The sequence below is a fragment of the Hesperophylax consimilis genome, chromosome 5 (assembly GCF_061612785.1).
Source record: "Hesperophylax consimilis isolate HC1 chromosome 5, BYU_Hcon_1.0, whole genome shotgun sequence".
NCBI lineage: Eukaryota > Metazoa > Arthropoda > Insecta > Trichoptera > Limnephilidae > Hesperophylax > Hesperophylax consimilis.
Genome location: NC_142840.1, coordinates 18,760,635 through 18,882,530, shown reverse-complemented (window position 1 = coordinate 18,882,530; position 121,896 = coordinate 18,760,635). Strand labels below are relative to the sequence as shown.

At 35.5% G+C, this 121,896-nt stretch overlaps 2 protein-coding genes across 3 annotated transcripts; both read left to right on the top strand.

Annotated features, from left to right (window-relative positions):
- Positions 1 to 1,385: 1,385 nt before the first annotated feature.
- Positions 1,386 to 67,915, top strand: Sytbeta (Synaptotagmin beta). The gene is given in 9 exon segments (XM_089632268.1): positions 1,386 to 1,699; positions 19,033 to 19,382; positions 35,370 to 35,501; positions 55,159 to 55,415; positions 57,136 to 57,350; positions 59,511 to 59,718; positions 60,678 to 60,872; positions 61,708 to 61,900; positions 63,209 to 67,915. Coding segments are annotated over 8 exon segments (1,470 nt in total). The 5' UTR covers positions 1,386 to 1,699; positions 19,033 to 19,250; the 3' UTR covers positions 63,347 to 67,915.
- Positions 67,916 to 72,981: 5,066 nt separating this feature from the next.
- Positions 72,982 to 84,575, top strand: LOC149423601 (uncharacterized). 2 transcript variants are annotated; one of them, XR_016302202.1, is made up of 7 exons: positions 72,982 to 73,383; positions 73,453 to 75,011; positions 75,093 to 75,370; positions 75,578 to 75,793; positions 77,156 to 78,127; positions 80,559 to 80,777; positions 84,371 to 84,575. XR_016302202.1 is itself a non-coding variant. In XM_089631664.1 (6 exons), exons 1-6 carry the CDS (start codon positions 73,134 to 73,136, stop codon positions 80,650 to 80,652), a joined length of 3,369 nt encoding a protein of 1,122 aa, XP_089487790.1. In that variant the 5' UTR covers positions 72,982 to 73,133; the 3' UTR covers positions 80,653 to 84,575. The 2 variants fall into 2 exon arrangements, 1 of the variants encoding a protein (XP_089487790.1); XM_089631664.1 differs by having other exon boundaries at positions 80,559 to 84,575.
- Positions 84,576 to 121,896: the final 37,321 nt, after the last annotated feature.

Below are 121,896 nucleotides of genomic sequence, written 5' to 3'. Positions count from 1 at the left end.
ATTAAAAAATATTGGATTAGTAACCCACGAGGGGAAGTAATAAATTGCCGCACAAGTTACGTAGTTACATTTTCTCAAACGTATCGTCGTCTTCAATTAAACCGACTACTGACAAAACCCGCCTTGAGTGTCATACTTATTTGATTGTACCTTGTCGTCATCGACTCACACCAGTAACTAGCGCTTTATAAATTTTTCTCCTGATACTATTTACTTCGTACATGAATCCAAACTATCATAAGTTTCCATAACCTTAAACATTATATTTATACCGAAATTCTTACCGCAAAATACTCGTAATAATTGCCTTGTATTGTTAAGATAGTCTATCATTGTCTTGGAGTTGATTGTATTACATTGTCCGTACTACATTTTATATATTATTTTACCGTTTGACTTCTTAAGACGAGACAATACCCTAAAATATAGTTGGAATCTTAACAACATAAGTGAAGAGGCCATGCATACAAATATGCGACGCGCGGCCCTGTGTGTTGGACAGACCTACGGTTGAATTTGCCATAACAAATCTCTAAAATAAAGTGGGAATCTTAATGACATAAATGACGAAGTCGTGTAAAAATAATATTCAGCGCGCGGCCCGACGTAATGAATGGACCCACGGTCGAATTTGTCCTAGCAGGCTTACAAAATTTATCTTTCCGTGGGGTTTATTGTAATTATTTGTGATGAACATATTATTAAAATTTCCAATTTTTCTAGAGGAATCCCCCGGGAAGTTACTAATTAATTGTATAGAGAATACAATCGGGTGCTTACCGCTAATTTTATGGTTGAAAAACGTTTTAGTTGAATTTTAAAACCGTTTTACATAAAATATTTTTTGTGAGGTACTGTTTTTATCAATTGTAAATATAAATTGCTTTCGTCCGTAGGGATTGCTCTAAAAAATGTATATATTATCGTTACAAATTCGTCGGAGTTATTTAAAATGTTGCCTCGAGAAAACCCCCGTTATTAGGGTCATTTGTCGACTTTAATTACGTTGGACCAACAGTAATTAAATAAAACGTAATATTGTGATTACTACAGAAGTCGTTAATATTTACGCATGCCACGAAAAAAAAACAGAAAAATAAAAAATATTTTCCGGAAAAAAATATTTACTATACAGTTGTTAATCATAGCGATATTTAATAAGTCGATTCGTTTTATTCGAGGGTGACTGCACTTGACATGGTTCGCCAAGTGAGGCGGGTAGCGGGTGGCTGAGGGTGGCATGGGGAGGCTCGTGGCAGGAGAGGGAGACCTGTTGCTAGCCACCCCTTCTTCCCGTTCCCCCCGCCGCCACCTGCCGCCAACCCCTGTAGAAAGTGACACCGGAGAGAGATCCTGCTTCAGTCCGCTCCAGTCCTTCGCCCGCCCCTCTACGGCACGCAGCGCGCCGGGAACGGTGTAAACTCACTTCGACTTTTCCATATTCGCTTCGCCTCAGTTATCGCGTTTTGCCAAATTCGTCTCTAGTTTATTATTAAACAGTTTCGTATTATCCAGCGCTGAAATAAGCCGGGAGAAATATTTACGTTTGGAAATACGTTGTAGCGATCTTTTGTAAACACGGTGGAAGGTCAATATTGACATTTCATAGACGAATACAATACGAGACTACAATGTTTATTTTGTCAACTTGTTGATTTTCAGTAATCGACGGAGTTTCTTGGAGTTTACCATCAAGTAGGTAAAGATATTCTAAGGCGATTATTTAAAAAGACTTTCTCTAAGAAAATATGATTATTTAATATAATTAGTTTCAATTATTAATTACGAACAAGGCTTGTGTAATATTTTATGGACAAGTGTACTTTCCATTTAATTTATTAATTTTATCAACGTTACTTTTTTTTCCAAACATCTAAATTTTATGAAATTAATGATATTACCCCTAATCGTTGGTTCAATTTTATTTAATGTGATTACAAAACTTTGCTTGCGTCGTATAAGTGCATAAACGAACTATAAAACCCTCTCTAAAATTCGTAAGAAAATATTTGAAAAGTCGTGATGTATTTTTTTACTAAAGAGATATTTTTTCAATAATTATAAAAGCTGACGATTTTAAATGACATTTATAAATCGAAATTTACTTAGAAGATGACGTCCTTACGATAAATTAAAAAAATATTACTTGTAAGATAATATTCTATCATTTAAAATCCTTTGTTACAAAACATATTATATAACTACTGTTTTGAACACTATCTACAATTTAGAATTACTTTAAATTAATAACGCTCTCTGTTTCCTAATTGTAGGCAGAAATGAAGAAATTAAATTAATGCATTACATAACATGCTTATATTCTAATGTGTGTTTCTTTAGGAGGAAGGAAATGCTTTTATTGTGCAAAAGTTTGGAGAAATAAGAATCGTGCACATATTTTTATTACGATTATTGTGGTCCACTAATGGCCATATCCTATAACATAATGGTCGAATTCCTTGAAAGAATATTTTCTATTACGACTATAATAACGTGTTTCTTCCGAGGCGTTTGAGGAGTGGTGACATCTCACATCTCACGTCCTTTAAACGGCCGTAGAAATATTTTTATTACAATCATTGATCAAAAGCCTTTTTTTACAACAAAGCAGCGTTAAAATTAAATAACACAGATAACCAAGTAACTACGTTATATAATGTATTTTCATTAAATATATATTTTAATGTGAGGAATAATATTTATACGCAGAAAAATGATTAAATTGTGCTAATTTATTAAAAATTATTGGTAATTCGGTTAAAGACGGGATTGCAGACCGTTTAGTAATAAATTTTAAATAAATTCCAAACATATCGGAACACGTGTTGATGCTCCTGCAATTGCATTTTACGTACAATTACGAAATGCGAAAATATTATGATTTTTATGAACGCGTGTTCCGATATCGTGTTCGTATTTTACTAAAAGCTTATTAGTAAACCTATCGATTCTTTCGTTAAGAGCCTTTAATCCTGTTTTTAACCGGATTTTGAATAATTCGAAGGGATTGTTAATAAAATTGCAACAATTTTAGTAATGTTTTCCGTGAAGGGTTGGTTGATAATTGAAAATACTTTCTTCAGAAAGGAGGTTGTTAATAATATTAATAATAAATTATTCGTAAACCATTAATTGCGTCAGATGTCGAGACATTTTATCATTATAATTTGTAAAACTTAAATATTTTTTTTTTTTATGGAAATTTAATAAAACATTATTCTTCCATTTAGTTTGTATCAACACAACGAAAAGGTGCATTAAATAATAGACAGTTGTTTCAGCTTATTTCTTCTCGCTTATTATTATTAGTTACAAACGCATGCTATATATAATACACACATGGAGAAACATTACTGATAACAAATATTGCTAATTTATCAAAAATCTGGTTAAATTATACGTATTCCTGTTAAAAACGTGACTGTAGGCCTTTAACGAATGAATTGACAAATTTCCTAACGAAGTATTAGTAAAATGCAATTTTATTATGAGTTCAGTGGAACACGTGTTCATAAAAATACTAATATTGTCGAATTTCGTTATAATATTTATGAGGAAAAGGATACCTGCATGAACCCGTGCTCTGATATATTCTGAATGGATTCATATTTACTACGAAATGAATTTCAATCATGTTTTTAACAAGATTTCACTAAATCAGCCAAACTCATTTTCTCCGTGCTTGCCAGTAATGCAAGCCAAATATTTTTTATGAGAAATAATATCAACACGCATACGGAAAAAAATTTAGAAATGATATTTGAGAACCCATTGGATAACAGCACTGCTTATAGAGTTTCACACAAATATATATATATATATATATACATTTCTCATTGATTTTGTAAGAAGTCATGCAGATAACAACGTATAAGATTCTTTAATATTATCTAGCAAGAGGAAACATTTCAAGCAGAGTACAACGGTTCATTATATCGTGTTTGTTTACCTGTTAAAAAAGGAAATTAACGATAGCGAGGAGTTATCATTAAACTAAGGGGAAATTTTTTGTGCTCACCCGTTAACGAAATATTTTCAGATTATATCTTTAGTACTAACTAACTAACTAGGCATTATGCCATTTCCCCACAGAGAGGGAACAATTAGATATTGGCACCCACTCGTGGTTTCATACATATTCTTTCATATTCTAACTATTGAAATAGCCCTATTCGATTTACCTGATCGTCTTTTGCATTGCTCGGGCATCCCTTCGCCTCTTCTAGAATTATTTAATAGTAGCTTCGTTTAAACAAAAGTAGTCTTGACGTGAGAACCGATAGAGGGACCAATCTGCTCATTAAAACGGTTCGGGAAAGGGGTGGGTACCCTCGACTGATATGAAATACTGTTAATTTATTAAAAATCTGGTTAAAGTTTTCATTTTCCTGTTAAAAATGGGACTGCGGACCTAAAATAATGAATTAAAAGAGTTCTCAACAAAGTATCAGTCAAAAGCAAATGTTTTGTGAGGACGGCGGAACACCTGTTCATACAAATATTGATATTGGTACTGACGTACTTATATTGTGGCATTAATTGTTGGCAGATGAATCATTTAAATGCGTTAAATATCGACGGTTAATTTCATTCATCCATTTAAGATATATTTCCAGCTAATAATAAAAACTAATTTTATAAACACCCTAATATAATAGAACTTCCTCCTTCTTCTGGCGCTTGTAAAGTTAGATTGTTAATGTAAATTTTTACTTATAAGTTTCTACATATGTAAATATATATTTTATTAAGATAGTAGTTATAGGCCTTAGTCGTAAGTATCTAGATATAAGTCTCAGACGTAAGTCACTAGTTTTAAGTCAGTAGTTCTATTGTTAACTATTTTCAGAAATATATTTGTTCAGCGCCCTTGAGGTGATTTCTCACGAAAACGGCGCTATATAAATTAGCCAAATATTATTATTATTATTCCATCATCATATTTATTTGGAAAAGAACACGTGTTCTCGAAACATTCTGAATGACTAATATTTTATCATCATTTCGCATGCTGTCACTTTTTTAAAAAGATAATTTTCTTTGTTTTGATGAAAAATATGTTTTAATATTCTCTTTAATATGAAATATTATGAAGAGAACATTGAATTATAACATTACTTTGAGGCTAAAAAAGCTGAGCGAAGAGCAATATTGACATTCAATTGCCTTGTTAATATGTACATAAAGTAATTTCAAAACAAAGTTGATTTTTGGGCAATGAAAGAGAATCCAATTAATTTCATCTGCCCCACTTATTCATGTTCAAATACCACAGCCTCGCGCGAGATTCGGTATTCAGCATTCAGCATTCAAGCCTTGAAATTTAACATTTACGAGAATTTTTATTTTGCATTCAAACATTTTATGAGTTTTGTTTATTTATTTATTGGTTGAAAGTTGTTGGTGGTTATTTGAAGCGTCATGTCATGTTGCAAGCTTGACCGGGCAAATTTGGAAATTAAGTTATTCGAGTTGTGGTTTGGACAACATCAAAACATATTTTGTCGAAAAAGATAAGACAAGCAACTTATTGGAGAGTAGAGGTGATCACATATAGAAGATACAGAGGGCGAGTCAGTTCATTGAGATTAGTTTAAGTACTGTTAACATAGTTTCGCGATGGAAGAAAAATATAAAAATTAAGGCAATTCCATACGTAGTAATGCAAAATCATGTGTTATTGGTATGAAAATTTAGTCGCCTAGAAATGTTTCAGATGCTTTAATTAAATACTGCGAGTAGAATACATCTTGGCCTTTGAAATAATCGAGTATTTTTTAGATAAGTCTTTCTATAGCCCAGAAAAAAATAATGTATAAGGCCTATGAAAACTGCTTTAAAGTTCAAAATCTCCTACTTACGAACCCATTTTCGGTTATGATTTTATTGCATAATGTGGCAAATTAAGGTATTTATAAAAAAATCGAAAAAAAAATTAAATATTTATGCCTGAACATCCACAAAATAAAATAAAAGGCACTTTTTGGCCATGTTTTTTTCTAGCATAAATCAAAACAGGCAGATGGTGTTAAGCGGGAATTTGAACCCTGGTTGTTATTGATAGCGGCTCAATTTAAAATATTACAGGACGTAGTGCATTGCCTTAAGAGACTTTTATAAAAAACATAGCACACTTTTTTTCCTTCACTGACTGACTCGGCTGATCGCACTGACCGAGTGGAGAGCGAGTGAAGCGCCGAGTTAAGTATGCAGGTGGAGGAGTACTTACTCGACTGGTTCAATCCCCTGCTACTAGGCAGAGTACTGACTAGAGTGATCACATTAGTCTCGGCCGAGAACTCGGCCGTTGTAATTCAGGCATTTGAGCAATTTCTATGATCAGAGAAATAAAAATGTATAAAACCTAGTTCGACCATAGAAATATTGATATATAACAATTTACAGATATGTTTTATAATAATGTATCGATTAATATTACATTCGCATAAATATAAGCAAATATTTTACAAATCGAGTAAATCAGTAAAATTCGAATAATCGAATCACCCCGGAATAGACACTTTGATTTGCTCCACATCCGACGTAAGTTGGTTGTGGAAGTTTTGGTTTACGGATCGTTTATTAGTTAGTTGACTAAGTGGGTTTAATATTATATTCATGTAGTAATTCGCACAATCCAATATCACAAAGTATATTTAATTGTTTTGTGGTTCATTAAAAAATTAACTAGTGGCTGACCTAGATTATATATTTATTTGAATTCAGCATACAATAAATAATGATTATTGATTCCACGAACCTAAATTTCCGATGAACTTTAATTCAACTAGCGAAATCAACTGAGGCTTTGCGTAAATAAATTAATTAATAAACACTAAAAACACCGCTTTTCACTAGAATGGATTTAGAAAATCTACAACAGTTTGGTTTTGTTCTTTGAAGAAGTTCAAATACTTAAAAATATAATGGAATTCCCTTTTTATCTCTTCTTTCTCTGGAAAGTTCAACTGGGACTCTATCCCCATCCAATTAGAAATGCTGATTAGGAAGGTTCTTCAAATTATAAAAAAGAAGCATAATCTCTTGTTCGTGACCCGTGAGAACCGAATCAAATCCTTTGAGGATAACTGAAATAAATGCAAAAAACTATCTTTCATTTGTCTACCTAATAAAGGATATTGACTCTGTATTTAAAAAAAATACCATATTATATCATAATAAAATCACATAGATAATGTATTTTATTTTATTAAATTTATGTACCCCGCTAAAGCTTGGTATAACGCTAGTTTAATCTTCATTCTGACCATACATACTGGGTGTTAACGGACGTACATACTTGACTTGCATTAACCAATAATTCCGGACATCATTTGGAGAAAAAAAAGTTATTTAATTTTTGATCTCTAGTGTACAAAAACGAAAAATAATGTCAGGAATCACTGGTTAAAGTAATTCAATGATGTCCCTTAACACTCCTTATAAAGAAGAGTGTCTGCGGTTTTGTTTTTGTACAAATATACAGTTTTATTTCGAGATTGATGCAATTTTGCACATTTGACTTTCAAAGATGACTGTTTTCATAATTTATCTAAAAACAATCCAATCCGTTTTTCGCACCCTTTAAAAATAAATTTGGATACTTCTCTATGAAATTTTCCACATTCGAGGTTCAAAATAAGAGGCAAATTATTGGCTGCATCTCTGATTTTGATAATCCTCGCGTAAAACCCGGGCAACGCATGGGAAATTCGGCTAGCTTGAAAAAACCTCGCGTAAAATCCGGTAACGCAGAGGAAGTAGGCCTAGCTTGAAAAACCTCGCAAAAAAACAGGGCAATATTATTATATATTTGTACATCCTTTGAGGTGATTTTGCACAAAAACGGCGCTATATAAATCATAAAAATATTATATATATATATATAATATTATATATTATATTATTATATATATATATATATATATTATATATATTATTATAAATATTATATTTATCCCCTCTCGTACTATGTTGATCTCGCGCGACGGTACGCCAGGTATATGTTGATCCGTTTGCATGTGTTGATCCACCCCGGATATGTTGATCCACTACCCAAGCTGGCATACATATGTAAATCCCTACAGATCAACTTGTGTCACCGAGATTTAGCTGTAAGCCACGCCCATTTTTCGGTCGCATATACATTTTACACGATTTATTTTGTTGATCTATATATTTCTGACAAACTTGACCGCTTGCATGTGTTGTAACTTGTAACCGCCAATTTCGCGCGCGTTGTGGTACTTTTTAGATTCCGTTAGAACATCCATATTCTATGAAAATGACTCTGTACTTAAAGAGGATAGACTGCCTCACGTCTTTCAAAAACTTTCAAAAACGTCAAATCCATGCTTAAAAAATCTTTTGAACTTGATTAAACAAAAATGTAACTTTAATGCATCATTTACTACGTTTCGTGACTTAGCAGGGGTGCCCGGGTTCATGGGGTGAGATTTGTCTAAGTCATTTTATAAGAGAAATTTTGAACATTGATTGAATAAAATTTTATTTTAATGTAATCTTTTACCATCTCTCCCGACGTAAGTTTCTTGTAATGATTAAGTTGAAACAAAGCGTAATATCCATAATATGTGCCTATTAAAATTGCGGTGATTAGATTGGTGGGAATTTAATTTTTCAAATTTTAAATTGAAATTGCTGAAAAATTTATTCCAATTTGTTTTTTACTAAACATGGCTAAAGTCATTTCAAGCACCGATTCCAACCAACGATGTTTTAGTATATGTTCGTCAATCAACAGGAGCCATAATGTCTGTACATCAGAGCCCTCGAGAATTATTACAATTATGTGTACCGCCGCCCCGGGAGCCATTTATTAGATAACCAATACACCTACCATTAGTCACCGCCAACGATTTAGCGAGATAGTTGTTTATTTTTTGTATTTTTTTACATCGTCTCCACACAGGAGGCCCTAAGGAAAATCGTAACCCTCAAGGCCTATGTCATCTTTGTGAATGCTGTGTTGGGGGTATTTTGAAAGAAAGGAAGGTCAGTGAGTTCTGGGAAGGAAATAGGTATGGATGGATGGGTAGTATTCTGGGGGTCAGTGTGTTCGAGTGATAAACATAAGATTCCAACTCTCCTACTGCGTTGCAAGGCGATGCGTTGAAAGAGGATTAATCGATCCGGCCCACCACGCATTTGGTAGGCAAGCGCATCCGCCGCCAAGAACCGAACAAACCTCACCCCATAAACCCGGGCACTCCTGCTAAGTCACCAAACATATCAAACTACTTGAGGTGGCTCTCGACTAGCAATCCGAAGGTCGCGGGTTCAAATAAATTTTATTAAAATTCATTTGCACTATTTTACAATTAGTGTTTGGTTATATCTGAATAGCCAGGTACTCTCCCACCTTCCTCCTCGTCATCTCCTTTGAGGATGCCATAGTCTCACTGGCTCCAGACGGAAGTTTTTGTAAGTCTCCATATTCAAATTCGGCGGTATGATTTTTTTATGTGACACCTCTCACTAGAGCGCCCTTGTCTTTACACGTTAAATACATAGAAACTATGTCGCCAACCGGTTGGGCAGCGTTATGAGGCGGGTTAAGGTAGGGGCTGTAGGAATGAATTTATTAATGCTGGTCTTAAAGAGGCGCGAATTATATGGACGAGGAAAAACAGATGCTGATAGCTCGTTCCACATGCGAGCCGACTTACGGTAAAACGAGTCGGAGAAACGACCCGTTCATTCATAGATAACATCAACTTTACTGTGAACCTGTGTTCCGCTCGTGTCCGTCGAGTATCACGCACGTGCACGGTGCACCGGGGATCAATGCTGCTAGCTTCTTTTAACAGGCTCTTATAAAATACCTGTAGAATAGACACAGCATACGCACATTTCGTCATACATGATTTTACTGCACATATGCCTCAGGGATTTCATTTCTACAGTATTCTGTCTACTTTCAGCCTTCTTCTGCCAATTCCATGCCTCATTTCCATATATTAGGGTAGGTACCAGCACTCCATTGTGGACTGCTAGCTTCGCTTCTTTGGACAGTTTTTAGTTAGCTCCAACCGTGTCCAATCATCCATTAATTACCCATTATAACCAAGAACCCGGCCTCCCCTACTAAGTCACGAAGCGTAATCAGGAGAGATGGTAAAAGATACAGGTTCAAAATTTCCTACATAACATTATTCCTTTTGCCGCCATTTTGGATTTTTATGGTCGAAAGGTATCCCTCAACCAGTTTCTTTCGATCCGGCCCGCCACGCAGTAGATGGGAAAACGCATCCGCCGCCAGGACTTAGACAAACCTCACCCTATGAACCCGTGTACCCCTGCTAAGTTATGAATTTTTTATGGATTTGTTTTTGCGAAATTTTCGTTTCAATCTAAATACGCATACATTTCTTATAAACAATTCAAGAAACACACGTCATTTTGATTTGAAACGGTACCATCTCACAGTCATTTCATGCGATATTCGACTCTAGAGACTAATACTTTGAGTTCAATATCACAAAAGATTACGGAATCACATAAAACCTTGTGATGAACAGTCCACCGATTGCCCCTTGATTGGTTCATTTAGTAAAACCATATATAGGGACACAGATCAACTTTGTCTAATAACTTCTTACCTGGATCAACATACTACGGGAATAGATCAATATATATGAGATCAACAAAATCTTTTGAACTTGATTAAACAAAAATGTAACTTTAATGCATCATTTACTACGTTTCGTGACTTAGCAGGGGTGCCCGGGTTCATGGGGTGAGATTTGTCTAAGTCATTTTATAAGAGAAATTTTGAACATTGATTGAATAAAATTTTATTTTAATGTATATTTTACCATTTCTCCCGACGTAAGTTTCTTGTAATGATTAAGTTGAAACAAAGCGTAATATCCATAATATGTGCCTATTAAAATTGCGGCGATTAGATTGGTGAGAATTAAATTTTTCAAATTTTAAATTATGATTGCTAAAAAATTTATTCTAATTTGTTTATTACTAAACATGGCTAAAGTCATTTCAAGCTACGATTCCAACCAACGATGTTTTAGTATATGTTCGTCAATCAACAGGAGCCATAATGTCTGTACATCAGAGCCCTCGAGAACTATTACAATTATGTGTACCGCCGCCCCGGGAACCATTTATTAGATAACCAACACCCCTACCATAGGTCACCGCCAACGTTTAGCGAGATTGTTGTTTATTTCTTATATTTTTTACATCTTATCCACACAGGAGGCCCTGAGGAAAATCGTAACCCTCAGGGCCTATGTCATCTTTGTGAATGCTGTGCTGGGGGAATTTTGAAGGAAACGAAGGAGAGTGAGTTCTGGGAAGTAAATAGGTTTGATGGGTGGGTAGTAATCTGGGGTTCAGTGTGTTCGAGTGATATACATAAGAATCTAACTCTCCTACTGCGTTGCAAGGCGATGCGTTGAAAGAGGACTAATCGATCCGGCCCACCACGCAGTTATTAGGCAGGCGCATCCGCCGCCAAGCCCCTCACATACCTCACCCCATAAACTCGGGCACTCCTGATAAGTCACCAAACATATCAAACAACTTGGGGAGACCTATGGCAGAAGTGTGGGTTATCAAATAAATGGTTCCCGGGGCGGCGGTACACATACCCTCCTCCCAAATTGTGATAAACTTCTACTTTCAAATGTAAAACATAATTTAAAACGTATCTAAATGACGGCCTCCGTTATCGAGGGGTAAGGCTATCGACTAGCAATCCGAAGGTCGCGGGCTCAAATAAATTTTACTAAAATAAATTTGTACTATTTTACAATTAGTGTTTGGCAACCAGATCTGAATAGCCAGGTACTCTCCCAACTTTCTCCCCGTCATCTCCTTCGAGGTTCACAATATCTTCAGTCTCACAACAACCCCAATTGGGGATGCCATAGTCTCACTGGCTCCAGACGGTAGCAGTTGGGACTCTGGTGCGATATTGCACCAGATATACCATCAACTTATTTTACCGTACATATGCCTCAAGGATCTCATTTCTACAGTATTCAGTCTACTTTCAGCCTTCTTCTGCCAGTTCCATGCCTCACTTCCGTATATTAGGGTAGGTACCAGCACTCCATTGTGGACTGCTAGCATCGCTTCTTTGGACAGTTTTTTGTTAGCTCCAACCTCGTCCAATCATCCATTAATTACCCATTATAACCAAGAACCCGGCCACCCCTACTAAGTCACGAAGCGTAATCAGGAGAGATGGTAATAGATGCAAGTTCAAAATTTCCCATATAACATTATGCCTTTTGCCGCCATTTTGGATTTTGATGGTCAAAAGGTATCCCTCAACCAGTCTCTTTCGATCCGGCCCGCCACGCAGTAGGTATTTTTTATGGATTTGATTTTTGCGAAAGTTTCGTTTCAATCTGAATACGCATACATTTCTTATAAACAATTCAAGCAACATATATTAGGGTAGGTACCAGCACTCCATTGTGGACTGCTAGCTTCGCTTCTTTGGACAGTTTTTAGTTAGCTCCAACCGTGTCCAATCATCCATTAATTACCCATTATAACCAAGAACCCGGCCTCCCCTACTAAGTCACGAAGCGTAATCAGGAGAGATGGTAAAAGATACAGGTTCAAAATTTCCTACATAACATTATTCCTTTTGCCGCCATTTTGGATTTTTATGGTCGAAAGGTATCCCTCAACCAGTTTATTTCGATCCGGCCCGCCACGCAGTAGATGGGAAAACGCATCCGCCGCCAGGACCTAGACAAACCTCACCCTATGAACCCGTGTACCCCTGCTAAGTTATGATTTTTTTATGGATTTGTTTTTGCGAAATTTTCGTTTCGATCTAAATACGCATACATTTCTTATAAACAATTCAAGCAACACACGTCATTTTGATTTGAAACGGTACCATTTCACAGTCATTTCATGCGATATTCGACTCTAGAGACTAATACTTTGAGTTCAATATCACAAAAGATTACGGAATCACATAAAACCTTGTGATGAACAGTCCACCGATTGCCCCTTGATTGGTTCATTTAGTTAAACCATATATAGGGACACAGATCAACTTTGTCTAATAACTTCTTACCTGGATCAACATACTACGGGAATAGATCAATATATATGAGATCAACATAAGTATGCCAATTTGGGTAGATCAACATACTACGGGAATAGATCAATATATATGAGATCAACATAAGTATGCCAATTTGGGTAGATCAACATAAATTATGCATCCGATTTCCATACAAATTTTGAAAATTTTACTAACAGTATATCAAATGGTTTTTCTGGCAAACTGGCAACATTGATAATTATTGTACCACTGTTGTCAATTCATTCAGATGTATTCCATAATAGCCAAGTTATATGGTGTTAAAGGTGGATCAACTTAGTCTAACAACTTCTTACTGGATCAACATAATACGGGAAGAGGACAATATATATATATATATATATATATATTAGGATATCCCAAAAAAATTAAAGTTGTTATTTTTGAACGCATACCCTCTAATTTTGTTTTAATAATGACAAAACACTTATTAAAAAAAAACTTTTACTTTGGACAACTGCAAACCGTGCCAACTTGCATCGAAAGATGTTAGTACTTGTACATTAAGACGCCAGCGAGCAAACGTGTTGATGAGCTTGTAGTAACTTGCTATTTTGTTAGTAAACGAAAATTACTCGTTCAGGCAAGATGTTGTCAGATTTATGCACTTCTAAAAAGAGTATATTTTTAATAGGAGTCGTAAAACACCAAATATCGGGTCAAATACTGTCAATATATACCAAATATAGCCATAGTTGGTATTAAAAGCTGTGTTTGAAGTAAAAATCAGTCAAGTGACTACAAGCCCTGACATACCACTCTTCAAAAAGTTTCGAGATAACTATAAAAATGTTGATCCCGAAAAAATTCAGTGCTACAGAGAAAATCTCACATTGCACCTAACCGTTTCCGAAATCGATGATTTGCTTGACTTTTACCGTACTGCACTGACAACAAAAATACTTGGAGATGACTATTGAGAGTTTTTAGAGCTCTGTGTGATAGTTTTAGGAGGAGATACAGCGAGAAAATTTAATATTCGGCCTCCAGGTGCTCGATGGATGGCAGAGGCGCTTTATTCCTTGAAAATATCATTAATTTGTGCGCAATTTCAAATTACCGGTAAGGATAAGGCAGCACTTTTAGACGTTTGCCTGTTCATAGTAACATTCTATGTCAAGCCATGGCTTCAATGTATTATAGCAGTTAAAGCACCTTACCAGGACTTGTGCTTTTTGAAATCGATGAAGGCTTAAGAAAAAATTGATGAAAACATCTCAATGGCAGCTTTATTTCTGTTCAGTAAGCAGTTATGGTATTTGACCGATGAAGGATCTATTTTATCGCTGTTTGACGACGCTGTGGATCAAACAACTAAAATAAAAATGCACGAAATATCAAAAAAATAATTTATCAACCCACGACAAACGTTACATCCCATCGAAGGAAGATCTTGATGGTAAATTTTATGGTAAGTTTATTAAGTAGTTTAAATTATGTTTTGTATTGAGGTTTTTGTTCATATCATAATTTAGTGACTTTTGTTTCAGAGAAAAATATTTACGACTTCATTTCAGTCAAGAGCAAGTATTTGTTTGAACGTCTGAAAACAGATGCCAGTTTTCTTAACGAATTCCCTACGATGTGGTCAAATAATGCTTCGTATCAAGAAGTCAGAAAGAAGGTGTCGCCGCTGAGGGTAGTGAATGATACAGCTGAAAGAACTGTTAAGTTAATTCAAGATTTTCATGGCTAAATCTCACGGTCGAAGAGGAACAAAAATATTTTTTGTTACGATGCGCTCAGGAACACCGAAAGATTTATCCTGACTGTAAAAAACAAACTATGAAGAAAAAATTTAATCAATAAACCATTTTTAAATATAAAATACTACATAATTGAACATTTGTGCATTTTTAAATTTTATTTATCCGACAAAAATTAAAGTTGAAAATCCTTCCATATTAACTCTGTACCATATGTTTGGCATCAAGTCGGCACGGGTTGCCGGTGATTAATCAAAATAATATTTAATATATGAGTTATTGGGATCAAATGGAATAAAATAAGAGGGTATGCATATTAAAATTCATGAAAAAAAAATCTTCCTTATGTCCTGGGACACCCTAATATATATATATATATATATATATATATATATATATATATATATATATTTTTTTTTATTTTTTATTAACGCAGCTTGAAAAAATGCTTTAATAATATTTTCATTCTTCCTCGAATGAATTTATTTATTTCAAGTGGATTGGCAGAGAGAACGGACCACCGAACAACTCTACCTTGGCACACACTCCTTGCCTCATTCACATTCATACATCGTCTCATACATACTCTTCTATTATTCTAACTCTTGACATGACCCTACTCCAGTATTCGATTCACTTAAGCGTCCCCGACTTCTTATACCATGTTAGAATAAATGAAATAATGTTATTTTAAAACAATAATAGGTTTCTAAGGAATTTTTATGTTCTCACACAACACTACTGACGTTGCGCGTTATCACTATTTTAAACATGCAGGTCTTTCATTGTGCTGCATTACCATTCCGTTTTGCAACTCATCTTCTGCTCCTCTCCTACTGTACCCTTTGTTCCATTTCTATTTCAGTTTAAGAGAAAACTCCTGTTAGTGTAAATGTCACCCGTGAAGTCTTCTATTATTTACGCACACAAAGCACTTCCATCGCCAGGTGTATGCAGTGGTGAGAGATTGAAAGGTAGAACCATTGATATCTTTTTCAATACAAACGGCCCCACATTTGTCATAAACATAAATATTATTTTATAATCGAAGACAATTTTATCGATTCCTAAACGAAAATTTGAAACAGAAAAAGATACGGTCACATCCAGGACTTGAACCCAGAAAGTTAAATATTAAAATTATTGTATTCAATAATTAAATATTCCAATATGAGTTTTTACTCATTAAGTTATACCAAATATTAAAAAATTTTTTTTTTGAATTAACACTCGCACTTTGATTTCGCTGGGTGAAAATACTTTTTGGGGCATAGATAGTTAGAATTAAAAAAATATGTATAATTTTTATTAATATTATTATTTTATTTTTTATATGACACCTCACAAGAGTGCCCCTGTCTATACAGTGAAATAAATACTAAAGAGGTTTTATATATTTATTTCAATAGAGTGTTGAGTAAAGCCCCGTTTATATTACGGCCTCAGTTAATTACGCGAAATAAAATAGTGTTTTGAAACATTTTTACATATTTATTTCCTATTTTTATACGTTGCTTTTACATTGGGTACATTGAAATGTTTACAATTTTTTACATAAGGTATATAAAAAAATAATTTCTTTCATTTTCATGGATAAAAATTGGATAACAATAAAAATAATAATAAACTGAAATTATATCAAATAATACCTTGATATAAAAAAAATGATTTTGTTACATTAAAAATGAGGATTAATTTGCTAAACTACGTAGTTGAGGAATTGGCGAGTTTGATACATATTTTTTTGTGAATGTTGATATTGAAATAGGTTCTTATGCTTATTATGTCGAGTAGGTACTCTTAAATTGACTAGACTAATGTTAAAAACTTAGGTTATTTTAAACCAATTAACCTTTATGTTTAAATGTAAGCACTCAAAAATACACACTTTGTAGTCTGCAAACGCAAGGAATACTACGAAAGATTTCGCTGTACATTCTATACCGGTAGCTTGGAAAATGTTCTCAGACCATAGACTCGAAAAAAAGTCAACAAAAAGTACATTTAGTTGGTGCATGTTTTTAACGAAAATTGCTTTTTTTACCAAAGGCGTTTTTTTGGCATCGTATTTCGTCATTATCCGAATCAAAACTAATAAATCTAAAATTTGATCGTATTATGAATATGTTTGGAAATCTTATTTTTCAAATTTCTGATTATACTCATCACTAGTTCGTAGCTTCTGAAGCTATCGTCTTATTCATATTTTCTAAAATATAAGCTATACGACCCCATCTCGTGTGTTCAACATCGCTGGGCTGGAGTTGAAAGATAAACAATGTAACGTAGCGAATGTGTATCCGGATGAGAGAATTTGATAGTTTTGCAGCTCGCTTGGTTCCTTTGTAGATTTAACTCTCAGTCGCAGTCTAAGTTTAAAATCACAAAATAAAGATACCTCTTGATACTGACAGTAAAAATACAGTATTTTTTTGTGAAACGAAAATACGGTGTGTCTAACAGACTAAAAAAGAACTATATATTTTCAATATAACTTTTAATAAGTTGAGAAGCTACCTACATTCCTAATGATTTTGTTAATAAAATACAAAGAACGATTTTCTTCTAAAATTATAGTTCCTGTACCATTTTGATAGTTGCTGTGCAATGATTATTCTTGTATAATGATGATTCTTGTACAGTGTTGATTTCTTTACATTGATGATTCTTGTACAAGGATGTTCTTATACATATACAACGTATAACAAAGATATTGTTTTGCAACAATGAATCTTTAAAAAAAATTTTATTTATTGATGTTTCTTGCACAATGATGATTCTTGTGCAATTATGATATTTTACATTGATTCTTTTACAAAGATGATTCTTGAACATTCGTGTACAGTAATGATTCTTATACGGATGTAAGGATGATTTTTTGTAAATCCCTCTTTTTGCAAATATCATCCGTAATTTTTATACGTATTAAATTTTAGTTTGTAATATATTAGAAATTTTATTAAAAATATTATTATTAATAAAATAAATGATTTTTTCCATTTATGATGGTACAGTACCCTTTTGATTCATGCTCAATGATTCTAGTACCTACAATGATTAGAATACCATGCATTTTGATTCATGTTCAATGATTCTGTACCTACAATGATTAGATTACAGCATTTTGATTCATGTTCAATGATTCTGTACCTACAATGATTAGATTACAGCATTTTGATTCATGCTCTATGATTCTAGTAATTACAATGATTAGAATCAGAGTGACAGAAGAAAGTTTTTTTCTTCTGTCACTCATACTACGTTCAATCTTTACTTTCGCGTATATAATGTAGGCTTCTATAATGTAACCTTTTATTCAATTACATTATGGATGTTCCGGCGTCCGACACAAACCTAAAAGTAAGTTCCCACAATGTTCAACCTGTAAATGTCAAAAGTCAACATTATTTGTCAAGACAGGAGTTTCTTTGTAGCTCTCTGACAAACATTTCCTCTTAACTCATTGATTCTTCGTAGCCGATAGGAGGAAAGATCGTCAAACTTCAAACAAAGTAGGGACTCGAATGCTTCCAGAGGGAAAAAAACAATTTCCGTCGTAACTACTTGAAACTTGTTAAAACGGAACAAAAACTAATCGATTTTAGATCTAAATGCCTTGAGTTTTCACGACTTTGATGTTTGTTAGGCGCCGTTAAACGAAAAACAATATTTACATTAAATTACAAGATAGTACCTCCGATACCGAGGGAGTAATCGATTTTTGAGATAATGATGTTGAAACCTCGAATACTTTTCTATTTAAAAAAATAGATTATGACAACTTAAAATGCATTATAAATAAGGAACTTCAGAAGCAAAATAAAATAGTAAATGGGTCATATTTTGGCTTTCGGTACGTTGTCAATGTATTAATAATATGTATACATACGACATACATCGTTGAATGCGTTAGAATTTTTAATGTGATGTCTACGTGAACAACAGTAAATACACCAAAAGCAAGATGTTTTCTCTTATTCTTTTGAATAGTTACTGTTTTAAAAAATTTACTCAAAAATATAATATATTTTTATTGTGAAGAAATTATCGCCTGCGACCGTATGCGTTATCACTATAATTAAAATATTTTATTACACATTTCAACATAGTAATTTTAACAAAATAAAATACACGTAAAGTATTCAATTACGACAATGGCATGCTTGAAGTGCTTTTCTCAAAACCAAATTATTGAAATGTTATTGTCTCTAGGAGTTGTGAATATATTACAAAAAAAACTTTTGACTTGAAGGTGAATTTATCAAAGAAAAAGAAATCTTAATTTAAGTGCAAAACGGAATTGATAAAAGAACAAAAGTAGTGATTTTACATACTTTCATCGAAATATAATAGTTCAGTGCTTCGAGTAATAATGTTGTGTGATCGGTAGTTGGTAGTTGGTAGTTGGTAGTGGGTAGTGGGTAGTTGCGATGAGTGGTTTGGGGCCCGCGGGCTGCTGGGTGGCCCACCGCCGCCTCGAGAGTTGGGCCAGGGCGGCCCGGGAGCGCTCGTGCTCCGCTTCCTCGGGACCCGCTACCAGCTCCACTGACAGTCTCGGAGAGGTAAGAAACACCCGTGATTTTAATGTTTACCCGAAATGTTCAATTATGCCAGGATAACTTAGGTAAGATTAACAACTGTACTTACGACGCATTTGTCAACTCAAGGCTGACTAGTTGAGTCCACAAAGTAGAGGAAAGCGCTCCAGCTTTATAATAACATTCTGGGAGAGGTAAACCTAACTATTCTTTACTGAGCACAAGAGGTAAGAAAATTTATTATTTACAATAGACGTTAATGGACGCTCACAATAAGACAATACCCTAAAATAAGCTAAGTAAAGAAAGAAAGCGTCCACAAAAACTATCGGCGCGCGACCGTATTGGACGGACGAATTTCGGGGTTATCTGAACTAATTCTGATAAAGTGCATTACTAAAATCTCAGATATTTCTAAAGGAATAGTTCGGGAAGTTATCGTCTAGAAAAATAAAATCTGGTGCCTACCGTTAATTTTATAGTTGAAAAAACGGTATTCAATGGTAGAAACCTAGAATGCAATAACTAGTTTCACTGATCCCTTCGGAGCTTGAGGGTGTAATTAAGTTCGCGGAATGGGTAGGTAGGTGATTAGTGGGGAACACCACCCAAGAAGTTTAAGGTGTCATAATCGGCTGGGAAAATCATGGCGACAGTCTTTTGGGACTCAGAAGGAATCCTGTTGATCAATTACAGATAATACATGATAAATGTGTTTGCATAACCGGAGTTTACTACACTTCAATTCTAGAGCAATTAAAGGTAGCCATCAAGGAGAAAAATAGGGGAAAATTGACCAAAAGTGTCTTCCTTCTGCACGACAATGAGCCTGTTTACAAGAGCCATGTTGCGATGGCTGCCCTGCAGAAGATGGGCATCGAAATTTTTCCACATCCACCCTAAAGTCCTGACCTAGCTCCTAGTGATTATTACCTTTTTCCAAACTTGAAAAATGAACTTCGTGGGAAAAAGTTTTCAGGTGATGAAGAAGTGAAGGATGCAGTTTCGGCGTATATTTTAGACACAGACAAATCTTTTTTTTGAGAGTATGCATAAGTTAATTCAATAATCAGAAAAGTGTATTAGGGTAGCTGGTAAATATATTGAAAAGGAAAATTAAATTTGGATTTTTATTTCCACTCGTTACCCCCATTCTGCGAACTTAAAAACGTTCCCTCGTATGTATGACTCGGCCGTGGAAAAAACTCTAACCTCTATTCCCTTCAACCACTTCGGTTTGTCAAAGACCCATATTCACTTCTTGTTTTCCTCAGAGATTCCATCACAAACGCGATTTCAACTCAGCCACCAACCGGTCTTAGTAAAAATCTCTTCAAATTATTTGTATTTCTGTTAAAAACTGATTGTGGTCCAATAACGAGTAAATTGGTAAGTATCCTAAAAAACTTTGAGCAAAATACCGATTGATATATTACTAAGACCAACTCAGGTGGATGAATACGTGTTTCGATATTATTACGAAATTACCGACACTTTATCAGGAAGTGGCTTACAGTCCTATTTGTAACAGGTGACTAATAATTTGAAGAGATTTTCAATAAGTCAGCACTACTCATTTTTCTTCGTGTGTAAAGAATGTTAAAATATGTTTGCAAGGGGATAAGAAAGAACAGGTGAAAACCACCTACTACGTAGTAACATTATCCAGGAACATGGTTGTAAGAATCAAACAACACGGAACGCTTAACCCAATTAGATTAGGATCAAGAATACAATGTTTTCCGTGTCTACCTTGAGGTCTGAAACAAGGTAAATGTACTTTTATTTACTTATTCAGAAAACGCAGACAAGATATTCGCAACCTTGTCATTTTCCTCATACTATTCTTCAACGTCGGTATTCCCTATTTAGATACACATTTTGTATTATTTGGTGTACTATTTTTCGTCTGCAATCATCAAAATCTCATAATAAAAATCCTTACCTTGGAAAACCACGTATCTGATGAAACCACGCTCTTCTACATTACTAAAACAGAACTTTCTAGACACCAAAAGTCAACGTATAGAGATAAGGGAATAATTATTAATGACATAATTCACGTGAAACTTCTATGCATGTACTTATCTTCCCGTTGGGGCTTTAGAAGAGAATTAACGTCTGAAATAGATAGCAACACTCACATCAAAGGATGTGGTGAAATAGTTCACCATGTTAATGATAAATTTTTCCTTGAAAATATCTATTTTGAGCTTTTAGGATGCATTTCAGATTATGTACTGAATAACTTTTTTCTAAATTCCCACTTTTTATGGTAGTTTTTTGAGGTGAAAAAGTTGAATTGTTTGTATGGAAAAAAAAATGGATCTTCGAAAAAATAATTTAACTTTTTACTTCTACCATCATGTGGAATTGCCCCCCGAAGTTAGCTCATTTTACCCCCGGACACCCTGTATTTGCAGCTCTTTGAGTTTACTTTCCGCCCGTGCACACTGCACATATATAAAATACATAGAATTGAGAATTTTTTCCTCCCTATCTAGAGCGAATATAAATTGAGGGTGTTCGTTTTTAAATTGCTGGTGTAACCATAGAGCTATACAATTAGAGGTGCTATTACGTATTTATAGTTCGTGGAAACGTGTTCCTCTATTAGAACTTACACCGGATTCGATAGTTTTAATTAGACGTTTGGGAGCGTTGGAGGTCACTTGAAGGTAAAAAATGTGGAAAGTGGAGCAAGTTTCATCAATGGTTTTTTTTGGATTTTAGCAACTCGTTTAGGCGAAAGCAATATTTTTAATTTTGAGAATAATGTTGTATTATTGTACACGGTTTATGATTTGTTATTTTATGTGAAACACGCCCTCTGACACCCAATGTTCTTTCAAATGAAACTAGCAATAACATCTGAACTATGGATTTTTTATCAAATGACACCACCAATTTTTATCAAGGATCAAATATGTTCTACCACTGTTAGTTTTAATTCCAGTCTGAAAGGATTAATTGCCTCTGAAATTCCAATTTCAAGATACAATTTCAGATGCACTATTTGTTATTATTCCCCACCAGATCAATGCTTCGATTCCAAAACCTATCCATTATTTCACTAACACAAAAAAAATAATTGGATTTTATTTACCTCTGCAATGAATATGGCATCATAGTTGCCATGCAACAAAATCTAAAACACTGTAGCCATATTTGTTTCCATCAAATATTGTTCTGATAAATATAAGGCATCAATCAAGACATCTTGCTGGAAGTTAACTAAATAACTAAACTTAAAAATATTTAATTTATTGGTGGTTAAAGAAAGCGGTTGCCAAGTAAAGTACTTTCTAATTCATGTCAGTTTGTGTTTTGATGGCAGCTACGAGAATTTTATATACAAAAATGAACGTATTGAAAAACCCAAACAATAAACAACATGGTTCTCGGAAAATCGTACAAGTATAGAATCGTCGAGCATGTTTTTTCTATTTGCGGCTCCTTGCAAACTCTACGAGTGTTGATAAAAGGGAATTACATTGAAACGTAATTGCATCGATCCAGTTCGACAGCACACAACCAAAACAGAGAGTGGATTGAAAGGAAGGTTCTATTTGCTATTTACCCCCGGCTAAGGGGATGGTGTTTGCACGCATCCGCCACTAATTGCATGGATTGGTGCTTTGAGTGGAGGGAATCGGAGACCCGTACAATGGATTATGGGGTAGGTAGAAGGGGGTAGTGAGTAGGCACTTTATTCTAGGAGGAAAATTCTGCGCCGCGGCATAAAAACATACAACTCTTCAATGGAAGTTCAACAATTCAATAATACTTGAAGCATTAATTTCCATGCAACCTACTCTCTTAGCTTTTGTAGTATTCGTGGTTGGTTGTGGAGTTCCGCATATTTAAAAAAATATATATGCACTATCGAACGTCCAAACGTTGGCATTAAGTTGTGGTGGTTTAATTATAATATTCTAATATTGTTGTTATCCATTCAGTTCGGTCTTCGAAGTGAGATAAATTGTTAAACTCTCAGATAGATGACTAGCATCTGACATGACTTCTGTCTTTAAAATTGTTAATGGTATTGACAGTCCTGATTGGGCCTAATTGCTTTACGTATACCAACTAGAACTATTGGATCCGAAATTCTTTACTGTAACAATAATACCAGGACTTGGTCATTTAGATACTTGCTTACCTTTAGCATGCATTTGGCAATACTTTGGCAGAAATTTTATTTTATTTGGGATACCAACAGTTTACATTAGTAAAAGCTTAATAATAATTGAGTTACAATAATTAAACCATTTACAGGTTTCCACATAGGTATTGTATACAAGTGTAGTGATTCCGAGATATTTACTAAGGAAAATTACATTTCAAGAGACAAGTTATTTAGGGGTGAATAGGGAGGGGGTAGGATGGGGGGGGATCAGTTAGGTTGAGGTATAGTAATAAAAATATGCGTAGCAAAAAAATTTAAAAAAGTCGATAGAGTGGTGGTTGTATTGGATGGTATCTGTAGTTATTGTTATTGTAAGGTATCGAGAGAGTATCTGTAGGATTTTAAGAAGTGTGGTGCAGAGTTAAATATGTCAAATTGTGAATAGTGTGTGTTAAAAGTGTTGGACGCACGATAGATGAAAGAATTCTGCTTAGAATTAGTGTTGCATCGAGGGAGGCTAAAAATCATGTTTGATCTGGTTCGTCTGTTAGGAACTCGTATCTGTATTCGTTCTAGGAGTTCTGGGCAATCAACAACGGACCTGGCTATTTTTTGAAGAAAGAGTATATCGGCCGAGCTTCTTCGAACTTTTAATGATGGTATATTGAAGTACGCTGCTGAATCTTGGTGACTTAGATGTGGGCGGTAGCTGCGGAAATCCAAGTATCGTAGAAAACGATTTTGAACACAACATAGTAGGTATTGTGTTCAACTCAAATAAGAAAACACGTCAATGGTTCAACTGCAACAAATATAGATACAAGAAGGTTATAATAGCATACTTCTCAAATAATTACTAATGTAAACACAATATCACGCTTCTTTATGGGTTTTCGGTAAATTCTGCTTTACATATTAGCATTAGCTAAATTTACATATGGAAAATATATATATACATTATCTCCACATTACTCACCCGATCATGCATGGTTTTACCATACGTACGCCTCAGGGATCTCATTTCAACTGCATTCTAACTACTTTCATCCTTTCTCTGCTAGTTCCATGCCTTACAAATTTTTGTTAGCGCCAACTGCGTTCAGTCCTCCATTAATGGAGTTACCTGCATTTACACTTCTTTCGATATCTCTGTCAGCCTTCCTATCTCTCGTAAACATATTTCCTAAATACACAAATTCATCCACCTGCTCCAATTATTCCTCATTCACAACTATATTGCACACTGTTTTCATACTCTCTCTTTCAAACACCATTACTTTAGACTTACTTACATTCATCATTAACCTCATTCTTCATGCAAACTTCGTTCATCCTAGACACGAAAGATTGTAGATCATCCATACTATCAGCAATCAGCACCGCATCATCGTTTGCTTATAATAATTCATTATTTAACAACATGGATTATAACAATTATTTTACAAGCAATAATTATTTGCCTGAAACACTCATCCACATTGAAAAATCTCCTAATAAAAGATACATGACGCCAACGGGACTCGAACCCGTGTCCCTTCGATTTCCGGTCGACAGCTCTGACCACTTAGCTATGGCGGCTTATCTCTTATCCGCGAAATAATTCAATATATACTAGTGTTTCATTCAACAATTACTGCTTGTTTCATTTTTTCACCTGAAAACAACCAACTTTATTTGATCATCACCTGAAAACAACCAACCCCCGTTGGCGTCATGTATCTTTTATCAGGAGATTTTTCAATGTGGATGAGTGTTTCAGGCTAATAATTATTGCTTGTAAAATAATTGTTACCCTTTGTGCTATGCATAAAAAATCTTGTCTTAAACATTAGTTTACCAAAAAAATAATAACATGTATTTTAGATTACCTACATCTACACTTAATTTTTTAAACAAATAATAAAAAAATTACATAACAACCCCAAAATCCGATGTCTAACAAAACCATGTTAAATAATAGTTGTAATTTTTCATAAAAACTTCAGTCATGCTTCATTAGTTACATTTTTTTAATTGAATTCTCTTAATTTTTCGACGATAAAACACCCATACTATATTATAAGCCATTTAGTTATTTATTTTTAAAATCGTGCCTTTATCGCAAGGACGACTAAGCTAGTGCAATTTTTTACTGAGATCTAATCTACTTAGCACGTTAGTAATTTTTTTTCCTTAATGTCGTTTTTGAAAATCCCAACGCCAACATTTTATCCATTAGTGAGACGTGTTAAAATGTAAAAATCATGGCCGTGCAATACACCTCTGCTTCTTTATCATATTCGGTGCATGCAGCTAGAAAGAGAGGTTAAAACGGAGCTATAGGCCGTATCCAGGGGCGTGCGGTACATATAGGCATATAAGCACTGCCCACCCTACATTAATCACATTAAAAAAAGAATACAGTGTTTTCCAATAAGAGGTGTTATTTTGAATAGCCCGCTATTTCGGTAGATGTTACTTTTGAAGCTGTCGTTTTTTAACATTTGACAAGTATAAACTACGCCATTAATAAAAATGGAACGATACACGCTTTAACAACGCATTGAAATTATTAAAATTCACTTGAGTGAATCAAATGCAAATCATCTTGAGTGATGAGGCCCATTCCCACCTCGGTGGCTTCGTCAACAAGCAAAATTGTCGCATCTGGGGCTCGGTAAACCCAAGAGTTATTGTTGAAAAGCCTCTCTATCCTCAACATTGGACCTTACTTTTTCGAAAATGAGGGTGGAGCAACAGTTACGGTGAATGGATTGCGCTATCGAGAGATGATTAATGATTTTTCATGGCCGGAATTGGATGGTATTGACCTGGACAACGTTTACTTTCAACAAGACGGCCCTACGTGTCACACAAGCAACGAAACCATTGATCTTTTACGATTGAATATCAAAATAACACCTCTTATTGGAAAACCATGTATTATTGCAAGAGATCAATCTAAACTTTCAAAAATACAAGGGCGAAATAAACTACGAATCGCAGCGGCGAGAGCGCAGCTCTCAAATGCAGGAACTAATTATGCAATTAACGCACGCCGTATTCAAATGTTGTCATCATTAGACACAAATTCTACATTGTGTGTGCGATTTTCATTCGAGGGCAGTCTAGTTTGTGTTATTGTCGAAAAATGCCGCGCCTTTCGGTACACACATGTAGAAAATATTGCTATATGTCGGTACCTCTATTAATTAGTACAACTTAACTAATTATGTAATTAATTTTCGTATTGTGTTGGCTCTTGTTTGCCGAAATTGGGCGGTGCAAAAATATGCATTTTTGTACATATCAGTAATTGGCATGAATTATGCACAGATGAAACAGTTATTTGAATATTTGATGCTGCATCCGAACCAACATTGGCTAGCCTGAAGCTTAGTCATTTTTTTTTTAATCAGATAATTTGTTCTTTTTCTACTGCCTACTCTCTGTGTACGCTACTGTCCTTATCATCGGAAGCACGTGTTTGTTGGGATCTGACGAATAATAAATCATCGTTCTAAAAGCTAAAGGAAACTCGCCATCGCATCGCCTGTAGGTGACACAATGCTGTGGGTTGGTGGGGAGGAAGCTAGGGGGAGGATATACGATGGCAGCTTGGGGGGGAGAGGGGATGTGGGATAACAGCTATTGGTAGGTGGAGGCTAGGGGTGGTAAGACAGCAAGGGCCAGCCTTCTCGGGATTCTATACATTCTAGAAGCTGAAGCAATACATAATTTACATTACACAATCCACCAATAAATACTGCCGGAATTTTATCACGTAACTCTGCTCCATTTATTCGAGAGAGCGGCATTTATTTGGTTATTTAATTTGACATTGAACCCGTTAAATATAAGTACAACCCTTGACATTATTACAGAAATAATTCCAGCCTAAATTTTCACAGGTGGAAAAAATTAAGAAAAAATATTTATCACTACTACTTCACTCATACATTGAAAACACACTAGTTAACATTTAACCATACTTTAACTGGATGTTTTTAAAGAATTTCATAGAATTAGGAAAGCACTTTTTTATGAGAAATTTTAACTTTTTCTCGATTTTTTTAAATACCACACAACTCTACAAAGTACAAAGTCCCTGTAATATTACTGATGAGAGTGATCTTTTACAAAAAAAAGTCACCGGATTCCAAAATTTCATTTACATTTTTTCTCCAAAGAAAGTAAGAAATCACTGGTTAAAATAAGACAAGTGCATCCCTTAACATGTACAGAATGCTCTTAGGTTTACAATAACTAATTTATTAAATTTGAGAGAAAGTTAATACGAATTTTACTGAGGCTAGCGTCTATAGATAGCAGATGAGATCTGGGATGAGAGGGAGAGAGCGTGAGCAAGTGCAACTACTACATATAGTAAAATCTTTCTATCTCACTCTAACACTGCTCAAGTTATATTAGCAGTTCAATAATCCCACAGTCCCAACTGCCCAGATCACGCCAAATTTCAAACCCGCTTGGCCACGGAGGTTAGTCTTTAACGATCTGTGCAATTCAATAATTGAAGAAAACTTTATTGCACAGTATCAACTTTAAAGTTGAATTAAAATTGATATTGTATTTTGAAACAAAACAAATAATAATGTTGCTTGAAATGGCATTGGCTATGTTTTGTGACAGGATCTGAATAGAAAGGTATTTCCCCACCTTTCTCTTCCCTACCTCATTCCCACCACTACCTTCTACCTTACAACGTACTGCAATGGGCATGTTATAGTCTCACTAGCTCCAGACGGATGAGAGAAGTTTTTTAGGTAAATAAGAATGATTTTTTTCGTTTTATTGTGAATGTGTCACAGGTCTATTTTCTAAGCCTGAAAAAATAAAAATAGCGTGAAATCAAGACCTTTAACAGGTATTCGAGATTGAAATCTTTGTTTCGAGTGAGTTATTAATAAAAATAATAAAATGGTATCTGAAACTAAGGAAAAATAATCATTCTACAATTTATGTTGGTACTACAGGGTTTTCCAATAAGATGTGTTATTTTTAATAGCTCGCTATTTCGGTAGATGTTACTTTTGAAGCTGTTGTTTTTTAACATTTGACAAGTAGAAACTACGTAATTAATAAAAACGGAACGATACACGCTTCAACAACGCATTGAAATTATTAAAATTCACTTGAGTGAATCAAATGCAAATCATCTTGAGTGATGAGGCCCATTTCCACCTCGGTGGTTTCGTCAACAAGAAAAATTGTCGCATCTGGGGCTCGGAAAAACCAAGAGTTATTGTTGAAAATTTTCTCTATCCTCAACGTGTGACTGTTTGGTGCGGTTTATGGTCCGGCGGATTCATTGGACCTTACTTTTTCGAAAATGAGGCTGGAGCAACAGTTGCGGTGAATGGATTGCGCTATCGAAAGATGATTAATGATTTTTTATGGCCTGAATTGTATGGTATTGATCTGGAAAACGTTTACTTTCAACAAGACGGCGCTAAGTGCCACACAAGCAACGAAACCATTGATCTTTTACGATTGAATGTCAAAATAACACCTCTTATTGGAAAACCCTGTATATTATTAGCTATTCACCAGTAAAACGTTATTAGTATTTTATTCGCAATTTACTGGTACGAACTTATAAAAATTTATTTATTTATTTTGAATTTCACGCCCAACTGGACATTCATACGTTTAGTTTTTATTTTTTTTATTTTAACACAAAAAACATCTAAATGGCATAACATCACAAAAAAAGAATACTTTACTACTCTAACTATTCTGTGTTCGGGTAATTTAAAAAAAAAATAGTTGACACAGGAGATAATCATAATTGACATATTCTCTTGTAATACCCATTCTGAAGAAATTATTTTGAATTCTTTTTATCGTGAGTGATTGAATAGTGTAACTTGGTGCCCACACCGTACATTTTTATATGGTTTGAATATTTTCTAATTGGTTTCATATTCTAATTATAAAACCCCACATTTTTAAAGCTTTATTTGATGTAATTTCAATATGTTTAATAAAATTTTGTGTTTGATCAAAGTGTACACCCCAATCATTTACCTTGGTTACAGTTGTTGTTAGCAGTATATCATTGATGGAGTGATCATAAATTTATGAATTTTTTATTCTATGATATCTCGATATTAGCCATTTTATTACATTTAGTTGTAGGTACATTGTTTTCTGAAACAAAAAGTTTAAACAAGTTATTTGACAATGTTTGACAGTCTTTATAATCGTATGTCTTTGTATATTTTCATATCTTCTTCAAACGTAAAAACTTGAAAATAGTTTGAACATCATTCACAAATAGCAAAAATAAAATTGGTCTAAAATGTGAATCTTAGGGAACACCGCTTGCAGAGATGAATGTATATGAAGTTAAGCCATTTTTTTTTTTTTTTTTTTTTTTTTTTTTTTTTTTTTTTTTTTTATTTATTGTTTTTGTGTTTAATTCGTAGAACTCCATTTAATTTTTTTATAAATTTAATTTAGATTAAATTTGATAATATTATTATTAAGTTCTGCAAGTGTTTTAGTTTTTTATTATTGTGACAGCTGTTTCGGCTTACAAGGCCATTTTCAAACTGTGGTTAGTCCACATTGAGACGACGTTTTTATACTATTTCAAATGTAAATTTTGAAGGTGCATACATTGATTTATTACTGGTTACACCGATGACATGATCTATTGTTGGTTAAACCAATCTATGTTTTCCCCTCAGTAAATGGTAATGGGTTCTTAATTATTTACTAATGACTTTATTGCTATGAATTATTTGGGTGCATTATACTGCTTGGGTTTTGTGAAAATACTAAGAAGTGGTGAGTAAATTATTTTCCGTACTTTATTAATTAGTGTTAAATTTGGGTCATTCGTTCGTTTATTGATTTCTAATTGTTCAAGTAAATTTAATCTAATGCCCTTTTTTTCTATATGCAATGGTTTAGGACCCTTGTTGTTAAGTGGGTTATGATTATTCACCAAGAGATGTTCTGCGAATTTTGAGGATGTGTTTTTATTATTATAACATCGTATATGTTCTTGGAATCTAGTTGAGAATGCCCTCCCCGTTTGTCCGATGTAAGTGGCGTTACAATCGGCGTGGTCACATTTTAATTCATATATGCCACTGTTATTGAGTATAGGGATTTTACTTAGATCATGTCATCGGTGTAACCAGTAATAAATCAATGTATGCACCTTCAAAATTTACATTTGAAATAGTATAAAAACGTCGTCTCAATGTGGACTAACCACAGTTTGAAAATGGCCTTGTAAGCCGAAACAGCTGTCACAATAATAAAAAACTAAAACACTTGCAGAACTTAATAATAATATTATCAAATTTAATCTAAATTAAATTTATAAAAAAAAAAAAAAAAAAAAAATGAAGTTAAGCCATCCATTTTAATAGCCAATTGCCTATTGTTAAAAAAAACTGCATAAATACTTTGCTATTCCAAATTTGCGAAGCTTTTTAACAACAAACAATGAATTACTCTGTCGAATGCTTTGCTGACTTGTATCTTCTTAGATATGTATTCGGATATAATCTTTTGGTAAATAAAAATATTAGACAAAGTAGATTTTCCTTTTTATTTAGCAGTTTCTCCAACAATTTAGAAAAGATTTTAAAATTTTTAAAGTATATTTTATTTAGTTATAAAATCTAATATTTTGTATCTAGTGAAAATTTATTTCAAAACTACTATAAAAATATTCTATTATCTACGTACTAATATTTGGACTTCACAACATTGAGACCAATTCCACGAAAAACTGCAAGACTATTGGCTTCCTTTACATAAGAGAGTTCATTGAACGTTTCGAAACCTTTATTATAAATATTGTTTTGTTGAATAATATAAATTTGTCCTAGGAAGCCTAAAATCGTTGCAGCTTCTCGTAGGATAGCCATGGACTGTACTATTAATACTAACAATTTTGAAGATATAATCTGGTAACATTTTATTTTTTAACTTGTACATAAATACTAGGGTATTATAGACCAAACTTTGCCACATACTTAGAATATTGAGTTGGTGTTGCATTGTCTTTACCCTAGTATATCTGCTAAAGTACAATATAGACCTAATTACTGTGTTCTGAATTATATTCATTATTTTCACTTTTATATTTTGTTTGCTCAAATAAATTACGCTTGTGATCAGATTGGATTCTATAGTGGTGTTGTAGACCAATTTCCTTGTTTTTGGGGCAAATTTTCTTCCCATCCTACTAGTATCCTTACTTACTTATCCTTAGTTAGTAAAAGGTAGATCGGTCTATAATTGTTCACCTAATATATTGGGGTGAGAAACTTTACTTTCATTTTTCAGGAAAGTGTCTTGTTTGTGATGACTGATTAAAAAGAAAATGTAGTGGAAATAAAAAAACTGTGGCACAATAGTTTAAGAAAGTAGATGGAATATTACCACTTTACTTACTTACTTTGATCCAGTTGTTTCAGCTGAGCCAATACATTATTGTATACAATGTTTACATTAGCTAAATTTAAGTAATAGTCCGAGAAAAAACTAGACGTGTAATAATTGACAATTGTTGAATCGCGGACATATACACTTTTTTAAAAGTCTGCAAATAGGCGAGCAACGTTTTAAGTATCATTGGCCTTTTTATTGCATATCGCATGTTGGAGGGTATGCTAACATCATAATTTTTCATAGATTTTGTTTAGTTCCAAAAGTATTTCATGGTTCCATTACTCACTTTTTTACTTAATATATAATTGTTGTAATAAATTTTAGGCATATTCTTGCAATATTTTCTTATTCTAATGAACTCTATATAATTTGGTAGGGATCTCTCATCTTCGTATTTTTTACGCGAAAGTTTTTTTTTATTGGATTAATTCTTTGTTAGACCATTTCGGATGCTTTGATTCTTAGAAATGAATTAATTAAGGGTAATGCATGATTTAAGCATTTCCAAGCTGTTGACAATGCTACGATGTCGAGACAAACAACAACGGATTATTACAAGACGGGATAAACTAATAGAAGGGAGAAGAACAGCAGGTAAAGGGATTAGTTTAAGTATTCAATTAAAATAAAGTGGGGAAGATAATGAGCGTGAAATTCAAGGATGTCGAGAAACTAGACACATCACCTGTTTCTTCCTTGGCTCGCCTGATGAACTTGTGGCAGTCGACACTGGAATCATTTATCACAAACTCCCCACACCATAATACTTAGGAATACTATTTGCTGAAGCTTATTTAATCAAATGTAAAGCTCAGTGAATCTTCACCTAAAATATTTGTCTTTTCTGTGATGTAGTTTAGAAAAAATTTGAACGTTTATTTTGACTAAAGTAATTGGATGTGAAAAAGAAATCTCAATACTAAAAATTATTTGGGTTAGGAGTGCGGACGTACGGACATCGACGAAATTAAGTTTGTATATCGATGGGCGCAGACAATTTTAAATATAGTTATATAAAAATATTCGTAATATAAATTATTGTTAGATGACATTTTCAATTATGTTTTGCATGCAATGCGATAATAATAATAAATAATAGTTTAAAAAATACGCCAAAAATAAAGTTAGAAAGTGAGCAGGCATAGTCAAGATGGCTTCGAATAAGGGCAATAAAAGAAACTTAATGCAAGCAAGGTGAGCACCCCACCAAACGTCAGTTAATCATAAAATTACCATTTTGGTATTGTATTCGGTATTTTTGTATATGAGATAATTCTGCATAACGGTAAAAAAGAGAATTGGCTTTCCGAATTCTTACTACCTTGGAACATTCTCATCCAACCAAGGACTTGGAGGGAGTTTTTTTCAAGAGGTTTAGTTTTAGGTGGATGATTTTATTTATTTATTGCAGTTGTGAGCTTTGATTTGAAATCTTTATAGTCATATTTGATCTTTATAGGTAATACATCGGTGGCTGGTAATTTTTGTAGAAACTTGTCCATACGTGAGTGAAATTCGCCCCATTTTGTGTGAATTGTTTAAATCTTAGTTGAAATATGGGACTTGGAAATAAGTTTCATAAGTGATGGTGATTGGGAAATGATCACTTAATTGTGATCTGCCTTTCAAAAGGAAAATGAAAAAATCCCGCATTAAAATAGGTGGATGGAGTGAACCACGTCTCCTAGATAGCAGCCACAGAAACAAGGTTTTAATTTAATAGTTAATGAGAATAGATTTGTTAGCAATAGCATTTCGGCTATTCCACTGAAGTTTTCTGACATTTTTTTGAGTAATTTTGAAAATATTATGGTAGTGCGGAAATAATAGAAGCGACGTTAGACGGTAGATTAGATTGAGAATAAATTACGTTAACTAGAACCAAAATAAGAGTTTGAATAAATGAACAATTATCATGAGAGAGATCTTCAAAAAGGTTGTGAGTGTTGTTTAATATTCATAATTGTTTGCGCCCCCATTTGTGGCATTTGACAGAAATGAACCATTGGGGTTTAAAAGTACTGAGTTGTTGTTGTTGCTGATGTATCCAGGAGCCGGTTTAGAGATTGAATCAGAATAAGTTGTTATTAAAGAGGGGAGAGGGTTGGATGAAGAGTTGTTGGATAAAGCCTCAGCAAATGATTTTTTGATAGGCGGGAATAGTCTAGAAGTCTGCAGAAAAGACAAGTTCTGAGAGGCCATAGAAATTTTTTGATGGCAAAATGAGAGCCCGAGCAGTTGAAACATTTGGGTGGGGAGGAAGAAGGACATTGGTCAGCTGAGTGGTTTTCTCCACATTTAAAACATCTGGCCGGGATCAAAACGGCAGCGATTGAAACATTGAGTGGTGGGATAAGTGTATATTTCAACAGGTAATGAGTTGAAGAATAAGTATATATCAGAAGGAAGAGATTGTCTTTCAAAGGTGATGCCGACAGATTGGGAGGGTTTCCATGAAATGTTGCCGTAAGAACAGTCTTTGTAATTTAGCCTCCTGGCTTTTATGGGATTGCCGATATATTAGGGGGTTGAGAGTGAAGACAGTATTTCTGCGATGGACAGTAACCAGGCCAATGCGAGTATCATTAAACGTGGGAATGTAAGCCTTTTATAATCTGAAGATATGGTAAAGTTTTTAACGAAGTTGTTGACTGCTGACCCCGTGAGGAACTCTAAGGAGATTTGGAATCGGACTTACTAGGAATTTATCAAATTCAAGCGTATACTATGTACGGGCCACGGGAATGAGGAGAATAAAAGTTAGTTGGAGGAGGTCGAAGAAGTGTTGGCGGGGACTGTGACGTCGAAGTCGGGTCTAGTTTTATTGGGTAAGAAGGGCTAAACTTCATTTTTTAGTTGACGTTAGAACGAAAAATTCAGTGCCCACCATCCGGGGGTTCTTGGGGGATCTAGGGCCTTTCGCATGGGGTACAGAAGGGAGTTTTTCAACAAAATCCTACTCCATTATTTTAAAAAATCCTGAAAATTACAACAAAAAGGGTATAGAAGGGACAGAAGAAGGAAAATTTTATAGATATTTATTTATTTATTTTCACATATACGGCACAACATGTGCCATTCACAGATATCTGGGAATCAGCGGCTAAAAGTGACTACTGGAAGATCAAGGGGAGGCAAGGCACCCAACACTACACATTTTTTTGGGTACAAAACAGAAAAATATTGGCTTTTTGGATAATTTTTTGAAAAAGCACAACAGAGTAATTGATTGTAGCGTCGAAGAGAATTTTTATTTTTAAGAGGATTTTTATTTGTACACCAAGATAACCACATGATGATAACCAAATGTTATTGTTGCAATCAAAAAAATTTAAAATGTTTAAAAATATTCTAAAACCTTGCTAACTATTAAATGTTGCTTAGGAGATTGGACTTCTATTTTAAAATTAATAACCTTGTAACAATGAATAATCATGTAATATTGGTGTGTTGTATTCCTGTTGCAGGAGTTCAATGTATCCGGGAGTAAGGACTCCGGGTCGGTGGGGCCAGGGGAGCCGCGTCACCCCGCAGCCCGCCTGGCACGCACGCCCTCCATCTCCTCCCAGAGTAGCCTCGAAAGCAGCGCCAGCAGAACGGTGAGCCATTTATTCTGCAACGTCGGTGAATTACTGTTGTAATAACTATTCTTCTTCACTTTCAACATTTTAATATTATTCTACTTCTTAATAGCCATCTTATTTTTACCATTCTTCTATTCTTATTCATGCGTGTCTTCTTATTGCCTTTTTTATAATTCATCGTTTTTTACTTTATTTATTTTTTTATCTTAGCAATGTTCTTCTTCCGCATGACCATCTTCTTCTTACCCTTATTCATCCTTATCTTATTATCCTTTTTCTGGTTCATCATCTCCTTTTTTTTCAGCCCGGTAATCTACCTCTTCTTCATCACCACTTTCCTTGTTAATCTTTTTCATCTGTATCTTCTTTTTTTTTCTAAAAGTGTTGAAAATTGCATGTTTTACTTTACAACTTTAGTCAGTTATGTCCGGAACGAGGGCGGATCTAGAACTCAAAAGGCAGTCAACAAACATAACCAAGGGTTCCTTAGGAGAGAAGGGGGGAGGGGGGACAAAAACCTATTTTGAATGTGAATTTTAAATGCAAAATTTCACACCAGAGGAACTGTAGCGCTATCTTTTTCTTAGAAAATAGAATTTTAAATTTGAGGCCAAATACCCATAGGCAACTGAGTTTGGGGGCACACTTTGAAAGCCATAAACATTAACAGGAAACCTCATAAAAAGTTTTCATAGTATTAAAAAAAATCCATTTGAACCGTATTTAGTCTATGATTTGAACCCATTTTTTAAATTTTCAATTTTATTTTATCATTTTTCGGCCACTTAAGGGTGAAAAAAAAACGTTCGGAGCCAGGTCCACGCTTGAACGCATTTCAAAAAACGTTAAACAATTTATATTACTAAACCCCCAGTGACCGATTTTTTCCGAATTTAAAGGGAAAAATTCTAACCTCGAATTTACTCGAAAATTAAAGCTCAAATTAAAAAAGTTATACCCCAAAATCGACTTCAAATGTTATTTAGATTCACCAGTTTCCCGCTTGTACTACGGATTTCCGGACACGGACATGTGTGTAAGTGTTTATATTTATTAATACTCGGTCACAATCGAAAAACGGCATGAGTTATTTTCATTGTTAGTTGGATGCTGCATTTTTCACAAGTTTCGCGAAATTCAAAATAAACCAAATAAAGAGATAGCACAAAGCGGTCTGGTCTCGTCTGGAGGGAGAGAAATTGAAAAATTATTCCAAGATATTACGTCTGTTTCCAGGAAAGAGACGTAATGAGAAAACGTGACAGGAAAGGTAATTACCTATTTAAATTTATTGGTAATACTCAAATAATGGAAATGAAAACTTTATTTATGATTATTTCTTCTCAGTAATTCATTTCGCTCAGAGCTCCGAGATTTAGTGAATAATCGTAAATGAAAATCATCTTTTTTGTATATTTTTCATTTCTGTAGTGAAATAATTTATTACAGGGTGTTTTGAAAAAAATTGGTGTTCATACAACACATAGGTTGGTACGTGTTGATATTCAATATTCAAACTACATTAATCAACATTCATTATATGATTTGGTTTTTCACGGCCAAAAGCATTATCGTGATTTATTTTTGGGGTATTATGACGTGTTGCGTTTCGGGAAGCGTTACGAGGACCATCATCAGGGCAGATATCTATATTGTGGTGAAGTGTATTGCAAGCTGAGATCCTCGTGGGGATGGTATTTCAGTATAATGAGATAAAATTAATATCGTTTTCGGCGTTTAGATTTGGTGTAGCTATCAAATACCGGATACCAAGAACTATAAACTTAGCCCCGTCTTCTATATTAGAATGTAAATGAGGTTTTTGTAGATTTCAAAAGCCTCTATAATTAGACGTGCTTGATGCTCATGTTTTGGGTCTTCCCAGAACTCCAGTAACAAATAAAATAGGTGCACTTCCTCAGAAGGCAAAATATATCAAAAATAAATTATACACGGTGTCCGGAAACTCGTAGTACAAGCGGGAAACTGGAGAATCTACACCACATGGGGAACCCAAAAAAACATAAAGTTTTTTGATTTGAGCATTTTCATCAAAAAAAAAAAAAAAAAACCAAAATAAAATATTTTTCGGCTATTTTAGGGTTAAAGTTTTTTCTGGTGTTTAGGGTTGAATAACAGATGTTTTAACCCTGCAGAGCAGAAATATTTTATGATTACACCGGGTTAAATGAAGGGTGATTTCAAAATAATGCTTCAAATCCGAGTTTCTTCATTTGTTTTACTTTCAAATAGTTTTAATTAGTTGGGTACTTTGATCTTCAGTAATAATTTATAAGAATTTGATTAAAAAAAAAAAAAAAAAAAAAAATCAACTTCAAACTCGATTTACTCGATAACGAAAGCTCAAATAAAAAAAAATATACTACAAAATCGACTCCAAATGTGATGTAGATTCACCAGTTTCCCGCTTGTACTACGAGTTTCCGGACACCCTGTATATACACGATGAAATTAATCATCATTAAAATCATTACAATATTTGTTTTCAATGCAATCACACTTTCTTGCTGACAAATCGACTTATGTATGTTTTTTCAACATACATTTTTCTTGCATTATGTTATGTTTTTCTTCTTTTGTTTCACTTTGTAATTTACCTCTTGTATATTTTGAACGTTCACAAAAATTACTATAAAATTAACGTACTAAAAAAACTTGACATGATACAAATTACCATGTACAATGTCACCTTAGAACGGGGTACCTCAGTAAGGTCATATTCTTGTCAACAATTAATGTAAAAAACAATAAAAAAATAAAAAAAATTGAGAGCAAGGTTTAAACCGGAAATTGTCTCCGTTTATTATGAAACAATATAAGCGTGTTAGACAAACATAATAACAAATATTGTTGGTGTTTAAAAAACATGAGTTTGTTTTAAATTTATTTCTCTCTTAAAAGAATAATTCCCGAGGCTTCCCTCAGGTGTTAAACAGTGGTGCGAATACGTTAATTTATTAGGGTATTAAAACATGACCCAAAGGCGTTAGAAATGTTTAGACCGCCTCACCACTGACGTAAAACAAATTATTAATTTTGTAATATTTAAATAAATGATTTGCCAGAGAGAAGAGTTCTTTGGACTCTCATGTAAACGGCGTCAAAGTCACCTTGGGGGGTACAGTTTCAGAGATAATTTAAATGCGAACTAGAATTACACGCAGTAATATAATTTCGTGGAAATATTGAAGTAATTCGAGAACAACCTCTGTGGCGAATTGATCCACGGAAGGTCTACTTAGTTCACAGTAGTAAAATCCCTTCGAGAAAAAAAAAAACCCTGCAGTATATTATTTTTATAGCGTCACTCAGTACTCGTACTACATTCTTCCTATCTACCATTTAGAAACATCCGCTGTTTGATCTACCATTATTGCTATGCAGCTGGACAGAATAGTAGATTAGGCTAGTCTCTCAGAATATGCGCCTCTAAGATAATTTAAAAGAATACAACTCTTGTTGAATTTGGCAGCCACTTCTGGTCTAGAGCCCCAAAATACCTAAAAATACCCTTGACTGTGTACAGAAACGGGAGATCCATATAGAATATATTCATATATCTTTACAAACGGATTACAATCTTTAGACCACAGGCGTCGGGTATATATGCTCTCCTTGTCCTACCGGTATTACAAAGGCAGATGCTCCGAGGAACTAGCGTCATTGATCTCTTCATCGCCGGTGAGAGTGCGCCCAACACAAGTACACGGTTGACATTGAATTCAACAGCTCGGCTGTGGAACGATTTTCCGTCCTCTGTGTTTCCTCCCCATTATAACATGGGTCTCTTCAAGATCCATGTCCACTCCTTCCTCACCTCAAAAACATCATCCACACAACATCCCAAAGATAGGCCCTGAGGGATATTATTTTCCTCAGAGCCTCCTGTGTGGAGAAGTCAAACCATACGAGAGTCCCAACACTCTCAACTGCTTCCAACCGTCTGGAGCCAGTGAGACTATGGCATCCCCTTTGGGATATGTTGTGAGGCTGAAGGTATTGGGGAGGGGAAGGAGATAGGGAAGAAGAAGGTGGGGAAGTATCTGGCCATTCCGATTTGGTCACCAAACACGGCCCAAGCCATTTCAAGCAACGTTTCAATTATGAATAGTGGTCTCACACCAGGGGGATACTGAGAGTATCTTCCACTCTGGAACGTGCCGCAAATAGACTGTACATTACTGTACGGGACCAAGTTAGTGAAGCCCGCACAAATACTGCAAATTCAATAGGGCACCGGCACACATTGACACCTTGATCTGAGAGTTTTTGCAGGGGCAGTAGGAAAACATTAAATCAAACAAGTATTACTTTCCCGAGAACTCTCGGATGAGAAGTGCCTGTTTGTACCAGTTACTTCTCTATTTATTGGACAAAATTATACATTAAATTTCACACATGTTCAATGAGAGTAATTAGCGATCACCCTTATCTCTTCACTGTGTTGAACAAAACAAAAACATTAGTTTTTAAATGTATGGTGGCTCCGAAAATCCATTAATATTAACTATAGCAGTCGCACATTAAGGATGTGGAATAATATTATAGTATCATATTTATTTTGACGCAGATATCTAAATGGTTTTATCAAAAATATTAAGGACATCGTAAAAACTTGAGATCTTGTTATCTCATAATGACTTTGGCTCTGCACGTCCGATATACTCCCCACGGTGCAGTCTCTGCTGCGCCCAGCTACTCCGTCGGGCGTGTTCTGTTTCATCCCAGCGTCTCGTGTTTGCAGTTGATGTCATTGCAAGGGGTTTCGGCTAGGCAGGTGTTGTCGTGCTGGTGATTGGATCGGCTGGTGTTGTTGAAGCAGGTAGTATGACGGCGATTTTAATGGCCGGTCTAACATATATTCCGGAACTTGTCTGGATACGGGCTGTCCTGACTTGTCCGTCGGCGGCGGGCACGGCCTCAAGGACGCGGCCACGCGGCCAGCTGTTCCGTGGCAGCGTGGAGTCCATAATGACCACCAGGTCATCCTTCTTAATGGGTGTGACCGGGTTGTGCCATTTTTGCCGAGCTGCCATGGTGGGAAGGTATTCTAGAAGCCACCGCCTCCAGAATATGTCTGCAAGTTGCTGGCCGATACGCCACTGGCGGCGAAGGCATATTTCCTCTTCCTTTTTGCCAAACATGGACAAGAGGGGACGCTTTCCAGCCGACCCTAGAAGAAAGTGGTTGGGGGTCAAAGGCTCTTCGTCGCGTGGGTCAACTGATATGTGAGTGAGTGGTCTGTTGTTCACTGTGAATTCAGCCTCTGCCAGGGCCGTGAGTAAGGTTTCTTCTCTAGGTGCCCGTTCCTTAAGTGTGGTGCTCAGGGCTCTTTTTACTGACCGTACAAGCCTCTCCCAAGCTCCCCCCATGTGGGGCGTCATTGGAGGTATGAAATGCCACTCAATGCCCTGGGTGGCTATGGCATCAAGCATTCTGGCATCGTGGCTCAATGATACCAGAGCGTCTCTCATCTCTGCATCGGCTCCATGAAAATTTGTTCCGTTGTCGGAGTACATGGCTGCGGGTTGTCCCCTTCGCGCAGTCATCCGCTGTATGGCCATGATGGCTGAGTCTGCGGTCAGTGAGGCGGCCAGTTCTAAGTGAATGGCGCGGGTCGAGAGACAAGTGAAGATGGCTCCATATCGTTTTTCCCGATGTCTGCCAACCGTGATCTCCATAGGCCCGAAGTAGTCGAGTCCGCAATGTGTAAATGGGCGGATGTGATGCATCAGTCGAGGTGGTGGTAGCGCCCCCATTAGTGGTGGAGAGGGTTTGCTTCTCCTTATGTGGCAGGTGGGGCAGGCGTGTGCTATCTTCCTGCTTGTAGTGCGCAGACGCAGTACAAAGAAATCGCCCCGCACCTCTGCGACCGTCTTCTCCGTGCTGGGATGGTCCGCCTTCTGGTGGTAGTGGCGAATCAGGAGCTGAGTGTACGGGTGGTCTCCATCCAGGATGACGGGAGTCCGTGCTACACACTTCGTTTTCGCTAGAGCTCGCAGCCGGGTACCCATCCGCAGGGCGCCGTCTTGTCCGAAGAAGGGGTTTAATGGGTTCAGACGACTACCAGTCGGCAGCATTTGGCCTTGCTTGAGGGTGGTCATGTCAGTATTGAAGGCGTCCTCCTGAGACCTTTTTATCCATCTGTCTTCCGCCTCCTTGATCTCCTCCGCTCGCAGTGGGCCCCCTACAGATTTGTTAACTTTCATCCGACATTGTTTCACAAAGCGGAGAACCCATGCTGTTGCACGAATCAGCCGTTGCCATGAGGAGAATCTCTCGATGGATGGTAAGGCTTCCCTTGCAGTTGATAGAAGGCCGACGTAGTGAGGCTTAACCTCTAGTGTCTGGTCGTCGGGCCTTTTGACAGGTGCACGCTCTTTTGGCCACGCACTCTCAGGTAAAATGATAAAGGCCGGGCCGGTAAACCACCTTCCTTTGGGTGATAGGTCGGGCACATCTGAGTCCCTTGTACCGATGTCAGCGGGATTGAGCTTGGTTGGCACCCATCTCCAGTCGAGTATGTTGGTTAACTCATCTATTTCGCCCAGTCTGTTTGCCACGAAGGCAGAGTACGTACGTGGGTCAGTTCGTAACCAGCACAATACGGTTGCAGAGTCTGTCCAGAAGTACGTTTGGGATATACGGGCCTGGCTTTCCTTGTGGATGGTCTGGGCTAGTCTTGCCGCGATGAGTCCGGCTTGTAACTCAAGGCGGGGAATGGAGAGGGGCTTCAGTGGCGCCACTTTGCATTTACTGGCCAGAAATGTCGCCTGTAGGGATCCATTTACTTCTTCGGTGTAATAGGCGACAGCGCAGCAGGCTTGTTCTGACGCATCGCAGAAGAGATGTAGGGTCACGCTGTTCTGCTTGAGATGGAGGCAGCGTCTCGGAACTGAAATGCTGTGTGTATTCAACAGGCTCAGCCATTCGGTCCACCTCTGTGTATGTTCAGGGGTAATGGGGTTGTCCCAGCCTATACTCGAGCGCCACACGGCCTGCAGCAGTATCTTCGACCGGATTGTAAGGCAGGAAATGAAGCCTACTGGGTCGAAGATTTTCATTACTATTGAGAGCAGCTGCCTTTTCGTGGGTCGCGTGGCCACTTCTGGGGTGATCGCCTCTTGGAATGAGTACAGGAAGTTATCAGTGGATGGGTCCCAAACTAGTCCGAGCACTCGTTCCGTCTCCGTACCTCCACCGCTGATCCGCACTGTGGAACTGGCCCGGTCTTCTGTGGGAACACCGGCTATGGCAGCTGGACTGTTAGATGCCCAGCTAGTTAGGTGGAATCCTCCTTTCGCGAGGAGGGTGCTCACACCGTGGACGAGTGAGGCAGCCTCCTGACAACTGTCTACCGCATCTAGGTAGTCATCCATGTAGAATTTAGAACGAATGGCTGCTGCGGCAATCGGGTTTTCATGTTCGTATTCCCCGGCTACCTTGTTCCGGACGAACTGGGCGCTGCTCGGTGAACAAGTGGCTCCGAACATCATAGATGACATCTGGTAAGTATCAGGTTCGTGTTGGTTCGGTAATCTCCAGAGGTAGAGTTGGGACAGCTGATCCTCCCGCCTTATCTTGATCTGCAGAAACATTTCCTTGATATCTGCGGCAATGGCGATGTTTCCCTCTCGAAAGCGCAGAATATTCCCTAAGAGGGAAGACAGCAGGTCAGGGCCGGTAAGCAGCTGGTCATTAAGGGAGGTCCCTCGGCATCGACTGGCGGCGTCAAACACTATCCTGATCTTCCCTGGCTTATTGGGGTTTGTCACCGCAAAGTGCGGCAGGTACCATTTTCTGGGTGCGGTTGTTGACGCTTCCAGTTTAGACAGCTTCCTGGCGTATCCTTTGTTGACCAGCTGGCTCATCTTGTCGCTGTAGGCTGCTGCCAGATTCTGATCTGCTGCCAGCTTCTTCTCAAGGGAATGAAGTCGTTTCAGCGCGCACTGCCGGTTGTCAGGCAATGTGGCTTCCGGATTACGCCACAGGAGGCCAGTTTCCCACCTCCCAGTGCGAAGAGGCCGGGTAGTCGTGTTCATTAGTGCGATGGCCCTTTGTTCGCTTGCCTGGGTTCTCACCGCGGCAGTTACGCCAAGAGAGTCGACGGCAAAGTTGCATTTTACCAATTCTCTTAGGCGGATATCTGCGGCTGATTCAATTTGTAGTGCCAGCGTCGTGGATTTATTGTCACTGCCAGTCCCGACACCCCCATGGGCGATCCACCCCAGTGCGGTTCGTGACATTATTCGCGTAGTGTCATGGTCTTCGCGCACTTCCCGTGAAACGATCAGATGAGCATTGTCTTGCCCTATCAAAAGTTTTGGGGTGACAAGGTTTCCCTGGGCCTGTTGTTCTGGCAGGTTGAGGTCGGAGATCGTGTTGGCGATGATGTGGTAGGTGTCACTGCTATCACATCCTCTTATGGTCAGCTTCACTCGGCGGGAGAGTGTGTCAGAGGTGCACATCCCTTTGGCGCCATGGATCCGTATGCCGCGGACTGGGCCGCTCACCCCGATCCGTGTCGCGATGTCAGCGTCGACAAGTGTCACAGTTGAGCCTTCGTCGAGGAGCGCGAACACCAAAACTTTGCTTCCTTGGGGGACGCCCAACATAACCTGCACAATTTTTAACAGCACGCTCCGGTCCGTCGTCTGGCGTCACAAGTTAACCTCACCGACAGCACCTTCCGGTACGAACTGTGGGTCATGAAGCAAACGGTGATGTGGTGATCTGCACCCTCCTATGCCGCACCATGCCTTGGTTTTACAGTCCCGTGAGTGGTGTCGATCCAGACACTTACGACACAGGTTCTTCTGTCGCACCATTGTCCACCGGAGGGCGAGACTTTTCTCCGCGAACTCGGCGCACTCGCGAGTTTTGTGGTTGCCACCGCACTGGCCGCAACTTTCACTAGACAGTTTGCGTTTACGCGTATTGTTCATTTTATTTTCGCAAGGCTCACTCCTCTTACGCGATGTAACAAATTCAGCGGGTCTAGAGTCTGGTTTAACTTCTTCATCGTTTACTACATGCACCTGCTCGGTCCGTCGCGGTCGAGGTCGCACTGGGTCGATCATCCCGCTGTTGGGTATAGCGTTAGCCATACTTTTCAGAAATGCTGCCAGCTGAGTTATTGTAGCTAGACTCGTAAGACCACGTGTCTCATACAGCCAGGTCATCCGTAGCGTAATCGGCATCTTTGTTGTGATGTCATTCAGTAGGGTGGGGTTGGTCAGGTATCCGTCAGTCCTAAGGATCCTAAGTGATGTCACCAAGTTCTGGACGGTTCCGGAGAAGTCTGCCAGGTCCTCAAGGGTTGCGTCTATTGTGAGATACGGCAGCTTTTTCACCTTTTCCAACATCAGCGTGGCTATTGCGCTGGCGCCACCGTATCGCTGCTCGAGGACAGAGAGGATCTCTGGAACTTGAGCGGGATCCATGAGGAGAGGGCCGACTGCATCCCGAGCCTTCCCTTTTAGTGCACGCTGCAGCCGGATGAGGTTTTCAGATGAAGTCATTCTGCAAGTGGTTGTGGATTGGGTGTACTGGGCTTTCCATGTGGGCCACTCGAGCGGGTCACCCAGGAAGAGGGGAAGATCCTTGGCCGTGGTCTGCCTTGCGATTAAGGCGGCCATCCGTGTATCGTCCTCTATCGTGCGAGGGCTTTCTTGGGCACGGGACGTGCGAAAACCCTCTGCTATTGCTGAGGTGATCTGGGACAGCTGATCAGCGCCTTTTTGCACCCACTCGTGAGTGTGCTGTGCTGTCTCATCGGCCGTAGGCAGTGGCGGAAACAGTGGTGAAAAAACCTGACTCGTAGGGAATTGCTGCGATCTGTTATGCGTAAATTCCACTTCTCCAGGTACTGCTGCTTGGGGCTGTCGCTCGGGGTACTGTGGTAGAGTATAATCGGCTATGGGAATGCTTGCCACGGGTGCCGTGTGTCCCGTAGTTTCCGACAGTATGTGCACTGAGCGTGCATTCGAGGCGGGTCCGGGTTTTATGATAGCGTGGCCAGCATTTGAGGCGGGCCGTGTTCCCGGCAGTGTACGCACCGGGCATGCATTCAAGGCTTGCCCGGGTGCTGTGATAGTGTAACCGGCTTTCGAGGCGGGCCACACTCCAGGCGCTGTTTGCACCGGGCATGCATTCGAGGCTTGCCCGGGTGCTGTGATAGCGTAGCCGGCATTCGAGGCAGGCCACGCTCCAGGCGCTGTTTGCACCGGGCATGCATTCGAGGCTTGCCCGGGTGCTGTGATAGCGTAGCCGGCATTCGAGGCGGGCCACGCTCCAGGCGCTGTTTGCACCGGGCATGCATTCGAGGCTTGCCCGGGTGCTGTGATAGCGTAGCCGGCATTCGAGGCGGGCCACGCTCCAGGCGCTGTTTGCACCGGGCATGCATTCGAGGCTTGCCCCGGTGCTGTGATAGCGTAGCCGGCATTCGAGGCGGGCCACGCTCCAGGCGCTGTTTGCACCGGGCATGCATTCGAGGCTTGCCCGGGTGCTGTGATAGCGTAGCCGGCATTCGAGGCGGGCCACGCTCCAGGCGCTGTTTGCACCGGGCATGCATTCGAGGCTTGCCCGGGTGCTGTGATAGCGTAGCCGGCATTCGAGGCGGGCCACGCTCCAGGCGCTGTTTGCACCGGGCATGCATTCGAGGCTTGCCCGGGTGCTGTGATAGCGTAGCCGGCATTCGAGGCGGGCCACGCTCCAGGCGCCACGGGGGCTTGGGTAGTTGTGAACCTGGAATCGGCAGGTTGGTGGCCTGCTTGCAGTGCGGCGGATGTCTTTGTTGCTGCTGCCAGGGCTGCAAGTAGGTTGGCGGTGTGCTTAACGTGCTGCTTCTCTCGAGTGCGCAACTCACGGCGCAACATTTGTATTGCATCCTCAGTTGACTCTGACCGTTGGTCATCATCCTCTCCGTCGGACTCCTGGGGGGCCGGGGAACTGTGGGTCAGGATGGGACCCCAAGCTGTGGTTGATTGTTCAATGGAGTCCGAGGCAAGCATAGCTTGATCAGCTTGCTGGGGTGCATCTTGGCTAATGGGAACATCAGTCGGAGAGTTGGAAGTAGGGTCCGGGGCTCGGCGAGACATACGTTTGTCTCGGTCTGCGGGAACGCTGGTTGCTGATCGCGACGCCCCGGATGACGTAGAGATTTTATGGCCACTGCGAAGCGAAGGCATCTTTACTGAAGCACGATTAAAGGCGTAATGCGTAGAACCGGCACGAAGGACCAATTTGTACGGGACCAAGTTAGTGAAGCCCGCACAAATACTGCAAATTCAATAGGGCACCGGCACACATTGACACCTTGATCTGAGAGTTTTTGCAGGGGCAGTAGGAAAACATTAAATCAAACAAGTATTACTTTCCCGAGAACTCTCGGATGAGAAGTGCCTGTTTGTACCAGTTACTTCTCTATTTATTGGACAAAATTATACATTAAATTTCACACATGTTCAATGAGAGTAATTAGCGATCACCCTTATCTCTTCACTGTGTTGAACAAAACAAAAACATTAGTTTTTAAATGTATGGTGGCTCCGAAAATCCATTAATATTAACTATAGCAGTCGCACATTAAGGATGTGGAATAATATTATAGTATCATATTTATTTTGACGCAGATATCTAAATGGTTTTATCAAAAATATTAAGGACATCGTAAAAACTTGAGATCTTGTTATCTCATAATGACTTTGGCTCTGCACGTCCGATATAATTACTTTAAATGAGTGTTTTGTGAAATAACACAACATTCACAAAATAAAATTTGCTCTCGCACAACCCGCGTCCTCCAGCTTGCTTGTCGAGAGACTTTACGTAATTCATACAAACAAACAGCAGTTCTCAACTACTAAGTGTTCTTAATTGATTTGACATGATCTGTTACTTGTACTTTAGTGATCTGCAGTCGTGCTCGGAAACGGTAACAAGTTGTCGACATTATCCATAAATTCTTTATCGATCAACCGGTGCAGATCAAACGTTGACGAACAACATGATGGCTGACTTGGAAATGCTGGAAAATATGCATTGATTTTAGAAAAAAAAATCAATGCATAATCGGAATTAGAATAGCCTACAATAACTGTATTGATATGGAAAATAATAATAAGGGACTGATTCAAATAAGTATTGAGCTTGGGAGAGTTTTCCAGTTGCATCATTCTTGTTCCAGTTCTGCACGAACCACCACGTTGATCATAATACAGTGAGCCAGCAGCGGTGCAAACGTCGCTGCATGAAATATGGTGCGAATAAGTATTCAAGTACAGGGTTTTCCAATAAGAAGTGTTGTTTTGAATAGCCCGCTATTTCGGTAGATGTTAGTTTGAAGCTATCATTTTTTGACACTTGACAAGTAGAAACTAAGCCATTAGTAAAAATGGAACGATACACGCTTCAACAACGCTTTGAAATTATTAAAATTCACTTGAGTGAATCAAATGCAAATCATCTTGAGTGATGAGGCCCATTTCGTCGACAAGCAAAATTGTCGCATCTGGGGCTCTGAAAACCCAAGAGTTATTGTTGAAAAGCCTCTCTATCCTCAACGTGTTATGGTTTATGGTCCGGCGGAGTCATTGGACCTTACTTTTTCGAAAATGAGGCTGGAGCAACAGTTAAGGTGAATGGGTTGCGCTATCGAGAGATGATTAATGATATTTTATGGCCGGAATTAGATGGTATTGATCTGAACAACGTTTACTTTCCACAAGACGGCGCTACGTGTCACACAAGCAACGAAACCATTGATCTTTTACGATTGAATATCAAAATAACACCTCTTATTGGAAAACCCTGTATAAGTAATCCTATTCAAATAAGAACTGCGCTACGCTACGGCAGGTTTCCAGTTGCATCATTCTTGTTCCAGTTCTGCTGTATAATGCATGAAACATCACGTTGATCATAATGCAGTGAGCCAGCAGCCGTGTGAATAAGTATTAATAAGTATAAGTAATCCGATTCCAATATGAATTTCGCTTGGGCCAGTTTTCCAGTTGTATTATTCTTGTTCCAGTTCTGCTGTACAAAGCATGAAACACCACTTTTATCATAATACAGTGAGCCAGCAGCGGTGCGAATTAACGGCAGTTTTTCACAAATCTATCGTACCTACCGTTAAAAGCACATTATTTTAGTAATCAATTCGTGGATTGCAAAATGTTTTTGAAATTTCTACTATGGTTTGGAAGATCATGCTATAGAGAAATTGATAAAATTAATTTGTTGGCAAAACTCACAGGAACACATAGGGGATGATGTATTTTCAATTTACCTTCAGGAAATTCGATGTTTCACATTAATGATATTTTTTTTTAGAAACCGTCAAACCATCAGATATATTTTTTCATCGCGTATACAATTGGAAAAAAGTGCTGAATTACCGTTAGCTGGAATAATCTTCACACTCCTTTCACATTTGAATGCCTTGAAAAAACTATTAAAATGACAAAAATTGTTGGCTGAAGAACTAGATTCTTGGGTTAATTGATAAAGTTGAAACGATAAATCACTGATCTTCAGAAAACATCCCGCAGGTAGCGCAGGCCAAGAAGGTTTGAATGAAATAAGAATGAATGAAATCAAAACATTTAACAAACACATATAATATATGGATTAAATATCAAAAAGGGCTATACTACAAAATAAATTTTCTACACATATAAAATAATAAAAAACATACCTACATATTATACACAACCGACCATCAATTATATACATATTGCTTAGTTTTTACAACTGCCATAATTATTTTATTTTTATTTCGTTATTATTTCTCAATATTTAATTTAAAATCGTTTTGATTAACATAATTTCAATACAGTACATTTTTATATACATACATAATTTGACACATAAAATTGTAAAATGGGAGCCTCAGCACGGGTAAATCACCCAGTGAGGCTCACATTACCAAATAATATTTTATTCAAAAACTAAAATAAAAAAAAAATTAAAAATAAGAAGAAAAGAATCCGAAGTTTTTGCCGGCAGGGCTTATTTTCTTTGCCGTTTACATAAATTCTCTCCAAGAATACGGGGCCGGCCCTGAGCCAAAAGGCGCCTGACGATGTATTAAGTGTAATGGTACGTATACATTTGCGAACTGAAACGCGAACCAAGCCACGAATTGCGGAAAAGGAACGAAACAACTGCAAGAGGTTTTTCGCGCCCTTTGCGGTTGCTTCGTTCTTTTCCCAAAAGTTGAGGTTCAGTTCGGCAGTTCGGCTCGCGTATGTATACGCAGCATTAGGTATTATCCTTCCGTTATTATCACCTTAGCAAGTTGGCGCTCGGAGCGATCTGATCCAATGCTGGCCCTGCAAGAATATCAATGTTTCTGTGTCGTTTGTAGCGCTTACTTACGCTACTTAGTATAATAACCATGGGTACCTACGTCCTAAAATACAAAGGACATATAGGAATCGCATAGCATACGATTATGATTTGTACATTTTTCGAAAAAAGTATCACGTTGCTGTAAACATTGAGAACACCCACATTATTTATTATTTTACATTTGCTCAAGATTTGTGCATAATAACAGAAGGTCACTTTATTTTTTAAATGGGCCATAAAATTTATGAAAAATAATGAATTCCGAGCGTTACAAAGGCTGAAGTAATTAGGTACAAAAATTATCACGCTTGTTTTGTTATTTTTAAGAGCCGGCATTTTTAGCTGTTTTATTTTGCTAATCTTTTAATTTGTCGACGGATCCTGGGCGGCCACGTTAATTAGGCAATTAAGACTTTGGTTGGTACTAAAAACAAATACGGAACATTTTGAAAAAGGGGAGCGAGGTCGTTATTAAAGAAAACTGATTTTTTTAAAGTTTGTAAGAATGTACCTTACTAACCGTAAGTCAAAATAATATTTTTTATTTATTTAATAAATATTTACACGATGATGCAGTACCTACATCTTCTTTTTACTATCACACTAGGCTGATGCCCGTGTTGTGGTAGTCATACATAAAATACTTCATTAATGAAGTATTTTATGTATGACTTATATTATTGTTATTATTATTATATTATTATTATTATATATTAAAAATGAACCTATTGAAAACATTCGTGTCGGTGATACAGAAAGTTACTTAGCACTTGCAGTATAAATCTGTATTTTGGTGAAACTGTTTTTAGTTTGAGACTGTGCTAATTTTTTATGCTTCCGATTTTGTTGTCCGGGTTAAATCTTCCCCATAGGAAAAACTAAACCCTTCCACTCACTTTTCCACAAATGATCAGCTAAGTTATTATTATTATTATTACTTATATTATTATTATTGAATGCATAAACACCAACATCTGCGATTGCCCCCCTCTAGAAAAAACAGAACAAATAAAGTATCTAGGAATCGTAATTGACCATAATCTTAGATGGACACATCACATCAAACAAATCACAAATAGGCTCCTCAGAACAATACACATTTTCCTAAATATAAGAAACATATATAAAATAAAACAATTGAAAACAATATATTTTGTACTATGCCAATCAATAATAGAATATGGAATAATTGCTTGGGGAGGAGCAACAAACGCAGCTATCACTCAAATAGAAATCGCACAGAAAACGATATTAAAGGTAATACTCAAAAAACATAAACTAACCGACACAGACCAAATATTCAAAAGCTGTGACGTACTTGATATACGCCAATTATATGTTAAAACACTACTAAACTACATTTTCGACCAAAAAAACAAACCCCAACAAACACAAAATATCACTAATAGACCGGTCAGACAAGCGTACAAAGAAAACATAAAAACTCCGACGGTAAACACTACCTTTGGACAAAGACACCATAAATACCACTCTATTAAAGCATTCAACAGTCTTCCACTTGAAACAAAAATTGAGGAAAATAAAAATAAATTCAAACACAAAATAAAAAAATGGATTAAAGAACAAAAAGACAATATTACCAAAATTCTATAACATAAAAGAATAAAACATATACACGCAACACAAAAAAATATAAAAAACACGCAACACGCACAAACACATGAATCATTATAAATGCCGATTTACATTCTCTTTTAATATTTTTCTTTTAGTGTGATAATTATATTTTAATTTTTAATCTTTATTTTTAGTTTAAATTTATCTTTATTTTAATGTTGTTTTTCTTTTTTTTAAATGTATAAATTCTTATATTATAAAATGGGGGCCTCAGCACGGGTAAACAACCCAGTGAGGCCAACATTACTCAATTAAAATATGAAATATTGTAAAATAATGGATCAACAATAAAAAAAATGAAATACAATAATAAATAGATAAAAAGTAATAATATGAAAATCTAAGATAAAAACATATTAGAATAAATAAATATATATATTATTTTTTTGAATAATTTTACGAGTTTAAGAAGTCTTTGTAGAAAGCTCGTCCCCTTTCAAATAACCAATGTTTTATTCTGGCAGTAAAAAGGGAGTTAGAATTATACGACTTTCGGTACGTATTATATATTTTCGGAGCGACGATTTGGAAAAGGGCGAAATATACGCTTCAGAGTCTGTAAATCTAAGATGGACCTAAGGGAGCAGAATATATGGCAGAGTTTACGGAGTTTTTTTACAGTGTCACTGATATGGGCTTCCCAACGTAGCTGGTTATCTATGATTATTCCCAAATATTTTACTACCTTTGATGATTTAAGGGTAGAGCACATGCAATTAATATTATGTGTGGTTTCTGAAGTGTGTAAATTGAGTGAACAGGAGTGAATGAGCAAAGGCCTAACAATAAAGGCCAAATAATAACAAGGACCTATTGTAAAAAATATCAAGTCAATTAAGTTCTAATGATTAACAGTTTTAAATAAAATTTAAATTTAACGTAACGTTCGAATTTAGAATATTCTTGGAGATCCTTTGTATGTGAACAGGCTTTGAGGCTGCTGGAAATAGGGAGGGAACGGAAATGGGGAACAGGATGGTTAGGGAGTACCTACCTGGCTCTTCAGCTTGGTCTGAAACCAATTTTATGGAACGTATTAATTTTTAATTATGTTCTTTCGCCAAGGCGATACTGAGAGCACCCACCACTCCGGAACGTGTCAGAAGTATACAATTGATGTCTATATTTTTTTATCTTAATAGTGTGTGCAATAACGTGTGGGAACGGAACACAGCATCAACCTTAGAATAGAGTACCTTCTATTGGCGGCTCGTCTACCAAGAGTGGAAGTTATGAATGACGTTATGTCTTCTACACCCCTACACCGTGATAGGCCGAGCTAGCCAGAAACGATTCATTCCGTTTCTGATTGCTGAAATTACGATAGTTCGCGAAGTGCTCCCGTGTTCGCCTCCACCTTCTCGTTAAAATATCAAAATTTTATTGATGTATTCATGGACGTCAGGAATTTTACCAGCAAATAAATGAATCTCGTTGAATTTTTCACATTTGTTAATACGCTGCCTTCAAGCTATCTGTAAGGTACTTATATTTTTTTGTATTCAGATAGCTGATTACATTTTCTAAAATAAAGTCGGCGATAGGTACAATCTAAAATATTTGGAACTGGGTTATTTTTGTGATTGAAAAAATGAACTTGCCAAGCCTGACAAGCAAAATAGCTTAACTCTAGACCAACAAAAGGTAAAACGCAATGCACAGTGCCCATTTCGCATTGCGACACAATGCGTGCGCCTTTTCATAAATGTGCACGTGAACCAAACCAAAATTGTGTTTGGGTTATTTTTCAATGGTTATGCCGTGTCTAGTCGTATTTAGTCTATGGATTGTACACATACTTGTAAGCAACTTTCTAAGCGTTCTTATTTTGGTTTAGTATCCCATACATTAAAATTAAGTTTTTATGAAATGCGCAAGCTGAGTTTCGAACTTCCTTGAATAATGAATCTTACAAAACGTCAATTCGGTGGTAATAAATGGACTAGAGGAGAAACGTGACCCAGATTCCTTTTAATTTTTTTCTGTAAACTTAACATTTTCGTTGGGTTACTACGGCATGTTGGTCCTCATTATTTAGCCAACGTTTCGAACAGCGTTACATCATCGGGGCAGATGTCATGCATTATCACATCTGCCCCGATGATGTTACGCTGTCCGTAACGTTGGCCAAAGAAGGATGAAGCGCAACACGGCATAATATGTCAACAAATAATCACGATAATACTTTTAGTCATAAAAATAATAATATCACACTAAACATGCAAATATGTAATTCTAAAATGCAGTTTTGTTATGACTGCATTTATAATTATTTTAAATATATATATATATAACAAAAGGGAAACTGTGTGACAGCACAGGACCAGGGATTATATTCGCTCTGAAGAAATGCTGCCGAAAGGATAAGGTCACGAGTGAAAGTTAATAAGTTCAGATCGCATGACTGTGGATTGATGCGGGAATGGAAAAAAGTAGGCTTTGTTTAAACGAGAATGTTGTATTATGTTAGAATAAGTAGAATTCTTCTACTGACTTATGTTTTGTTATTCATTAATTCATGTTAATTACATGCATAGGTACTTTTATTTATAGAATACTAAAATAATAAAAACATTTTTTTTCTTCAATCGGCAAAAGATAGAAACAAGCGAAAAATATAATTGAGAGAAAGAAATTAACAAAATATTAAGTCATTTTTGTGCATCGGAGATCATGGAGAAAAATAAATCATATACAAAAAAAGCTTTTTTTATGTGACACCTCACAAGAGAGCCCCTAACTGTACAGTAGGGTGGATCGATTTTTATTTTTGTTTTTGTTTTCAAATTCCAAGTTGAAAAAAAGTTGCTACTAGGTACCACAACTTACCACAAAAAGTTTTGGATTTTTAACAAAATGTTTAGGTCTCCCGCACAAGGCCTAAAGTTTTAATTTTTTTCAAAAAATATCAAATTTTTTTTTAAATTTAAAAAAATAATTTATATATAAAATATATATATTGTCTCATTTTATGCCTTCTGTAAGAAAAGTACAATTAATTCCGGTGGTTTAAACTTAAAAAAAAACATGGTTCATATATGTGCACAAAATTACAAAATTTCATCAAAATTAACGAACTTTAGGGCTTGTGCAGGAGACTTAAAATCCATATTTTATATGAAAAAATCGTTTCTTACTTATTTTTATGCCCTAATATGACTGTTTTTTTTTTAACTTGGAATAAACACAAAAGTTAAGATTTTATTTTTTTAAATTTTAAAAAAATTTGATATTTTTTGAAAAAAATTAAAACTTTAGGCCTTGTGCGGGAGACCAAAACATTTTTTTAAAAATCCAAAACTTTTTGTGGTAAGTTGTGGTACTTAGTAGCAACCTTTTTTCAACTTGGAATTTGAAAACAAAAAAAAAGTTAAATATCGATATACCCTACTGTACAGTGTAAAGGCAGGGGAGCTATGACGCCACCCGGTTGGGCAGCGTTTTGAGGCGGGTTAAGATAGGGGCTGTAGGGAGGGATTTATTAGTGCGGGTCTTGAAGAGGCCCGGGTTATATGAAGGAGGAAAAACAGTTGCCGGTAACTCGGAACAGAAGTTTTATTTAAATATAAATTCGTTGATATTATAAAATCGAACGAAAACAGTGAAGGTGTTATTTACAAAATACAAATTAATTATCGTGTATTTTTTTATTCACCAGGGTGGCCACCGCGGTTCTTCCCCCCAGATCCGCACCTTCGGTCCAGACGGGCGCAGCGTACTGGAGGGGTGCTCGGGCTCCACCCCCCCGGGCCCCCCTCGGTCCCCTTCCCCGCTGCGGGCCGCTTCGCTGGATGCGCGCGGGGCTCCCTCTCCGCAGCAGCCGCCCCACGGGTCGCTGGCCTCGTTGGTGGCCGAAGGGGGGCCCACGAGCCCCAGGGCGCCGAGGTGCCTATCGCCGCTGCTTATACCACCCAGGTAAGTTGTCTTTTATATTTCTCGTAAAATTGTAAACTATGCTCAAGTATAATAAGTCGCACAATAGGGTATTTTCACTGTCTTAAGAAAAAAATTACTTTAATTAAGACATTTTCGTTTTATTTTTACGTTAGTGAATAAATTCTCCATAACGATTTTAAATGTTTCAGTTTTCATAATTTATTTTCAGGGCGAAAAGTTTTATAGTGATTTGTTTTTGGGGTATTATACCGTGTTGCGCTACCTCTTTCTTTAGTCAACGTTTCGGACATAAATTGAAATTCATAAAAATAATAGCCATAAATATTAATAGAGACGATGGAGCTATAATATATCTTGGTATCACCAGTTAAGAATTTTTCCTCATAAAACTTATTAATGTAACATAAAATCAGTCAATTAAAAACAACCATCAGATGGTGATAGTAATAAGGCTAATCAGCCGCAGTACTAGTTAGTTAGAAACATGAAGGGTATTGTAATAAGCCCAAGCTAGTTAAAGGATTACGAAAGAATCCATATCATCAAAAAAAAAATCACAACCTAAGATTACACATCTGCCCTAATGATGGATACTACCAAAGATATTAGAAGAACAATATCTTTGGATACTACTCAATTAGAATGGGTGCGAACAACTCTGTTTGGGTTTCGGCTATTGGTAATTGGTACATATGTATACAACATCGACAGTTCTTTGAAAATTAGAAGTAATACCTTCTGAGAAAGATGATTTTTTCTTGCTTATTGTGTTTAAAGTATTTAGTTATATATTTATAGTAGGCTTGTAGGCCAATATCTCAGCAATGAAAGCATCAATTCAAGATTTATTACTGCCGAACATGGTTATAAAGAGGACGCTTATTACGAGATCAAAGCCGTAACTATCTAATTGCCCCGATTATGTAATTTATCGATACTTACTATTCATAGAACTGCTCTTGATGAGTATTTTTAATGATTCACGAATATGTACAGAAAATAATATTTAGTGTTCAATGCCGTTTAATACGTTTGTAATTGCCAATTGGTAGGATACTTGATTACATAATCTTGGAATAATAGACACGCATGAAATGTGATTAAATTTTTGTGATTGAGTCGGATTACTGTTATTACTCTTACTATTAATACTTACTCTTATTATTAATTTAATTTAGTACTCGCGCAGATCCATAAAAATCACGGAATAGTCTGAATTCTTGCGAGGTAATTATATTACAGGTAGGTACTTTTACGCTTTTCTGAATTCTAGACACATTCATTTCCAATTTTGAAAATGACACGTGATCATTCACAGACAGACTCATAACTGAAATTAGTATGTTTGATTACTCAATCCCTCGTTGAATGAAGGCTTTCTCTAGATACTTATCATGTAACGGTTTTTTTTTAATAGCAGGTTGGTTGTGGTCGTGAGTCTCACTAAACAGGATTCGTGTCATAGTTTCTATAGAATAATGCAAACTTGGGTTCTAGGTCGGCTGAAACATCAGTAAAAATGAAGGAGATGGCTTAAAATGTTCCAGCATCTCATTTAGGAAATTAAATTTGTGAAACTGGACTGCTGAAATTACCCCTAGAGCCTTTCTCTACCTATTTTCCTGTTAATCAAGTGAACGTAGCCGTTTTTCTAGATTTTCAGAGGTTATTAATTAATAGGGCTGTTCTGCCAGCAGTCAACTCTATCAAGTTACTAACTATCCTGCTCCCCTTACAGAATAGACCGAAGCAACTCGCTGGTGGAGAGCAACTGTCCCCTGCCCCCCGCAAGCCCCCTAGGCACCCTGCAGCCTGATCTGTACACTAAGCGCGAGGGCCCCCTGTTCCTCGGGGCCCCGGACACCATCCTGCAGGGACCATCCCTCGGCAGGCTTCACATGCGGCTCAAGTATGACTTCGATCGCTCTGACTTCTCAGTGCACTTGATTGAAGGTAAAATTATATCATTTATATAAATTCTTTTAAATAATAATTACATGAACATGTTATCATTCAATATTCATATTCTAGATAATATCAATGAAAATACGAAACAGACACAGAAAATAAAATGGTAAAGGTCGAAACTGGGACTCCAACCCGGGTCCTCCAGTCTTACCGGGACTGGCACTCTACCAACTAAGCTATTGCCACTTTATTAGATTCCATATTTTTTTTCAATCTCTTACCTCCATTTTTGAATTTAACATTATCTTCAGTACTATTTCCCATATGTTTGGTGTGATTGCCAATAGTGCTACCCGAATATATTTACAATCTAGCTGATGTCTCGGATATGTATATGATTTTATTTGTATGGGACATCAGTTGACTTATTCGATAAGAATATTATAAATATTTATTTTTATTAGGTACACGCTGACGTGCACCCGGCTTTGCTTGGGGTTATTAATGGTTTGGAATAAAGTTTTGATGTTGTGAATTCCAATGTACCTATAAACTGGGTGAATTTTTAAGATGGAAATAATATTATTGTAAACACTTGAAAAAGTTTACTTTTTAATAGTATTTGCTTCACTTGACCGAACCATTTCTTCTTCGGGGCGTCCTTGACTTCTTCTATCATTCACATACATGTCATACATTGTGGTTACACATCTTTCTTTGTTCAACATACAGGCGTTATTAATTAATAGGGCTGTATCGGCACTAGCCCGACAAACTTTAATCAGCTATTCCTTAGCACATTTGGAGTAAAAAATGTTATGGGCACTTTGCTGTCCGGTAGCATTTTTTTTTCAATTAAAAACAAAAAAAATAAAAATTTTCCACACTACATCACTGTCATTGGCATTACGTTTCGTGTTCAACAGCTGTTATAAGCAAGTATGTCAAAAAGCGTCTTCGCTCTTTCGCACACACTAAATAATAATAGTTAAATGAGACGAATGGTGCCGTGCCATTTCGTTGTGATTGTAAAAGTGCGCCAATATAGGTACACAAGAGGTACACACGTGCATTATTCAACGGAATTCGAATAAAATATTTGCCACATGGGTTTTCAAACTTTGACAAAGGATAAAACAGTGGTGACATGATGTGGTGAAAATATGAATAGTAATTTTTTTATTTAAAAAAAACGTTACCGGACAGCAAAGTGCACATAAGATTTTTTACTCCAAATATGCTAAGGAATAGCTGGTTAAAGTTTGTCGGGTACGTGCCGATACACCCTGTATATATGCCTCATTTTACCACAAATAATAATTTGATTCATGTCTTCCTCAGGCCTCCCCGAATTTTTCTACCATTCACTTCGTATAGTATCATGAAATACACATTGTTATTGTTCATCATTTCGACTTTAATTCGACTCTGTATCTCATTCCAGTGCAGAGATAACGTGTTAAGTCTTCCTCGAGCGTCCCCACAGTTTCTACCATTCACCTTGACGTTACTGTTAAAAAAACTTCATTATACCGTCTTTAACTCGGCATCGTATCTCATTCCAGTGCAGCTATCAAACCACTCTCTGAACATTCCTGGGACTAATAAAAACAATCTTTAAAATTTCCAGAGATATCTGTCCAGTGTCCAGTAGTTTTTAAGTCTATAGGGGACAAACAAAAAAACATTCATTTTTACATATATTGAAAATAAGTTACTTCAGCTTATAAAACTTCACTATAATATTTAATCATTGACCAAGAAAATATCGACAACCCTCAATGAAAACGACAAAAGTGACAATACCCCAGTTCCAGACTCCGTTAAGAATAGAGGTAGGGGCAGATCTAACGGTCAGCATTTCGGCAAATGCTGACTAGACCCCTGCTTGCATCGAAAAAATAAGTGTTTCAAAAACTGTCTATCACAGAAGTCAAGAAACAAGCCAAGACCTTGCTAAAATAAATATCCACTCTTGACGAGAGATATTTACAGCATCCAAAAAAATCAATTCAAACCTATTTTTTCCAATTCGATGAAGGTGAAATTTTGGAAAATTCAAGTAGTGGTCAGTCCCAATTGCAACAGTTAACTTTTTATTTTCTTTGCGAGGCTATCTGAAATTTTATCTAAATGAAGATAAAGTGCAACATGGCTTAGTACCCTAAAAATTAAACACGATAAACTGTATTAATCTGATTGCAGCCCACGACTTAGCCGGCAGCGACCAGGGCGGATTCAACGACCCTTACGTGCGACTCTCCCTGCTGCCTGAGGTAGACAACCGCTCGCGTCAGACGCCCGTGCACCGCAACGACCCTAACCCCTTCTTCGACCAGCACTTCAAGTTCCCCGTCTCACACGACGACCTGTCTGAAAAGACATTACTGCTGCAGGTCTATGACTATGACCGGTAGGTTGTAGTTATAATTTGTTTGCTGTACAGGATGTATCTGCACGTACCGAAGGATTTCTAACCAGCAAATAAATGAATCTCGTATATTTAGAGTAGAAAATGTAGATCTCATTTTGCTATACGATGATATATATTTTTTAAATTAAAAAGAAAAAAAATTGTTTCCATCACATATCGCCACTGGGTAAAGTGGGTCACGTGATACGCACTCCATCTCATTCCAGCAGCACCATACAGACGAGACAGAGCGCATATCCGATCCGTTGCGAAGTTTGGCAGTGTGTTCAGTGGCGTTGTGTAATTTTAAATTTTAAAAAAATTGTCGTATAGCAAAATGACATCCAAGTTTTAATTTAAATACGCTCAGGAATCGCTTGTTAAAATCGTGGTATATGCTGATACCTATACCCTGTATAATATTGTAAGCCGCTCTGTTATACATAAATCCATTACATGTAATTAATATAAGATTAAATTTAAAAAAGGGTTCTTCAGCGATTTACTTTTGACGAGTCGAGAATACAAGTAGATGCACTCATGATGTGCGGTTGGAAGTCTTCCGGAGCTCATTAGCAATTGAACCTTCAAATCTAACACGCAAACAAGAAAAACGGAATAGAAGCATTATATGTTTGAAATACGAATCTCGAGAAAATTAACTGCATTCCGAACACGCAAATTTCTCCGGAGCGGTTTCATTTGAGCCCGCAGGCTTGATTTTTTATTATTTAGTAGAAAACAATTGCAATCGGAACACGAGAACGGTTTTTCTCGAGTTTTCGAGTGACTACGTTATTTTGAACATGCAAATATTTACACACATTGCTTCTCGATCAAAAGGGTTTGTAGCCTGAGATGGATCATTATCAGGTCAGGATTTTTCTATATACGGTTTTCACTAATGCTGTTTTATCAATCAAACAACTTAGTAAATGAATGTATTTTGGTGTTTCCAGGTATTCTCGCAACGAGGTGACAGGCGAGGTGCGTGTGGCATTGGATGGGCTAAGCGTGGCGGGCGGTGTGGAGGTGTGGGGCGAGATCGCCCGCCAGAAACGGCCGCCCGAGGAACTGCAGGAGCTACTGCTGTCACTTAGCTACCTGCCCTCAGCGCAGCGCCTCACGGTGGTAGTGCTCAAGGCCCGGAACCTGCTGGCTCCCGGGCAAGACAGCAAGGAGTCTTTCGGTGGGTATCCCTGTTTTTATCCGACCAGAAAATTGTTATTCTTCGTACCCAAAAAAAATGTGAGGCCATGGTACAAAGATACACAAATTCCCACATTCCTTTTTATTTAAGAGAAAATAGAGAAGCAGAAAATACAGGACCAAACGAGAGTCCCAACTACTCCCAACTGTCTGGAGCCAGGGAGACTGTGGCATCCCCATTTGGGGTATGTTGTAAAGCTGAAGGTAGTGGGTAGGGGAAGCGAAAGGTGGGGAAGTACCCAGCTATTCAGAACTGGTCACCAAACATGGCTAAAGCCATTTCAAGCAATTTTTCGATTCTGTATGGTGGTTTTACACCAGGGCGATACTGAAAGTATCTTCTACTCTGGCAGGTGCCGCAAATATACTCTGCATTATTTTAAATGAATAGGTTGTGAAATAAAGAAAATTTACATGTACATGCCGGGATTTGACCCCGGGACCTCCTGATTGCTAATAGAGAGCCTTACCCCTCCACCGCGGAGGGCATTTTAAACAAAGTTTAGATTCTGAATGGTGGTCTTTCACCAAGGCGATACTGAAAGTATCTATCACTCTGGAACCTGCCGCAAATATACTCAAATGTACTATATATTATTTCGAATTAATAAATTGTGAAATAACACAATTTAACCAAATAAAATTTACTTGCGCAAACCAGGATTTGAAGCCGCAACCTCCAAATTCGTGGCCAAGGACGCGAGGACAACGAGCACCTCCTATAATGAGTAATTCGCATAATGTGAAAGTGAATTGTAATGTCATAACTTTAAGGTGAAGTGATTCCATCACGTTTCGCTGACAATTTGTGTATCTTTTTTCAGATCCATTTGTAAAAGTTTACCTGCTCGTATCGGGAAAGCGGGTGAAGAAAAAAAAAACTGCAAGCTGTAAGGATACAGATAATCCAACTTGGAATGAAGCTCTGTCGTTTAGCCTGTCTTCTAACAACATCCAAGATGCTGCACTTGAGGTAAGCAGATTTTTGTAATAATTTACCTCTATTAGATATCTATTTATTCTGCAACAACCAATTTCGAATCATGCTCTTAACACGATCAAATAAAATCATAGATATACATATAATATAGAAATTACTGTGTTCAGTTCATCATTTAATCATAAATATATTTTACTTTAGTTACTTAGTGGTAATATTCTTTTCTGAGAGAATCATAAAATCTGAATCAGATTAAAAAATAAACTGCTGTGTTTAATTTCAGTATGCGTGGATCATATAATTTGAATAACAGTTGGTTATTAATTTGGTTGGTTGTTAATTTGGGAGACGGTTCACAGGTACCACCGCCCCGGGAACCACACTATGGGTTGCCATCATCGCCCAACAATTGAATTTAAAAGCCACCTCGGGGCTGGAGCCCCACAGTACTTGATTGACAATCTATTGTTAACAGACTGATTGCCATCTCTAATGCACAGATGCAATGTGGGCATGCTGAGTCTGTTATACAGGTTTATTAATGGAGCCTGATCTACGGAGATAGCAGCATTGATCCCCGGTGCATGTGCGTGAAACTTGACGTACACGAGCGTTCACTTCCATTCACTGTTGATGTTAGCTTCATGAGAACGGGCCGCTACTTCGACTCGTTTTTGTGTAAAACGGCTCTTATGTTGAACGTGTTACCGGCATTTGTTTTTCCTCCTTCATATAATCCGAGCCACTTCAAGACTCGCATTAATAAATCCCTTCCTACAGCCCCTACCTTAACCCGCCTCACAACGCTGCCCAACCGGGTGGCGACGTAGCTCACCTGCCTTTACACTGTATAGACAGGGGCGCTCTTGTGAGGTGTCACATAAAAAAAATAATTAACAAACAATTTTCTCGCTCCTTCCAAGAGTTTGAAAAAAATTAGTTTTATTACTTTCAGGTCTGCGTGGATTTTTAAATATGAATCACAGTCAAAACTTTTGAATATAGGTACTTTCAAATCTGCGTGAATCAGAAAATCAAAATCACATATAAGCCTGCTGCTGTTTCTTTCGTTACTTACATGACTTTGTAGATTATATAATCAGAATCACCGAAAGGGCCTTCTGTTATTTACATGACTTTGTAGATTATTTACAGAAAACTCCTTCCGTTACTTACATGACTTTGTAGATTATTTAATCTGAATCACAGAAAAAACCATCTGTTACTTACAGGTCAACATAAATCATTAAATCTGAATCACAGAAAACTCCTTCCGTTACTTGCATTCTGCGTGGATTATTTAACCTGAATCACAGAACAAACCGTTTCTGTTATTTTCAGGTGTGCGTGTCCAGTGGAAGTCAAGCAGTAGGCTGGTGTTGCGTGGGGTCCACGGAACCGGGGCAGGAGGGCTCTCACTGGACCCAGATGATTCAGCAACCGAGGAAGGCCACCGCCATGTGGCATACGCTTAGATAAACCCTACGTTACTAACTTTTTATTTATTTTAAAAAATTGATTACCCCTGCATTACAATCCACGATACGCACAGTAAGACAAATAAACAAAACAGTGTATGTAATATATTTACACCATCTGCAGTTATAACATTTTCTTAAAATGATTGATAATTTAATAAAATATTGAATTCTGACCTTCCAGAACTGACATCTTAACTTACTTCTTCCTAAATTGGCTTATCTTAATCGATGTACAACTTAACGCCCTATCTATAGTATACCCAGAGAGAGGTTGTACATATTTCATCGACGATCATCCACTTCCTTCTCAACCCACTTGTCTTGTATTAAAATGAAACGGACAAGATGAAAAACAATGACATCAAGTACAACCTCTTTCTGGGAATTCTACATTATATTGACCTGAATTTTCATTTTAAAAAACCACAGACTAATTCAATATTACAAGTCAAAGTTTGGTGAGTATAAGATTTTTATAACTCTAAAACATTTTTGAAAAATATTTTATTTTAACAAATCACCCGCACTTCATAATACATATAAAAGATTATTAACTTCAAATTAATATTCTTCACTGATAATTTGAAAAAGTAAAGTGAAATTGTATAATAATATTATATTACATTATGTATGTACAAAACCAATAAAAAAAGCTTAATAAGTTTAAAGTTAAAAAAAAATATATTATTATTTATTTAACCTTTTAAATGTGTAATCTATAATCTTGGTACAATATGTGAAATGTAGGTAAATAATATAAAAAAATTTCTCTTGAATGGCCTTTCATAATTAATTATTAGAGTGTTGATTGTAAATTCTATGAAGACAGATCTTTGCCCTTGTATGTATTGGAGCTTGACCATATTAATTTACCTGAGATAAAATGGTATTTATTAATGTTTGTGTGGAGATGTCTTCTAATAATGTTAATCTATTAACTTATTTATTATAATCATCTGCTCCTATATCTTTCCTGTCAGTATAATGATCACATATTATTAATTTAGGCATAAGGAATTGAAAAGCACTTTGTTTCAAATTTTTGTTGCAAATCTGACAGTAATACAGATAGTTCTTCTTAGATATCTTAGGGTGCGTATAAACAGGACAAAATTTCCAATCCATGAATTATGGGAAAGGAACAAAGCAACCGCAAGCAGCGTTACTCACTCTTTGCGGTTGCTTCATTCCTTTCCCATAATTTGAAGCTCGACTCAAATTTTGTCCGGTTTATATGCAGCAATAATAACACAGTTAAAAATGGGAATGATCTTAAAGCGATAAAAGATACCCTGCAAAACTCTATTTAACTGTCAATAAATAGCTTCAGTTATTTAGATTGTGAGGCAATGAAAAGTCATTGAAAAAGCTACTGAAATGTTCTTGAATTTAATGGAAAATACTTTTTACAAATTTAAAGAGCTGATTATTTGATATTAAATAGATATCTATTTCTCAATATACAAACATTTATCAGAAATGGATAAATTTATCTCTGGCGCGATATATTTAATATTTGGCTTGAGCTCAAGATAAAATATATTGCATAATTGAAAGGTTTACATTAATAAGATCAACAAAGGAAATAAAAATTAAATTGAAATTGGTGCCATCGCTGTTCTTATTCGTGTATTGAATATTTATCTGCAAAGGGAACTTAATTGTGTATTGTCAAATCATAAATTCATTTCAAAGACAATAAAATAAATTTTACATAAAGTAATACCTAACTTAATCTTAATCAATTAATCAAAGCTCTTTAATGTGTTGTACACAAATAAATGATGTTTACAAAAGTAATCGGATTGTATCTATGTACAGAATGTTCTATTAATATTATATTTCTGTTGAGTGTTAAAATGTGGGTTCAAATGGGAATGATAAATAAATTACAAATTAAATGGGCGTAATAATAATTATAGAGAATGCATAATATCTCATATAGAATTGCATATATTTATATTAGGTATTGAATCTGATTTATCTCTAAATAAGATGTCTACGAAAGGAAGAAGGAAAAGAGTTAAAAATCAATTTTCGAATATTTAATTAGGCAAAGTCTCTCTTTAATTCTGCAATGAAAAATGGTTGAGTGTATTCAATTTGACAGAGGTTATTTGAATATCTCTTTTTTCTTTTTGTAAACAGATATATAATACATACAGAATTATATTGGAGTTGTATCTTTAGTTTAAACAAGGGATTTTAAAATGTGGTTACTGTAGGATTATTATGGATACACAAAAAGGTATTCCAATTATTATAGTAACTATTGATTTAAAAAAAAAAAATTATATTTCTTATTATAAAAAAATAATGTTTTCATCGACGAATAAACAATATCATTCCAAAACTTAAAACCTAAAGATTTGGAAAATACAACACTAATTGGCATCGTGGAGGTACAATTTCTCTCATGCTTTTACTGAAAGAAACTGCAAAGAGTTCATTCACAGATTTCTAACGGCAAAAATATATGCATAGTTATCTTTTTATTTGGACAAATGAAAAAAAACGATTCGGTCTAAGCGTGAGGTTTCTATGCAATTGTTTCAATTGCAAGTTAAATCACTTGTACTAAAATATAATTTAACACAAACAATGTCAGCTAATTATATTATATTCACAATGACAAAAAAATCTCAGAGAAAAAATGTTTAAAGTGATGGAAAAGCGCAGTATTCTGTTCAAAACATATATTTATATACAAATATAATACATTATGTTTCTAAAATTATATATATATGAGCACTTCGGAATATGTCAACGATTACTTGGAAATGTATTATCAAATAATAATGATCAATATTAGCTATCAAATTTGAATACCGGGAATTGAACACTGAAGTGCCCTAAGCTAATCAGGCACCCGATGACCCTTCACGGTTCTAGCGATAAGATACAATTATTTATGATGGACTGAATAATCCACATTTGCGTAAATGTCTATTTAAAGTGCCAATAATATATAAGATTGGTGTACAATCCGTGTATGCGCTTATTGGTGTTACCTAATTATTAACAAATAATTGTCTACTTACTGAATTAACATTTAAACTTTTTGAAATCTATAACTTAATATTGTAAAGAATGATCTATAATATAATCTATTACACCGTATAAAGTTCTGTTTAAATGATTGAACATTACAATCCACTTCTTAGATGGTAAAGTTAACAATAAATTTTCAAAAAAATATTGGTTCTCTAACGCACACTTACATATTATTTTCATAATGTTTTCTGATTCTTTGTTTATAAACTTGATTGTACCAAGCAAGACAATTTATAATATATACATAGAAAATTTATTACACATTTATGAATGTCTGAATGTCATTTGTTTTACATTATAAAGTGTACTATTTATTAGTAAGTGGATGCAGGTTCATCTGAAAGTAAACATAAATATCTAATAGATTTGTACATAAATTTGTTTAAAGTTATACACCTGCTAACAGTATTATAACTGCTAAAAATTGGGTGTTTATTTTGGAGATAAATACTTGGAATTTATTCAGTGTTGTAAATTAAAATTTTATATTATGTATCATGAGTGTCAAATGTTCCTGACGAATTGTAAAATGCATAATTTAATTATGGGCTACAACCAAAAATCTAAGACAAATTATTGTTGAAATGAAACTCGAATTTATGAGCACTGGAATGTTGTTGAGAAAACCATTGGTCACAAATTACAATTACATCTTAGAGGGTAAATCTTTGTTTATTTTTATGAATAGAATTGTATCTAAAATCATTACGGGGAAGTCTTGATATTGATTTTCATACAAATGCTGGTTTCTCTGAAAGATGTTGTATTAATGGTTCTGGTAAAATAGTAACTTCTTCTTCACAACACAACTCCTGTAGAAACCCAACTGCTAGGTCATCTTGGTTCTGAACTGATCGGGTAAACCTATATATTAGAGACATCTCTTGGAGAACTACATAAACTCTATGAGCCATCAATGCTATGTAGCTCGAACTATCACATTACTCATAAAAAAAACTTATAATAAGTTGAAGATTAACCAAATGAATTATAAAATAGGTATTGACCACTGCCGAGACGCCCTTAAAATATGCTCAAAAAAATAGTTATATCAAATATCCAAAGCTTGCAAAAACTCCAATGTAGAGATGTCTCATGGTGGGGAGTGAAACATACGGTGACCGAATAACTCAACAAAAATGAAAATTCAACACACCTATAAAAAGTGTTATAAAGTTATGAAAAGTGATGAAACTAAAACTAGGTTAAATAGGTTACAAATGTAACTATATAACCTAGTTTTTGTTTCATCACTTTTAATGACTTTATATCACCTTCTAAAGTTGTGTTGAATTGACATTTTGAGGAGTTATCATGGAACCGAAACATACGTGCCACTAAACAAATTGTCAAACTTAATAATTAACTAGAAAGAAATTGATTCAAGAATGTATTAGAATTATCTGAAATAAGTTCAGTTTCAAACATTATTATTTTTTTGGTTTAGAAAACGTATTTTGTATGGAAATTGGTGAGAGATTCGCCCCCTGTGTGTCCATGTTTATGTGTTTCATTGTACAAACCTTATTGGATTCAATAAATCATAATAAAAAATAAATTAACCGTGTTTACATTACTGCCACCGACTAATAATAAAATTATTATCACTTATAAATTAAACTTAAACTTAAGAATTATAGAAAAATTAGAATAAATTAGGTAAAGTAAAAAATAGCTATAACTTTCAGGGACTGCTAACAGTTCTAGCATGGCCAGCCCTAGGCCAAATGGCGCCTGGCGCTAGTAAAATCCTCAATAGCTCTGTGTTATATTTCAGCACCTTGATTCCTTGGCAAATCGGCACCCAGAGCGGACATACAAAAATAATGTATTGTATATAAATGTATGGTATTCTGTAATTGGGGAACACGGGATTAGTTTTTCTTGCAGATATTTTAAATAAAAAAAGGATAATTTATTTTAATTTTTAAAAATACTTAAAGTAAATTTTTGAACTAGCCTGTAGCGAGCTAAACGTATTCAACAGAAAATGCGATTGAACTGAAACTTCTCTAACTTCAAAGGCTGAATACGCATTACTGTCCTTTTTCCTCATACACCTTTCTACTAGAACCGAGCGAAAAGGCATCAGTATTTTACAGTGCGATGCATCACAGCAACCGACAAAACAAACATTTTTTTCCCCCTTCCGTGGAGTGAAGAGTAAATCCGGAGTCACAGAGTACTTCCATTCCACTCTACTAAAGAAATACCATAGGCAAAAATACTTATTTGTCCCTTTTCCCCATACAACTTTCTAACAGACCAGAGTAAGAACTGAGTAGTTTTTTAAAGTACGAAGTACTTCAAGGCCTGTGATATTTACAAATACTTAGGAACCAGGTATTTTGAAGATTTGTCACAAGTACAAAGTACGACATGAATATACCCGGTACTTTAAATGGGTACATTTTACTAGTTTGCATTATATTTAGCATGTGCCTGAGGACACATATTAAAAGGATACATATTTTACATTGAAATAGGAAATAATATATATATAATATGGACAACATCCAAAAGGATATAAGAACACTTTCGAGCATGTAAACTCGGCCACCCTGAGATATGGGCAATTGTTTAACTTAACATAACTTAAGTCCTGGGAAGACCCAAAATTCACAGAGCACGCCTAGTTACAGAGGAAATTGAAATTCATAAATATTAATAATTCTCATTCTCATTAATATTAATAAAGCCAAGCTTAGTATTCGATAATTGACGGCTACACCAAAAATAAACGCATAAAACCATTTAAAATTATATTGTAATACCAGTTCTTAGAGGATTGGAGACAGCAAAATGGTATCGCATCTACATACATATGCACACACTTCAATCCAACCTTCGATTACAGTATTACACATCTACTCCGACTCTGACACTGTAATGCTATCCGAAACGTTACTAAAGAAGGAGGTAGAGCAACACGGCATAACACTCCAAAAATAAACAACTATAATACTTTTGGCCATTAAAATCTCAAATTATATCTTTAATTTTTTTATTCATTACAAAGAGTAATTATTGGTAATAAGAGAAGAGTAATATGTAATAATAGGTAAAATGATTACTTTTGTGGTTATGGTACACCCTACACCGGTTATGGATTTGATAAGACATGATTTGACAGCTGACAGCATGCTGACAGCCGCTTCGCCTATGGAATATGACGTTGAAATTCGAGTTTCCATTAGTGATGGGTAGGATCGAAACATTTACATTATCGAAATATTATAATCGAAACGACGCTTTACACCTTAAGCATTTTTTGGGCGTTGCTTATATCACCACATTGCTTGCTATACAATCCCACACAGATATTTCATGACAGACAGATGATGTGTTATAAATGTGGGCGTCACGTAGATGATATACAATTATCTCCTGGCCGGGCGATATTTGAAAATTGGTCAGATCATGTAGTGAGCTTCATGGTCCTGCGGCTGCCAAAAAATGTCAAGGTGATACATCCTGTAAAAGAACTGGTATTCCGTGATTTCCCACTCCCCTTATAGCTCTAGCTAAGGGGGGGGAGAGGAAGATCATAGCTTCGTGGATACTACAATATTTATTTATTTTGTAAGAAAAAAACAGCTTTTGTATAATATACAATGATAGATATAAATATACAAGTTAACTGAAGTCAAGCCACAGAAGTTTCTTATGTTAAAGTTCATTGGAAATGAAGTTTTAATATCTTAAAATTAATTTGGTGTTAAAGGAAGGGGAGAGGAAGAAAAACATAGGAAGAGGATAGGATACTCTCATATTAATAATCGATTGTACGCATTACTTCATATCGATATTTCTTTAGGTTATTACCAAAAATATCAATGCTGTAAAATTTTGTATTATATTGTGCACATATAATACAAAATTATAATATAAAATATAATATTATCTGTGTAGGCCACACCCAAAAAACGCTTGGTGCGTAAAGCCGCGTATAGCTATAGCGTAGTCTGGCACAGTCTTTCTATCCACTTTCTCTGATGCAGTATCACCGGAATTGAATATTTCAATATCGAAATGTTTCTAATACGTCCATCGCTACTTAGCGTTCCGTGTTACATAATCTATGGAAAAGAACAACTTAACCAGCGATGCTTTGGCGAATTTACTGAGTTCAGATTGTGCGATTTTAGTTGACAAGATTTAGTTTGGACGTTTCAGTTTAACTCGAACCGATATTGATAATCAAGATGGCGTCAACTGAAATTCTTCGTGCGTGTGTCTCTATAATTCTTGACATTTCGCGGAACGAACTTGAGACCATGCCATTGAAAAAGCACAAAAACGTAATATTTGGGTTAGAAAATGGTTTTATTATTAGAAATTAGATGCATCTAATACGATTTTGACAGAGATAGTATCACAATATTAGAAGGTTTTGAAAGATATCGAATCATTTACGAAATTCGGAGAAAGAATTAAGGCAAAGTTGCCGATTCCGCTGTTAACTTAATTACCACTTGGAACAAAAATTTAAGTCGGGGGAGATAGAAATACATTCACAAAATGGATTATTTGTTTGGGCTTTTAAAGAATTTAAGCATATTTTCCAACCTTTAAAATTAGCGCTTTTGAAAAAATGAAACTTTAATACATATTTACCATCTCCCCTGATATAAATAGTTTTTTCTTGTAGTAAGTAATTAAGTTGAAGCCAAGGGTTATTTTTTAAAACTTTGCTTACTAAGCGTGCAGCGGAATTCGACAACTTTACCATCATCAAAACTTTATTAAAAAAATAGACATAACATTGAGATTTCTTACACTGGAAGTTTTATTTTCAAGTCTCCACTCTTTTTTGATGTAATTATTTTTTTTTCATGTGAAAATGCACAAGAGCCCCAACTGCTGCCAACCGCCTGGAGCCAGTAAGACTATGGTATCCCCAATTAGGGTATGTTATGAGGCTGAAAGTAGTCTGGAGACGAAGGAGATGGGAGGAGTAAGGTGGATAAGTACCTGGTTATTCAGATCTGGTCACCAAACACGGCCAACGCCATTTCAATTCTGAATGGTGGTCTTACACCAGGGTGATAAGAAAGAGTATCTTCCACTCTGTAAATACTAATACTAATCCTAAATCCTTCTTGTACATGGTTCTGGTTGTTTTGATTTTATATTCTTTGTCTATTTCGAAAAAAATATTATAATATTCGCATTTTTATTTAAAATATTTTTTGGTTTTGATTCCAAAGACAGGCATCGCTTTGGTAGAAATCAATAAACCCGAACAGTATGTCATCAGGCTACTACATGCATTTTTTCACGAAGATGCCATGTTCCTAAATATAAACGTCTTCTTTTGCTAGAAGACGCAAGGAACTAAAAATCGCAAGCGAGTTGAACCATATGTTCAGACGTGTCGATTCGGTATAAAACTTGATCGATGACTTACACTTGAACAGCAAAAGTAGACAGACTTTCAACATTAGTCGCTCAATTATATACTGATCAACTAAGTTGAAAGGGTGTGTGTTCACAAAAATTATTGTCAATTAAATTAGCTTCCAAGTGTCATTCAACAGTGGATCACTTATTCAAGAGTTGATCAATACAAATTGCTAGGTCTGATGGGGCAATACCTACCGAAATTTTGATGAATCTACCGATCTTGGCAAAAATCTACCGATATTTGTAGAAAATCTACCGAAATTTTTGAAAAACAACCGATATTTTCTGAAAATCTACCGAAATTTTGAGTAAATGAGTAAATATCTACAGAAAATGTACCAAAGTTTTTGAAATTCATTGCAGGGATTTAATCTACTTCGAAATTCTCTAGCCACCCCCTCCGCCCGATTAAAAATGTTGTGGGCAATTATTCCAAAATTCTCTCTTCATCTCCCCTTCATGAATTTGAACATACGTTGTAGGGAAATATTCGTCTCCCGAAATACTCTAGCCAAGTCCGAATATTATTGATTACAGTGTTTACTTGCTAAGGCATCTACTGGTTTTGACAAGGGGCGTCAAAATTTTACTCGCGCCACGTTAGTTCAGGGCTGGCCCTGTAAGTTACCCTGCCAATCGATTAAAAAAATTTGGGAACATCAATTGACGACCTACCGATTGTTGTCTTTAATCTACCGATTTTCATTTTCGCAGCATGGCATCACTAAATAGTGCTGCCAACCCAGCTCCTTTAGGACTAGATTTAGCTTATGTTTAGCTTTAAATTGAGCCGTCAGCTTCAAATAAAGTGGTTTAGCTTCTCAATTCGTTTCAGATGATCTAATTCCTTTTCTTATACGAAAGTCATTAACGAAAAGTGAAAATTTAAGGGTTATTTCGTAATGAGCCGGTTATTTTTGTATTGCAATCATTGTTTTATTATCGCATAATCCCCCCCCCCCCAGGATACGAACACAATTTCTTTCTCTGACCACCCTTCTCCCCAGGATACATTTAAAACATACATTTTATTTCTTCTCAGAATTTCTCTGCGAAAGGTAATTTTTCGTTATCCAAGATTTTAGCTCTTTTTTAGCTCCTTTTCGGATGACGTCGGGCTTTATTTTAAAAATCGAGTTGTCAACACTGTCACTGAACTTGACTTGATAAATTTACGCAAGGGCAGGCAGGATGGCTGCGAAATTTGTGTCCAACGTTTTTATTTTAGCAATTTAGCGATTACGGGTTTTAGTTATTTCTACAAACAAACATTTGCTTTTTATGTGAATATTTTCAAATTAGAGTTTTGTATTTAGTTTTTAAAAATGGTTCTAAATGTGGTCGATGGGGGATCAGGAGATCTTGCGAGCAACATGGTATCGGACAGTCTTCAGGTGATCAATGTGTCTGACCTCGAAGAAGGAGAGATCAACGACGCCAGCGATCTGGATGCGGTCTCTGAAGTTTCTACTGATGAGGAATTATTATTGCGTCAGCGGATAAAGATCTTGGAAAATTATAATTCTGCCCTTGGGAAGAAAGAAGCACGTCAGCGTCATCGGAATTCGCAGAAGGGTAATCTTTATGTTTTTTTGAACCTTAATCGAATTAGAACTTCTTGATAATTATCTGTTTTATTTGTAGATAAAAAAAAATGTCAGAAAACTACGCACCACGACCTAAAACCGAAATTACGCACTTCTCTGGCCAATCTCATTGTCATTGACGATGTCGACGATCGGGCTCCTTACACTAAATTTAAAGAAATTCGCAGGCATGTTAGAAGTCCAAGAAGGCGCAAGAGGCCGCACCATCGCAAGGCTGGTATATCAAAAAAAGTTCCTGAAAGGAAACCTAAGAAGACTGCCACCCCTGTTGAGGTGAAATCTTCTTCCAGCGATTCTGACTGTGAAAATACCATAAAGCATAAGCGGATCCTTCGAGATGCTATCGGGATATCTACCAAAAAGCTGGACAGTTCGTCGCTCAAAAAGAGATTATTACATTTTATGAAAGGATCTAACGATGAACTGAAAAAAGAAAATGACCTATTAGAAGAAAAAATTTCACTTCCAAACGTGAGTGGGGCTAAAGGTACAGTAGAGGTCAAAGATAAAATTGATACAGCAGCTTTTGATCAACAATGTGCGACGATGGTTGAATCCCCTGAAGTTTTGAATATCAAAGATAATTGTACTTCTGATGATGAGGCAGAAACACTACGACAGGTTGCCCTCAATTCCAAGTCCATTCGTAGAAATAATCCCGCAGTAAGCCTGCCCAATAATATCCAATGCAAGGTGGACGAGACAAAGGCGGAAAGTACAGACAGTGATACTGCCGAGCTTAGGATGATAGCGTTGAAGTCTGCCATGTTGAAGAAAGCTAGTGAAAGGAAAAAACTTCAAAAGGACATCATGAAGAAAAATATGAAACGAAATGTGAAAAGAAAACGAACATCTTTATCAAGAGTATTTTCCGAAGATGGCATCGATGAAATGTTTTTATCTTATCTCTCTAATGATAACAATACCGATGTAGAAACTATAGATATGGATATTGATATGGAGCCTTGCAAGAGCTCGATCATTGAGAGCCACATTCCACTTCCTTTGAATTCAGCAGAACAAGCATCTTATGCATTTCCAACCGATTATCAGGACAATCCTAACTACCAATATCAGTTTAATGACTTTCAGTACTACGATAGCAACAACTACATTCACCAGCCTATGAAACTGAATGATAGTTTCTCCATTCCACTCCCTGAGGGCCTGCCTCAAATAATGGAAGAAAACATAGCAGATAAGGAGAATGACATGGATGAGGATGAAGACATTTTGAGAGCACTCTTATTAAATTCTATGAGCAAAAAAGGGTCAATCCAAAAGATTGAGGAACCCGTCAAACCTTCCCAACTACCGAAAGAGGACACCAAGTCTGCTGAACCGATTACAGAGTCTAAGACTTCCAAACCTTATTCTGATTCTGGTTTAATTATTCATCTAGGAGAGTCAGACTCTGGCAGTGAATGTGAGACGACCAAGAATTTGACAAAAATGCATCACAAGCTAACAAATCACAAAGATTTTCAAAGGAATTTGGACCTTTACTTGAAAACTGCCCGGTCCAAGTTTGAAAATGCTTCACCCCTACGTGCCAAACAAACAGAAAACACTATTGCTAAAAAACACACACCTATGGTGAGTTTCATTATTGATTTTTTCATTGCAATTTTATTGTTTTTTTTTTCTCTTCTATATTTTATTATTTTATTTTATCAGGCTGTCAGACATTTGCCGAAAGAAAACCAGGAAGAATACCGACAGCTGGTCAAGCGGATGTCTGAGTTGGAGAAAGTGAGGATGGCTCGACAGTTGGCGCAGCAGAGAAGCTCCACTCCTGAGAATAACAACCTGGTCTCGCTGGCCAAGCCAGAGAGCAAGGAGAGTGAGCGAGTAGTGACACCGTCTCCCTCTCATGCATCCAATGGGATGACTGTTGACAGAAGTATTGAGATTCTACCTACTAGTGGTATGGAGCTTCAACTTAATATGTCTAGGTAGGTTCTATTCAACTTTACTGTCGAGATACAATCTGCAGATTATGCTTTAGTTCATTTTTAGATGGATGATCAGTGTCTGCGCAATCCACAGCTACATATTTACAACATCACACAGTTATGATACCGATTTTGAAAAGTTCACACTCGTTCTTATAGACAGACATATTCACAAAGGAAATAACATTGTATAATTGCATACTTCAGGCAGAAGATCACCGACCAAATGAAGATTCTGGAGCAGCTGGAGAGCGAAGGCAAGGATTTGCGCGAGAAGACCGAGTCGCTTAGCGCTCAATTGAAGGCCATCAACACGCAGCTGCTGAGCTCTCGAATTGCACTCAACAACAACCAGAGGACTATGCACGTAGCACATCGCAACCTTTTGCGCCTAAAGAAACAGCATCACATATTGGTCAATAGGTATAAATACTTATTCATACATTTATTCTGTGTAAGCTTTACGCAGGAGGCCCGAGGGAAGGCATAGAGGTCTTTTTGAGGATAAAAAAGAGCGAACCTGTGTATTGAAGAGATCCAGCTTCACCCGTGCCTGAGCTGGTCTTTTCAGGTTTCAGCAATTATATCAATGGAAGGCTTGGAATCAAAGTTTGTTCCGTTAGGAGATTAGATTGTCATTTCAATTCCTTTTATAATCAGACATGATTGGTTCTTTGAAACCTTAAATTCAAGGTTATTCTTACTCCTGGAGGAAACTCTCTCGAGGTAACCGTCCATTCTCTGCTTCAAAGCCCTTCTAGCGGTTGGAGTTTCTGTAACCCTTTGGAGGCTTGCCAAACAAAAAGTTAAACAATTGTTATGCTGCAACTACTAGGTAAAATAATTTTTAGTTTAAAAAACCCACTGTAATTAATCTAAACCACAAACAATCAGTGTGATATTTTTCCTGGTTAAAAACTGATTATATGTGGTATGAAAAATTGACATATTACTGCTATTTTACATGTCGACATGTTAAGCTATTGATATTAACTTCTAAGAGCCAAAAGTACTTATCGGATATGAAAAATTCGTTAAGCGCCGGCGTAGCAAATTGGTAATCTGAAAACAATGCTCTGCCCTTGAGGTGATTTTGCACAAAAACGGCGCTATACAAATCATCCAAATATTATTATTCTGTTTATGGGATTTTTACACTCGGCAGAGAGGTATTAAGTTGTGGGAGCCTGGCATTTCAAAGATTAATAATCCAAGAAAAAACATCTGGTTTAGGTGTCATTTGCTCTTGGGTATTTTAAGTCACCTATTTATTCAATTTTTTAATAATCTCGAGTTAGCTCACATCATAATTTGCGCCAATTGTTTACAAAGATACATATATAACAGACATTGATTTTTGGCAAATGTATTTTGGGATATTATTGTTTTTTTTAAACAAATTTTAAGCCTTTGTTTATATAATACCATTATTTTAGGAGGAAAATACATATTATCCGCTTTTCGAATTAGGAGATAGATTTGTTCCATAGCATTCCAAAGTGACATCCAAATTGCTAGATGGCTTGGCTCTGTGGACTGTCAAACACTAGAAACTCGATTTATACATGTTCTCTGTTGGTCTGGCAGCCGGCTGCCTCCACACGTTTGGTTTTGACCGGGTATTTTAGGCCTGTTGAGAAGAACAGATGCCCAGCGATCCATTCTCCTTTCCTGTGGCTAGGCTTTTTCTAGGCGAAGCACTGGTCACTTATGTGGGTCGGCCTTTAGTGCTGACTTTGTATTTTGGGAAATTCTTGGTTTACATGTTTCTTTCGTCTGTTCCAGGATTAAATCTGCCCCTAAATCGAAAGTAGGCAGTTTATCTGTTACCATTAAACAAAGTGTTGGCACAAGTTTGAGTACACCTCCGATGAAAAGTGCACCTCTTTCAGTTGCTAATGACAATGCTGTAACTAATCCAACTCTTCTGAAAACTAAAACCGTTATCCCAAATAACCCACAGAGGATGGAAATACAAAGTAAACCTCAGGCGCCCGTGCAAATTGTTACAAATAAGTTGCCGCTTGTCTCGGGAAAAGGTGTTCAAAATGAAAACCCTCCAAAACAGCAGAGTTCGTCAGCCCAAAGTTCATCTTGTAAAACTGTTACAAAATGTACAGATCAAAATAACATACTTAGCAAAACAATGATAACAAACAGTGAAGAGTGCCCGGTACCAAATGATAAAGATAAAATTAGTGAGATTAAGCTATCACATTGTAAGCATATTGTAAACGAGCCGATTAATAAAAGTGTAACCTCTAATTCCAAGATCGAACAAGATAATGGTATAATAAAGCCTTCAAATGACAATTTGGTTTCCTTGTGCAGTCCAATAGAAAGTAAAAATATTTTTGAAGACCAATTTAAACCTCCAGCACACACAGAACTGAAGCACGTTCCATCACAACCTGAAAATACTCAAATACTTGAAGTTGACGAACATAAAAATGCTCAAATTAATATTTTAGAGACGATTAATTGTAAGGAAACTGTCTGTGATAATGACGTGGAATCTATGGAGTGTATAGAAATCAAAGAAGAATGTGCAATTATCATGAGACTTCCGGAAATGTGTATCCCATCCAGTGTGGTGGTGGAGGACCCACAGAAAGAGGACAACACGGAGAACTGCGCTAATCATCTTCCCATAGTGATTTCAATGGAACATTCCGTCAAAGATAAATGTGTAGATTTAGTTGAAGCTGCCTGCCGGGAGTACAAGTCACCTCTCCACGTCTTGAAGTCCAAGAATAAGTAAGTTCATTGCATTATGTGAGGATATTTTATTTTTCGTGTAAGCTGCCGTCTTGGCAGTTTTTGTTGAAGTATCATTCACAACAGAACATTCATTGAATTAGTTTCTTGTTTATACAAAACAAATATCCACCAAATAGTTGTTAACAATAATTTATAAACTACCTAGAAATAGGTAAGTTTTTAGATTCTCACGGCCAAAAGCATTTTTGTTGTTTGTTTTTGGGGTGTTATGCCACTGACACTGCAACGCTGTCCGAAACGTCGGCTAAAGAAGGAGTTAGCGCAACACGGCATAACACCCCAAAAACAAACAACATAAATACCTAGAAATAGTTCGCACGTATGGCCTTTGAAATTTTATAAGTTAAAATTTTTTTCAAAAACATTCACATTTAAATATTTGTTACCAAGACTGTAAACGTATTGGGGAATGTAAACCATAGTTGGAATGAGATATACACGTGTCTCTATTCGTTTTTTTAGGTATGTGGAAATTGATAAAGTCCAGGAGCTGATAACGATGGAATTTAGTGTTTAACATCTTCTATATAAATAAAAATGTAAATGTTCATTTGTTCAAAATCTTAAATCTCCAAAAGTCCTTCACCGATTGCTACGAAATTTTGACACAACTTTGCATTTGAATAAGCGTGTGTTTTTATATACCTATATTATATAGATGTCACCTGTGATAGGTAAAAACCTGCTTTAAAAAAAAAAACAGCGCCATCTGTTAGTTGTAAAAGCAACATGCGCCACTGTTTCTATATTTGCACTTGAGTGGATTATTTATGATGAGTACAGAAAGACTGAGCCACAGCATCGCGTGGCGGGATACAGCTAGTTTTTAATAAAAAGGTTAAGGCGATGCCATACGTAGTAATGCAAAATCATGTGTTTTTGGTTTGAAAATTTGGTCGCCTAGAAACGTTTCAGATGCTTTAATTAAATACTGCGAGTAGAATACATCTTGACCTTTGAAATGATCGAGTATTTTTTAGATAAGTCTTTTTATAAGCCCAGAAAAAAATTATGTATAAGGCGTATGAAAACTGCTTTAAAGTTCAAAATCTCCTACTTACGAACCCATTTTCGGTTATGATTTTATTGTATAATGTGGCAAATTAAGTTATTTATAAAATGTTCGAAAACAAATTAAATATTTATGCCTGAACATCAACAAAATAAAATAAAAGGCACTTTTTGGCCATGTTTTTTTCTTGCATAAATCAAAACAGGCGGATGGTGTTAAGCGGGAATTTAAACCTTATCACCATCTACGTAAGGGTTGTTATTGATAGCGGCTCAATTTAAAATATTACGCGACGTAGTGCATCGCCTTAAGTCATTTATTTATTAACAATTAGAATTTATAAAAGTTTGCACATTTGACCTTCAAAACAAGAGGAAGGTCTCTGTCTTCATTAGATGCGCCACTTCAGCCAGTTTAAATATTTACTAATGAAAAGTAATTTATGTGCTATAAATGGATGAAGTGTAGATATTTATTTATACATATTATGCATGTTTTTTAATATTGGCGCTTGTCTGTTAAAACCTCCAAGACAAAATTTTAAGTTTTCAGGAGAATAAAGAAGTGATGTTATCATTAGTTTTATGTATTCCTTTTTCCTAGTTGGGTTAGGCACCGATTGCTTGGAGAACGCACCTCAGTCTATTGACTGGGCCAGGCTAGTCCCATAGATCTCTGCCAGTCTGCCCTCACACAGCCTATGCAATTGTTTCCTAATCTTTGCCTGGATTGACCAGCTGGATCTCTTCCACCTGGAATTGCCAATATAGTTCTTAATGGAACACCTCATCTGGGATTACACTATAAGTTCGCCTACCCCTCAAGAATATTTCATAAAATAATTGATATGTATGTCACTTTGGAGGTTTTCCTATTAAGCACCGATCTCTAATTGTCGTTTATTCTTATTTGATGATATTTACTAAAATATCTTGTCACAATTGATGACACATGGCTTTAATTACATTTTTCAAATTATTTTATTACAATATTCAATCTCCATTTGATTGATGCGAAAATATTGATTCCAATATCCGTTAATTCCAACTTCATCAATCAAAAGTAAACCACATAAATGCACATTTCAATTTTAGATTAAAAAAATGTAATTGTCTTTTATGTTATGTTTCTTTGTGGCTGGTTATGAAAGAATGCTCTATTTATTTTAAAATGTTATCAAGCTCGATGGATAAGGTCTAGTTCACAACGGCTGATAATATATTACTTACGTTGAAAGGCACAATTGTTACACAGATGAGACGACACATTGTTAGAAAAATTATAAATATATAGTAATAATTTCTCCAGGTCAATTACGTAACTTAACTTAAAATTTAGACTGACTTCACAACTATAAACCTGAAAATACTGTAATTATTTGTTGCTGTTTTTCAGTTGGACTGATAACCCCCAGGCGATCTTCTGTCCCTTTGAAGTGGGGGGAAGCTGTAAGGACCCCGAGTGCCAGTACCTCCACCCTCGGCCCTGACTTATCCCCCTCCCTCCTTCTTCCTTTAGTTAGTCTTCCAACCCAACTAGCCATATACATATCAAACACCAACTATGCCAATTCCGTTGGTGAAGTAACACCTTGCCACGATGGAACGATCAAGTGTAATGTATACCAATTTATTATTTCTATTACATCCAATTTACCCGTGGGTTGACTGTGTCGGAAACTTTTTGTAAATGAAATGTTCAAGTTTCTTCTTTTCTGGGTTATGTTAAACTCATCGGCATATTTCTTATAATATTATATACTCTATATATAAATTGTGTAAAAAAGTTTATGCGATATCTTTACATGCTAGAGCTTGGGTACTACCCTCTGATTTTCTCGCTGGAATGTTAGACTAGATCGTCTAGACATTAGGACAAAAATTGCAATAGTGTTAGTAGCGCATAAGCTGTTCAATGGACACATTTGTAATCCTGATGTTCTGGAAAGTATTATATTTTATGTCCCCGATAACTTCACCAGAGCTCGACAGAATGGGCTTTTGATTTTTCCAAGAAGCAGGACCAACCTACCGATGGTGATTCCTCTGGGGAGAATGATTACTCTATTAAACCACCTTCTTCTGAGATATATATTTTTCATTCAAACCTCAGTGAATTCAAGATTAGAATAAGTATTTTTTTTAACACGAGGCTGCATCGCAACAGATATAATTAATTTATGTGATTGATTAATGTACTCTTATGTATGTTATTAATTGTAACTGTCATGAAATGTTATTGGAATCACAATAATTAAATAAATATAATTTAGTACACATATTGCATGACAGACTGCGGTGGTAGATTTCTATTTACACAGATTAATTAAGTGAATGGGTCTACTATAAATCTTTGGGTTTATCTTATCTTAATATTTTTCGGTGATCCGATAACTCATCAAAATGACAATTCAACACACATTTAAAAAGTCAGGAAAAGTGATGAAACAAAAACTAGGTTAGATAGGTTAGGATTATAGGTTTTTTTTTTTCATCGCTTTTAATGACTTTATATCACTTTAAATGTGTGTTGAATTGTCGTTGTGTTGAGTTATCATGGAACCCTATCGAGTTTGGCGCACGTGCACTGGTGCACCGAGGATCCATTCTGCTAGCTCCTTAGAGCAGGCTCCATTAAAATACCCGTAGAACAGACTTAGCATGCTCACATTAGAGATGGAAATCGGTCTGTTAACAAAAGATTGTCAATCAGATGGACCCGCCCTCCTTTGCACAGAATCAAGTAGGTTTATCAAGTATTGTGAGGCTCCAGGCCAGAGTTGGCTCCCAAATCCAATTGTTGGGCGTACTTGAGATTTGTACAGGGTTGGCTGCTAGTCACTATTGAAAAATCTACTAGCCCTAAACAAGACCCCCAGTTTCTTGGAGGTCAGATTTATTCAGGCTTCTATGGATTCCTGATGCTTGAGCCAGTCTGATATACTCCAAGCATTTCATTGGAGCAACTACTCAAGCGTTGCATTTCATCTTTCTCTAAATTTGTTTGTTATGTTTCGGTTTAAGATGTTGGTCGTTTTAAACTCTCTTGCGCCGCATTAGCTGATAGGTACGATAATAAATAATTTCTCTACATATAAGCAGCTATTCTGGAAAAAAATACTTAATGTAGATTACATACTACTTAAAAAAAAATATAAATAAAAACATTAACTGGTAAGATGGTACAATTTAACATCATCATTTTGCAAAAAAACAAGTAAATTATTACGAAAAAAGAATCAACTGGCGCACGGTGAAAATTTAGCATCAGCACAAGATGGGTTAATGCTTCTGTAAATATTCTATTTTTAAATGTGATCAATCGTCGAATCGACTCGAATATTAATTGAGTGGGTGTGTATTTAAGTACCTACTTACAAATCTTATGATTTCAGAGTAACTTTTGGTTTTAATTTACTAAACGAGTTGTGGAGTTGCGAAACCTGCTCTGGAATTTTTCTGAATCCAAAAATAAGACACGAAAACTGTTCGGAACACCTTTTATGCTAAACATAAAATTTTTTATACATCATGCTTTTGATATTTAGAGAAAAATGTTAATATTATATTTATTTTTAATTTTTTTCCAATATTTTTTGTGAATGCATCGAAACTATCAGAAATTTCTAGAACGGGTTTTGCAACTCCATGACTCAAGAGTAGATTAGAAACATACTTTTTTGGACGTGAGATCACAGGACTACTAGTTTTATGAATTTTGGTAAATAAAAAAATTCTCTGTAGGTGGAGTAATCTAATTATTCTGCGAAAATTTATTGTTTGGATCTTATTTGAAAAAAATAATTGATATGCCGATGGGTTATATTGTTTGTTTGTGTTTTCATTTTGTAAAATCATTACATAATAATATGACATTTATTCGTTTTGTTGTTTGTGCTGTTTACTTTTTATTGCCATCACAAATGTCGAGATGTAGCCTCCATTATTTACCATACCGTGTTGAAATCAATCATGTTTTGTAATATTATGTAGTTTGATATCTTGAGAGCAGAGCATGTTGGTATTTCTGGTATTAAAACCCTGTAACGAGGGTAGAACCCTGAACCATTCGTACGTGGAGATACTTGCAAGCAATACGCGCCGCTCGTGATTATCGCCATACTATTTTGCTATTGTTGGTACATGACACGTCGATTACAAGTTTGATGTCAGTTCCCAAAAAAGTAAATTTGACATAATTTCCATATAATTCCGTGGCGACAGCGAATGCTCTACAATCAATATTTATTTCGTTATGTGGGTGAAAAAAAAAAGTTTTTATGCTTATAAAGCAGAACATTATTATTATCTTCCCCACTATAGTCACTTCATATCTTATTATTTCCACGGATGCATGTGGAAAAATTATTAAGTTATAATTGTGGTAGTGCCATGTACGAAAACCAGCTTTAATAATAATAAATAATAAAAGTGTTTATTCCGGTATGTGGGGAGGTTAGTGCAGTCCCACACATTCCATATAGAGATACAAAAAAATATATGATCAAAAACAAAAAGATAGAACAGAAAAATAAAGAAAAAAAAACAGAATAAATTGAAAATAAAATAGAATAAAATGATAAAATTAATAGAATAATAGAAAGTTGAAGCCTTTAGGGAGCCGTGACTATATTAGGCGCTAGTATTTTTCTCCAGTGTGCGTCAATGCTTGAGGATGGAGTGAGGCGGGCTTCCATAGTGAGGATATTTCCAGAGCTTCTTATCCTTTCCCTCATTCCTGCCACCCTGGATCTAATAAGGGCTGCATATCCGGGAACTCGCCCCTCCGTGAACATACGGGAAGCACTGCAGTATCTGGGGAGACAAAACATTGTGCGGAAGGGTTGTTGTATTGGACCCGTTGTATTAAAGAGTAGCATATCGGTATGCTACTTGTGGTTGCGTCACAGTCCCGTAGCTTGTAAGTATCTCTGTACGAAGGCCCAAACCTATGACTGTTCCACTGCTACTGCCACTGCTCTTAAATCTCTGATATATATATATGTAATAAGAACATATAATTTCTTTATTTAATATTTTTTTAATTTAATTTTTGTATTCTCTCCAAAAGTATATAAGTGTTTTCTACATTCCTTACTGTCCCTAGCATGTTTACCGATAATGTTGCTGTAATAATTGAACTATTATAGGTGCTTTATTTTTAATTGTCTAAAAATTAAATGGGAATTTCATGACATGTGCTTTCAGTTGGGTTCGTACCAATCCCCAACGATCCCGTCATTCCGTGCAGCGCTGGTAAGTGTTAAGTCATTATTTTAGTGTATTACATTAAGTGAGTAATGGTTGCACTTGGAACTGATGATTTGTGACACTTAGACACTAACGGACTTCTTGTTTTCGAACTTAATACCACCTTTAAAGTGTAAATAAAACATGTTGTGTAGAAATTAAACGTTAATAAACTATATTAATAAAAAGAATGTTTTATTTATTTCCCAGATAAGATTACTTCAAAATGAGTTGTTGGATTTAAGAATAGATTTTCATTATATTATGGATCCCAAGCTGCCATTTGACTGACGTTCCTCAAATTTTAGGGAAGCCATAATGTCATTGCATCATAAGCAAAAAAACTTGTGCACAAATTGTAAAAAACACATTTTATCTGTTAGTGGCGGTTATTTTTTACCTGTGAAAAATCACTGGATATAAAATTTAAAAAATTAAATGTATATGAAGAAAGAAAAAAAAACTGACAATGGCTGAAAATCAAACTTCGATCAAATGCTTGGAAGGCAAGTATGCTGACCATTACACCACCAACTATTGTAAGATCGGCGGTATAAATTCATTACAATTTAAAATATTATCTTGGAGGAAATATTTACAATTTCCTCCAAGAATATTATGTACTGAACATATGGGAATAGGGAATAGCGATGGGTCAGGACTCATTTTATTAAGAGCGGAAGCCACAGTACCACCTCAATATTTATTAAGAGCGGAAGCCACAGTACCAGCTCAATATTTATTAAGAGCGGAAGCCACAGTACCAGCTCAATATTTATTAAGAGCGGAAGCCACAGTACCAGTTCAATATTTTCATATGGCTCAAAGAGTTGACATAATTGAACGATGGCTCAATTGATCGGGAGCCATGAGCTCAGGGCGCATAAGCAATGCCAATACTGTGCTCGCCCGAAAGGGCTCCTCCGGTGCTGCTCACCGGCAGGACTCCCCCGATATGGCTCCCAACGTAAGCGTATGGAATGATCGTACGACTCTTGGTACCGGATAAGATGCTAGGAATTAGTAGGTGTAGGTACATATGTCCAAGTCTAGATGTCAGACTGTAAGACGCTGTTCGAGTATGTAATAACAATTAATACTTGGATAATTTGACTGGTGCTATTTTTAAAATATCTCCTGTTAAAATAGAGTAACCATTTAATTAAGCCGTGGTACGGTTTACCGGGAGTCTTACGAATACGACTTTTCAAAAAGAGAATTGTGCAGCTCGTTCATGAACGTCTCATCGCTAAAAAGAGAATTGTGAGGCTCGTTCATGAATGTCTCATCGCTAAAAAGAGAATTGTACGGCTCGTTCATGAACGTCTCATAGCTAAAAAGAGAATTGTGAGGCTCGTTCATGAATGTCTCATCGCTAAAAAGAGAATTGTACGGCTCGTTCATGAACGTCTCATCGCTAAAAAGAGAATTGTGCGGCTCGTTCATGAACGTCTCATCGCTAATAAGGAACTCCAGTCCTTTTTTATTATTTTTTATCAATGACCTTCTAACAACACCAGTATGTATATATATTTTTTATTGTCATAGATATTTAAAACAATATTTTAAACGCACCATATCTTTGGTTTGTCTATGTGAATTCACCAGTAATAAAAAACCTACATTTTATTTCAAGAGGCATTACATTTTGCTTGGCGGCATTGAGAGTTGAGCCTTTTTTACTCTTAAGCTCAACAGATTTAATATTGTGGAACACTACGTAAAATGTCAGCATTTCTTCACTACAGTTAATTGTACTCCACCAATGTGCAAAAATACATTCATGACCCTTCCTGATAAACAATTTTAGTCTTCCAAAACCTGCAGTACTATGAAGGAAATGGTGTAACGCCAACAAACTAATCACTAAGAAAAATGCTCCTTTATCACTTGGGTAAACTGCATTTCGTTGCGGAGATCATTTTGATGCAAGTACAAAAGTTTAATTTAGGTGATCTAGTAAATGTTTGATACAAGTTTAACGTATATTGTAGTTGTAATTACACCTTGTTGTTTCAACTGCATATTTTCTTTTAAATTTTAATGAGAGTTTCTAGAATTTTTCCACTGATGTATATATCTCAATTTGTGGTGAGTGATGATAGACGATTTATAAATTCTACATATAATACATCAAACTTATATAATTCAGAATCAGCATTTGTTGATCTTTATGAACCTATTTTTCACTGGAGTTCATTATTATGTATTTTTTAATTTTATAATGTTACTTACAAACCTCTGAAATTATGTTGTTTACATATTAAATATGTACATTCGCAATTATGTGCATTACTGGTTTGTGACAAATAAATTTTTACAGCCGAAAACCAAATCAATCCCGCATTTATGACAAGTGCGATTTTACAAGCGGTAGGTAGGTACAGTATGCACAAGCTAGTGATAAAAAGATACACAATTTGTTGATATTTTTGTTGGAAGCCTTGAACCAGGTGACGATAGTATTAATGCGTCGATTGTTTTTAAGAGGAAATTTAGAAGCATGAAAGCAAAATCTTAAAAAAAATCATTGATAATAAATTTGAGTAATATGTATAAGTGTATATTTCAAATTTATTTTGTTAATAGGTATGTAATACCTACTCGTATTTTGAAAACATACTGAAAATTTGCGAATATATTGATAGAGGCATTTAGATAGGTACATACGACTTTTAAAAAACTGATTTAAACTGAAAAACTGGATGTAACGATTAAGGGCTATAAAGAGCAAATTTAGTTGCTCCCCTCGTGCTCATTAAAACCAAGTTTGACTGTATTTATTTATATTTTGTACAGGGAGATAATATACAGGACCATACTTACCTGGTAGGTCACTTGAGAACACTGTTTATTGTTTATTAGAGAAACTTAGATAAAGTTTGCATAGTTGGAATACATTTAATTGGAAATGCCACTATTAATTCCTGTATTTATTTTAATAATATGTATTTATGTTCTTTAATTTTATGTTCGGTGGTACAACAGTACAAGGATTTGATCAGAATTTATCATTCTAAATGTGATTCGTACCTCGGCATGAGACAGATTTTAAATAATGTAAATACAATACGAAAAGTGTGATTAGGATGTATTATGGGCAATACAAGAATGCTACTCTCAGGCAGGTATATTTAATAAGGGTGTGAGAGCCTAAAAAGGTAAGTTTTTAGTTAAGACCTAAATTCGGTTGGGCTTGTTATGCATCTTAGTTCCGGAGGGAGTTTATTCCAAGCCATCGGCCCAGATACTCTGAAAGCGCAATCTGCAAACTTAGTATTTGGCTTGCGCTTAGGTTCCGTCAGTCAGCCTATAGCTGATCTTAGAGTCGACTGCCGCAGACCGGTGTTTTCCGGGACGCATAGTTCCGAGATGTAAGGTGGGGCCATTTTATTGATGGATTTAAACACCATCCAGCACAATTTGTACTTGATTTTATCCCACAGAAATTTAATTTTTTTAATGTACAGCAAAAGTTAAGAAAAATATTATTTGATTTTTATCAAATTTCCCCAGATCTGGGGAAAAATTATCATTTTATCGAAAAATTCAGAAAACAGCTGACGCTTAAGAATAGATGATGAGTTTAATATGGCCCCTCTTAAGCAGGAAACATAAAAGAAAATTATCATTATTATTTATGTAATTTTTTTACTATTTTCAAAATAATAACCTTTATATTAAAATGACAATGTTGTGTGTTGTTTGTTAATCACAAATATGAGAACAATTTTTGCCCATCTGACCCTTGTGCCCTTCCCAGAAAAAACCTAGGATCTGCCCTTCATTACCGCACAAGAATCCCAACTGCTCTAACCATCTGGAACAGGTGCGACTGGTATCCCTAATCGGGGTATGTTGAAGGTAGTGGGGAGGGCAAGGAGATGGTGAGGAAGTTTGGGGTGGTTATTCAGATCTGGTCACCAAACACGTCTAAAGCTATTTCAAACAACGTTTCGATTCTGAAAGGTAGTCTTTCACCAGGACGATAATGAAAATATCTACTACTCTGGAATATGCTGCAAATATACTATGTATTATTATATTTGAAGTATTATTAATAAATTGTGAAACAACATAACTAAATCAAATGAAATATAATTGCACACGCCGTGGATTAAACCTGTGACCTCTGGATTTGCTATTTGAGAGCCTCACCCTTCGATCACGGAGGCCGTATATAACATATCATATTTATGATCATTTTTAGCAAATTTTAGAAATTTTGAATGAACTGTGCTGACTGAAACATAGAGCTAATCAATTAGAGGCTTTATATAGGTGCACACTAATAACTTGTGGAAGTGTATTCCGCTATTAAAACACAATAATCGGTGCGCATAGACCGGATTTTGTAGTTTCCGCTCGTTTGGCCTTAAGAGCGGTGGGGGCCAAATCGGACTAATTGAACGTACAATAGTGGAAAATATTTTTTCGCTTCATGTCTCATCTAAATATAGTACAAACATTAATGGATTGAAATTATATTGATTGCTCTTATTATTAGGTAATTTTATGTAGGTTTATTTAATAATAAAATCATAATCGTCACATCGACAATTTTATCTGCTTTGTACACTATTAAATTGCTTAGGCAGTATAATCGAAAATGCACTGGCTATGATTACCGTGAAGTGTAAATATGTATTATTATTGTCATGTAATTTATAAATAATCACCTAAGTCAACAATAAAATCTTTGTGCATGATCTATAAATAGATGAATATTTTTGTAATGATAATGAATGAATAATGTCATTAGTCATAATTAAAATAATTATGTCAGGGTGAAGATATGACATTTAAATACAATTAATCTGTAAGTATAATTGTATGGAAAATGTAAGTATTAATTTTGTTTTTCAAATGCGCAATAAAAATTGTTTTTGAGGAGATTGCGCCTAATGGTGACAAATCACTGTCCTTCATTTGTAAAAATATAAATGTACTTTGTAACTGATACCTTCCCATAGATTTTACCAATACATTATTGATCTGTACATGGTGTCTGGAAACTTGTGGCAAACACCTTTGGGTAATACTGGATGTTAAATTAAACTTTATTTATTTATTTACTAACGGAACAAGTCCAATTAACACGTTACATATAACACAAAGTTAATACAATGAGAAGTGTTACAATAAAATATGCTATTACAAAAATAGGGCACAAAAACAATAGAGATAATATCAAGTCAAGACAGGAACAAGGTTTTGATGGAGTTCACGACATCAGCCATATCAATACAAAATATTACTTGCGTAATGACTGACAAAAATCATTTAGGCTTACACCAAAAAATTCAAGGTCCTGACTTGACAAGTCTGGCCATTCTGGACATTGGTGAATGGTATCCATAATTTGTGGAGTGTTGATTGAGGAAAAGCAAATAATTATTTCTGAGTCTACGAGAACACTAGTCTATCTAATACTAATAAAGTAATCAACAAAGCCAACAAAATGCTGAGTTTCATAATCTGTATATCAAAAACATTCCACAACATAAAGACTATGTATTCCCTTTACACCACATATATCTACCCCCACTTAACCGTGCACACCAATCTGGACTCCTATCTACATAGCCCATATTGAAAGAAATCAAAAAAAAAAAATTAACCCATCCATTATGAATTAAACTCATTAAAATTACATCGAATCTATTAAATTTTACAACTTCAACTCCCTTCATACAGAAAATTAAATTTTTTATAAAATATATATATTTTTTTTAATTTGTTAACAGTGTTTCATATTAAAGCTCTCACAAATACTTTAACATGGTTGATACTATCACTAATTACAGACAAACACAACATTGATGACTTAATGGATAATATGCTTCACAGTATATTACAACAAGAACACTGTAAGTAAAGAATAATGTACATGTATGCACCTACATGCATACATGTATACACACATACATACACTTACATATACATTTCATAACAGTAACAGTAATTAGTTTTTAGAACAACATGATAGGGAGCTTTAAGTTTTGTTAACATTTGATTTGAAGGTGGCCAATTATGACATTGACAAATCAATGTAATGACTTTTATATGTCTCGTTAAAACTACGTCACATTCTCGGTAAAGGTGAGTAATACCCCAGCTTACTTTGAAATTTTTTAATATGTAACGGAATAAAATGTATAAGTCCGGAACCAATTCTAGGAACCTTGAACATGATTTGATGGAGTAGAAAATGGCAGTTTATTAAAGCATTAACAATTTTGAAAAGAAAATTTAAATCAATATTTAGTCTTATCTGTTCAAGGGTGCGTACATTGTAGAAATTTAGTCTATCGGTGTAATGAGGAAGTGATCGAGCTCGCTTATCACAATACGCTAGGTCTCGTTATTTAAAATTCTGAATGAAGCCTGTACTTGCCTGAGCATACCAATTTAATAAACAAACATATCCTGTCGAGATCAACACTACAAACCAATTTCTTTCATTTGCCCACATATATAACCAACATCATATAAAATTCCCCGTATATGTGTATAATTTATCACAAAATTTCTCAATGTAGATATTCTTAGCAATAATCTTCAGAAATAACGAACAGAAGTAAAGCCTACAATTAATAAGGGAGTATGGAATGCATCTGGAACATCTTCCATACTTATCCTATATTCCTCTTCCTGTCCCATTTACCTACTAATTAGTTTAAAGAAACAAAACTCCTATCCTCCTATATGAGTTTATATATAGGTATTTATTTGTAAGAAACAATCAGCATGTACAGGGTGTTAAGGGACGTACTTTACTTTAACCAGTGATTTGTGACATTATTTGGAGTAAAAAAATTTGAATGAAATTTTGGTCTCCGGTGACATTTTTTATGTTTTTTTCATCTAAAAACAAAAATATCATTTGGAGGGGTGAGATGTCAGGTGGTAACTCGGCTGATTGGCCAGTGATAGCCTCTTGGAAATTTTTTTAGTGTTGGTTTAAATAAAATATATATATTGAATAAAAAAGTTAAAAAAGGCGCCTTTTGATCACATTGTATTGCTTATATATTGTGTAATAAACAGCCAGCATGTACAGGATGTTAAGGGACGTACTTGACTTATTTTAACCAGAGATTCCTGATATTATTTGAAGTAAAAATATGAATTAAATTTTGGTCTCTGGTGACTTTTTTTTTGTTTGTTTATTTTTTTCAAATTAAAACATAAAAAAAACATCACTTGATGGGGTGAGATGTCGGGCGGTAACTCAGTTGAGTGACCAGTGATGAATAACTGAAATAAAAACTAAAACACAAATATTTTGTGTTTTTTATGAAAAAAATTTTTAGATAAACACAACCTTTTGGGTTACCTGTGCAGATGATCACATTGTATTGCTTTTCCACGAGTTTATATATAGGGTAGTTCCGGGGGAGATGGCCCTAGTAACTTTAAGACTCTACTGTGAAGGAATTATGATGAATAAAACATTTAATCACTATAGAACATAAACATTATTTATTGATCTTATCAAATATTAACGACAAATCACTTCAACTAATGAAAACAATATAATTTTAAACTTAAAAAAAAAAACTAGGACTGGCCATCTCTCCCAGAGTGTCTGGGGGTGATGGCCATAGTGTTTGGGGGGAGATGGCCAGTACTTTTTTTGCCTTTCCCTTTGCCCTTGTGACATTTTAACTCCATTATTTTCTTATTGCCGCAATGTCCTCAAACTCGGTGCAATTTTCATGCACCCAAAGCATGCAAATATTGCATTGTATCCAATCTTCAACTAATTGTGTCCTGTAATAATTATCACCGCAACCTTTGCAATTATCTTTTTCTCTATCTTTTACTAACTGTCCAATACCAACTGATTTAAAAAAATGATTTTTTTATGAAAAAATAAACATCAATAATAATAATATGAAGATTTGCTCAATTAATACCAGCAACTAATATTGTCAATAGATGTCTCATAAGTTTTAATTTTTCAATCCCGAGATAATAGTAGATTCCTGTTTTACCAGATTATTTTATTATTTGTTTTTCCAGACCGAAATTAGTAGATTCCTGTTTTACCAGATTATTTTATTTGTTTTACCAGACCGAAATTAGTAGATTCCTGTTTTCGATTAAAACAAAATAAAACATATAATAAATTATGTTTTTTGTGTTTCCCACATTTAAAATATAGTTTTAGCACAACAACATTGATGCCGGGTGTGGTCTTCGTCTGCGGTGCCGTAAGCGGTCGTGCAGACTTGTGCAGACTGCAGGGCGTGCATCGCACACGGGCGGCACGCTCAGAGGGCGGCATTGGGAAAGCATTAAACCGAGTGTTATCAACTCAGCAAACCGGGGTCGTCAGTTTAAAAATAGTGAAATTTTTATCTTTCTTAGCTTTATTTCAAATATTTGAACTTCTTTTTATACTGTCTTTAATTGCTTGAGTTGACAAGCTTTCTCTCATTTTTCTCAATAGCTCTACGTAGTCGGGAGACAATTTTAAATTACTTTACCTTTATTTTATTTTGTTTAGTAAGTTTATTTCGATTCTTATTTTATAAGTATTTTTTATATTACCCACGCACAAGCAATACCTTTGTGGGTTCCCTTAACTAAGATTTTAATAATCATTTTATATGTGTGCAATTTTGTAAAAAAAATATTGGGAAAAAAATTAAGGAAAAAAAGTTATGTTTAATAAATATGTACTGTATAATTTTACTGTGCATAATCGAAACCCCCAAAAAGGGCGTTCATAAATAAATACATAATACTGAAACCATTCACGTAAAATAACAATAATAGTTTGAATTTTTTTAAAAAATTTATTTCAGATATTCTCATTATTGTATTTTTTTGAAAATCCTCTAGCACCTATTCGACTATCGGTGGGCCTGCTATGTACATAGGTAGCATTATCACACCCAGTTAGTCTCCATCATTGTACAAGAAGAAATTTATGTTTTTAATGGCGGGAGTAGCTGTAGGCACCTACACGGGAGAATTCAAATGTTGCCATTTGCAATTTGCCAGGTTTCAAAATTAATCTTTCGCAATAATCTAATAGGTTAACACCACTGAATAAATATTTAAAAATAACACAAGAGAAAGAGAAAAAATAAAACCAGAATAAATGAATTACCAATCTATTTATTCTTGAGATTACGCTGCACCGTGTACTTATTTACCAGTTTACACAGTGTATTTATTTCAATTTGCAAAAGAGCAGCGGGGCAACCAACATAACGCGTCTACTCCGGGCAAAGTACAAAGTTTACAGAAGCAATGAGCCCCGAAGACAGTGGCTGGCTGCGCCGTGCATCTTGCGAATACACCTGGGCTGGGGTACCTACCCTGCCAGTACGAGCTGGAAAGCTGGAAGATCGCATATAAATACAGGGCTGGCCCAAATAATGATTTTTAACTATGTATTTACGACTGATTCACCAGATCAAGACAGAAACAATAAAAAACATTATTATGATAGGTACCTATCTACCTTTTTCATTTCCAAAATAAATAGCACTGTTCTTCGCCGAGATAACTTTTTACCAAGTACATACAGTACAGCTCGGCTGTGGAACGAACTGCCGGCCTCTGTGTTTCCTCCCTCCTACAACATGGGACTCTTCAAGACCCATGTTCACTCCTTCCTCTCCACAAAAAGACCCTCCACACAGCATCCCCAAAGAAGACATAGGCCCTGAGGGAAATTATTTTCTTCAGGGCCTCCTGTGTGGAGTTAATATAAAAAATAAAAAAACACATTTTGGTTCAATAAGAGTTGTTGTTTACTTTTTGAATTTATATACTAGATAAACAAAGTCTATTGTTTTATAATATTGTTTGTGGTTATGTTAACTTTAAAACGTATTATAACTCATATTTCAATGGTGTGGGTATCGTGAGCACATTCTAAATCGAAACTTTGGTATTCATTGGTTGAATTGTCTTTTTTATTTTATGTTACTTATCCCTCCCACTGCGGTGCAAGAGATCGGCTGGAGAAGTCAAAAGGTGTCCCTCAACCATCCACGTAATCCGTCTCCAAGACCTGGACAAACGTCACCCCATGAACCCGGAAACCCCTGCTAAGTCACTCAACGAATACGAATAAGTGAAACACTTTTCTGAATAGCCAGGTACTTCAAAACCTACATCTTCTCTTCTCTATTTCCCCCAGCCTCACAGGTTCTACAAGAAGAGATGTAGTGGTTCCATATAAAAATAAATACAAAATATCCAGGAATCTAAGTAAAACACGGTATCACCACCTAATTTTATTATTTTACGTGCCCATCAACGGTAATGGTAATAGGTAAAAAAAAACCTTCCCTTTGAATTAAGACCGGAATTTTATACAAAAAATAAGTTGGGAAAATTAAAAAAAAAAATTCAAAGGATAAAGATGAAAACCTTGTCTTTCGGGATTTTATAAATTAGATTGTAATGATTGTTCAGTATTTTATATTGGTAAAACAACATGCCATGTCAGTAATAGGCCAGTGCAATTAGCGATTCGCGATCGAAGTAATTCCGGTAGTCCCAATTTTTTTATATGTTATATAAACTGATCCCCTGATGTAAAATCTGATTTTCCGACCTTGGCACACTTGTGCTCGCGCCGCCATTTTGAAAAAACTGGCCAAAATCGGGCCAAAATCTAGTTTTTCCCAAATATCTCATTTCCAATGCAAATTTCGGCTAAAGTATCTTAACAAGTATAATATAACATAAAATAACCTACAACTTTTGTTTATAAAAATTTCTTCTATCTCTAATAGGTACCGAGGTAGAAAGTCGTAAAGGTGCGTATATTTTTGAAAAAACAAGTTTTTTGCGCGACTAGGTTTGGTTTTTTATAAATACCTCGTTTCCAGTACAATTTTGTGAAAAATTTATTGATAATAATTTTGTAGAAAATAAAATTTCGTTAAAGAAATAGGTATATAATTTATATTTTTTATCTCTATTACGTATCCAAACTCTAATCCACCAAAACCAGGCCAAAAATTGAAACTGAGGTTAGGTGTTTTAAACTTGGCATTCCTTGATTTTATTTTTCTTTAACAATTATTGTTCTAAGAACATATACGTTGACAACAATCGTCATGCCTGTGTCAGACCTAGCTATAAATATAGTAGATAGACTATTTCAGCATATCGGTCGCCATACATTCCCAATGGGAAGACCACTAAAATAGGCCAAGCCACTACATTTGTGCTCGCAGCTTGGTCTGACATGTCTATCAACGTAATCACAACATACATTTAAGATTATTAATACAATTAAGATGATAAGGTACTTAAAAAAGATAAAACATTGGTATTTTCGTAAAATTAACATTTATTGACATTCTTTTCTTTATTAGTTAAGTTGGCAGCATAACAAAAAATAAAATTAATGGTAGATCAGTTTAGACAGAAGTACGAGCCCTTGACTATAGTTTCTTACTTCTGGCCCTGAATAGCTTCTTCATCTGTCTTATCACCCAAATTTGTGGCGACTGGGTCATCATATTCCTGTCATCGTCATCAACGAAGGCTTCTACAGCATTCTCGCAGGAGTTGCCATTGCAATGAATGCAGAGTAGGGAACATTTCAAACCCGACTTTCTGCAGGTGCACTTTCCAGCGCAACCTTTTTTACATTGACATGATATGAAGTTCAGCAAGGCCTGAGGTGCAGCTTCCTTCAACATTGTTACTGGAGTAAGTAACCCAACAGCATCCTTTTTCCACCCCCATTCAGTCGGATCTTTATCGTGATCAAGCCAAGTCTGCACTTGCAAGTATGTTCTTGAAGCGTGTTGCTGGACTGCATCTTTGGTGGGTGGTAGCCTGGATAAATTGAATTTGTTTTTTTTTACTCCTTTGACGAAAATGATGTACCTTAAATTTTCCAAATTTGATTTCTCGTTGCCGCCATACAAAAGTGCAAATAGTTGTTCGGCAGCCAAAGTGATTGTTTCTGTCTTTGCTTTTGGGTCTTGAAATACACGAACAAGTGCATTCACTGAGTGGTTCTTGAGAAGAATATTACAAAATTTGTGTTTGCCTTGACCGAACGGAGCTCCAGTTGTATCGCAACCACTTATGGCATGAAGTAATAAAATGTTTTTAACTATTTCAATGTGTTTAAAACATTTTTTCGAGTACAACGCGTTAGAACTTTTTGGTAATATACGTTGAGAGGTGAGAGAGCTGTGAGGAGTACCAGCAGATCAATATCCTGACCAACGATTATGACTACATCATGTTGAGATGACAACGAATTTGCTGTGTTCACTATGAGAACGTCAGCATCCTCTTCAGCTTGTACTGTCGTTATGTGGGATCGTGCAAATGAGGTTCTGAGTAGGGAAATAAAACGAGACTTGTTCTTCTCATTTCCCAGAAACTTTTCCTGTGGCACTTGTGGGTGCATGCTTTCAAAAAACAAAACTTCAGCAGAAGTTGTAACTCTGGCACGCCGTGCTTTTTCCACCCCTTTTGTGCTTTTTTTCCCCATAGAATCTGGGTATCCATCGAATACCACTACTGCATTGGATCCATAGTGATTTTGTACATATCTGACATATTGCTGGAAAATTACTGAAAAAAGTTGAGCACGAGCCCCATACAGCTTCCCAGTTCTCTATTATTTGGTAGAGAGTTTAATGATGAATAAAATATAGACTTCGTTCTTTTGCGCATGCCTTCTTCTGAGAAAAGAGACAGTGGTACAGGAGAGAGTTCATATTGAAAATATTATTTAAGTTCACTTTCAGACTTTTTGGCAATACACATACGATGGAATAGCATTAATGGATCTATTGACATAGTCACACCCTGATTTTTGACACTGCTGGTCACCGCCGCAAGAGAAACTATTGCATCATTACGTTTTAAGTGTAGGTTTCCAAAGTTTTTGTTGATAACTTTAGACATAGCTAATTTCCCCATCTTTTCAGCCATGTGACAAGTGACTTTGCTATCCCCGATTGTGCCACTGCTAATAGACATAATCACGTTTGTTTTAGGAAATGGTTCATGGCAAGCAAACCAATCAATGAGAGTTTGAACGTCTCGATCATCCCTCTTAATTCTTGCAGGCCTCATCTCTACATGTTGCTCTGACGTTCCTGATTCAATCCCACAAAATGACTCGATACCCTCACAAATGTTATGCAGATAAACGAATCCAGCAGTCTAACGAAGGATGGAACTGTCTGTGATTCCCCGTCCTTGGGTCAAACCTCCAGATGTTTTCATCGATCTCATCAGAGTTTGTTCGATGGTCATGTCAGACCAAATCCCTGACCAAAATTTATGAGACCGTCGGATCGTAAAGTAGCCCTCTTTTGTAAATCTTTCATACTCGATTGCACTGTATCATTTCGAACTGAACGCCGCTGTGACACTGACGCTGTCAAGCTCCGCTCCAGGCTCAAGACGTGACATGCGGCAACTGAAGGGAACCGGAGGGGAGGAGTAGAAGGGTGGGGGGTAGCCTCCCCATACCGAAGTGCCCTCTAGTAAATTTATAGATGTTTGTATTTAAAAATGCCAAAAAAATCTAATAACGTGATAATAAACCGTGATAGATTTTCTGTGCGTACCTACCTGGATTTGTTTATTCTTTATATCGGTAAAAAACTATATAAACATAAAAACGGCAAAGCTTTTTTTGAAATTTTATGTTCTACATAATTGGTATCAATAAAATTTCCATGAAATTCCACTGGAAACGAGGTATTTATAAAAAACCAAACTTAGTCGCGCAAAAAACTTGTTTTTTTTCAAAAATATACGCACCTTTACGACTTTCTACCTCGGTACCTATTAGAGATAGAAGAAATTTAATTAACAAAAGTTGTAGGTTATTTTATGTTCTATTATACTTGTTAAGATATTTTAGCCGAAATTTGCATTGGAAATGAGATATTTGGGAAAAACTAGATTTTTGCCCGATTTCGGAAAGTTTTTTCAAAATGGCGGCGCGAGCACAGGGGCGCCAAGGTCGGAAAATCAGATTTTACATCAGGGGATCAGAATTACTTCGATCGCGACCCCCTTTTTGGCGCTAATTGCACTGGCCTATAATAGAATTAAACAATAATGGCTTTTCTGAATTCGCAAACCATTTATTGATAAAGATCATACCCTCAATCAAAACACCTCTGCTAATGTTCTGCACAAAAACGGTCAATACACTAAATATGTAAGTACTTGCATACTGCTTGGTAACCACGTATGCAGGGATGTTGGAGGGTATAGAGTAATTAAAAAAATGTTACTTTAACTTTAACTAAAATTCCTAGAATCCCTTAATCACCTACGCTTCTTCTCTTTAGATATAATTTAAATATTATATATCGACGGTCCCAAAGAACAATGAGTCGGATGTGCAAATTTTAGTTTTAAAGAAGAGCTGTTTAATGTTTTATTTCTGCATTTTTACTATTTTTAAGATAAAGAAATATAGTGTTGTTTGATGGTAAGGCACGACTAAAAAAAAACTTTACATTGAATGCATTTGTGCATCGGCATAAGCTTCCACCGGCAAGGAGCTGCCCTTTATCTCGTTTACGCCTACTTATTATCACTAGCGGAAGAGGGACAGCAAGTGTTTATGATTATTTTAAAATAATATTGTGAGGAAGCTCACAGCCTAACCTAACATAACCTAACCTACTTAACCCAGTTAATAAAGTTTTTGTTTTATCACTTTCCATGACTTTATATAACTTTTTAAAGATGTGATGAATTATCATTTTGATGATTTATCCGGTCACCGTCCTATTCATATCGGTTCCAGCTCAATCGGGTGCATGATATCGCGAGTGAAATAATCTTAATTTTCATTATTAAGTTCGAACCGTTATTAATACTCATAGATTTATTTACTGACTTTTTCTGCTAAAATTTGTTTATATTACTTTTCATCTCATTTATTAATAGGATTACGTATTCTGCTAATAAATATAGGAAATAAACAATAGTTGATATTATATCTATCAATATAGATATGTTTTCCATGAACCAAATGAAATGAAAAACAAAATCTCTGTATAGTTGTGCGCGATGTCCTTTGACTCTTTATATATATAAAGAGTCAAAGGACAATATTCACTATTCACTATACCTTTTCATTGTTTATTACGCATTTGAATTCAGTTTTGAAGATTATCACATTCAGAAAAACTGTATTTTAATAACCTTTGTATTTTAATAACAATGAAAAATAACAATTTGCGGCATGCCAACATATGTATATCATGTATAACCGACTTGGCTTCGAACTCTAGATTGTAAAATATTCATTACTTAATTATTTTTATTTTTATTTAAGTATAAACGAAACCTCCTGTATCTAAGTTTTTGAGTACTGCGATGAAGTCAACCAAGGTTGAGGTTTTTACTACAGTAAAAAATCACATTGGTTCATAATATTGTTGAAAAAATTCTCACAACTCGAGATAGCCGTTTCAATTATAAAAACAATATTTGAATAAAATTCCAAGAACACAGGTAAAATAATTTTCGTAGATTTATTTTGTATATTGTACAGCTAAGCAATCATAGACAAAACCTCAGTCATCGAATTTTGATTTGTATTATATAGAGGAGGGAGTTGAACCCTCTCCTTGTTCCCTGTGGAATTCCATCTCCTCGTTTTTTGTATTTTGCCCCGTCATGATTTATGAGATATTCATGTCTTCGATAGATTGATATTTTTCAAAGCTCGTGGATTTTCTTGTTCACAAATAAATATGTAAATGTCGTGCATTGTTTTTTTGCTAAATGATATCCGTTGGGTAGTACCAAAACCACCCCAACCCAGGCCATGACACTGAATCAAGTTGGCCTCTTATTTATTTGAGATAAAGGTGATTTTGCTGATCAGCATGTTGTAACAAAGACGACGATTGTTATATTTGATTTCTACAAAACGTTATTTCGCATAGTTTCAATCAACGAAAAAACCCAATGCATTATTAAAATGGTTTCGAATGGCTTAAAATACATACAATTTTGCTAATTATTAAGTATATTTCATAAAAAAAAAAATTTACAGTAGGTAGGTAGGTACTAAATAAGAAAAAACATTCCACTGAGAACGGTACTTTTCTCGTCCGCCAGGATGCGCTGTTGGCAGTTACACTGGTACGCCTTTACCGCCGAAGTTTCCCAGCTATCGCTTTTTATGGGTAAGAGTTTGAAATATAATATTTTTTTAGTGTCAAGAGTTTATTAAAGACATTACAAAATTAGTTGATGGCGGTAATTAATTGTATTTCTCTAATATACATAAATTTTTGTATTAGCGAGTGCGTAGTTTGCCCTCGTTGTTTAGGCTGTATTTTGGCAAAATGTTGTTATTTTTTCAACTTTCAATTACAATGTAATTAAAAACGTCAGTTAGTTAAAAAATGATATTATAGAATATTTAATATTATTTTTACAAAGCAAAATCAAACATATTGTTTTATAGAGTTATACTGTCTAAAAATGTCTAAAAACGATTTCTAAAAACCGGGTTCTTTTAAAGAAATTTGACTCGCAGAAGAAATCTAAATCGTTGTACTGGTTATATCTGGCTGTTTTGACTAATGAATTTGCCGAACACTAGTATAGATAGATACTATTGATTTTAACCATTCGAATTTTATAATCATTGATTATAACCCCTAGAAACATCGAAATCTAAAGCTGAACAAATCAGTTTCAAATGATTTATAAACTACTGTACTTCCTCTTTCAATTTCTTTAAGACCAAGAGGTTAGGCTTTTTTTCTTAAATAGATTCCTCCACACATCACCCTAAAAGTGACCCGGACCTCTACCTGACCCGGGTACAAACAGAAAAATCAGAAATCAGTCGAGAAAAGAAAAGAAAAAAATAATTTCTATAAAAACGATTTGTTAAGAATCATTTAACTTCCAGCTTAAAGATCCGAAGATTTAAAATCGGGTTTCTTTGCAGTTATTATTAATACAAACGTGAGGAAGGTTTTGCCAACCCTGTTCAAGACTTAAAATTGCGGAGTCAAGTCAGACCAGATGAAAAGAAAAGTCTTTCGGGATGTTCTTGTGCTCCGAACAAAAGTTCTCCGTGGATCCTGCAGCAGTTCTTTAATGTTTGCAGTTCCCGGGCCAGATGTTATAAAGGATACATTTTAGCGGAGCACTTTTGCGCACTGAGGGCCCCGAGACACCGCACACTGGTCAACATGATAACTAATTTCGGCCGGAAATTGTGTTCCTGCGTATTGCGTAATATTATTGAAGTTCAATACACTTTTAATTTACTAAAGTAGGCATCGAATAATTCTTTATTTGAAATATGCATTTCTTTTGTTTAAATATGAATCACTAATGATTTTTAAAGTTACTATTATTAGTTTTTGTTCCCATCTCTAATTATTTGACAAATAAATATTATATTAGAAAATTGATAATGTTTGTTTTTGATTGGCAATGCTCCTAAAGAAAATACTTTCAGCTTCACAAATCCTAAAATTACAACATCTTGTGATTTGTCACGGGTTTGGGCCGTTGTATTATAAAATCACTAAAATGGCGTATCAAAATGCTTTTGTAATATGAATTCATCAAAGATCTTACATTCAAATTTAATACATTTTTTTTTAATTATCGCTATGGCATAGTAGGATGCTTCGCAATATTAGAATTAAAGCAGTAATTTTAATAAAAAGTTTATTTTGATACAATACGACTCATTTTTGGCAATGGACTATTGCTTGCATTAGACGGAGCCTTCGCCATGAGTATTGTAATAATTGCGTGTCCCTTCGCGCACACAAAATATTATAAATATCTTCCATCCTTCCATGGGTGTAAATATGCCAAAAACTATTCAAAACATATTTAAAATTAAAGGTTGGAAAATATTTTGGGAAAAAGATGAAACTCTGGTCAACGATTATTATATTACGTCAGTTATATATAAAGAAATACATAAGCGACGATTAACTTCAAATTGAAGTAACTTCAAAAGGTTTAACATTCATTGATTTCTTTTATTTAAGTAAAATTGTGCATGTGTAATATTTTACATACTAAACAGTTCCACATAATATTTATATTATTAGGAGATTAACTGAGCCGGCCGTGCTCTTTACGATATCGCTTAGTGTTTAATATCAAGGGTATAGGTAGGCAAATAGGGTACACTGTAACAGAACTCTAAATTGTAACATTGTTTTTCCGCACATAAATTATTAAATTTACTAAAGCAAAACTATTTGATCTTTGTGCCACTGTGCGCCGGGATGCCATGATGCCGGGTGCTTAACGTAATGAATGTGATTTTAGCGAGTAACGGAACTTTAAAGACTTTTCAATTGAATTGTAGTCGGAAAGATTTGTTGGGCGGGATGCCTTTATTGTAATTGAAGCGTTCTGCAAATATTCAATTCATTATGTGGACACTGATAGATATTATTACTTTTAAAATGTGGAGTCATTGACATTCAATGAGTAGGTAGGTATCATACTAATCTATTTCTGAAAGGTAATTTGGATCTTGGGCGTCCATTCGAGAAATTGCTACAAAATAAGGTTATTTATATTATTTAAATGTATTAGAATGACATATTAAGCGGTAATAGGTTAATAAGTGGAAATTATAGAAAACGGTAAAAAATATTTTTACATTTTTAAAAAATGTAACAACATCATAGGTACAATATAGAGATATTAACTTAACTTCACTTTGATACTGCGCGCAAATAGAAAGAAAAATGTCCAGACAAGAGTTAATATTGGTATTCATCCGTTGATTTTATGTCTTGTTACGCCAAGAAAGTTTCATATATCTGAAAAAAAAGTTAGTTTGAAGAAAGTGTAGTATGAAGTCTAATCCCTCAGCAGCGGCTGAGTGAAAAGTTTCGAATATCTTGCAGAATATACTCAAAAGATTTACATATTGCACAAGGGAATGTGTTTATCTAAGCCCTCATTTTGTTCTCAAGCTCTTCGGAAAGAAAATATAGCAGATAGATACATAATATTATTCGAGAGTGAACATTTTTAGCATAAGATGCAATTTTCAAGAAGATGTTCTAAAGCGTGCTTACTCAGAAACAGTGGGATGTAAAAACACATTTTTTATTATTTGGAAAGTTAAAATTCGAGATGATGGTCTTAAACTTGAAAATGGACAAAAAAACCTGAAAATAGTTGCCTTTTGGAGGAACAACCTTCCTGAAAGGGTAGCCTTTTGAAGGAACAATATTACTGTAAGGGTAGTATAGAATCACAAAGAATAGTATTTTGGTATTTTCCATTAAAAAATATAAACAGTCAAATAACTAATGATTATATTTATATTTATATATATATATATATATATATATATATATATATATATATATATGTGGGAAGCATAGAATGAGGACAGTTTTTCGAGCGCGCCCATACTTCGGGGACATTTGTATAGTTTGGGGACAGGCCCAAAGTATCTGTCCCCAAACTAACACTTTGCATTATATACGCAACGCATAGATTGAAGCCAATTTTAAAATTATGCAGAAGGCATGCTTTGAGCCATACATTACTAAAATATCCATAGATGCCACTATCGTATCGTTCTCAGATTTTTGAAATTTTCTATTGTGAATTTTCGAATTAGCAAAGGCTCGGTACCTATTTACCTAATTTATGTTTGTATTCTTTTTCGCTTGCTTTTGTCGGAGAATGTCGCATTTTTAAACCCGGTGTCCGCATTGTTGGTATTATTTTTTCTCATTAGATAATAATAAAATTAATATGCTCGTACATAATATGATGGTGTATTAAAAACTGATTTTAAAATAATCTAATAAAAATAATTACACATATTACGTTTGTGCAAACATTAAAAAAAAAGTTTTTTTTTTGGTTTTAGGCATTCCACCCTGAAAAGAGTGCTTTGTGAAAAAAAAATACTTCCATAATTTTTAATCATATTACAGATACCTGTATTTTCAAAATAAATTTATTTTCATACTTTGACAATGTGGGCTTCACTACCCGTACTGAGTTTTATACTTTTTATTTTTATAGTTTTTTTTTTCTAGGTACCTATTCAAAAGTATAAATGTATGTAAAATAATAATGAGAGGTACATACTTCCTACTCTCATGTTACGTGAATAATGCAATAATAATATAACTATAAAAAAAGAATTCAGAAATCGCGGGTTCAAATTACGGCGTGCAATTTGCATAATTTCACAATATTTATTTGTTGAAATAATACGTTAGTACCTACCTATATGGTATAGGTATTTGCGGCAAATTCAAGAATGGTAGATAGGTACTTTCAGTATCGCCATGTTACTTGAATAATGCAATATTTTAAATAACTACAAAATAGTTGTTAAATTTTTCGCCGTGGAGATTGAGATTACGATCCTTGGCTACGAATTCGCAGGTCGCGGGTTCAAATTACGTTGTGCGCAAGTAAATTTTATCTGATAAATTTGTATAATTTCACAATATTTATTTGTTTAAATAATCCGTTAGTACCTACATGGTATATTTACGGCAATTTCAAGAATGGTGGATAGGTACTTTCAGTATCGCTATGTTACGTGAATAATGCAATATTTTAAATAACTACAAAATAGTTGTTCATTGTTTCGCCGTTGAGATTGAGATTACGATCCTTGGCTATGAATTCGGAGGTCGCGGGTTCATATTACGTCGTGCGCAAGTAAATTTTATTTGATAAATTTCTATAATTTCACAATACTTATTAGTTTTAAATAATTCGTTCGTACCTATATGGTATATTTGCGGCAAGTTCAAGAATGGTAGATAGGTACTTTCAGTATCGCCATGTTACGTGAATAATGCAATATTTTAAATAACTACAAAATAGTTGTTAAATTTTTCGCCGTTGAGATTGAGATCACGATCCTTGGCTACGAATTCGCAGGTCGCGGGTTCAAATTACGTTGTGCGCAAGTAAATTTTATCTGATAAATTTGTATAATTTCACAATATTTATTTGTTTAAATAATACGTTAGTACCTACATGGTATATTTGCGGCAATTTCAAGAATGGTGGGTAGGTACTTTCAGTATCGCCCTGTTACTTGAATAATGCAATATTTTTAATAACTAGAAAATAGTTAATAACTACAAATAACTACAAAATAGTTGTTCATTGTTTCGCCGTTGAGATTGAGATTACGATCCTTGGCTATGAATTCGGAGGTCGCGGGTTCAAATTAGGGCGTGCGCAAGTAAATTTGTATAATTTCACAATATTTATTTGTTTAAATAATACGTTACTACCTATATGGTATATTTGCGGCAATTTCAAGAATGGTAGATAGGTACTTTCAGTATCGCCATGTTACGTAAAAAATGCAATATTTTAAATAACTACAAAATAGTTGTTAAATTTTTCGCCGTTGAGATTGAGATGACGATCCTTGACTACGAATTAGGAGGTCGCAGGTTCAAATTAGGGCGTGCGCAAGTAAATTTTATTTGATAAATTATACCAAATAATTCGTTCGTACCTATATGGTATATTTGCGGCAAGTTCAAGAATGGTAGATAGGTACTTTCAGTATCGCCATGTTACGTGAATAATGCAATATTTTAAATAACTAGAAAATAGTTGTTCATTGTTTCGCCGTTGAGATTGAGATTACGATCCTTGGCTATGAATTCGGAGGTCGCGGGTTCAAATTACGGCGTGCGCAAGAAAAAAATATTTATTATTTTTTTGGTAAACTATCTTGTATATCTTATATCTTGCGTCATGTATCTTTTATCAGGAGATTTTTCAATGTGGATGAGTGTTTCAGGCGAATAATTATTGCTTGTAAAAAAAAAAAATATTTGATAAATAGGTGTAATTAACAGTTTATTAAGTTTACTTAATACATTGGTACCTATACTATAGTATATTTTCGGCATTTTCACTTTGCACTGGCACTTTCGGAACATTTGTAAATGTGTACTTTCACTGTCGCCAGACGGTTAGGACGGCAGACACTTGAGTGATGGTAGTGGTGTTGATGTAATGGTAGATACTGCTACCCGGCTCAGAACATTAAAATCCTTTAAAGACCTCTTTAAAATCGAAAAACTTTTAATTTCATTAATTTTGTCTAAATAAATTGATTGCATTTTTCAGAAAACTTATTGTTCATAGATATGTACCTAGGTACCTAGGTAACTGGGCTAAATATTGGTCGGTTACAAGATTAATTTTAATTTAATTGAAAAACATCATAGGTAGGTGGTTAATAAGTTCAAAACTTAATTCATAACAAAGTTCTCAAACGATTAGCTACGAATTCACTCCGCGATCACGTGAACATATTAACACGTGTTACTGACGTGCTCCTGCCACCGCGCAGAAAAGAGACAGCTACCCAACAGTTTGTTCCGTAATTTGATTGAACCCTTTCCACATATTCTCGACCGGATATATCCCAGACAGCTATCGGATTACATTGAACAAATATATTTCTTTTAGGAAAGGGTTGTCACAACCAATGATAATTAAAATACATTTTTAATATTATTTTCAGTTAGTGGCCATATAAGATTATCGGTATTATCATTCTGTGAACCATCATTTCTATTTGTTGTATTTTACGGAAATCAACAGGCATAAACCAGTTTTAAAATGAAAATGTTATCCTTATCAAAACCGTAATAATTACTAGTGTTTAATTTTTTATCAAATCTTGTATTATAAAATTCTAAATAATGGCCGAGACTCGCCAGAGCTTACCAATTTAATAAAAATTCCAATTCCATCAAGATCAACCCGCCAATCCAATTTATTCCATTTGCCCACATGTAGAACAAACATTAGAAAAAAAATCCCAATTCCTGGAATATGTACGCAATATAACAAAAAAATTCACAGCATAGACATTTTTAAAAAAATCTTCAGAAATATCGAATAGAAGAAACGCGTACGATAAATTAATACGAAAGTATGAAATGTATCGGGAGCATATTATATCCTTATCCTATATTCCTCTCCTTTTTCTATAACCAAACATTAATTTTAAGATATAATAAAACTCCATCTCCAAACCAATATTAGCATAAGAAACTTTTTTGGCTTGACTGCAATTCACTTGTGTGAATGGATTGCAGTCGTATTGTAGGTATTTATCTCTGTATTATATATTATGTATACTGTAAGCTGTTTGTTTCTTACAAATAAATACATATTAATTCCTTATCTCACTTATTTAAGTATCGAATAAAATAGTTAATATTTATTCAGTTGTTAGTTTTGAATAATTGAGAATTTGAGTTTAATTAGGACGTTTACACAGTAATTAACTAGGTTTGAACAGCTAGGATTCGATTGTATTCTCTTTACACTCTATTCTCCATTAATCCGTGCAATATGCCTAATCCATATAAAGCGTCCACTTCTTTATCGTGTTCATTATAATAACTTTAGTCTTGCTTGGTGACCAGATATAAATACCTAGTCAGGAACCTTTACCGCTCCATTTCCTTCTCCTCGTACCTACAGTACCTAGTACGAGTAATCGTTCGTTTCGGGACACCGACTGGATTCTGATTTGGTAGGTACCTAGATAAACAAAATACACCAGAGATTTTTCCGAAAGGCGAAATAGCGAACCTAATTGTATTGTAAGAACTGTGGTAGGTATGCGGTCTATCTTCTTTGATCTCACGAATTCGAATCAATTTACAGAATGCAACATAATTATATTCCTACCTACTTTGTACATATCTTTTCATAAATTATCGTAAAGTCCAAGTAAGTAATGACCTAGGTAGGTACCTGCCTACCGAAGTCTAAAACATCAAGATTTGATTTAACTATCGATATCAAGCATGAAACTAAATTGTTTGTTTTGTGTATCCCTTGCCGCTGTATCTTTCTTGTGGCGTGATACATTTTAGCTATCATTGGTTAGTGGTGTTATGTCACACTATCGCGTAGGGATATATAATAGTGCTATTCCATGTGAGTTCGATTTATATGCACCACTTCAAAATTTTCAACACTCCTGATGGAGAAAATTAATAATGTTTGTGGTAAGGTTTGGTCGAGGGGTAAGGCTCTCAACTAGCAATCCGGAGTTGCGAGTAAATTTTATTCAATTAATTTGTCTTATTTCACAATCAATTCATTTAAATAATCTGTTGTGCACTTGCGGCGCATCGCATAGTGAAAGGCGCTCTGAGTAAAACCACCGCTCAAAATTGAAACGTTGCTTTAAATAGTTTTAGCTATATTTAGAAACAAGATCTGAATAGCCAGTTATTTTTTTTTAAGTTTTCTTGAGAAACTGTTTTTTACCTTCCATACAAATTAAATTGGTGTGGCATGGAGTTATCAAAATCACAAATAGTTATCACAAATAAATATATTTTCTTTAGCTATAATATAATAAAGCATTGTATTGGGTTTTGGACATTTTGAAGTCCGTTTCTACATTAAAAAATATATTATGTTGCCCTACGAAAAGTTCCGGTTTCGGAATTCGGTTTTGTTACCGAAATATACGAACATTCTTATAATATCATATCGATTGTAACATTTCGATATTTATGATATTGTGATATTTCTACAAACCATAAAAAGTGTTTTAAGGGGCGCCCACATACTTGTCTCGGCTCAGCAAGCGTCCGCAAGCGTTTGGCTTGGCTTGAATAGGCTTGCGATAGCTTGCTGCCGATCAGGCCGGGGTCCGGTTGGTATTCTGTCCACAAGGCGCGGCAAGCGTTGCTAACTTGCGCCTTGAGTACAACTCCGAGCTGTTTATAGTAAATATCGTAAAAATGTATAACTGGACAAACGATAATCATTTTTTTTAAATTATATCAAGCAGGGTCCTATGTATGGATTTATTAATTTAAAAACATATATAATTAATTCAAGTAAATTAGTTAATTTTTATATGAAAAGGAACAAGTCACAGAAAAATAAATAAAGTAACGGTTGAAACTGGGTCTCTCGTATATCCGGAACGAATGCATTATACCACTCTTTTTGTGTGTGAATACCGCACAAAAGTCTCAACAGCTCCAAGCCATCTGGAGCCAGTGAGACTATGGCATCCCCAATTGGGGTATGTTGTGATGCTGGAGGTAGTGGAGGAGGGGAAGTAAATGGGGAAGAGGAAGGTAGGGAAGTACATAGCTATTTAGATCTGATCACTAATCACGGCTACAGCCATTTCAAGCAACTTTTCTGCTAGCGAGAGCACTTATTTTTAAGTTGTTTCTGACGATTTCAAATTTCAAAATTAACATAATTATCTTCAACTATTTTTTCCCATAGTTTTGGCAGCAATCTTTTTACATTATTTTCAAATTTCTTCTCAAATTATCAATAAAATTAATTTGTCTTTTTTTGGGGCAATTTCTTCGTTTAGCTTTTAAATAGAAATAGGAAAAATGACATCTGTCACAGCTGATGTAGTTGCCTCGACGTCCGCCAAGAGCGTAGATGCCAACGTTTGGCTTGCCTACGCTTACCTAGGCTTGCGTTGCCACAAGTGTCAAGTGGCAAGTGTCTGGGCGTAGCATTCACTTTTCATCGGGACAGTTTTTTTTTCGAGCTTGTTGCCGTGAATTCAAGGTAAAATACTTTATTATTTTAGGTGATTTTGAAATTACTAAGAAAGCGGTGTAAGTGGTGTAAACAAAGTGATTTGTTTTTATTTAATTTGTTATTATTATTAGAAGTGAGTGCATATAATAAAGGCTTCGCATGTATCGTTCTCGATGGTAGTCAACGCGCATGGACTTGGCACGCGTGAATCGAATGTTACCTACAGGCTGTTTCAAAGTTCGTTCGTCGCTCAACAATATTAAAATATTTAGGTACTACTATTTTGGATTTTCGTCGCTCAACAATATTAAAATATTTAGGTACTACTATTTCGGATTTCTTTCGGAAACTGCTTCCTTGAACCCATTATTAGAACTATTTAGCGCCCTTGAGGTGATCTTTCACAAAAACGGCGCTCTACAAATTATCCAATTATTATTTTTTTATTTATTTGCCTTTGATTAATTAAGATCGTTAATTAAGCTAGTGTGTGTCGGAGTAATGTAAGCTGAAGCGATAAATACTGAAAGCATGTCTTCCGTTCGATGTTTCCTGCTTTAATTAAGACAGTTACTATTGGCAAACTGCGTTAATTGTATCATTTTGTGGAACAATAAAAGAAATCAGTTTTAATCGAATACTAAATGTTGTTTTATTAATTTAAAACCAGGAATATTTCTGTGTCATTTATGAAAATGAGATGTAGTATATGCAGTTCTATTATAAAAGGTAAACAAAGTGTTTTTATTTTATTTAATGGTGTTACTAAGGTTAGGTAAAGAGATGCAACTCGGTAAAAAAACTTAAGTATTTAGAAAATAAAATTGGTATAAATAGGTATTCATCAAAATTAAAAAGTAATTATGGGAATAGAGGTAAAATCTTTTTTGTTATTTGTTTTTGGGGTGTTATGCCGTGTTGCGCTAACTCATTCTTTAGCCAACTTTTCGGACAGCATTGCAGTGTCCATCATCAGGGCAGAACCAAGAATCAAGGGCAATAAATAACACATCTGCCCTGATGATGGACACTACAATGCTGTCCGAAACGTTGGCTAAAGAAGGAGTTAGCGCAACACGGCATAACACCCCAAAAGCAAATAACAAAAATACTTTTGGCCGTGAAAATCTTAAATCATATTTGAGGTATAATCTGATTACTATAACATGACGGCCACTTTTGTCTAAATATTGACGTAAATAAACTAACGTGAAGTTGACAACACGCCGAAAATGTTAAATGCTAATGAGTATTGCCACGCTAAAAAAATCGTCACCAATATAATTCATCAAATCTTCTTGTAAAAAATTTACAATCCGGCAGGATCAGTCCCCTCCCCAGAATAGCTAGTACGATGTTGAAGCGTCGTTTTAGGGAATATTTATGAGTAGGGCCGTAGATATATTTATTTTCAAATGTATTGACTAAATATTTAATAAACGTAATAAGTGTGCAAGGACATTTTGAGAAATAAAGGAAGTGAGAAATTAACTTTATATCTCCTAATGGAGAATTGTGATAAAAATTATTCATCTAAATGTTACAGATTTAAAATTTAATGTGTTTTTGTTGCTGAAGGTAAATGCTTAATTTTTTTCTGAATGTTTAGTCGAATTACACATTTTTTGTCGAAATCATAAAAATATATATTTTCAATTCATAAACGTTTCCACTTCTTTAGTAAATCCTTTTTTGGTTTGCGAAGGATTACCACGCACAAGTTTCATCATGAAAAAGATTTACGCAAAAAAATTACTTTTCGAACTCCATATATTATACTTTTGCATCAAATATGCACTCACTCATTCAAGGCTTCAGCCAATAGTGTTATACGAAAGAACTCACACAATCACAGACCAAGTTTTACTCCCCACACGATGCAATCTCTGAGAACAGGAATTGCGTAGAAAATTAGTGCGAGAAGCAACTACATTAAATGGAGCATGGGGTCTAGTATTGTATTTATTGGGTACGTACTAGGTCAGGGCTGCCTGACCAGATCTGAATAGCCAGGTACTTTCCTCTTCCCCATATCCTTCCCATCCCCACTACCTTCAGCCGCAGAACATAACCCAATTGTGGACGCCATAGCCTCACTGGCTCCAGATGGCTGGGAGTTGAGACTCTTGTGCGGCATTCAAATATCAACTGAAAACAATACAAATAACTCCTCGATTAATATTTTTTTATGTGAATACATCACAAGAGTCCCGAGTGCTCCCAACCGCCTGGAGCCAGTGAGACTATGGCATCCCAAATAATTGGGGTATGTTTTTATATACATATATGTGACACCTCACAAGAGCGTCCCTGCCTGTGCAGTGTACCGACAGGGGAACTATGTCACCACCCGGTTGGGCGGCGTTGTGAGGCGGATTAAGGTAGGGGCTGTAGGAAGGGATTTATTAATGCGGGCCTTGAAGAGGCTCGGATTATAGGAGGGAGGAAAAACAGATGCCGGTAGCTCAAAATTGCTCGTTGATAAGCTAAAAGTATTGGAGAGAGGAAGGAGATGTGGAAGAGAAAGGTGGGAAAGTACCTGGTCACCAAACACGGCTAAAGCCATTTCAATCAAATTTTCAATTCTGGATGATGGTATTACACCAGGGCAATACTGAGAGTACCCTCCAATCTGGAACGTATCGCAAATATACCTTATATTATTTTTAAAGATAAATTGTGAAATAATACAATGCCATATCTGCTTTGTTTCTATTATCTATGGGTAAAACCATGTAGGTACCTACCTAACACAAAAATTTAAATTTGTAACGGAATAAGGAAGATAGGCCATTAATCGTTGTTAGTTTGTGTGTAGTGTCGCCAACATCATATAACCTAACAATGCCCTGCATCTACACTCCTACATAGTCACCAAACGTACAACCCGTGCAGTATGGTCTAAGCTCGATGGCAGTTGGCAAACTTCCATGCCATATCCGCTTTGTTTCTATTATCTATGGGTAAAACCATCTAGGTACCTACCTAACACATAAGTTAAAATGTGTACCGGAACAGGGAAGATAGGCCATTAATTGTTTTCAGTTTGTGTGTAGTGTCGCCAACATCATATAACCTTACAATGCCCTGCATCTACACTCCTACATAGTCACCAAACGTACAACCCGTGCAGTATGGTCTAAGCTCGATGGCAGTTGGCAAACTTCCATGCCATATCCGCTTTGTTTCTATTATCTATGGGTAAAACCATCTAGGTACCTACCTAACACATAAGTTAAAATGTGTACCGGAACAGGGAAGATAGGCCATTAATTGTTTTCAGTTTGTGTGTAGTGTCGCCAACATCATATAACCTTACAATGCCCTGCATCTACACTCCTACATAGTCACCAAACGTACAACCCGTGCAGTATGGTCTAAGCTCGATGACAGTTGGCAAGCTTCCATGCCATATCTGCTTTGTTTCTATTATCTATGGGTAAAGCCATGTAGGCACCTACCTAACACATAAGTTAAAATGTGTAACGGAACAGGGAAGATAGGCCATTAATCGTTGATAGTTTGTGTGTAGTGTCGCCAACATCATATAACCTAACAATGCCCTGCATCTACACTCCTACATAGTCACCAAACGTACAACCCGTGCAGTATGGTCTAAGCTCGATGACAGTTGGCACGCTTCCATGCCATATCCGCTTTGTTTCTATTATCTATGGGTAAAAGTTTGTTGGTACCTACAAAAAAGCTAAAATTAACAATAAGTATTAAAAATGTTTTTTTTCGAGATGGATGAAATTTTTCACTCTTACCTTTCGAAAAACTCAACGTAAAAGTTTCATAAAGGATTTGACTTGAAGACGAAACATTACTTTATCATAATGTACCAAATTCACAGCGCGTAAATATCTACATATTTGATATTATTATTTGTGCCATCTGGCGTCAAAAATATTAATAATTACACATTATTCCAATGGAAGTTTCCTACTTACCATAGGTCGAAAGTATGCTTTATGTACACGAAACACCTCTCTGTGAAAAGCATTGTTTGAGACCACGACGGGAAATTATATATAACGCATACATTGAGGACTGTCTTCAAACTATCGTCTGTACAGAATAAAAATATGTCTTCAAAGTATGCTCTAGATGTATGTATCGATATATATACTAAACGGTACATCATAGACGTATATAGCTGTGAGGGGGTAGTTTTTAAGGGTTGATTAAACAAAATGGCATTAAAAAAAAAGTGTATATAATGTGGCTCAAAGTATGCTTTATACAAATATATATATATATATATATATATATATATATATATATATATATATATATATATATATATATATATATGTGGGAAGCATAGAATGAGGACAGTTTTTCGAGCGCGCCCATACTTCGGGGACATTTGTATAGTTTGGGGACAGGCCCAAAGTATCTGTCCCCAAACTAACACTTTGCATTATATACGCAACGCATAGATTGAAGCCAATTTTAAAATTATGCAGAAGGCATGCTTTGAGCCATACATTACTAAAATATCCATAGATGCCACTATCGTATCGTTCTCAGATTTTTGAAATTTTCTATTGTGAATTTTCGAATTAGCAAAGGCTCGGTACCTATTTACCTAATTTATGTTTGTATTCTTTTTCGCTTGCTTTTGTCGGAGAATGTCGCATTTTTAAACCCGGTGTCCGCATTGTTGGTATTATTTTTTCTCATTAGATAATAATAAAATTAATATGCTCGTACATAATTTGATGGTGTATTAAAAACTGATTTTAAAATAATCTAATAAAAATAATTACACATATTACGTTTGTGCAAACATTAAAAAAAAAGTTTTTTTTTTGGTTTTAGGCATTCCACCCTGAAAAGAGTGCTTTGTGAAAAAAAAAATACTTCCATAATTTTTAATCATATTACAGATACCTGTATTTTCAAAATAAATTTATTTTCATACTTTGACAATGTGGGCTTCACTACCCGTACTGAGTTTTATACTTTTTATTTTTATAGTTTTTTTTCTTCTAGGTACCTATTCAAAAGTATAAATGTATGAAAAATAATAATGAGAGGGACATACTTCCTACTCTCATGTTACGTGAATAATGCAATAATAATATAACTATAAAAAAAGAATTCAGAAATCGCGGGTTCAAATTACGGCGTGCAATTTGCATAATTTCACAATATTTATTTGTTGAAATAATACGTTAGTACCTACCTATATGGTATAGGTATTTGCGGCAAATTCAAGAATGGTAGATAGGTACTTTCAGTATCGCCATGTTACTTGAATAATGCAATATTTTAAATAACTACAAAATAGTTGTTCATTGTTTCGCCGTTGAGATTGAGATTACGATCCTTGGCTACGAATTCGGAGGTCGCGGGTTCAAATTACGTCGTGCGCAAGTAAATTTTATTTGATAAATTTCTATAATTTCACAATACTTATTAGTTTTAAATAATTCGTTCGTACCTATATGGTATATTTGCGGCAAGTTCAAGAATGGTAGATAGGTACTTTCAGTATCGCCATGTTACGTGAATAATGCAATATTTTAAATAACTACAAAATAGTTGTTAAATTTTTCGCCGTGGAGATTGAGATTACGATCCTTGGCTACGAATTCGCAGGTCGCGGGTACAAATTACGTTGTGCGCAAGTAAATTTTATCTGATAAATTTGTATAATTTCACAATATTTATTTGTTTAAATAATCCGTTAGTACCTACCTACATGGTATATTTGCGGCAATTTCAAGAATGGTGGATAGGTACTTTCAGTATCGCCCTGTTACTTGAATAATGCAATATTTTTAATAACTAGAAAATAGTTAATAACTACAAATAACTACAAAATAGTTGTTCATTGTTTCGCCGTTGAGATTGAGATTACGATCCTTGGCTACGAATTCGGAGGTCGCGGGTTCAAATTACGTTGTGCGCAAGTAAATTTTATTTGATGAATTTGTATAATTTCACAATACTTATTAGTTTTAAATAATTCGTTCGTACCTATATGGTATATTTGCGGCAAGTTTAAGAATGGTGGATAGGTACTTTCAGTATCGCTATGTTACGTGAATAATGCAATATTTTAAATAACTACAAAATAGTTGTTCATTGTTTCGCCGTTGAGATTGAGATTACGATCCTTGGCTATGAATTCGGAGGTCGCGGGTTCATATTACGTCGTGCGCAAGTAAATTTTATTTGATAAATTTCTATAATTTCACAATACTTATTAGTTTTAAATAATTCGTTCGTACCTATATGGTATATTTGCGGCAAGTTCAAGAATGGTAGATAGGTACTTTCAGTATCGCCATGTTACGTGAATAATGCAATATTTTAAATAACTACAAAATAGTTGTTAAATTTTTCGCCGTTGAGATTGAGATTACGATCCTTGGCTACGAATTCGCAGGTCGCGGGTTCAAATTACGTTGTGCGCAAGTAAATTTTATCTGATAAATTTGTATAATTTCACAACATTCATTTGTTTAAATAATACGTTAGTACCTACATGGTATATTTGCGGCAATTTCAAGAATGGTGGATGGGTACTTTCAGTATCGCCCTGTTACTTGAATAATGCAATATTTTTAATAACTAGAAAATAGTTAATAACTACAAATAACTACAAAATAGTTGTTCATTGTTTCGCCGTTGAGATTGAGATTACGATCCTTGGCTATGAATTCGGAGGTCGCGGGTTCAAATTACGTCGTGCGCAAGTAAATTTTATCTGATAAATTTGTATAATTTCACAATATTTATTTGTTTAAATAATCCGTTAGTACCTACCTACATGGTATATTTGCGGCAATTTCAAGAATGGTGGATAGGTACTTTCAGTATCGCCCTGTTACTTGAATAATGCAATATTTTTAATAACTAGAAAATAGTTAATAACTACAAATAACTACAAAATAGTTGTTCATTGTTTCGCCGTTGAGATTGAGATTACGATCCTTGGCTACGAATTCGGAGGTCGCGGGTTCAAATTACGTTGTGCGCAAGTAAATTTTATTTGATGAATTTGTATAATTTCACAATACTTATTAGTTTTAAATAATTCGTTCGTACCTATATGGTATATTTGCGGCAAGTTTAAGAATGGTGGATAGGTACTTTCAGTATCGCTATGTTACGTGAATAATGCAATATTTTAAATAACTACAAAATAGTTGTTCATTGTTTCGCCGTTGAGATTGAGATTACGATCCTTGGCTATGAATTCGGAGGTCGCGGGTTCATATTACGTCGTGCGCAAGTAAATTTTATTTGATAAATTTCTATAATTTCACAATACTTATTAGTTTTAAATAATTCGTTCGTACCTATATGGTATATTTGCGGCAAGTTCAAGAATGGTAGATAGGTACTTTCAGTATCGCCATGTTACGTGAATAATGCAATATTTTAAATAACTACAAAATAGTTGTTAAATTTTTCGCCGTTGAGATTGAGATTACGATCCTTGGCTACGAATTCGCAGGTCGCGGGTTCAAATTACGTTGTGCGCAAGTAAATTTTATCTGATAAATTTGTATAATTTCACAACATTCATTTGTTTAAATAATACGTTAGTACCTACATGGTATATTTGCGGCAATTTCAAGAATGGTGGATGGGTACTTTCAGTATCGCCCTGTTACTTGAATAATGCAATATTTTTAATAACTAGAAAATAGTTAATAACTACAAATAACTACAAAATAGTTGTTCATTGTTTCGCCGTTGAGATTGAGATTACGATCCTTGGCTATGAATTCGGAGGTCGCGGGTTCAAATTACGTCGTGCGCAAGTAAATTTTATTTGATAAATTTGTATAATTTCACAATATTTATTTGTTTAAATAATACGTTACTACCTATATGGTATATTTGCGGCAATTTCAAGAATGGTAGATAGGTACTTTCAGTATCGCCATGTTACGTAAAAAATGCAATATTTTAAATAACTACAAAATAGTTGTTAAATTTTTCGCCGTTGAGATTGAGATGACGATCCTTGACTACGAATTAGGAGGTCGCAGGTTCAAATTAGGGCGTGCGCAAGTAAATTTTATTTGATAAATTATACCAAATAATTCGTTCGTACCTATATGGTATATTTGCGGCAAGTTCAAGAATGGTAGATAGGTACTTTCAGTATCGCCATGTTACGTGAATAATGCAATATTTTAAATAACTAGAAAATAGTTGTTCATTGTTTCGCCGTTGAGATTGAGATTACGATTCTTGGCTATGAATTCGGAGGTCGCGGGTTCAAATTACGGCGTGCGCAAGAAAAAAATATTTATTATTTTTTTGGTAAACTATCTTGTATATCTTATATCTTGCGTCATGTATCTTTTATCAGGAGATTTTTCAATGTGGATGAGTGTTTCAGGCGAATAATTATTGCTTGTAAAATAAAAAAAATATTTGATAAATAGGTGTAATTAACAGTTTATTAAGTTTACTTAATACGTTGGTACCTATACTATAGTATATTTTCGGCACTTTCACTTTGCATTGGCACTTTCGGAACATTTGTAAATGTGTACTTTCACTGTCGCCAGACGGTTAGGAGCAGACTCTTGAATGATGGTAGTGGTGTTGATGTAATGGTAGATACTGCTACCCGGCTCAGAACATTAAAATCCTAGACCTCTTTAAAATCGAAAAACTTTTAATTTCATTAATTTTGTCTAAATAAATTGATTACATTTTTCAGAAAACTTATTGTTCATAGATATGTACCTAGGTACCTAGGTAACTGGGCTAAATATTGGTCGGTTACAAGATTAATTTTAATTTAATTGAAAAACATCATAGGTAGGTGGTTAATAAGTTCAAAACTTAATTCATAACAAAGTTCTCAAACGATTAGCTACGAATTCACTCCGCGATCACGTGAACATTTTAACACGTGTTACTGACGTGCTCCTGCCACCGCGCAGAAAAGAGACAGCTACCCAACAGTTTGTTCCGTAATTTGATTGAACCCTTTCCACATATTCTCGACCGGATATATCCCAGACAGCTATCGGATTACATTGAACAAATATATTTCTTTTAGGAAAGGGTTGTCACAACCAGTGATAATTAAAATACATTTTTAATATTATTTTCAGTTAGTGGCCATATAAGATTATCGGTATTATCATTCTGTGAACCATCATTTCTATTTGTTGTATTTTACGGAAATCAACAGGCATAAACCAGTTTTAAAATGAAAATGTTATCCTTATCAAAACCGTAATAATTACTAGTGTTTAATTTTTTATCAAATCCTGTATTATAAAATTCTAAATAATGGCCGAGACTCGCCAGAGCTTACCAATTTAATAAAAATTCCAATTCCATCAAGATCAACCCGCCAATCCAATTTATTCCATTTGCCCACATGTAGAACAAACATTAGAAAAAAAAATCCCAATTCCTGGAATATGTACGCAATATAACAAAAAAATTCACAGCATAGACATTTTTAAAAAAATCTTCAGAAATATCGAATAGAAGAAACGCGTACGATAAATTAATACGAAAGTATGAAATGTATCGGGAGCATCTTATATCCTTATCCTATATTCCTCTCCTTTTTCTCTAACCAAACATTAATTTTAAGATATAATAAAACTCCATCTCCAAACCAATATTAGCATAAGAAACTTTTTTGGCTTGACTGCAATTCACTTGTGTGAATGGATTGCAGTCGTATTGTAGGTATTTATCTCTGTATTATATATTATGTATACTGTAAGCTGTTTGTTTCTTACAAATAAATACATATTAATTCCTTATCTCACTTATTTAAGTATCGAATAAAATAGTTAATATTTATTCAGTTGTTAGATTTGAAGAGGTTTTAATTAGGACGTTTACACAGTAATTAACTAGGTTTGAACAGCTAGGATTCGATTGTATTCTCTTTACACTCTTTTCTCCATTAATCCGTGCAATATGCCTAATCCATATAAAGCGTCCACTTCTTTATCGTGTTCATTATAATAACTTTAGTCTTGCTTGGTGACCAGATATAAATACCTAGTCAGGAACCTTTACCGCTCCATTTCCTTCTCTTCGTACCTACAGTACCTAGTACGAGTAATCGTTCGTTTCGGGACACCGACTGGATTCTGATTTGGTAGGTACCTAGATAAACAAAATACACCAGAGATTTTTCCGAAAGGCGAAATAGCGAACCTAATTGTATTGTAAGAACTGTGGTAGGTATGCGGTCTATCTTCTTTGATCTTACGAATTCGAATCAATTTACAGAATGCAACATAATTATATTCCTACCTACTTTGTACATATCTTTTCATAAATTATCGTAAAGTCCAAGTAAGTAGTGACCTAGGTAGGTACCTGCCTACCGAAGTCTAAAACATCAAGATTTGATTTAACTATCAATATCAAGCATGAAACTAAATTGTTTGTTTTGTGTAGCCCTTGCCGCTGTATCTTTCTTGTGGCGTGATACATTTTAGCTATCATTGGTTAGTGGTGTTATGTGTTATGTCACACTATCGCGTAGGGATATATAATAGTGCTATTCCATGTGAGTTCGATTTATATGCAACACTTCAAAATTTTCAACACTCCTGATGGAGAAAATTAATAATGTTTGTGGTAAGGTTTGGTCGAGGGGTAAGGCTCTCAACTAGCAATCCGGAGTTGCGAGTAAATTTTATTCAATTAATTTGTCTTATTTCACAATCAATTCATTTAAATAATCTGTTGTGCACTTGCGGCGCATCGCATAGTGAAAGGCGCTCTGAGTAAAACCACCGCTCAAAATTGAAACGTTGCTTTAAATAGTTTTAGCTATATTTAGTAACAAGATCTGAATAGCCAGTTATTTTTTTTTAAGTTTTCTTGAGAAACTGTTTTTTACCTTCCATACAAATTAAATTGGTGTGGCATGGAGTTATCAAAATCACAAATAGTTATCACAAATAAATATATTTTCTTTTAAGCTATAATATAATAAAGCATTTTATTGGGTTTTGGACATTTTGAAGTCCGTTTCTACATTAAAAAAATATATTATGTTGCCCTACGAAAAGTTCCGGTTTCGGAATTCGGTTTTGTTACCGAAATATACGAACATTCTTATAATATCATATCGATTGTAACATTTCGATATTTATGATATTGTGATATTTCTACAAACCATAAAAAGTGTTTTAAGGGGCGCCCACATACTTGTCTCGGCTCGGCAAGCGTCCGCAAGCGTTTGGCTTGGCTTGAATAGGCTTGCGATAGCTTGCTGCCGATCAGGCCGGGGTCCGGTTGGTATTCTGTCCACAAGGCGCGGCAAGCGTTGCTAACTTGCGCCTTGTATATGGCAATTAACCCTGAGAAGAGTGCAACTCCGAGCTGTTTATAGTAAATATCGTAAAAATGTATAACTGGACAAACGATAATCATTTTTTTTAAATTATATCAAGCAGGGTCCTATGTATGGATTTATTAATTTAAAAACATATATAATTAATTCAAGTAAATTAGTTAATTTTTATATGAAAAGGAACAAGTCACAGAAAAATAAATAAAGTAACGGTTGAAACTGGGTCTCTCGTATATCCGGGACGAATGCATTATACCACTCTTTTTGTGTGTGAATACCGCACAAGAGTCTCAACAGCTCCAAGCCATCTGGAGCCAGTGAGACTATGGCATCCCCAATTGGGGTATGTTGTGATGCTGGAGGTAGTGGAGGAGGGGAAATAAATGAGGAAGAGGAAGGTAGGGAAGTACATAGCTATTTAGATCTGATCACTAATCACGGCTACAGCCATTTCAAGCAACTTTTCTGCTAGCGAGAGCACTTATTTTTAAGTTGTTTCTGACGATTTCAAATTTCAAAATTAACAATATTATCTTCAACTATTTTTTCCCATAGTTTTGGCAGCAATCTTTTTACATTATTTTCAAATTTCTTCTCAAATTATTAATAA

What these genes read in the sequence shown, in the direction of transcription:
- LOC149423601 (XM_089631664.1), top strand. Translation starts at nt 73,134, where the DNA reads ATGGTTCTAAATGTGGTCGATGGGGGATCAGGAGATCTTGCGAGCAAC. An exon ending in CTTCAACTTAATATGTCTAG is followed by an intron (nt 75,371 to 75,577) that starts GTAGGTTCTATT and finishes TGCATACTTCAG; the next exon opens with GCAGAAGATCACCGACCAAA. An exon ending in GTCTTGAAGTCCAAGAATAA is followed by an intron (nt 78,128 to 80,558) that starts GTAAGTTCATTG and finishes GCTGTTTTTCAG; the next exon opens with TTGGACTGATAACCCCCAGG.